This window comes from Pseudophryne corroboree, chromosome 4, assembly GCF_028390025.1.
Source record: "Pseudophryne corroboree isolate aPseCor3 chromosome 4, aPseCor3.hap2, whole genome shotgun sequence".
Lineage (NCBI taxonomy): Eukaryota > Metazoa > Chordata > Amphibia > Anura > Myobatrachidae > Pseudophryne > Pseudophryne corroboree.
Genome location: NC_086447.1, coordinates 186,020,758 through 186,164,936, shown reverse-complemented (window position 1 = coordinate 186,164,936; position 144,179 = coordinate 186,020,758). Strand labels below are relative to the sequence as shown.

The following is a 144,179-nucleotide window of genomic DNA, read 5'->3' as shown; positions in this document are numbered from 1 at the left end:
CGCCTCCTCACAGGCTAGGCCACGCCCCGATTTTGTCTACTTTTAAACGCCAACGGGACCTGGTCATTGGGGATCATCGCATTCTCATTTTCCAGGACTTCTGCGTCGCGGTAGCCCAGAAACGCAAGGAGTTCTCCCCACTTTGTAAATTTCTGGTTGATAACAACAAGCGCTTTGCAATGTTGTACCCGGCAAAATTAAAGATCACTGAAAATGGGCAGACATTTATTTTTGATAATCCGACTGAGGCCCGGGCACATTTGCAGCCGACTCGCCAAGCTGGGAGCTCACCTGCCCGATCACACTTGGGTTCCTCCCCTCCTTAATGGGCCTTTATGGCTTTCTGAAATTGAGTTGATACGCTCTCCTACCTATGTGATAACTGATACTTTTGGTTATACCATTTGTACGTTATTTTTTCAACTGTTATGATGTTTGTTTTTTATGTTTGGTCCTGTTTATGTTTGTGCTTGCCGCCCCCTGTAATGCGATTCAGCGGCTGGCACTGTGAATGTTTGGAAAGGAAAAAGTTTGAAAATTTTCTTTTGAAGCCGATTTTTTCATGGTTGCATCTATTGTGTACGATTTATCTGCCTGTACTGGGCTCGGATCCATGCCTGATATACACCCTTGGGGCTTACCCTGCTCGCTGGGACAGGGGCGACTCCATATCTATTGGATATGACCTCATTTACACGCTTCCATTGACAGGTGTGGGATGACGGCTCATTACCCTGGACCACATTGTTCTCTCCAACAACTACCTTTGTTCCATTAAACTCACTTCATGGAATGTAGGTGGACTCAACACCCCAATAAAACGCAAAAAGGTAACCTCCGCCTTTAAAAAGCTTAAACCTGATATTGTTTATGTCCAAGAGACGCATTGGAAGAGGGGGGAAGACTCTACATTGCGTGATGGGTGGATAGGTAATTGTTTTTCCGTGCCTTACCGTTTCAAATCACGTGGAGTAGCAATACTCTTTGCCCGGCATCTTCCCTATACTATTTTGTATACAGATCTAGACCCAGAGGGTCGAAGTGTTCTTATAGATGTTCAGATATACGATGCTAAGTTCACTCTGCTCAATTTATATGCTCCTAACATTGAACAGCCGGCCTTTTATCAGAGTATCTTGCAACTTCTTCATAGCAGAACCAATCATGAACTCATAATAGGCGGAGACTTCAATACGATCTCTGACCCTTCGGTTGATAAATGCCCGACCCCGGTGAACTGGGCGGCTCCTCAGTGGTGTCAGATATCCCGTTTATTGGCGGATCATTCTTTGGTTGATCCGTGGAGGATGTTTAACCCCACGGATAGGTCATACATGTTTCACTCGGCGGTCCACGGGTCCTTCTCCCGCATCGATTACATATTGTTGTCCACATCTTTGCTTTCGGACACTGCGGACGCCCGGATAGGGGACATTGCTGTCTCTGATCACGCACTGGTGTCAGTTACACTCAGCGCCCGCTCTATGGGCTCCCGTCCTCTCTCCTGGCGATTCCCCTCTTACCTCTTTCACTCGGAGCAGTTCAAAAGATTTCTTAGATTGAAATGGGCGGAGTTCTCGGATGACAATTTGGAACACTGGGACGACCCTGTCTTGTTCTGGGAGACATCTAAAGTAGTAATGAGGGGTCACATTATGTCGTATGTAGCGAACAGAAACAAGGAAAACAAGGCACAACATACTGACTTGTTGCGCACAATGCAGACTCACCTGACAGATTATATTTCAAACCCTAGTACCCTCACTCACAATGCCTACATCGAATCCCGTCGACTGTATGATAGCTTTTTAGTAGCGCAGGCACAGCTGAAGTTGGACTATACTAAACAAAAATATTTTCGCTGGGGAAACAAAATGGGGACTTTATTGGCGAACATGACTAAATGCTTTAAACGGCGTGGCCATATTTCTATGGTACATGACAGTCGCACTGATACCTTACACACTAAAACTGCGGACATTGTCCAGACATTCCAGGACTATTTTCGCCAGCTTTACACAACGACCCCGCATGATCCGGTTTTGTCGACTAAACTGCTAGATGAGGCAAATCTCCCTTGTATAACGCCCTTCCAACGGGAAGAACTCGAGAGAGAGAGATTACTGAAGAGGAAACTGCTAAGGCAATCACCTCAATGCATCTAAACAAAGCGCCGGGACCGGATGGCTATTCAATAGAATATTACAGGGGGCGTGGCTTGTGGCCTGACTGAGAGGAAGTGTCCCTGGAGGGCTCCTGCTGGATCAAGCCCCTATAGCCCCATAAATCAGCCTTTATCCTGCCTATCCCTCCCCTATATCACCCCACAATAGCCCCTATTACCTAGGGCATTCAGGGAAGGAGCTGCGGAGCCGGAGCACAGGCCTGTCCTGTGCTAGCAGGTTGCGGCCTTCCCTGTGAAGTGAAGCCGGGGCCTCAATTTGTTTTCACCCCCGCCCGAGAACGGACGTCTTCCGGCCGCTTGAAGATTACCCCACACCTAACCCCACTGCCCCGCTGAGTGCCCCTCACCTGGAGAAGCCTGCTCGTGAGGCCAGGGAGAGATCAAGTGCCCCTGGAGCCGCAGGGCCGAGGCCGAACAGAGTGGCAGAAATCCGGTGGCGGCGGCCTGTCAAAGTCAGAAAAATATCACGCTACACACTGCCATATTTGCACCTCATGCGAGTGCCTGTTGCACGTTCATGAGCCCTGCCGTGCGTGCGCATACTCGCTGTTGCGTGCTCCCGCGTGCGCACAGTGTGCGCATTTACGGTAAAGTTTATGTGCGTCTGGCGGGCGACTCGTTCGTAACATATTTTAACTATATAATGTATTTTGTAGATTATGGTCCCTTTGATAGAATCTGAAAGTTTAGTTAAGGTAGCATGTTCATAGACAGAGAGATCCCTCTTTGTTTGATACGAAGGGTCAGACAAGGGTTATACAGTGTGTCACAACTGAGGGCCTGAGCTGACGGGAGGCAGCCTCAGTTGTAGGGGCTGAGATGTACCGGAACCTGGGAGGTTGTATCAGACCCCTGGACATGTAAGTAACATGAATAATAACTGCCCGAAGGCGTGACCACGACAACTTAGATAAAAGTCAATGATGTTTATTATGACAACTCCGCATCACAGCAGCAATAAAGGAAAACGTAAAAGTCAGCAAAGAATAAATACAGTTCCTGAGTACTACAGCATGGCAGGAGCCACAAGGCACTGGTAGTGTGAGATAGTTCTTATGATCTTCTAGATGGAAAGTCCTTACCAGGCCCGGCTGTAGCAATGGAGATAACCCAGGATTGTACCAGCTGGTGTTCCAGGAAGAGCTGGGTTGCTGAAGGTAAAACAGCTGCTGTGGATACTGGCTGGAACCAGACTGTTGTTAGCACGGAGTGGATACTGGCTGGAACCAGTTAAATAATAAATGAACTTTGGGAGCGATGAAATGTGAACTGAAATGTAGAACTTGAGAGCGGAGAAATAATAATTCCGGTGGAGAGTGGTAAAGTGTAGAAAGGACACCGGCCCTTTAAGGGAAGCTGTATTCTGCTGGAAGCTGAGGCTGGAAGCAGGTAGTGTTGTAGCTGGAAACAGATGAATCCACAATGGATTGGAGAGTCAGGCTACACCGCAGGTGGAATGCTGGTGCGGGTCTCTATGGTGGAAGTCTTGAGACAGGAGCTGGAACCTGGAAGACAATCATAGAAGAGAGACAAACAGGAACTAGGTTTGACAACCAAAGCACTGACGTCTTCCTTGCTCAGGCACAGCTTACTTATACCTGCAGCAAGGAAGGGGTTGGCTAGGCAATTATGCAAATCAACAATACAAACAGCAGATTGGTGGAAATGATCAGATGACAGAATCCAAGATGGCTGCGCCCATGCAGACACTTGGAGGGAAGTTTGGTTTGTAATCCATGTGGTCTGGGAAACAGTAATGGCGGCGCCGGCCACCGGAGACAGGAGACGCCAGGCTGATAGATGCACATTTAACCACGCGGGCACAGCGGAGGCCGCGGCTGATGAAAACACCACTCTGACACTCTGCATGTGGAAACTCAGGAACAGCGGAATCTGGTCCTGGAACGCTGAGCCCGCCTTAGGAGGCATCTGAAGGGTAAGTAATGGCGTCCAGATACCCGGATCGTGACAGCACCCCCCCCTTTAGGAGTGGCCCCAGGACACTTCTTAGGCTTTAAAGGAAACTTTGCGTGGAAATTTCGGACCAAGGCAGGAGCATGGACGTCAGAGGCATTGGTCCAAGAGCGTTCTTCAGGACCATAGCCCTTCCAGTCAATGAGATACTGAAGTTGACCGTAACGGTGACGTGAGTCCAGGATCTTGGCCACTTCATACTCAACGCCTCGTTGAGTTTGGACTTTCGGAGTTGGTGGAAGTGAGGAATGAAACCGATTCAAGATTAGCGGTTTCAACAGGGAAACATGGAATGTCCTGGGTATTTTTAAGAAGGGAGGTAACTGGAGTCTGTAAGCAACAGGATTGATGACTTGATCAATTTTAAAAGGACCGATGTAGCGAGGTGCAAACTTCATACTGGGAACTCTTAACCTCAAATTCTTCGTGGATAACCATACCCGATCACCCACCTTGAGAGCAGGAACTGCTCGACGCTTCTTATCCGCAAACTTCTTGTACCTGAACGATGCCTTGAGCAGAGCTGATCGTACGCTCTTCCAGATATTGGCAAACTGATGCAAGGTGATATCCACTGCGGGAACAGAAGTTGCTGGAAGCGGTTGGAACTCAGGGACTTTAGGGTGGAATCCAAAGTTGGTGAAGAATGGTGTTGAAGAAGATGAAGAATGATACTGGTTGTTATGACAGAACTCGGCCCAGGGAAGTAATTGAACCCAGTCATCTTGAGAGGAGGACACATAGATGCGGAGGAAGGCCTCCAAGTCCTGATTCACCCTCTCAGTTTGACCATTGGTCTGAGGATGGTAAGCCGTGGAAAACTTTAACTTGACTTGGAGGACTTGACATAAACTTCGCCAGAATTTGGCTGTGAATTGAACTCCTCGATCTGAGATAATTTCTTCTGGAAGACCGTGGAGTCGGAAGATCTGTTGTATGAATACTTGAGCCAACTTGGAAGCTGACGGAAGACCGGTGAGAGGAATGAAGTGTGCCATCTTGGTGAACCGGTCAACTACCACCCAGATGGTATTGAACTTGTTGCACATGGGCAAATCTGTAATAAAATCCATCGACAAATGGGTCCATGGTCGACGGGGAACAGATAGTGGAACCAGTTGCCCCGCAGGCGACTGGCGGGATACTTTATGTTGAGCACACTTTGGGCAAGATGCAATAAACTCCAAAACGTCCTTTTTCAGAGTTGGCCACCAATAGGACCTAGAGATAAACTCCAGGGTTTTTTGGATACCTGTATGTCCGGCAAAACGGGAAGCATGGGCCCAATGCATGAGCTTCTTCCTTAGTGTCGGCTTCACAAAACTTTTCCCTGATGGGGGCGTAGAGTCCATCCCTACCGTGGAGAATGCCAACGGATTTATAATAGGATGCTTGTCTGAAGACTCTGACTCATTTTCTTGCTCCCATGAGCGGGAAAGGGCATCGGCCTTGCGATTCTGAGAGCCCGGACAGAACTGGAGTTTAAAGTCGAACCTGGAAAAGAAAAGTGCCCATCTGGCCTGACGAGGGTTGAGACATTGTGCGCCTTTTAGATATAGAAGGTTCTTGTGGTCTGTAAGGATGGTGATTGAATGAGAAGCTCCCTCCAACAGATATCTCCACTCCTCTAGAGCGAGCTTGATGGCTAGCAACTCCTGGTCGCCAATGGCATAGTTGCGCTCCGCTGGGGAGAACTTCCGTGAGAAGAAACTGCAAGGATGTAAATGACCATCTTTAGCCCTCTGAGATAACACCGCTCCTACTCCAACGGAGGAGGCATCCACCTCTAAGATGAAAGGAGAGTCGACGTCAGGCTGTTTCAGGACAGGTGCAGAGATGAACCTCTGTTTTAAAAGATGAAAAGCTTGCATGGCTTCTTCAGACCACTTGGACGGGTTAGCACCCTTCTTGGTGAAAGCAGTAATAGGCGCCACAATGGTGGAAAAGTCTCGTATAAACTTTCGGTAATAATTGGCGAACCCTAAGAACCTCTGGACCCCTTTGAGGGTTAAGGGTACTGGCCAATTCTGGATTGCTTGTAGTTTCTCAGGATCCATCTCTAGTCCGGAACCGGACACAATGTACCCTAGAAACGGAATGGACTTGACTTCAAAGACGCATTTCTCTAATTTGCAGTAGAGATGATTGACACGGAGACGGGACAGAACCTCCTTTACCCAGAAACGATGTTCCTCTAAATTGTTGGCAAAAATGAGGATATCATCTAGATAGACCACGACATGACGGTATAGAATGTCTCTGAAGATCTCATTGACGAAATGCTGGAAGACAGCTGGAGCATTGCTCAATCCGAAGGGCATGACGAGGTACTCATAATGTCCGTCACGGGTGTTAAATGCGGTCTTCCACTCGTCACCCTCACGGATCCGGATGAGATTGTATGCACCTCTCAGGTCCAGCTTTGTAAAGATGGTAGCTCCGCTAACTCTGTCAAAGAGCTCAGTAATCAGGGGTAAAGGATAGCGGTTCTTGATGGTAATGTCGTTCAAACCTCTGTAGTCGATGCACGGCCGCAGACCACCATCTTTCTTCTTTACAAAAAAGAAGCCTGCGCCGGCTGGAGAAGAAGAAGGTCGAATGAACCCCTTTGCTAGGTTCTCTTTTATGTATTCCTCCATAGAATGCGTCTCGGGGAGAGACAACGGATAAGTTCGGCCTCGAGGTGGAACCTTCCCTGGAACGAGATCAATCGGGCAGTCCCATTCTCTATGAGGGGGAAGGATATCAGCAGAAGCTTTACTGAACACATCCGTGAAATCTTGATATGGAGGAGGTGGAACATCAGACGACCTGGGGGAGGAGGAACAGACAGGCAACACTTTAAACAAACATGTCTTAGTACAGGAGGAACCCCATGCCAGGATTTGCGTAGTCGTCCAATCAATTGTAGGATTGTGAAGACGGAGCCATGGAAGGCCCAGGACCACAGGATGTGTGGCTCTTGGAATCACTAAAAGTGAAATAAGTTCGGAATGAAGAACTCCCACTCTCAGACGAACTGGTAGAGTCCTTAGAGAAATAACTGTATCAAAAATTTTACTGCCATCCACAGCAGTTAAGGAAAAGGACGAAGGAAGTCTCTCGGTGGGTAGGGACCACCGTTTAACATAGGCTTCGGTAATAAAGTTCCCAGCTGCTCCGGAATCCAGGAGGGCAATGACGTTCTGATAACGTTGAGCAACTTGAAGCGAGACTGGGAGGTTACAATCTTGAGGAGATGGAGAGGAGATCATTACTCCTAGCCGGCCCTCTCCTTGGCGAGCTAGGATTTGGAGTTTCCCGGACGTTTGGGACAGGCATTAATGGTGTGAGACGGAGCTGCACAGTACAAACAGAGAAACTCGGAGAGACGTCTTCGGCGCTCAGCAGGAGTTAAACGGGAACGGCCAATTTGCATGGGTTCATCTTTAGTTGGTGACAGTTGGCGAGGAGGAGGAGCAGAAGATTTTGGAGCAGATGATCTTCCACGCTCAGTTGCTCTCTCTCTGAAACGTAAGTCAACTTTCGTACAAAGTGAGATTAACTCATCTAACTTGGAGGGTAAGTCTCTGGTAGCTAACTCATCTTTAATACGCTCGGATAAACCATGCCAGAATGCAGCATACAGGGCCTCGTCGTTCCATGCCAGTTCGGATGCCAGGATCTGGAACTGTATAAGATATTGTCCTACAGTACGTGATCCCTGGCGTAAACGGAGAATCTCAGACGAAGCTGAAGTTACCCGGCCTGGCTCGTCGAAGATGCGCCTGAATGTTGACACGAATGCAGTGTAAGAAGATAGCAGGGTGTCGGACCTCTCCCATAACGGTGATGCCCAATCGAGGGCTGAGCCACTGAGAAGAGAAATAATGTAGGCAATTTTTGTACGGTCACTGGGGAAATTGCCAGGTTGTAGCTCAAACTGAATCTCACACTGGTTGAGAAATCCCCTGCAGAATCTTGGAGATCCGTCAAATTTTGCTGGCGTTGGAAGATGAAGACGTGGAGCAGGAATGGGTAAGGTGGGTGGGGTTATAGCTGGAGTCACTGTGGTTGACGCACCAGATGCGCCTGATCCACGGAGAGTGGTCTGAATCCCATCCAGCCGAGTAGAGAGATCCTGGAGACAGCGGATGATGTGGCCCTGTGCAGCCTCCTGATGTTCTAGTCGGGCTGCCAGTTCTTGCATCGGCCTGGCCGCTTGATCCTGGTCTCCGGCTGGATTCATTAGGTCAGTGCTTACTGTCACAACTGAGGGCCTGAGCTGACGGGAGGCAGCCTCAGTTGTAGGGGCTGAGATGTACCGGAACCTGGGAGGTTGTATCAGACCCCTGGACATGTAAGTAACATGAATAATAACTGCCCGAAGGCGTGACCACGACAACTTAGATAAAAGTCAATGATGTTTATTATGACAACTCCGCATCACAGCAGCAATAAAGGAAAACGTAAAAGTCAGCAAAGAATAAATACAGTTCCTGAGTACTACAGCATGGCAGGAGCCACAAGGCACTGGTAGTGTGAGATAGTTCTTATGATCTTCTAGATGGAAAGTCCTTACCAGGCCCGGCTGTAGCAATGGAGATAACCCAGGATTGTACCAGCTGGTGTTCCAGGAAGAGCTGGGTTGCTGAAGGTAAAACAGCTGCTGTGGATACTGGCTGGAACCAGACTGTTGTTAGCACGGAGTGGATACTGGCTGGAACCAGTTAAATAATAAATGAACTTTGGGAGCGATGAAATGTGAACTGAAATGTAGAACTTGAGAGCGGAGAAATAATAATTCCGGTGGAGAGTGGTAAAGTGTAGAAAGGACACCGGCCCTTTAAGGGAAGCTGTATTCTGCTGGAAGCTGAGGCTGGAAGCAGGTAGTGTTGTAGCTGGAAACAGATGAATCCACAATGGATTGGAGAGTCAGGCTACACCGCAGGTGGAATGCTGGTGCGGGTCTCTATGGTGGAAGTCTTGAGACAGGAGCTGGAACCTGGAAGACAATCATAGAAGAGAGACAAACAGGAACTAGGTTTGACAACCAAAGCACTGACGTCTTCCTTGCTCAGGCACAGCTTACTTATACCTGCAGCAAGGAAGGGGTTGGCTAGGCAATTATGCAAATCAACAATACAAACAGCAGATTGGTGGAAATGATCAGATGACAGAATCCAAGATGGCTGCGCCCATGCAGACACTTGGAGGGAAGTTTGGTTTGTAATCCATGTGGTCTGGGAAACAGTAATGGCGGCGCCGGCCACCGGAGACAGGAGACGCCAGGCTGATAGATGCACATTTAACCACGCGGGCACAGCGGAGGCCGCGGCTGATGAAAACACCACTCTGACACTCTGCATGTGGAAACTCAGGAACAGCGGAATCTGGTCCTGGAACGCTGAGCCCGCCTTAGGAGGCATCTGAAGGGTAAGTAATGGCGTCCAGATACCCGGATCGTGACACAGTGGTGTTTAGTATCCATCGGAAGAGTATTTAATTAGCAATATTCCGGTGTTGGTTTGAAGCAGATTAATCGCTCGTGCGAATAGTTATGGACATAAGAAGTTTATGTACTTTTACTATTATTTGCACTTACTTATCCATGCGGCGGGAAACCTAGTTTCCCACCCACCTGAGCAGTTGGAAATAGTCACAGCCCACCTGTATGAATCAACCTATGACCTTTTGTCATAATGCGAAGACGAATTCCTGTGTCCAATGAACAATGAGATTGTAGGGACCATTGAATTGTATTGTGTGTGGGGCATAAATAGACAAGCCGATCATATCCAACTCTCACTCTTCAACGGTTCTCATTGCTGATAATCGGGAGCTGGATATCCAGAGGCGCATGCGATCGTTCCCCTTGTGCGTAAGTTTTCTCCGCAATCATATTGTCTTTATTGGTATTGTGGGCCATATCTCTCTCTCTCTCTCTCTCTTCTCCTCTTTCTCTCATTTTCCCTTAAAACGTACTTGTATTGTATTGTATTTCCTGTGTAGTTATCTGGTTAGTTAGTCTATGTTATATTGGTAGTGTATGACTTGTATTGTATTATTCTTTTGCAAGTATAACATTCATATAAGGCGTTAGACCCTAAGCCCGGTATTTGTGTATTTCTTATAGTGTTAAGTATTCTCAGAGAGTCGGAGACGCTCGAACAGCTTTAAGTTAATAAGGTTACATTGTGTTGCATCTACACCCCACCATTACACTAAGGTTTTTCCTTATAATACATTGTTCATGGTTTACATGTAAAGGTTTAACATTGTGCGCGTCTGCGCCGCTGGTAATCTCCTCGTGGTCCCGAGCGTCCGCTACGCTATAGCGAACCATAACGTTAGTTGGCAGCCAATAGCGGGCCTGCCTGTGATCTCTTGGCCGTGAGCGAACGTAACGCGTGAGCGTCTCGACTACGGATAAGCGATTGTTACGCAACGTGCGTACCCTTACGGTACTCCAGACGTCAATAGCGTACAGTGTTCTTAGGCCTCTTAAAGGGTTTTAAGTAAGATAAATATTTAGCTTTATCAATTGGCGGCTCGTCCGTCCTTCACATATCTATACTAGGTAATTTCAGCAGACATTATCCATCAGCAAAGGGCGGGAGATCATATTCCTCGTAGTGCTGTCTGGATAAGCGTCTGCTTCGCTTAGTAAAGGGTGCTGAGGGAATCCGGAACAGGAGGTAAGAACAAAACGCTAGTGTCTTTTAAAACTTTATTTTCTGTCTTGCGTACGTACACACGCATATCTGCATTTCTTTTTATTCGTGTATTTTCATATATCACTCTCCTGTTTGCCATTTTATAATTGATAAACGTGCTAAGAGAGATTTGTCGCTATTTCATAGTTAAAGTATAAAAGTAATACATTAAGGGATAAATTGCAAAGCACGCACGCACGCAGCTCTACCTAAAGATACAAGGAGAGATTGGTGTGGTGTTCGGTAGATGATCGAGGATCATCTACATTGATAAACGTGTAAAATTGTGTTACGGTGGATATTTGCTTTGTGTACACGGGTGAGACTCGCGTACGCAACTCAAAGGCCGACGCACGCAGCGTATATTACGCAACGGAGCGTCCGGGTACGCCCACGTAACTCAAATCACACGCTAGTGTTATTGTAACAGGCGAAAAGGTGGCAACGCGATAAATAGCGCAAGTCTATTTTAGTGTCCGAAATTTAAACTAACAGATCCTTCTCCAAATTTACAACACATCTGGTCTAAAGGAAAGAAATTTCTGCGCAGAAATAGAAATAGAAACAAAAGTGTACATGTGGTGAGTGAGTGTTTTGCATATATAAGTTTATACAATTTTTTTTGAGGTTGAACCACAAGAAGTCGAGTTCTCGCAGGGTACATACATGTAAGTGACGTGCATGGTGGCAAGAGAGGCATCCCTTGTTAAACATAAAAATCTGAGCATTAGAGTATAGCAGACCAGGAGGTCTATTGTAGCACAGACCAGGAGGTCCAGAATTGACCAGGAGGTCCAGGTACAGCAGACAAAGAAGTCCGCTATAAATTAAAGAGCACAACCCAGGGGGTTGGTGCAGAACCCATATAGGCCATTAAAGCTCATGCTGAAGGAATTCGCAGCCGTAATTTTCGATTCCACTGGTCGCTCTGCACATAAGATTAGTTGCTTATGTACAGACTGATTGTACCGCACGTAATTGTGTGCATTAGTTAATCTGACCAGTACCATTTGTGTACGAAACGGGTCATAAACACTATTTGTACATTCTGACGTGATTTGTGTAATTTTTTATTTTCTAAAGGGAAGTTCGCTAGTCACTCAGGAATTATCCAACAACCAACAGTTACTGGAAAGGGTTAATGCTCTGCGGATCACACTCACATGTTCCAGTAAACAAAGGTTCATAGGGGCCCTGGGTCGAGTACGCCAGCACTAGGGCAGTGTGTAGGTCGTATTGGTCGGCGTGGGCGAGTGAGTGGGGTACTCGGTAAACCGCCACCGTCAGCCTATCTTGAACATTTTGGTTTTTGTAAGGGTTCGCTGAAGACCCTGATTGAAAGTAAGAGGTGGTGAAAGCAACACCTACAGGTATGGGGGCCAATTGTTCAGGTAGGGGGCGATCAACCTCGGTTCGGGTTGATTCCGTAAACCGACCAATCGGGTCGGCAAGGTACGTAATGTGTGAAAAATACGGTTCACACACAGAGGTTTTATGTGATGAATGGGAGAGAATGACGGTACATGACGGGGAGAAGTTCCCAAGAGTAGGCAGCTTTAGCCCAGAAGTGTTACAAAATTTAAGGAGGAGGATATGTCTCATTAAATCAACAGAGACGAATCAAACATTATGATTATTTGCAGTTATGGCAACAGGAGGGTGAAATACAGAGAGGATTGGCTCAGGCGGCGGGATCTAATCCTATCAGGAAACTGATAGCCACGGCCCCGCCGCCACCATACATATCAGGAGAGAAATTGGTTGCGGAGAATGACGCATTAGGGTGTAACAAACAAACACTTAGCAACTGTGTAAATGTTAATAAGTTAACCAATGCAAGTATTAACCCGTGCAAGTTGTACCCTGTTTTGAACTTTCCCCAGGAGTGTGATCAAGAGGACGAATCGGCAACAATATCGGCGCTCTCTCTAGCAGCCACCATATCAGAAACAACAGTAGGCACGGCCCAACCCTTAAGATTAGTAACAAAGGCCCCTAGCGGAGGGACAGGTGAGGTCGTATCTACGGGTAAGTACGGCACCATACACTATGCTGAAACCATTTCACCACAGGCTGTAGAATCTACACAGAATGATGTTGCTATACTAAATCCTGTTAGGGTAATAGCAGTGCCAAATGGGAAAACTGACACGTCAGGAGTCACTCCTGTTAGGAACATTGCCATGTACAGCCCATTTTCCCGAATGGAATTAAGAACCATAGTGTCTGAATTCCCTGACCCTAGGAAAGACTTAGTTGCTAGCCAGAAATACATCAGAGACCTAGGGAACACTTTAGAGCCCAATAACAAAGACTGGCAGGTATTGCTGAGGGCTTGTTTACCCTCCAATGTCGACTCGGCTCAATTTTTAGCTGACTGTGGATTGGATCAGGATGTACCTCTTACAGATGTGTACAACAAAGACAATGTAAAAAGGATAAGTTTACAGTTAAAGGAGTATTTTCCAGCTGTAGTTAAATGGAACAAGATTTTCTCCATTAAACAAAAAGAGTCAGAAACTGCTGCAGAATATTTTCACAGGGCATTACTAGATATGGCAAAATACACAGGCATAGAGGACATTAAAACAAACATAAACCATCGAGAAGTAGCAGTATCTGTACTAATGGATGGTTTAAAAGAGGCATTAAAGACAAGGGTACAGACCACGCAACCATGTTGGCGAGGTCTGTCTGTGGCTACTTTGAGAGAGGCAGCTGTGGATCACGATCGGAATATCACCAGACACAGGGAATTACAAGGTGATAAGTTAATGGCCGTAAGTATACAGGCCCTGACCACAGGGCAGCCTTTGTATAAATCACCAAACCCTGTGGGTAAGTCGAATGTGGTAACCTGTTATTCCTGTCATAGAGAGGGACACTTTGCACGAGACTGTAAATCGAGAAACATACAAAAGTCTTATCAACCCACTAGACAACGACACGACACACGACATTGGGAGCAGGGTCCGCAGAAACGGAGTTATGAGCCACATGCAGGGGAAACAAAAAGATACCCCCCGAACAGAGACTGGCAAGCCTCTGGTAGTTCCCATTTAACCCCTTCACAAGTAGTTGCTGCCAACGGGATTCAGGGAGGTCACCATACCCAATAGGGGTGTGGCCATACCTGTAATCTGCAGCTAGTAAAATTGATTGCAAGTCTTGGAAGTGAACCCGAAATTGCAATTAATGTAGCTGGTAAAACATTAAACTTTCTTGTAGATACGGGGGCGGCCAAATCAGTGATAAATTCGACAGTGGGCATGAGAACCACTGGTAAGACAATTCCAGCCATGGGAGTAACGGGAGTAGTCCAGCATTACCCTGTTAGCAAACCAGCCGAGATTACAATAGGGCCTTTACATACCAAGCATTCCTTTTTGCTGGCTGCATCGGCACCGACAAATCTCCTGGGAAGAGACTTATTGTGTAAAATGGGGTCCGTCATTTATTGTACTCCTGAAGGTGTATTCTTGGACATACCTGAGAATCACGCTCAGGAAGTGCGAGACATGTTAGACTCCCCATCAAAATTAATGTCACATACCATTATGACAAATAGGACTCCATCCCAAGTAGAAGAAATGACATCCCAGATACCAGAGTCACTGTGGACTAAAGACGGACAAGACACTGGATTGATGGCAAACGTAGCTCCAGTAGTTGTGCAAGTAAAAGATGGTAGGATAGCTCCAAAAATCCCACAATACCCTCTGAAGCCAGAGGTGGAGTTAGGAGTATACCCAGTAATAGAGCGCTTGCTACAACAGGGCATTCTGGTAAGAACATCCAGCACAGCCAATAGTCCCATCTTCCCTGTTAAAAAGAGTGGGGGGAGGGGTTACAGGCTAGTGCAGGATCTAAGGGGGATTAACAAAATAGTTGAGAGTCAGTTCCCCGTAGTGCCAAATCCAGCTGTCATCCTTATGCAAATCCCTCCCACTGCGAAATTTTTCACTGTTATTGACCTCTGCTCCGCTTTCTTTTCGGTACCTCTGCACCCTGACAGCCAATATTTGTTTGCATTTACATACAAAGGAGTCCAATACACATGGACTCGATTACCACAAGGTTTCATAGACAGTCCAAGTATATTTTCCCAGGCTTTGCATGATTGTTTACAGTCTTTTCAACCAGAGAGTGGATCAGTATTGATACAGTATGTGGATGATTTACTACTGTGTTCAGATTCATTGGAAGCGTCCCTGAAAGATACGAAACAGCTCCTGTTTCATCTTTCAGACACAGGACACAAGGTTTCCAAAGACAAGTTGCAATTATGCCAAACTAAAGTAAAATATTTGGGACACTGTCTAACACAAGGACTGAGACACCTGACCGCTGATAGAATTCAAGCAATTAGAGACATGACTCTGCCTCAAACCCAGCAACAGATCAGAACGTTTTTAGGAATGTGTGGGTATTGCCGTAACTGGATCCCAGGATTTTCCATTCTAGCATTACCTTTGCAGGAGATGGTCTCCTCAAACAAGCCTGATCGGATTTCGCACACAGACGAGTCCGAGATGGCATTTGAGAGACTTAAACCGTGCCTAACGCAGGCACCAGCATTAGGTATGCCAGACTATGGGTAACCCTTTGAGCTGTACGGAACAGAAAGTGCTGGTTGCGCAGCAGGCGTCCTAACCCAAAAGCACGGTGATGCCAGCAGGCCGGTAGCATACTACAGCGCTCAGCTAGATACGGTAGCACGATCCCTCCCCACATGCTTGCGAAGCGTTGCTGCGATAGCATTGCTAGTAACGAAAAGCGAAGATGTAGTGCTAGGTCACAACCTCACAATTCATACACCACATGCAGTGTCAGCCTTGCTAAATTCTGCCCAAACCAGACACGTCTCATCAGCGCGGTTTACAAGATGTGAATTGGCACTAATGGCCCCCGTAAACATCACCATAAGGAGATGCAGTGCATTAAATCCTGCAACATATCTCCCAGGTGTGCCTGGACAGGCACAAAGGGTGGAGGATGAGAGTGGTGGGGAAGGAGAATTTAATACAAAGGAGGACACACATGATTGTATGGAATATTTGACCCAAAATTTTACCGCAAGGCCTGACATCAGTGACAACCCTCTGGAAGATGTAGATCTTACATTCTACACGGATGGTAGTTGTCACAGACAGTCGGACTCGGGAGACTTGTGTACTGGATACGCAGTCGTAGATGACCAAGGCACCATAGAAGCAGAACCGCTAGGCCCACCTCACTCAGCCCAGGTTGCTTAACTGGTCGCCCTAACCAGAGCATGTGAATTGGCTAAGGGCAAATCAGCCAATATCTACACCGACTCTAGATACGCATTCGGGGTAGTCCATGATTTCGGAGCCCTATGGCGCCTCAGAAATTTCATGACGGCAGCTGGTACACCGGTAGCGCATGCAGCTCACATAAAAAGGCTTCTAACAGCGATACAGGAACCCGACAGAGTGGCTGTTATCAAGTGTAAAGCACACACATATAGCCAGGACCCAATATCACTTGGTAACAGCCGAGCAGACGAAGCTGCTAAGTTAGCAGCTGGTACCCCCAGACAGACAGACACCACACAACTGATGGTATTTAATACCATCAACACACAGAAGCTGTGTGAAATGCAAAATTTGTGTTCCACACAGGAAAAGGCAGTCTGGAAGGCAAAGGGATATGGCCAGGAGTCCTCAGGACTCTGGACGGATGGACAAAGTAAACCAGTGGCCCCCAGAGCATATCTTCCATGTTTAGCTGAGGCAGCACACGGGCTGACTCATCTGGGCAAGGAGGGAATGTGCAAGTTGGTAAGAGCATATTGGTGCGCCCCAGGATTTTCATCTCATGCAGGTAAGAGAGCAATGTCATGCCTTACCTGCTTGAGAAAGAATATCGGAAAGGCAATACCAACAGAACCATCGCATATCCCACCTACAGGCGGCCCTTTTCAGGTAATACAGATTGACTTTATTCAATTACCCCCTTGTCGAAATTTGAAATATGTACTTGTTTGTATAGATGTATTCTCAAATTGGGTCGAAGCATTTCCTGCGGCCACAAATACCGCTATGTTCACTGCTAAGAAAATTGTGCAGGAATTTGTGTGTAGATATGGTATCCCTAGAATAATTGAAAGTGATAGGGGTTATTGATTTTATAGAATCTTATTTATGAATATTAATATTCAATATAACATATATGGTTATTAATATATGGATATATTTAAATTAATATGCGTTATCATATATATCTGCAAATATATTATGTCAGGCTTACAAATTAATTGGCTGATAAATATATGCAGTCCTTATATATATATGACTTATGAAATTATGAAGTTAAGATTCCTTAAAGAGAGTTCAAGCTTGAATATTACCGCTCTTTTTATATGATTCTTTATTTACAGGCAGATCAAATCGTACAGAATAAGATATACACAGTAGTGATATATATACTAATTATAATTATATTAAGCTATGCTATGTTTCCTTCGTTACATAACATAAAACAACATGACATAAGTTTCACAAACAGTTTCAATTATTATCATATTTACACTTGCAAGTTAAAGATTGCCATCCCAAGAATCATTCCTTCTGCATGTTCTCCATGACTTCTCCTCCTGACTGACTTCCTTCCTTCTCCTTCTTCTTCTCCCTCTCCCTCTTCCTTCTAACTCCTAACTACAAGTCTGGTCCTTTTATCTCATATTTTACCAATTCAAACTATCATATTCTCATATTTTCCAATGGAATAGGTAATTATAGGTTTGTCAGATTCCAAGGTGTAATAAAACAAACATTGAACTGGGCTGTCGTGTCCTGTTCACGGAGGCATGGTGTCATAAAAGTGTGGTGTCCACACTGCCTTAAGCAAGTATAGTATTGTAAAATCTGGAATGTCTTTTCATCCAAAGTTCTGTTGTATTGACAAGTTTTCCTGGGGTCGGTTACACAATGTTTTATCAATGGATGTGATCTCTTTTCATAGTAGTTAATTTATGCTCCCTAGCTTTTAACATTCACTGGACAATAGACAAACCAGTAGATTCTGATCTACTGTAAGCACACCTGTGAATTCCAATGACCAACAGAGCTCTGTCACATACCTATTATCATTTATGGCCTAATACCTTTTCTCTACAATGACTCTTGATCTTACTGTAACCTCTCTGGCCTTATTTATGACTAGAGCAGAATAAACCTGATCCCTACACTATGTTGTACCATCTTGCAGTAAAACACAAATATACAGTATATCTATATAAACACATATACAAACCTAATCTCTTAAATCAGCTAAACATTACCTCATACATTCAAACTTATTTCATATCTATTCCTTACTATATATATCCAGTATACTGTCCACTATGGTAACATCGCCTATTTATAATGAATTATAATTTGATTCAGACAACATCTATTGGCCTAATATTAGACTAAGTGCAGACAATTACCTATAAGGCAACAGTCGCCCCCTTGTGGCCATGAGAAATTATTTTGATTGGCCACACATTAAACTAGCGTAATTGCTTCCAAATACATTTCAAAATATTTCTTCAAAACATAACTTTTGTTGTAACCATAATATAAACCATAAGTGTAATAATAATAACCATTGTGAATTTAAAAATCTCTAAAAACTCTTAGCTTACCTAACCTTATACTACTTTTTAACTACAGCAGACAAGACTGAGGTTTTTATTCAGTATTCATGAGGAAAACTAATTTCTACAGACATTTGGAATACCATAGCCCAATTGTAGACCTTTTTTCTGTATCCGGATCAGTACATTTGGACATTTTTGCTGTTCTTGGCTGTAGCAATTTACTGGGATAAGACTGTCATCTGCGTGGTTTGCTTGCAATTGGAGACGCCTTGCGTCTGCATTATGGAGGCAGTTGAAGTAGAATTCTTCATAGCAGCTGCTCCTTTGCTTGCCATTTCGCTGTTTGACGCAGAGGGCTGTGTATTTTGCGTACTATGATCTTGAGTTTGCAACTCAGTACTTGTGATGACCCTCGGTAATGGTCTTTATACAGTATTTAGCAGTTCTGTTTCCTTTGCGTTTATCCAATACCGCAGTTGTGACCAGTGTCCATATTGCTTTGCACAAAACAGGTTGTGATTTTGAATAGAACAGTCATATATGAAACAGTCTTTTTTTTTTCTCTTTCTTTCTTTCTTTGCTTGTTAATAGTAGGTCTTAATTGTCTTCGGGCAATAGTACCACAAATGGCTGTGAGTAGTACACCTACTCTGTTCTGTATTTCCTCACTGAATAAATTACCATGCAGTCTTAAGTCTCCTTATTCTACCTTGAACCTATTTATACATCTCAATCTTAAATAAACTTATACCAGTTTAACCCATATAAAGGCGTTTTCTATCCTACCTATATTTTGACTAATAATTATTTAAAATGCTTTTGATGTGTATATAGTAACATCCTATCAATACAATAAATGAATACAATTTTGCTTCAAATAGATATTAAATATCATTTAGGAATGGCTTTGACTAAATCTAATTCCATCCAGTATTAGATATTTAATTACTTTTGAAGCTTTTACGAAGGAAGCATAGGTAGTATCTACTGTGTAATATTAAAAAAAACATAAAATATTTACAAGGTATATAATACAATTATATTATATATATATATATATATATATATCAGACAAATGTTTACATATATTTGATTAAGGTATATGAAGGGATGAGACAGTTCTGTATAATCACAGTGATGAGATGTGCTGTACACTGTTTTGGGAGTGTACATGTAGTTTGAAAGACAAGTAATGATTACTTGTGATGAAAAGGTTAATGAAAACATTCCCCTTTCTTGTGAAACTGGAAAACTCCTTGAGGATTTGTCCATATATCAGTCTTTAGGGATGCTATGTAGATTTTGCTGGATAGCAGCGATGAAAGGGTTAATGAAGACCTTTTCCCTTGTAAATTGGAGTCTTTTTGGAGTCTTGCACCATTCTGTATACAGGTTGCCAGGATTACTATGAATCAAACAAAAATACATACAATGAATATCACAGATATTTATACAGTGATTTAACATAGCTTGCTATGCATTCTGTCCTATCTGCTGCATGTTATCAGGTACAGAATTTACAAATGTGTCTTTAAAGATTGAAGAACAAACAAACAATTGTTTCTGGCCTGTGCCAATCTTTCCTGTCACATTGTGTGTCAATGACAGCACAATTGTCGCTGCAGATATGATGCTGGTTTAATTTGGAAACTGTGGCTGTTTGAACATCAAAGCAAACAATGGCTACATTGGATCTAACAAGTAAAGGAATGATACTACCGTATTCACTTGTGACCATACTCCCTTGTGATGCAGCCTGGGCCCAGACTGTCTTCAACCATAGCGTTTGCTGCTTGGCATGGCTCCTTAGTCTGGAAGAATCTTGGAGCTTCTGAAAAAACCTACTTTTGTGGGGAGAGAAACTTGTTAGACTTTGCCAAATATGTATTGCAGGTCCCAGGGCTTTCTGTCTTTCCACACCTGTAATAAAATGGTTATGGCACCAGGGCATAAAAACATTTTCATCCTGGTGATCCTTTTTGTCATTGTTAATTGGTGTGTGGTTTGCAGAATGACACTCTGCATGTGGTCTCTCTGAGAGCATGCAAACATTTGCACCATCACTAGATGTCTCTGAGTGTTGTGTGGGGGTTACAAAAGTTTGGGAACCTTGTTTGTAAACATGCATTCCTGAATTAATTTCATGGATTTCCCCTTTAAACATGTTTCCAGGTGAATACATTTCAAGGTTTGCAACTCTGGTTGCCATGGGAGTTTTCACCATGGGGAACTTCTCCACCCCTGTGTGCACTGTACTGCTGCTATCAGTGTTTAAATCTGCTGACAATTCACCTTTGCCTAAGGGCATAACAAATTCTTCATTTACATTGGGAACTCTGAGAGTGTATTCAGCAGAATACTCATAATCTGAATTACACTGATCTTCCCCTTTAGTAGAAACAGTATAGGGGACATCTCCTATTGCTGCTACCTCCTTTACATTAATGTGCTGTCTGATGATAGACACATCCTGCACATTGCTACTTTCTTCATTTACCACAGAGGCTGTTCTGCTGGTGGTCTGTGTGACCATAGCAGACTCTGTGTGCTGCACATGGACAATGCTGTCCTGAGTCTCACCTACATCTACAATGTTCTCCCTTGTACTTTCTTTTATCTCCTCCTGAGAGGTCATGACAGTTTGCTTACAATCTGCCAGGCTTTTTGCTTCTGCCCCAAACTTTTTCTGTTTATTTTTCTGTTTAAGGGACTTAAATAATGAATGCATTTTTGCATTAATGGTCAGGCACGCCTTACGAAGACGAGAACCTGATTCTTCTTTACATTTCTGTTTGGCTTCTAAAGCCGCAGTTCTGCGCATTTTTCTTAATGCTACAGAAAACTTTTGCATTTTTAACATTGCAATCATTTACAATGCTAAATTTTTATATTCCTTGTTTTTGTACTGACGGTATCCTCTCCTTAAGATTGACCGGTGTCTTAAGGTTAAACTCTAATACCTGGTACATTTATTCATTTATTTGGAAATACTCATTTCCACTGTGCACATTTTCTACTCTAGGCCTTTAAATTCTTTATTCTCATTTGTAACCTATTCCACTGTGATCTTGTACTTTGCCAGCAGGCTTATAGCCATTGGTGCTGCTTCCTAATAGATATTATGTTAGTTAAAATAACGTATATTGCACTAACACATTTATCCTAGGTTATACAGAATACAAAATTGACATTACACAATGGTAATAAATTTTCATAGATACATCCCCACCGTGATTCTGCAGATTTGGTAGCCAGCTTATAGCATTTGCTACTCCTCATAAATATTATAAATCAGATAATCAGATTCAGTAATAACAAGTCCAATTCGTGGTCGCCAATATTGATTTTATAGAATCTTATTTATGAATATTAATATTCAATATAACATATATGGTTATTAATATATGGATATATTTAAATTAATATGCGTTATCATATATATCTGCAAATATATTATGTCAGGCTTACAAATTAATTGGCTGATAAATATATGCAGTCCTTATATATATATGACTTATGAAATTATGAAGTTAAGATTCCTTAAAGAGAGTTCAAGCTTGAATATTACCGCTCTTTTTATATGATTCTTTATTTACAGGCAGATCAAATCGTACAGAATAAGATATACACAGTAGTGATATATATACTAATTATAATTATATTAAGCTATGCTATGTTTCCTTCGTTACATAACATAAAACAACATGACATAAGTTTCACAAACAGTTTCAATTATTATCATATTTATACTTGCAAGTTAAAGATTGCCATCCCAAGAATCATTCCTTCTGCATGTTCTCCATGACTTCTCCTCCTGACTGACTTCCTTCCTTCTCCTTCTTCTTCTCCCTCTCCCTCTTCCTTCTAACTCCTAACTACAAGTCTGGTCCTTTTATCTCATATTTTACCAATTCAAACTATCATATTCTCATATTTTCCAATGGAATAGGTAATTATAGGTTTGTCAGATTCCAAGGTGTAATAAAACAAACATTGAACTGGGCTGTCGTGTCCTGTTCACGGAGGCATGGTGTCATAAAAGTGTGGTGTCCACACTGCCTTAAGCAAGTATAGTATTGTAAAATCTGGAATGTCTTTTCATCCAAAGTTCTGTTGTATTGACAAGTTTTCCTGGGGTCGGTTACACAATGTTTTATCAATGGATGTGATCTCTTTTCATAGTAGTTAATTTATGCTCCCTAGCTTTTAACATTCACTGGACAATAGACAAACCAGTAGATTCTGATCTACTGTAAGCACACCTGTGAATTCCAATGACCAACAGAGCTCTGTCACATACCTATTATCATTTATGGCCTAATACCTTTTCTCTACAATGACTCTTGATCTTACTGTAACCTCTCTGGCCTTATTTATGACTAGAGCAGAATAAACCTGATCCCTACACTATGTTGTACCATCTTGCAGTAAAACACAAATATACAGTATATCTATATAAACACATATACAAACCTAATCTCTTAAATCAGCTAAACATTACCTCATACATTCAAACTTATTTCATATCTATTCCTTACTATATATATCCAGTATACTGTCCACTATGGTAACATCGCCTATTTATAATGAATTATAATTTGATTCAGACAACATCTATTGGCCTAATATTAGACTAAGTGCAGACAATTACCTATAAGGCAACAGGGTACCCATTTTACAGGTGATGTCTTTCAAGGAATGTGTAAGTTGATGGGAATTGATAGTAAGCTGCACACTCCATATCGCCCCCAGGCGAGTGCGAAGGTGGAAAGAGTGAACAGCACTATTAAAAATAAATTAAGCAAAGTTATGGCAGAAACAGGATTGACATGGCCAGAAGCTTTACCCATTGTACTATACAGCATCAGAACCACTCCCAGGTCCCCTCTTAATCTGTCTCCCTTTGAAATCTTGTTTGGTCGACAACCGCATGTTATGATTAACCCTCAGGATGATTTGAAGTGTAACAATGAAGTGACTGTAAAGTACCTGATTAACATGAGTAAACAGCTAAGGAATCAAAATGATAATTTGAAGTTAGTGATTCCTGATTTACCAGATAGTAATTGTCATGACATTGAACCTGGGGATTATGTAATGATACGGAATTTTCTACGCTCAGGTTGCCTTATTGACAGATGGGAAGGACCATACCAAGTCTTATTGACTAGCACTACAGCATTGAAGGTTGCCGAGAGAGAGACTTGGGTTCATTCGTCCCATTGTAAGAAGGTTGCTGATCCAGAGAGGTCCCGTGATAAGGAGCAGACGGTAGAGGAAGTTGTATCACTGGAGTGTCTGTTCCAGGAGGACTGAGGCGGCACCTGAGCATTGAAAATCACAAGATCAAAAGCAGTTGTCGATTCCCTGTTCCCTTTTATTGTTTTTCTCCACTTCCCATCCCCTCTCCCTCAAATTATTTTTTCCCCCTTCTCATTCTTCTTCGTTTCCTCCTATAAGATGGACTTGCCCCAAGAGACTGTGATCCGGATTTTCCTGTTGACCATGATGTTGACCAGAGCAGTCTGTTCCGGCGAGAGTACCATGGAGGTCGAGAAAGGTTCTGGAATGGGTTCTGATGACAAAGATGGAGGCGTAGTTTTCCAAGAACAACTTAACCAACAAGTAAAGGCGAGTATCAGAAAACGATCCGATAGCATTGACAATAGAAGGAATTGTGAAGGATTGTTAGCTGAAGAAAACTGTATCTGTAGGCTCTGTGACAATGTAGTTGAGGATGGGTGCATCAAGAAATGCCAATCCAGTTTTAATATCCACATGGACCGGCACCCCTTGAGTGACTGTCACTCCTTAGTGGGTAGTGTGTTAAATTAAACAGATTGTTGGGTATGCTCTCAAGTATCTCAAGGTCATAGCAAATCAGGACTAGTACCATTTCCTTTAACGGTAGGGGAGGTACTTGAGCTAAAGGGTGGGAGACCGGTGGACAGGAGGTTTAATATCTCCAGTCCTCCTAGTTTGAAGCTCCACCAATATCATGTGGATAGATCCCTAATATGTTTTAACATTTCCAATCCCCGAAAGCCGGGAAATTGGGAAGTGTCATGGAGTAACCAAACCATGACCTTTTCATATAGAGCAGATAGAATGCCGACAGATACAGAGCTTATACGCCACATAGCCAGTAGAGAAAAATCTTTCCGATATAGGTATACCCTAGGAAGTAGGATTACGAGAGTTGGAGAGGTATCACCAGGATACTGTGCACATATCGTACAAACTGATACGTGTACCAGACAGATGGGAGAATTAGGGTTAGGAGATTTCACATGGAAGATGTGTAATATGGTTATGTCCTACTCCGTCCCATATGTTCTCCCCGATGATGCATATTTCATATGCGGGAGGAAGGCGTATAAGTGGCTTGCCCCAAACTCTGAAGGATTGTGTTATATTGGAAAAGTACTGCCTGAAGTAATGACTGTATCACATGCCAAAATGAAAGATATACACCGTGGTGCCCAAGCTCCTTATACTCACACCCACTACGAGCACGTAGTTAAAAGGCAACTGACAGAAAGGACAGAGCATTTGGCCTCTGACATGATCCATGAATCCACCGGGATTCAGGTCCTACTTGCGTTAGATTTCACTCGCACCGCTAGAGGCGTGCTGAACTATAGATACATATCTGCGCTTGCAAATTTGTTAGACAATATCACAGAAATGTATGATGACACGTTTAGGTATACTGGAAGAGAACTTCAAGCTTATAAAACAGAACTGGTTCAGCATAGAATGGTTCTTAATTATCTCACAGCAGTAACAGGTGGATATTGTGTCACACTGGCAACGCAGTATGGCGTGAAATGCTGCACATATATAACGAATAGTACCGAGGATCCGGTCGAGGTCATAGACCAAAAGATTGACGATATTCTCCAATTAAAGTGGGAATTTCGCAGGAGACAATCTCACCCTTGCTGCTGTGGGTAATGAGCTGACTGGTTGGGTGTCATGGTTGAACCCGCGAAATTGGTTCTCTGGTTTAGGAGAATGGGCTCAAGGAGTCATAATGGATGTAGGGAAGTTTCTCCTATGTATCTTAGGTGTTGTCATAACGATTGGCTTGATATTTAGATGCGGTCAGGCTTTAATGAAGTGCAAACGTAGTACCAGGGTAATGAGTCTAAGGAGTGAGGAAATTGTAATTCCAATGGATTTGATTTATGACCCAACTGTAGAAACAATGATGTGATGAAAATGCGATTATACGGTCCGTTTCTTTCACCTGTTTTTCCGTTTTTTTTTCCAAGGTAAAAAGACCCACTTTTGACGAGGAATTTGATGACCCTGTATACAGACAACTGATGGATTAAAGAAGAAGTTTTGACAACCTTATACACAGATATTTGATGAACTATGCCATAGACCCCCAGTTTCCCTAGAAATTTTAAAATTACGCTAGCCCAACACTTTTGTAAGTCTATGGACATTGACAAAGCTTTTTGCCCACACCTTTTTGCAAAAGCCCAAAGAAGACTGCATTCAACAGACACCGAACAAGACTTCAACCGACAAATGTTCATTAACCTGACATAGAATACCACTGCATTTACCATAATTGTGTCTTATCTTCATCTCTACAACCTTCAGGTAATTACACACATAGTCGATAGGGAATACCCGCACAGATATCAGCAATCACATATTCCCCCATTCATGTATCATCAACTAAAATGTGCTCCCCATTTTGTTACAATCACAGCCGAACAGAGCTCGGTAAAGTTTGACAGCCCATCCACAGACCCGTACCACGGGATAAGAAGGAATTCGAATGTATACTTCGCAATACCTCGAAGCTTGATTTAAAACACGTACGGCACGATGATACATGACCCCCCCCCCCCAAACATGGATTCATACACACATGCTTCTGCTATCTCAATAGGTCATACCCTTTTCCTACCTTCTCCTCTCCTCCCCTACCCAATCATAGAAATGTATTTACACTTGACATATATTTTTCTCTTTTTGAAATGTTTTAGGAAGTGGCAGTTATTGTTGACTGCCAAAGGGTGGACTGTCAAAGTCAGAAAAATATCACGCTACACACTGCCATATTTGCACCTCATGCGAGTGCCTGTTGCACGTTCATGAGCCCTGCCGTGCGTGCGCATACTCGCTGTTGCGTGCACCCGCGGGCGCACAGTGTGCGCATTTACGGTAAAGTTTATGTGCGTCTGGCGGGCGACTCGTTCGTAACATATTTTAACTATATAATGTATTTTGTAGATTATGGTCCCTTTGATAGAATCTGAAAGTTTAGTTAAGGTAGCATGTTCATAGACAGAGAGATCCCTCTTTGTTTGATACGAAGGGTCAGACAAGGGTTATACAGTGGTGTTTAGTATCCATCGGAAGAGTATTTAATTAGCAATATTCCGGTGTTGGTTTGAAGCAGATTAATCGCTCGTGCGAATAGTTATGGACATAAGAAGTTTATGTACTTTTACTATTATTTGCACTTACTTATCCATGCGGCGGGAAACCTAGTTTCCCACCCACCTGAGCAGTTGGAAATAGTCACAGCCCACCTGTATGAATCAACCTATGACCTTTTGTCATAATGCGAAGACGAATTCCTGTGTCCAATGAACAATGAGATTGTAGGGACCATTGAATTGTATTGTGTGTGGGGCATAAATAGACAAGCCGATCATATCCAGCTCTCACTCTTCAACGGTTCTCATTGCTGATAATCGGGAGCTGGATATCCAGAGGCGCATGCGATCGTTCCCCTTGTGCGTAAGTTTTCTCCGCAATCATATTGTCTTTATTGGTATTGTGGGCCATATCTGTCTCTCTCTCTCTCTTCTCCTCTTTCTCTCATTTTCCCTTAAAACGTACTTGTATTGTATTGTATTTCCTGTGTAGTTATCTGGTTAGTTAGTCTATGTTATATTGGTAGTGTATGACTTGTATTGTATTATTCTTTTGCAAGTATAACATTCATATAAGGCGTTAGACCCTAAGCCCGGTATTTGTGTATTTCTTATAGTGTTAAGTATTCTCAGAGCGTCGGAGACGCTCGAACAGCTTTAAGTTAATAAGGTTACATTGTGTTGCATCTACACCCCACCATTACACTAAGGTTTTTCTGTATAATACATTGTTCATGGTTTACATGTAAAGGTTTAACATTGTGAGCGTCTGCGCCGCTGGTAATCTCCTCGTGGTCCCGAGCGTCCGCTACGCTATAGCGAACCATAACGTTAGTCGGCAGCCAATAGCGGGCCTGCCTGTGATCTCTTGGCCGTGAGCGAACGTAACGCGTGAGCGTCTCGACTACGGCTAAGCGATTGTTACACAACGTGCGTACCCTTACGGTACTCCAGACGTCAATAGCGTACAGTGTTCTTAGGCCTCTTAAAGGGTTTTAAGTAAGATAAATATTTAGCTTTATCAGGCCATATTGGATGTGGCGTCTGACGGAGTTCAGACGCTACACCGCTGTAAACAACCTGCTGACCGCGGAGACTGGCGGGGGGAACAGGTGGAGGGCGCTGGAGGGACAGGGGGCCCCTATATACCTGTAGATCCCTGGAACCAGCGCTAAGAAAGCCCATGGGAAGACAGGCCACGTTTTGCTGATGGCGGCCATCTTGGAGGTGGCAGGACAGGCCTCTTTTCTGCAGTGTGCTGCCCCTGCTGGAGCTGTGAGGAATTGTGCTCTCTGCTTCAACAGGAAAATAATTCAGAGCCTCAACCCTGCAGCTGCTGCTCTTTATTTCTTGTAACACATCTCATACACTCACGGAAAAGAGTGTAGAAAATCAGGACGCTCTCCGGTGGATCCCTCTCACTGTTTTAATAGATTAATGGGATCTAGGTCCTATAAATGATGTAATTTCACGGATGCCTGACTTCCCCCTCACCCGGACCTATTGTTGAACACGTAACATCCCGGTGGACCATTCCTGTTACCGCTCCTTCAACGGACGTTTTGATCTCACCAGATATTATGAGCAGAGCGAACACCAGAGCCAAAAAATCAGGAGCTTCACAAGATATTTCACATCACTTCTCACGTCGGGAAAAACCGACTGAAGTTTCATCTCCATCCTCACCGATGCCCACCCCCATCATGGATCAGACGGATGCACCCTCAACCAAGGCGGACATTCAATCCCTCCAGAATATGATATTAGACCTTAAGAGTTCCTTCACGACAGCTCTTCAGTCAGCGATCGGGGAATTAAAATCTGATATGGCGGCTCTGGACTCCCGCACAACCGCGCTGGAATCACGGGAAGACCATCAACAAAATTTCCGCAAGCAAGTGGGCGAGGACATGAGCTACCTATCCAGCGAGTTGGAACTCCTTAAGGATAAAGTTGAGGATAGCGAAAATCGCGAGAGGCGGAATAATCTACGCATCCGCAATGTCCCAGAATCGGTCACAGCCTCCGAACTGGAACCATACCTTCAACGTTTGTTTCTTTACTTGGTTCCGTCGCTCTCAGATTCTGCCATTTTGATAGAGAGAGCTCACCGCGCCCTGAGACCTAAACCGAAGGACTCGGAACCTCCCCGCGATGTTATCCTCCGATTTCTGTCCTTCAAGATTAAAAATAGCATTACACTGGCGTGCAGAAATTCAACCTCAATTTTATTCGAGGACTCCCGGATACAGATCTACCAAGACTTGTCACCGGTGACCATTGCTAAGCGACGCGACCTACGCTCTGTTACCTCTACATTGCGCGACAATGGCTACAAATATAGCTGGGGATTTCCTTTTCGCCTCATTGTGGAGATTGATGGCAAAATTCACACCATTCGCTCTCCTGACGAAGGGGACAAGCTGCTCCGAAAGTTGCAGCTGTCTCCAGCCGCTACCTCATAGAAGTGAAGCTCCTTCCGTTTCATTTATATGTTTTTGTAACATTTAACCTACTTGATTTTGTTCTCAACCCTGCTCAATTGCTATGTAATTCCTGTTTTAGGTGCCGTTTCATACACAAATGCCCACCTACTTTCTTCTCAGAATAATCTTGTTAGCGGACCTTTATACCTCACGCATTGCTATGTTTTTATTTCGCTGTCCTGGTCGGTAGCTCGGGGACACCGCCTTATTGATGGTGTACTGGATTGAATCCTTTCCCGATACCGTAGGGCCTGTCTCTAGCCGCCGACCAGCTCAGCGACTTTACCACTTGCTCTATTGTTTTTAATCAGTTGATACTATTTGTTATATAATCACTCTTTCTTTCATGTTCTGTATCTAGGATTGTCCCGCTCCTGAGGTGGGCCATAGTTTGCTACACGACGGTCCATCCGTTTAGTTTATTATTGGTATCGGGTGGGGGGTGTCAGTGCTCTGCCTTGATACTTCCTCCCCCGAATCTTAGGGATTAAAGTTATTTTCAAACATAGTGGGTCAATACCCTCTTTTGATATATTGCATTTGTATCCCGCCAACGAGCTCTTTCTTTTTTATTTAGAGCTCAAACTTGGCAGCCGAGTATCCGGCCTACTGGATACTACGCCTGCTTTTTTCTTTTTTGTTTCTCTTTCTCCTGTTCTCCTCCTCTCTTAGATCCCGGGTACGGTACAACTGTAAATTGACATCCCTGTATCCACAGATAGATAGATTCATTTATCTAATATTGTTCGAATACAGAATTATACACTTCTATTTTTCTCTTTTTATTTTTCCTCTCTGTCTCTCTCGCCCATATTAGCAGAGTCCGGGACCCTAGGGATTTTCAGCGAATTACTCCCTCTTTTGCTTCAATCATGCCGCTAACATGCCTGTCCATTAATGTCAAGGGACTGAACACTCCCCAGAAGCGCTCTCATCTCCACAGATCTCTTAAAACATTGAAAGGTGACGTGATTTTCTTACAAGAGACACACTTGAAATCGGACTCCCATCCCTCCCTGACATCTAAACAATTTCCCATGGCCTGGTACTCTAATCATACAGCTAAAAGACATGGGGTGGCCATCCTAATAAGGGGTTCCGTCCCTTTCCAATTCCTAGACTGTAAACGCGACAATGAAGGTCGTTACGTAATGGTGAGAGGAAAAATTGGACACGAGGAGGTTACCTTGGCTAATCTGTACTCTCCAAACACTGCCCAATCCAAATTCTTTCGCAAGTTTTTTCACGACCTTTACTCATATAGACGAGGTAAGACACTTGTCGGTGGTGATTTCAATATGGCTCTCACGGGCATGGACAGATCCGGCCCCTTACGTAGTAGTCAAACCCCGAACTCCTCCGTATTACGCAGGTGCATGGCCGAGGCTGGTTTGTTCGACGTATGGCGTTTCCTTAATCCGACCACCAGGGACTTTACTTTTTATTCAAATCCGCATGATGTGTACTCTCGCATCGATATGTTCTTGAGTTGCGCACCCCTCTCCCGAACCGCTCGCTCTTCCTCGATAATCCCACTTAACTGGACTGACCACGCAGCTTTAGCTGCGAAGTTTGACATTTTTGATATCCCTGACAGTAGACCGACATGGAGACTTAACGAGACGTTATTGAAGATCCCTAAGTTTCAGGACTTAATTAAAACTGAGCTTCAGGAATATTTTGCGGTTAATGTGGAAGGCGACTGCAATATAGCCACTATATGGGAAGCCCATAAGGCGGTAATCAGGGGATCCATTATCCAATTTGCATCCCGCCGTAAGAGAAATCGAGAGAACCAAATTGCTCTGTTAACGGACAACATTGCAACATTGGATCAGGAGCACAAACGCACAAGCTCTAAAAAAACCCTAGCCGAACTTTCTAAAGCACGTGATGACCTACAATCTCTTTTGGCGGAGAATATTGAGCGTTCGCTTCGATGGGCTAACCAATCGTTTTACGACAAAAGTAACAAAGCACATACTTTATTGGCTAATCACTTACGTGCTAAAAAGGCTAACCAATGCATCCATACTATTAGACAACCCTCAGGTAACATTACCTACGACCCCAAAAACATTAATAGTATCTTTTTTGACTATTATAGGACGCTCTATAACCTTGACCCCCCGTCCGACCCTTTAGCACAAGCCGATCAGACGCAACAATATCTAGACTCATGCGCTCTTCCTCGTCTAGACGAGGAAACTAACTCTACTCTCAATGCTGATATTTCTGCTGAGGAAATTGAAACTGCACTGAAAACCCAGAAACCTTCTAAAGCACCTAGCCCGGATGGTTATCCGATGGTGTACTATTTAACCTTCGCCCCTCAACTCATTCTTCATATGGTCTCACTGTTTAATAAAATATTACAGGGCACGCCTTTTCACACGGACTCTACGACGTCCCGCATTATTGTAATCCCGAAGCCCGGAAAGGATCCCTTGCATTGCTCAAATTACAGACCCATATCTTTAATAAACACCGATCTCAAACTTTTTGCCAAAATACTGGCATCTCGCTTGAACGCTGTGTTGCCATCATTAATAGACCCTGATCAAGTGGGATTTGTTCCTGGCCGCCAGGCCTCGGACAACACCAGACGTACTATTAATTCGATTCATCAAATAAACTTGACGAAAACATCAGCGATTGCTTTGGCGCTAGACGCCGAAAAGGCATTTGATCGCATTTCTTGGCCCTTTTTGTTTTCTACCCTATCTACGTTTGGCCTCCACGGTCATTTCATCACTGCAATAGCGGCCCTCTACTCCAACCCCTCATCTACGGTTCTGACCAATGGATTGAGCTCACCTCGATTTAGTTTGAAAAATGGTACTCGTCAGGGCTGCCCTCTTTCGCCTCTACTTTTTGCTTTATGCATTGAACCTCTTGCGGCCCGTATTAGACTTAACAACGACATTGGGGGGATTACAGTGGGGCAGAGCTCATACAAAATATCTTTGTTTGCGGATGACGTGCTCTTGACTCTTTCTAACCCTTTGATTTCTCTTCCTAATCTACAGAAAGAATTACTCATGTATGGCTCCCTCTCTGGTTACAAAATAAACCACACCAAATCTGAGGCCCTCACATTTAATGTTCCATCCCATACCTATTTGATTTTAACCTCCTCTTTCCCTTTTCTTTGGAGACCCTCGGCTATCAAATACCTTGGCATATTTATCACTAAATCCTACACCACCCTATACCAGGCTAATTATGTTCCTATGATTAAAACTCTCACTCAAGACCTAGATAAATGGGACCGACTATTCATTTCGTGGATTGGACGGATCAACGCCCTGAAAATGAATTTCCTTCCCCGTATTCTTTACCTATTCCAGACCATTCCGATAATGGTGCCCCGAGTGACTTTGGCTTCCTTGCAATCATTGTGCAACAAATTTATTTGGGCTCACCGTAAATCTCGACTAAGACGAACACTGTTGACTAAGAGTGCTACCTTAGGCGGCTTGGGATACCCTAACCTTCAGGCTTATTTTAACGCCTGTCACCTTAACCACATAGTGTCCTGGCATTCCCCCCAAGGGAGCAGAAAATGGGTCGATATTGAGAATTCAATATACCAGGGTATCCCCCTCGACTCTCTTCTATGGCTCCCCAGGTCCTACAGGCCAGCCTCGGCCTATTCAGTTCCCACGATTAAATTCACCCTTGGACTGTGGGACAAACTTCGCAGCGCCCACAGTCTATCTTCATACCCCTCACCTTTAACACCCATTTGGGGTCACCCCGCCTTCCCCCCAGGCTGCGAGCGTAAAACAGCGGCCCCATGGCAATCTCAAGGAGTCACGAGATTTATCCATGTTAAAGGCCACTCAGCACCGACCTCTTTTGGAGATTTTCAAGAGCGCCTTGGTATTTCATCCTCGTATCATTACCATTACATCCAAATTCTTAGCTTTCTCAAATCCCAGCTTAAAAATACCCCTTTGAAACCACCCACCTCCTTTGAACATATGTGTTTACTTTCAATTGGCAAAAAGGGGAATATCTCAACAATATATAATTCTATCTTGACTCCAGATCCTCCTGCCCGTGAACCCCATGAACTAGCCTGGGAATCAGATCTCTCCCATCCGTTGGAAGATGATCAATGGGAGGAAATCAGATTGCGCATCGCTAAAGCTTCTATTAGTGTGTCACTTAGGGAAACATGTTATAAGGTCTACTATACCAGGTGGTATTTAGTTCCCTCCAGACTTCATTCCATTTACCCCACGACATCAAATCTTTGTTGGAGACTCTGTGGAGAGGAGGGCACCTTTTTTCATATATGGTGGACTTGCCCCTCTATACGCCCCTTTTGGAACATGGTTGGAGCACTTATTGCTCAAACTTGTGGACACAATCTGGTTCTTTCCCCTGAAACTGCTTTACTTCATGCCCCCATACCGTCACTTCCCAAAACCCAAGACAAGCTTACCATGCAACTCTGCATGGCGGCTAAATCTCTGATCGCTAAATGTTGGAAAGACCATAAACCACCCTCTAAGGCTTTACTGATGTCCAAGATTAACTATATAGCCAATATGGAATACATTACAAGCCTGAGGAATAACACTGTGGCCCAGTACCACAACATTTGGTCTCCTTGGTACCTCACACGATCTTTATTGATGCCCGGACTCTACTGATGCGGCTAATTCCTTTAACACTTTAGTTATCTCCCCCTCTGTTGTTAATACAGTGGACTGTTCCCAACCTCTTGCTTCCTTATATGTAAGCTTCTCAACGCTCCCCCTCTATTAATATATATTTTCTTGCCTCTTCTCTCCTTTCCTCTTCTTTCTCTATATTGCTTTAACTCTTCACGGGATTATACTCTGTATTGGTATAGTTTCTATACTATAACTGAAAAATAAAATGAGAATGGTCATGTACACGTATGGATATACACAGGGCACATACTGCTGATACTTAATGGCCTATATTATCATAGAACTGTCTCTACTGTTCTGACTTGGTATGTAAACTTTTTGTATTCATGTTCAATATCCCTAACCTGTACAATTTTGTTACTGTAAATGTCCTGGTTACTGATCACTCTCAATAAAAATTCTAACTTTAAAAAAAAAAAGAATATTACAAACTCCTGCATCATGATGGTATCCCGCCTCTGCTTACCTTATACAGACACATTCAGTCAGAATCTCCTCAATATCCTACTTTCAATCAGGCTTTCACCACTCTCATACCGAAACCCAATAAAGACCTTACTTTACCATCCTCTTACCGACCCATTACACTTCTGAACGTCGACTTCAAAATTCTAGCTAAGATAATAGCAGATAGGCTCCAATCTTTTTTGGCCTCTATGCTCACAGACCATCAACTAGGTTTTACCAAGGGCAGGCACTCAGTGAAAGGAATTCGCACTGCCATAGCTGCAGTGATGGCGGCGAATGTCCAGACTGATACTCCGAATATGCTTTTGAGCCTCGATGCAACTAAAGCATTTGATATGGTCTCTTGGCCCTATTTATATGACATTTTAGAGAGGAGGGGTTTTGGATCATCATTCCAAGCCTTAATACAATTTTTCTATACCCGACCCTATACCTCTTTATTAATTACTGGGACTAGGGGGGAAAACATTGCGCTTACTAGAGGGACGAGACAGGGTTGCCGCCTTTCGCCCTTACTTTTCAACTTGGCGCTGGATAACATGTTGCGGGTGCTACAGAATTGGTCCCAATTCAGAGGCATTGGTGTTGGAACGGAGGAGGTAAAGATAGCGGCATTTGCTGATGATGTCCTCTTGTTTATATCGGAACTGAGGAGGGCCCTGGGACCGATGATGGAACGTGTTAGAGAATTCGGTCAGGTATCAGGTTTCGAGGTCAATTTTGAGAAGTCCACGGCCCTTTATTTGAAACCGGGTTACGCGCGTCCAGCATGGTTTAGGGAGACTCCAGTTGGTTGGACAACTAAAGCAATTACTTATTTGGGGGTGCAGATCCCAAAACATTTAAACAACCTGTACTCTTTTAATCTGAAACAGATCATGCGTAGCATGAAGGAGGATACTGTACGTTGGGAGACATCTTCGTATATCATATTTGGGCAGAGTGAACTTGGTGAAAATGATTCTGTTTCCTAGGCTTTTGTACCCATTGCAATCCCTCCCTATTTTGTTATCTAGGAGTGACGCAAAAGAAATTGACAAAATTGTGCGCACATTCATTTGGAACGGTAAGCGGGCACGAATTAGTTTGGTAAAATTGCAACAACGCAGACACAATGGCGGTGTAAATTTACCTAATATATCGGAATATAGTCATGCATCTCACTTACGCTATCTGGGAGACTGGCTCCATGGTGGGAATATGTACTCTAGTTCTGCCTTGGAGACTGCTTTCTTAGGTGGCGGCAGTGTCATCTCCTTCCTACATCTACATGAGGAAGAGATACCCATATCGATACGCGCGAATCCGTTACTGATGTCCACTCGGAGAGTTTGGCACATCTTACGACATAAATGTTCCTTGAACTCACACGTATCCCTTTTCCTCCCCCTGGTCCGCAACATTCGTTTCCAGGACGGGAACGCAGGACACCCTTTCACTCTCTGGGAACGACACGGCATTACTTCTATACGGCAATGGTGAGTTGAGAAAACCACTCACATTTGCACAGGCGGTGGAACATTTTCCAATACTGCACGTTTCCCCTAGCATATTTACAAGCTCAACATTATGTGACTAGTGTTTCTAAAGTACTTTCGCCGAAGGGTAATGACAACCCGTTAGATAAATTATTGATGGAGGGGAACCCCTCCTCCAGAGCTATATCTACTCATTACTCATTCTTACATACACCCTTACAATATGATGACATGACAACTGGTATGGCACAATGGAGAGACCATTTTCCGACCCTTACTTTGACAAAGCTGTTGAGGACCTTTGAGCTATCCGTTAAATTAATACCTGCTGCATCATATACCGAACTCTTTTTGAATATTTGGCACAAAACGTACTTGTCGCCAACCGTAGATACCTAATGGGTCTGATAGACAGCTCCTCATGTCCTAGATGTGGAACAGGCTGAGTTGCTCCATTGCCTATGGGGGTGTCCTATAATCCGGAGATTTTGGGTCCAGATATGGAGATACGTAACTCAACACTTAGTTCATTATTTACCGTTAACCCCTGAGTGGGCAATTTTTGGTGTAATGGCGGAGGGAACTAGGGTGACACACAGGGTTAAGAAACTGTTGATGAGAATATCCGCAGCAGCTAAAAATTGTATTTTAGAAATGTGGATACAACCCTCGGTTCCGCCGATGTCACTTTTTTTGGTGAAGATCTTCCATATTTTTAGAATAGAGTGGCTGGAAGCCTCTCTACAAAAGGAAAGGTTTAACATAAAATTCTTTGAGACATGGGAAAGCTATCTAGAAACCCTGTCCCGCCCATTAAAGGAACAAGTGTGGAGATGTTTCAAAACCACTTTGTGGTACGAAACACGAGTTTACGACCGGGACCCCCCAATTTCATTTACAGATGATTAATCTCTTGCCATGTATAGCCTAGGGTAGACCATGACATTCTATTTTGGGAGGGAGTAGATGTGGTTGTGGGCATGTATCCGGGCCCACTTTGCTTGTTCTCAATGCCTGTAAGGACCTTTTATATGATTCATATATGTATTTTGGGCATCATACTGGGTCGCAATGTCGCATTACCTTTATCATCTGATACAGGCACTTTTGTCATAACCTTTATTGATTGTATGCATTGCTGCACTCTGTTGTAAATTTTTGTTACGCTTCAATTGAAATAAAAAAAATTTGGGAAAAAAAATGGTTTAGATGGAGGTTTGATGTTAGGATCCTTGAAGGTGCAAGTCTCAGCCCTCTCTATTACAATGTCAGGCATCCTTACAGGAGGTCCAAACATTTTTGCAGGGTGTGTTGAGAATACAACCGCCCTTTCATCTTTCCACGGCCCTGTGGGATCTACATTTAGTGTTTGAATTTTTGAAATCGGCAGTTTTTGAGCCTGGAAGGTTACCCTGATCCTAGCTTTGGCGTCAGCAAGAAGGGTCTCAGAGTTAGGAGCACTGTCGTGTAAGAGTCCCTTCCTCATTTTTCATGAGGACAGAGCAGAGCTTCGTACAAAGGCGGAATTACTCCCTATGGTGGTTTCAGGTTTCCACATTAACCAGCCCATTGTGGTCCCCTCCTTCCAGGGAGTTGCGGAGGGGGACTTGTCTTTGGATGTGGTCAGAGTCTTAAGAATCTACGTACAGGCTACAACCTCTATTAGGAAGTCTTACACTTTGTTCTATATAATGGACCCAAGAAGGGTTGACCGGCTTCAAAGCAGACTCTAGCCAGATGGATACAATTTACCATCAAGCAGGCTTATATCTCTAGTGGTAAGAGGGTCCCTTTTCAGGTACGTGCTCATACCACCAGATCAGTGGGGGCTTCATGGGCTGCAGCTAGAGGAGCCTCTACTGCCCAACTTTGCAGAGTTGCAACGTGGTCATCAGCACACACATTCACTCGATTCTACAGGTTTGATACGTTTGCATCTAGGGATACCAGGTTTAGAAGTTTGGTTCTACAGGCTTTGGATAGCACTCCCGCCCATGGGTATCTTTGGGACGTCCCCTAGTGAAATGGTTCTCAACCTTGGTCCTCAAGTACCCCCAACAGTTCATGTTTTCCAGGTCAACTAGCAGTTGAACAGGTGTATTCATTATTCACTGACACATATTAAAGAACCACAGGTGAAGCAAATTATTTCACTTGCACTCCTGTGAGGAGACCTGGGAAACATTAACTGTTGGGGGTACTTGAGGATCGAGGTTGAGAACCACTGCCCTAGTGGAAAAAATAAGATTTTAAACCTACCGGTAAATCTTTTTCTCCTAGTCCGTAGAGCAGAGATTTTCAACACTTTACAACTCGCGGCACACTGAACAAGATTTAAGTATTGCCAAGACACATTCAAATATAATGGTGATGCATGGTGCAGTTGCATGTCCTATGATGTCATGTTGCAGCTTCTCCATAGGTAACGCCTGAGCCACATCTAAGAAAGTCAGAGGAGCCCAACACTGCCCGGGTCCAAAATAAGAACTGGCTCTGCAACCACTAAACCCACCAGTATTGATCGTTCCAGGGGCTCTGTAGCGGCAAAACACTGACGGGCCTGGCTGTGCTTCTATGGCGGCACACCTGGAGACTGCTCAGGGCACACTAGTGTGCCACGGCACAGTGGTTGAAAAACACTGCCGTAGAGGATGCTAGGGACTCCGTAAGGACCATGAGGTATAGACGGGCTCCGCAGGAGACATGGGCACTATAAAGAACTTTAGAATGGGTGTGCACTGGCTCCTCCCTCTATGCCCCTCCTCCAGACCTCAGTTAGAGAACTGTGCCCAGAGGAGACGGACAGTACGAGGAAAGGATTTTGGTAATCCAAGGGCAAGATTCATACCAGCCCACACCATCCACACCGTATAGCATGGAACATATGCAACCAGTTAACAGTATGCAACAAACAGTATCAGGCAAAGACTGATTTCAACTATAACATAACCCTTATGTAAGCAACAACTATATACAAGCCTTGCATAAAATAGTCCGCACTGGGACGGGCGCCCAGCATCCTCTACGGACTAGGAGAAAAAGATTTACCGGTAGGTTTAAAATCTTATTTTCTCTTACGTCCTAGAGGATGCTGGTGACTCCGTAATGACCATGGGGTTTATACCAAAGCTCCAGACTGGGCGGGAGAGTGCGGATGACTCTGCAGCACCGACTGAGCAAACATGAGGTCCTCATCAGCCAGGGTATCAAACTTATAGAACTTTGCAAAAGTGTTTGAACCCGACCAGGTAGCTGCTCGGTAAAGCTGTAAAGCCGATACGCCTCGGGCAGCCGCCCAAGAAGAGCCCACCTTCCTAGTGGAATGGGCCTTGACCGAATTTGGTAACGGCAATCCTGAAGTTGAATGAGCCTGCTGAATCGTGTTACAGATCCAGCGAGCAATAGTCTGCTTCAAAGCAGGAGCGCCAACTTTGTTGGCTGCATACAGGACAAACAGTGCTTCTGTTTTCCTAACCCGAGCCGTCCTGGCTACATAGATTTTTAAGGCCCTGACCACATCCAGGGACTTGGAGTCCTCCAAGTCACCCGTAGCCACCGGCACCACAATAGGTTGGTTCATATGAAACGATGAAACCACCTTGGGCAAAAATTGAGGACGAGTCCTCAACTCCGCTCTATCTACATGGAAAATCAGATAGGGGCTCTTGTGAGACAAGGCCGCCAATTCGGACACCCGCCTCGCAGATGCCAAGGCCAACAACATGACCACCTTCCAAGTGAGAAATTTTAATTTAACCGACTGAAGCGGTTCAAGCCAGTGAGATTTTAGGAACCGTAATACCACATTCAGGTGCCACTGGGGGCACAAAAGGAGGCTGGATGTGCAGCACTCCCTTTACAAAAACCTGGACTTCTGGGAGAGAAGCCAATTCCTTCTGAAAGAAAATAGATAGGGCCGAAATTTGTACCTTAATGGAGCCTAACCTCCGGCCCATATCCACTCCTGTCTGTAGAAAGTGGAGAAAACAGCCCAGATGGAAAACCTCCGTAGGAGCATTCTTGGCTTCACACCAAGAAACATACTTCCTCCAGATACGGTGATAATGTTTCACCGTCACCTCCTCCTAGCCTTTATCAGCGTAGGGATGACTTCTTCCGGAATACCTTTCCCAGCTAGGATTCGGTGTTCAACCGCCATGGCGTCAAACGTAACCGCGGTAAGTCTTGGAACACGCAGGGCCCCTGCTGTAACAGGTCCTCCCTGAGAGGAAGAGGCCACGGATCTTCTGTGAGCATTTCCTGAAGATCTGAGTACCAGGCCCTTCGAGGCCAATCTGGGACAATGAGTATTGTCTGCACTCTTTTTTGTCTTATGATTCTCAATATTTTTGAGATGAGAGGAAGAGGAGGGAATACATAGACCGACTGGAACACCCATGGTGTCACCAGGGCGTCCACCGCTACTGCCTGAGGGTCCCTTGACCATCATGTCTATTTGAGGAATTCCCCAAAGACTTGTTATCTCTGCAAAAACTTCTTGATGAAGTCCCCACTCTCCTGAATGGAGATTGTGTCTGCTGAGGAAGTCTGCTTCCCAGTTGTCCACTTCCGGAATGAAGACTGCTGACAGAGCGCTTACGTGATTTTCCGCCCAGCGAAGAATCCTGGTGGCTTCCGCCATCGCCACTCTGCTCCTTGTCCCGCCTTGGCGGTTTACATGAGCCACGGCTGTGACATTGTCTGATTGAATCAGAACCGGTAGGTCGCGAAGAAGATTCTCCGCTTGTCGTAGGCCGTTGTATATGGCCCTTAATTCCAGTATGTTGATGTGTAGACAAGCCTCCTGGCTTGACCATAGTCCCTGAAAATTTCTTCCTTGCATGACTGCTCCCCGTCCTCGGAGGCTCGCGTCCGTGGTCACCAGAACCCAGTCCTGAATGCCGAACCTGCGAGCACTCTGCAACCACCACAGGAGAGACACCCTGGCCCTGGGGGACAGGCTTATTTTCTGATGTATTTGTAGATGGGACCCGGACCACTTGTCCAGAAGGTCCCACTGAAATGTCCTCGCATGAAACCTGCCGAATGGGATGGCCTCGTAGGCTGCCACCATTTTTCCCAGAACTCGAGTGCATTGATGAACAGACACTCTTTTTGGTTTTAACAGGTCTCTGACCATGTTCTGGGGGTCCTGGGCTTTTTCCATCGGGAGAAAAACCCTCTTCTGTTCCGTGTCCAGAATCATGCCTAGGAATGATAGTCGAGTCGTTGGAATTAATTGTGACTTTGGTAGATTTAGAATCCAACCGTGCTGTTGTAGCACTCTCAGGGAGAGCGACACGCTTTTCAGCAATTGATCTCTTGATCTCGCTTTTATCAGGAGATCGTCCAAGTACGGGATAATTGTGACTCCCTGCCTGTGCAGGAGCGCCATCACCTTGGTGAAAATCCTCGGGGCCGCGGAAAGCCCAAACGGCAACGTCTGAAACTGGTAATGACAGTCCTGTACAGCGAATCTCAGGTACTCCTGATTAGAAGGATATATTGGAACATGAAGGTATGCATCCTTTATGTCTAGCGACACCAGACTGGAGATCACTGCCCAGAGCGATTCCATCTTGAATTTGAACTTTTTCAAGTACTGGTTTAGGGATTTTAGATTTAAAATCGGTCTGACCGAGCCATCCGACTTCGGGACCACGAACAGCGTTGAATAGTACCCTTTTCCCTGTTGGACTAGGGGAACCTTGATAATCACTTGCTGTTGACACAGCTTTTAAATTGCAGCTAACACTACTGCCCTCTCTGGGGGAGAAGCTGGCAAGGCGACTTAAAAAATCGGCGAGGGGACACCTCTTCGAATTCCAGTTTGTAGCCTTGGGATACAATTTCCATCACCCAAGGATCCACGTCTGATAGACCCCAGACCTTGCTGAAGAGGCGAAGACGTGCCCCCACCGGTGCGGACTCCCCCAGTGGAGCCCCAGCGTCATGCGGTGGATTTTGTAGAAGTCGGTGAGGACTTCTGTTCCTGGGAACTAGCCGAAGCAGGCGTTCTTTTCCCTCTACCCTTACCTCTGGCGAAGAAGCATGAGCCCCGACCTCTTCTGGACTTATGCGACCGAAAGGACTGCATCTGATATTGTGGAGTTTTCTTTTGCTGTGGGGGAACAAAAGGCAAAAAGGTAGATTTACCCGTGGTAGCTGTGGAAACCAGGTCCGCAAGACCTTTCTCAAACAAAACTTCACCCTTGTAAGGTAAAACCTCCATATGCTTCTTTGAGTCGGCATCACCCGTCCATTGGCGGGTCCACAGGGCTCGCCTAGCAGAAATCGCCATGGCGTTGGCTCTCGAACCTAGCAGCCCAACGTCTCTTTGAGCGTCTCTCATATATAAGACAGCGTTTTTAATGTGACCTAAGGTCAATAAAATGGTATCCCTATCTAGGGTATCCAAATCCGCTGACAAGATATCTGTCCAAGCTACAACCGCGCTACATACCCATGCCGATGCTATTGCCGGTCTGAGTAAAGCAACCGTATGCGTATAAATTGATTTTAAGGTAGTTTCCTGTCTGCGATCAGCAGGATCCTTGAGGGCTGCCGTGTCTGGAGACGGTAGCGCCACCTTCTTGGACAAGCGCGTTAAAGCCTTGTCCACCCTGGGCGAGGATTCCCACCGTACCCTGTCCTGTGCAGGGAAAGGATACGCCATAAGGATCCTCTTGGAAATCTGCAGTTTTTTGTCTGGAGTTTCCCAAGCTTTTTCAAATAACTCGTTCAGCTCGTGAGATGGGGGAAAGGTTACCTCAGGTTTCTTTTCCTTATACATGCGCACCCTCGTGTCAGGGACAGAGGGGTCATCTGTGATATGCAAAACATCTTTTATTGCCATAATCATATACTGAATACTTTTGGCCACCCGTGGGTGTAACCTTGCATCATCGTAGTCGACACTGGAGTCAGAATCTGTGTCGGTATCAGTGTCTGCTATTTGGGATAGAGAACGTTTTTGAGACCCTGAAGGGCCTTGTGACACAGTCAAAGCCATTGATTGACTCACTGCTTTTTCCCTGGACTCTGCTTTGTCCAACCTCTTATGTAATAAGGTCACATTTGCATTCAAAACATTCCACATGTCCAACCAATCAGGTGTTGGCGTTGCCGACGGAGACACCACAATCATCTGCTCCACCTCCACCTTAGATAAGCCTTCCACTTCAGACATGTCGACACACTCGTACCGACACCCCCACACACACGGATATATTTCTATGGAGACAGTTCCCCAATAAGGCCCTTTGGAGAGACAAAGAGAGAGTATGCCAGCACACACCCAGCGCCAACTGACACTGGAAACAAATTCCCAGATAATATAGTGCGCATATATATATATATATATATATATATATATAATACACTCACTGCGCCTTACAGATGCCGCCGCCCCCCCCTCCCCTTTTCTGCCCTGTGTCACCGTGTTCAGCAGGGGAGAGTCCGGGAAGCCAGCTTCTCTGGAGTGCTCTGTGGAGAAAATGGCACTGGTTAGTGCTGTGGACTCAAGCTCCGCCCCCTCCAGCGGTGGGCTTCGGTCCCGCTCAATTTTATAATACTGGCGGGGGATTTTTATATCTACTGCCTCCGCAGCCCATATATATGTATTTGCCTGTCCTAGAGGTTTATATTGCTGCCCAGGGCGCCCTGCACCCATCAGTGCCTGCCGTGTGTGTTGTGTGTGGGAGCAATGGTGCGCAGCGTTACCTCAGGGAAGATCTGAAGTCTTCTGCCGCCTGTGAAGTCTTCTTTCTTCTTATACTCACTCGGCTTCTGTCTTCCGGCTCTGTGAGGAGGACGGCGGCGCGGCTCCGGGACGAACGGCAAGGGGAGACCTGCGTTCCGACCCCTCTGGAGCTAATGGTGTCCAGTAGCCTAAGAAGCAGAGCCTATCAGTTAAGTAGCTCTGCTTCTCTCTCCTCAGTCCCACGATGCAGGGAGCCTGTTGCCAGCAGTGCTCCCTGAAAATAAAAAACCTAACAAAATTCTTTTTTTTTTAGAGAAACTCAGGAGAGCTCCCTGTAATGCACACAGTCTCCTCTGGGCACAGGAACTAACTGAGGTCTGGAGGAGGGGCATAGAGGGAGGAGCCAGTGCACACCCATTCTAAAGTTCTTTATAGTGCCCATGTCTCCTGCGGAGCCTGTCTATACCCCATGGTCCTTACGGAGTCCCCAGCATCCTCTAGGACGTAAGAGAAAGTGAAAAGAGTTTTTGGTACTTACCGATAAACCCATTTCTCTGAATCCACTCGGGGACAATGGACACCCGCCTCTGTGCTGTCAAGCTTGTGTGTTCTGGTTAAATTTAGTTAAAATGGTTTTCATTATTGTGTTAATGGTTCGTGGTTGCTATTTGACTTGTTGCTATGGTTTGTTCCTCTCCATAGGGCCTTTGTTTTCATGTTCCCTCTTCTCTCCGTAAAATGTTTCAAACTGAGGGACTGGGGGGGCATGAAGGGGGGAGGAGTCAGCTGTGCATACATTTAGATTGTGAAGTATGCAGACCGGAGGTGGCACACCCAGCTGTCTAAAGTGTTCCAGTGTCCCCGAGTGGATTCAGAGAAATTGATTTATCGGTAAGTACCAAAATCCTCTTTTTGAGGTGTTTGGCTTCTGCCTTCCTGGACAGGTACACCAACTTTTCATGTCCAACCACCTCATTGACCAATGATTTCCACGCACCAGTAGTGGGACCAAAGGAAGCCATCCACAGCCTAGCCACACATACCTTTGCCAAGGTACACAAATTAATCACGTACCAATGAGTACATTTGTCTATAATGTCCTCGTCAAAGGCCGCTAAAATGCACACTTGTGGGGTCGGCCCACTGTGGCGGACATGTGTATCTGGCACTGTGGGGACATGTGTGTCTGGCACTGTGGGGACATGTGTGTCTGGCACTGTGGGGACATGTGTGTCTGGCACTGTGGGGACATGTGTGTCTGGCACTGTGGGGGATTTATCTGACACCGGAAGCATACATGTATCTGGCACTGTGGGGGGCATACATGTATCTGGCACTGTGGGGGGCATACATGTATCTGGCACTGTGGGGGGCATACATGTATCTGGCACTGTGGGGGGCATACATGTATCTGGCACTGTGGGGGCATGTGTATCTGGCATTGGGGGCTTATCTGGCACTGTGGAGGCATATATGTAACTGGCACTGTGGAGACATATATGTAACTGGCACTGTGGAGGCACCCATTTTTTATTTGGCACTGAGGACATGTGTGTTCCTGGCACTGCGGGGGCATGTGTGTGTTCCTGGCACTGCGGGGGCATGTGTGTTCCTGGCACTGCGGGGGCATGTGTGTGTGTTCCTGGCACTGCGGGGGCATGTGTGTGTGTTCCTGGTACTGCGGGGGCATGTGTGTGTGTTCCTGGCACTGCGGGGGCATGTGTGTGTGTTCCTGGCACTGCGGGGGCATGTGTGTGTTCCTGGCACTGAGGGGGCACCCATTTTTGGGCGTTTTTATATGTATGTGGCACTGTACTGGAGCATTATATGTATGTGGCACTGTACAACATGACTAATATAGAGCATGCACACTGAATGATAGTGAAAAGATTTTGAATAAATTGGACTGCATGTTCAGTTGATAAGATAAACCATAACGGCCCACAGGAGCACGCACCATTATAGTGAATACACACTTGATTATATGCACGATAATATCTTAACCAAAAAGACAGATAAAAATAAGATTTTAAACCTTCCGGTAAATCTTTTTCTCCTAGTCCGTAGAAGATGCTGGGGACTCCGTAAGGACCATGGGGTATAGACGGGCTCCGCAGGAGACATGGGCACTACAAAGAACTTTAGAATGGGTGTGCACTGGCTCCTCCCTCTATGCCCCTCCTCCAGACCTCAGTTAGAGAAACTGTGCCCAGAGGAGACGGACAGTACGAGGAAAGGATTTTGTTAATCCAAGGGCAAGATTCATACCAGCCCATACCATCCACACCGTATAACCTGGAATATACGAACCAGTCAACAGTATGAAACAAACAGCATCAGTCAAAGACCGATCAAAACTGTAACATAACCCTTATGGAAGCAATAACTATATACAAGTCTTGCAGAATGTTGTCCGCACTGGGACGGGCGCCCAGCATCCTCTACGGACCAGGAGAAAAAGATTTACCGGTAGGTTTAAAATCTTATTTTCTCTTACGTCCTAGAGGATGCTGGGGACTCCGTAAGGACCATGGGGATTATACCAAAGCTCCAAAACGGGCGGGAGAGTGCGGATGACTCTGCAGCACCGATTGAGCAAACATGAGGTCCTCATCAGCCAGGGTATCAAACTTGTAGAACTTTGCAAAGGTGTTTGAACCCGACCAAGTCGCCGCTCGACAAAGCTGTAATGCCGACACGCCTCGGGCAGCCGCCCAAGAAGAGACCACCTTCCTAGTGGAATGGGCCTTTACCGAATTTGGTAACAGCAATCCAGCCGTAGAATGAGCCTGCTGAATCGTGAAACAGATCCAGCGAGCAATAGTCTGCTTAGAAGCAGGAGCGCCAACCTTGTTGGCTACATACAGGACAAACAGAGCCTCTGTTTTCCTAACCCGAGCCATTCTGGCTACATAAATTTTCAATGCCCTGACCACATCAAGGGACTCGGAATCCTCCAAGCCCCGCGTAGCCACAGGCACCACAATAGGTTGGTTCATATGAAAAGAGGAAACCACCTTAGGCAAAAATTGAGGACGAGTCCTCCACTCAGCTCTATCCACATGGAAAATCAGATAGGGGCTTTTGTGAGACAAAGCCGCCAACTCAGACACTCGCCTTGCCGATGCCAAGGCCAACAACATGACCACCTTCCAAGTGAGATACTTTGAGCCTCTTCAATCCGTGGAATTAAACCAGGGAGATTTAAGGAATTGTAACACCACGTTAAAATCCCATGGTGCCACTGGAGGCACAAAAGGAGGCTGGATATGCAGCACTCCCTTCACAAAAATCTGGACTTCTGGGAGAGAAGCCAATGCCTTCTGAAAGAAAATGGATAGGGCCGAAATCTGAACCTTAATGGAGCCTAATTTTAGGTTCATATTCACTGTGGAAGTGGAGAAAACGGCCCAGATGGAAATCTTCCGGAGGAGCATTCTTGGTTTCACACCAAGAGACATACTTCCTCCAGATACGGTGATAATGTTTCGCTGTCACCTCCTTCCTAGCCTTTATCAGAGTAGGGATGACCTCGTCCGGAATGCCCTTCCCAACTAGGATATGGCATTCAACCGCCATGCCGTCAAACGCAGCCGCGGTAAGTCTTGGAACAGACAGGGCCCCTGTTGCAACAGGTCCTCTCTGAGAGGAAGAGGCCACGGATCTTCTGTGAGCATTTCCTGCAGATCCGGATACCAGGCCCTTCGAGGCCAATCTGGAACAATGAGAATTGTCTGTACTATTTTTCATCTTATGATTCTCAATATTTTTGAGATGAGAGGAAGAGGAGGGAACACATAGACCGACTGAAACACCCACGGTGTCACCAGGGCGTCCACTGCTACTGCCTGAGGGTCCCTTGACCTGGCACAATACCTCGGAAGCTTCTTGTTGAGGTGTGACGTCATCATGTCTATTAGATGCAGTCCCCACTGACTTGCAATCTCTGTAAAAACTTCTTGATGAAGACCCCACTCCCCTGGATGTAGATCGTGTCTGCTGAGGAAGTCTGCTTCCCAGTTGTCCACTCCCGGAATGAAGACTGCTGTCAGAGCGCTTACATGATTTTCCACACAGCGAAGAATTCTGGTGGCTTCCGCCATTGCCACTCTGCTCCTTGTCCCGCCTTGGCGGTTTACATGAGCCACAGCTGTGACGTTGTCTGACTGAATCAGAACCTGTAGGTCGCGCAGAAGATTCTCCGCTTGACGCAGGCCGTTGTATATGGCCCTCAATTCCAGTACGTTGATGTGTAGACAAGCCTCCTGGCTTGACCACAGTCCCTGGAAGTTTCTTCCCAGTGTGACTGCTCCCCATCCTCTGAGGTTCGCGTCCGTGGTCACCAGAACCCAGTCTTGAATGCCGAACCTGCGACCCTCTAGAAGGTGAGTACTCTGCAGCCACCACAAGAGAGATACCCTGGCCCTGGGGGACAGGCTGATCTTCTGATGAATATGTAGATGGGACCCGGACCACTTGTCCAGAAGGTCCCACTGAAAAGGCCTCGCATGGAACCTGCCGAAGGGAATGATGGCCTCGTAAGACGCCACCATCTTTCCCAGAACTCGAGTGCATTGATGGACCGACACCCTTTTCGGCTTCAACAGGTCCCTGACCAAGTTCTGGAGTTCCTGGGCCTTTTCCATCGGGAGAAAAACCCTTTTTTGTTCCGTGTCCAGAATCATGCCTAAGAAAGGCAATCGGATCGTTGGAACCAACTGTGACTTTGGTAGATTGAGAATCCAGCCGTGCTGCTGCAACACCCTCAGGGAGAGTGACACATTGTTCAGCAACTGTTCTCTCGATCTCGCTTTTATCAGGAGATCGTCCAAGTACGGGATAATTGTGACTACCTGCTTGCGCAGGAGCACCAATCTTTCCGCCATTACCTTGGTGAAAATCCTCGGGGCCGTGGAAAGCCCAAACGGCAACATCTGAAATTGGTAATGACAATCCTGTAGAGCAAATCTCAGGAACGCCTGATGAGGAGGATATATGGGGACATGAAGGTATGCATCCTTTATGTCCAGAGACACCATATAATCCCCCCCTTCCAGGCTGGCGATGACCGCTCTGAGCGATTCCATCTTGAATTTGAACCTTTTCAAGTATAGGTTTAAGGATTTTAAATTCAGAATGGGTCTGACCGAACCGTCCGGTTTCGGGACCACAGACAGGGTTGAGTAGTACCCCGTCCCCTGTTGAAGCAGGGGAACTTTGACCACCGCTTGTTGAAGACACAGTTTTTGAATTGCACTTAAAACTACCTCCCTCTCTGGGGAAGAAGCTGGTAGGGCCGATTTGAAAAACCGGGGAGGAGGCACATCTTCGAATTCCAGCTTGTAACCCTGAGAAACAATTTCCATTGCCCTGGGATCCACCTGTGATTGAACCGCGACGTGGCTCAAAAGTCGAAGACGTGCCCCCACTGGGGCGGACTCCCTCAGCGGAGCCCTAGCGTCATGCAGTGGATTTAGTAGAAGCTGGGGAGGACTTCTGCTCCTGGGAACTAGCTGTAGCTGGCAGCTTTTTCCCTCTGCCCTTACCTCTGGCAAGAAAGGAAGATCCCCGTACTCTTTTGGATTTATGCGACCGAAAGGACTGCATCTGATAATGTGGCGTTTTCTTTGGCTGTGAGGAAACATAAGGTAAAAATCAGGATTTTGGTACTTACCGATAAATCCCTTTCTCCGATTCCACAGGGGCCACTGGAGCGTAGTTACAATGGGGAAATAGTAGGCAGTAATTGGGAGCTGGCCCTTTAAAATTCTCACACTGTGGCTAGCTCCTCCCCTACTATCTCCCCTCCAAGCCAGTCTACGTAAAACTGTGCCCGAGGAGAGCTGGAATAAACAAACCGTAAGGTAGAGGAGGTTAATGACGCCCTGTAAACCAGGAGAACACAAACCAAACCTGGAACAGAACCTAACAAACAACCGGCTAGCCCAAACTCAACAAGCAGTCATATGGTGATCTGCAAACTGTTAAGCAAAAAACAAGGAGGAACAGCGCTGGGCGGGCGTCCAGTGGCCCCTGTGGAATCGGAGAAAGGGATTTATCGGTAAGTACCAAAATCCTGATTTCTCCTTCATCCACTAGGGGCCACTGTAGCGTAGTTACAATGGGGACGTCCCAGAGCTCCCAAATCGGGTGGGAGAGCGCTGAGAGTCCTGTAAAACCTCTCGGCCAAACTGTGATGCAGAGGCCGCAAAATTGTCAAACTTGTAGAATTTGACAAAACGAATGTCGGTCCGACCAAGTAGCCGCGCGACATAAAGTATTCATGGAGACCCCACGTGCAGCTGCCCCCGAAGGTCCCACCACGCGCGTAAAGTGCGCTGAAATGGTCAGATGTATGCAACAGCCCAACATAAGCTGGGACCCCGGCTACTTAGTACGGGAGCATCGTACAGAACAAAGAAGAAAAACACTTCGTTGAACAGCCTAAGACCTCTGTAAAGAGAGTCAGCGAGCCCTGACAACATTCTAAGAGGACTGAAAAACACTAGTGTCAGATTTATATGAAAAAACGGACATCCCCTTTGGAAGAAACGACCGCCGAGGCCGAAGCTCAGCCGGGGGAGTAGCTAATAGAGTACTCCCTGAAAGAGAGAGCCCGAACTTACGGCCGCCAGGCTAATTTCTTTTGGAAGAAAACCAAAAAAGGCAGACCCCTAAAATTCAGGTCAATGTGGTTTGAAGCGCAGCGGAGCAAAACCTCCCAGAGAAACCAAAGATGACGGCTGAATGGTAACTGAAAGAAGGGGAAAACCCCCTTTTTTCCTTATCATGTCCAATACAGTTTTCCAAAAGTGTCAAAAGCGAGAAGAGGTGACAGACTTCTGAAATCGGGGCCTAGTAAGCCTAACCGAACTAGGGAACTCCTCCGTTCTGAGGTCTCGTTAACAGACACGCGGTTAAATGAAACCAGTGTAAGATTGAACAAAGAAAAGGACCCTGTTGAAGTAGACAGTCCAGTCTAGGTAGGAGCCAAGGCTCCTCTACAGACAACAGGTGTAGCTGTATCTTCAAGTCATGGGTGGCCCAACCAGAGCCACCGAGAGGACTAGCACGCATATTCCCCTCCTGTGTTACCGAAAGTGAGGTAGAAATAGAAAAGGAGGCAGGATAGAATAACCAGAAATTCCCAGGAGCCCTGAGGGCATCCTCGGCTACTGCCACCAGAGCTCACGTCCGTGAGTAGTAAAGAGTTAAAGAGTCAGTCAGAACGCCCTGAGGTAGATTCGAAATCTCCGCCCACAGCAGACCAGCTGACAAAACTCCGGGGAATGTTCCCTCGCCCAGGAGTCCGACCTGGTGGCCTGACCTGGGAAGAAGATTGTTGTCTCCCGCTCAGAGGGGAATGTAGGCGACCACTCATTGCGTCGCAACTTGTGTTGAGAAAACGTCTACGAGGAGCATAAATTGGATCTGAGTCGAACCAGAAGCTCCTGGATCCTCCGGATCTTCAGAAGACACCTAATGTACAGAGTGGGATAGTAGCAGTAGATTGCCCCATTAGGGAACCAACGTCACCTCCCTGAAAAAGAGTTATTCTGTGATCTTCCTGAACCCTGTGGGAGCGGAAGAGAGACCGAAAGGAAAGGACTTACAGTGAAAATGAGAATCCTGTAATGCGACTGAGTAAAGCCCGATGAGGAAACCCAAGGGAAATCAGTAAACAGGCATCCCTGAAGACAAGGGACGCGTAAAACTCCCTTTCTTGTTTAAACTAGCAATCACAGACTGAAAGGATTCTAAGGCCAGAATAGGCCTGGCCGAGCCAACTGGCTTCGGAACGTGAAAAAACCACTAGCCGGAGAACTGTCTCGATTCAAATGATATGTAAAAAACAGGGATCAACACCCTTTGCGGTTAGAAGCATATGGAGCGCCGCCTGCAGTCTGACTCTCTTGTCATCGTAAATCGGCCGACCCCTGCCGAGGGACTCCCGAGACGGTTGTACTCCAAAATCTAGTCTGTAACCGCCCAAGCCTTCTTCCACCGACGTGCGCCCACCCTGGGACCCTCCAGGTGGTAGGAAAGTCTGACCTGTAGAGTGTGTATAGGATGATGTAAAATCAGACTGGACCGAGGTTGTTGAACCTTCAGTTTTTTTTTTTTGTTTTTAGATCCCCTGGCGACGGAGATATCGCCCGTGTGGAGTCGAAAGCTAGAAAGGGCACGGTAAAACTCTAAAGGAAAGACCGGTAAAGGTCTGTCTTGGAGCTGGGGCAGAAGTAGGAGAAAGCAAAGTGGACTTACCTCCAATGGTTCAAGAAATCCTGCAGAAAGTTCCTTCCCCTGAACCATCTGCCCCGTAGGATTTCATGTTCACCTGTCACTGTCGCAGCCCCAGAAATCGTCGGGTTAAGACAGCCCAAGCGAAAATGCAGGTTCCGAGTCTGTAGACGTGGAGACCTCCAAAGAACATAAAGCAGAATCGTGATTCTGACCGTACCAAAGTATCAATTGATCCTGATGCGAAACATCCTGTAACCTAGAGGACAATTGTTCCACAACCTACCTGCTCCGGACAAGGTAGAACCCCGCTGCCGTATATGTCTTCGATGGATCCCTGAGCAAGGTTGCCTCAGGAAAATGGCAGCTTGTTGGACCGGCGATACATCGAGGGATATACCCTGGAGAGGTACTGATACCATTTCCTGCCGTCTGCGGGGAAAGGATAGGAAAAATAAGATTTTACTTACCGATAAATCTATTTCTCGTAGTCCGTAGTGGATGCTGGGGACTCCGTCAGGACCATGGGGATTAGCGGCTCCGCAGGAGACAGGGCACAAAACTAAAGCTTTAGGATCAGGTGGTGTGTACTGGCTCCTCCCCCTATGACCCTCCTCCAAGCCTCAGTTAGGATACTGTGCCCGGACGAGCGTACACAATAAGGAAGGATATTGAATCCCGGGTAAGACTCATACCAGCCACACCAATCACACCATATAACTTGTGATCTAAACCCAGTTAACAGTATGACAAACGTAGGAGCCTCTGAACAGACGGCTCACAACAAATAACAACCCGATTTTTTTGTAACAATAACTATGTACAAGTATTGCAGACAATCCGCACTTGGGATGGGCGCCCAGCATCCACTACGGACTACGAGAAATAGATTTATCGGTAAGTAAAATCTTATTTTCTCTGACGTCCTAAGTGGATGCTGGGGACTCCGTCAGGACCATGGGGATTATACCAAAGCTCCCAAACGGGCGGGAGAGTGCGGATGACTCTGCAGCACCGAATGAGAGAACTCCAGGTCCTCTTTAGCCAGGGTATCAAATTTGTAGAATTTTACAAACGTGTTCTCCCCCGACCACGTAGCTGCTCGGCAGAGTTGTAATGCCGAGACCCCTCGGGCAGCCGCCCAGGATGAGCCCACCTTCCTTGTGGAATGGGCCTTGACAGATTTAGGCTGTGGCAGGCCTGCCACAGAATGTGCAAGTTGAATTGTGCTACAAATCCAACGAGCAATCGTCTGCTTAGAAGCAGGAGCACCCAGCTTGTTGGGTGCATACAGTATAAACAGCGAGTCAGATTTTCTGACTCCAGCCGTCCTTGAAATGTATATTTTCAATGCCCTGACAACGTCCAGCAACTTGGAATCTTCCAAATCGCTAGTAGCCGCAGGCACCACAATAGGCTGGTTCAGGTGAAACGCTGACACCACCTTAGGCAGAAACTGAGGACGCGTCCGCAGTTCTGCCCTGTCCGAATGGAAAATCAGATATGGGCTCTTATACGATAAAGCCGCCAATTCTGATACTCTCCTGGCTGAAGCCAGGGCCAGTAGCATGGTTACTTTCCATGTAAGATATTTCAAATCCACCGATTTGAGTGGCTCAAACCAATGGGATTTGAGAAAATCCAAAACTACATTCAGGTCCCACGGAGCCACTGGGGGCACAACCGGGGGCTGTATATGTAGTACTCCTTTTACAAAAGTCTGGACTTCAGGAACTGAAGCCAATTCTTTCTGGAAGAAAATCGACAGGGCCGAAATTTGAACCTTAATGGACCCCAATTTGAGGCCCATAGACAATCCTGTTTGCAGGAAATGTAGGAATCGACCCAGTTGAAATTCCTCCGTGGGGGCCTTCCTGGCCTCACACCACGCAACATATTTTCTCCAAATGCGGTGATAATGTTGTGCAGTCACCTCCTTCCTGGCTTTAACCAGTGTAGGAATGACCTCTTCTGGAATGCCTTTTTCCTTTAGAATTCGGCGTTCAACCGCCATGCCGTCAAACGCAGCCGCGGTAAGTCTTGGAATAGACACGGTCCCTGCTGAATCAGGTCCCGTCTTAGAGGTAGAGGCCACGGATTTTCCGCGAGCATCTCCTGAAGTTCCGGGTACCAAGTTCTTCTTGGCCAATCCGGAGCCACGAGTATCGTTCTTACTCCCCTTTGCCGTATAATTCTCAGTACTTTGGGTATGAGAGGCAGAGGAGGAAACACATACACTGACTGGTACACCCACGGTGTTACCAGAGCGTCCACAGCTATTGCCTGAGGGTCTCTTGACCTGGCGCAATACCTGTCCAGTTTTTTGTTGAGGCGAGACGCCATCATATCCACCTTTGGTTTTTCCCAACAGTTTACAATCATGTGGAAGACTTCTGGATGAAGTCCCCACTCTCCCGGGTGTAGATCGTGTCTGCTGAGGAAGTCTGCTTCCCAGTTGTCTACTCCCGGAATGAACACTGCTGACAGTGCTATCACATGATCTTCCGCCCAGCGAAGAATCCTTGCAGCTTCTGCCATTGCTCTCCTGCTTCTTGTGCCGCCCTGTCTGTTTACGTGGGCGACTGCCGTGATGTTGTCCGACTGGATCAACACCGGCTGACCCTGAAGCAGGGGTTTTGCCAGGCTTAGAGCATTGTAAATTGCTCTTAGCTCCAGTATATTTATATGAAGAGACATTTCCAGGCTTGACCATACTCCCTGGAAGTTTCTTCCCTGTGTGACCGCTCCCCAGCCTCTCAGACTGGCATCCGTGGTCACCAGGACCCAGTCCTGTATGCCGAATCTGCGGCCCTCTAACAGATGAGCACTCTGCAACCACCACAGAAGAGACACCCTTGTCCGTGGCGATAAGGTTATCCGCTGATGCATCTGCAGATGCGATCCGGACCATTTGTCCAGCAGATCCCACTGAAAAGTTCGTGCGTGGAATCTGCCGAATGGAATTGCTTCGTAAGAAGCCACCATCTTTCCCAGGACTCTTGTGCATTGATGCACAGACACTTTTCCTGGTTTTAGGAGGTTCCTGACAAGTTCGGATAACTCCTTGGCTTTCTCCTCCGGAAGAAACACCTTTTTCTGAACCGTGTCCAGAATCATTCCCAGGAACAGCAGACGTGTTGTCGGGGTCAACTGAGATTTTGGAAAATTCAGAATCCACCCGTGTTGTTGCAGCACTACTTGGGTTAGTGCTACTCCGTCCTCCAGCTGTTCTCTGGACCTTGCCCTTATCAGGAGATCGTCCAAGTAAGGGATAATTAATACGCCTCTTCTTCACAGAAGAATCATCATTTCGGCCATTACCTTGGTAAAGACCCGAGGTGCCGTGGACAATCCAAACGGCAGCGTCTGAAACTGATAATGACAGTTTTGCACTACGAACCTGAGGTACCCTTGATGTGAAGGGCAAATTGGGACATGCAGGTAAGCATCCTTTATGTCCAGGGACACCATAAAGTCCCCTTCTTCCAGATTCGCTATCACTGCTCTGAGTGATTCCATCTTGAACTTGAATTTTTGTATGTACAGGTTCAAAGATTTCAGATTTAGAATAGGTCTTACCGAGCCGTCCGGCTTCGGTACCACAAATAGCGTGGAGTAATACCCCTTTCCCTGTTGTAGGAGGGGTACCTTGACTATCACCTGCTGAGAAAACAGCTTGTGAATGGCTTCCAATACCGTCGCCCTGTCTGAGGGAGACGTTGGCAAAGCAGACTTTAGGAACCGGCGAGGGGGAGACTTCTCGAATTCCAACCTGTAACCCTGAGATACTACCTGCAGGATCCAAGGGTCCACCTGTGAGCAAGCCCACTGTGCGCTGAAATTCCTGAGTCGACCCCCCACCGCTCCTGAGTCCGCTTGTACAGCCCCAGCGTCATGCTGAGGGCTTTGCAGAACCCTGAGAGGGCTTCTGTTCCTGGGCAGGGGCTGCTTGCTGCCCTCTCTTACCCCTTCCTCTGCCCCGGGGCAGATATGACTGTCCTTTTGCCCTCTTGTTCTTATAGGACCTAAAGGACTGCGGCTGAAAAGACGGTGTCTTTTTCTGTTGGGAGGGGGTCTGAGGTAAAAAGGTGGATTTTCCGGCAGTTGCCGTGGCCACCAGATCCGATAGACCTACGCCAAATAATTCTTCCCCTTTATACGGCAATACTTCCATATGTCGTTTGGAATCCGCATCACCTGACCACTGTCGCGTCCATAAACTTCTTCTGGCAGATATGGACATCGCACTTACTCTCGATGCCAGAGTGCAAATATCCCTCTGAGCATCTCGCATATAAAGAAAAGCATCCTTTAATTGCTCTATAGTCAATAAAATACTGTCCCTATCCAGGGTATCAATATTTTCAGTCAGGGAATCCGACCAGACCACCCCAGCACTGCACATCCAGGCTGAGGCGATGGCTGGTCGCAGTATAACACCAGTATGTGTGTATATACTCTTTAGGGTAGTTTCCAGCCTCCTATCAGCTGGATCCTTGAGGGCGGCCGTATCAGGAGACGGTAACGCCACTTGTTTTGATAAGCGTGTGAGCGCCTTATCCACCCTAGGGGGTGTTTTCCAGCGCGCCCTAACCTCTGGCGGGAAAGGGTATAATGCCAATAACTTTTTTGAAATTAGCACTTTTCTATCTGGGTTAACCCACGCTTCATCACATACATCATTCAATTCCTCTGATTCAGGAAAAACTACAGGTAGTTTTTTCACCCCCCACATAATACCCCTTTTTGTGGTACTTGCAGTATCAGAGATATGCAAAGCCTCCTTCATTGCCGTGATCATATAACGTGTGGCTCTACTTGAAAATACGTTTGTTTCTTCACCGTCGACACTAGATTCAGTGTCCGTGTCTGGGTCTGTGTCGACCGACTGAGGTAGAGGGCGTTTTACAGCCCCTGACGGTGTCTGAGACGCCTGGGCAAGTACCAACTGGTTTTCCGGCCGTCTCATGTCGTCAACTGATTTTTGTAATGTGCTGACATTATCACGTAATTCCATAAACAAAGCCATCCATTCCGGTGTCGACTCCCTGGGGGGTGACATCACCATTACCGGCAATTGCTCTGCCTCCACACCAACATCGTCCTCATACATGTCGACACACACGTACCGACACACAGCAGACACACAGGGAATGCTCTTATCGAAGACAGGACCCCACTAGCCCTTTGGGGAGACAGAGGGAGAGTTTGCCAGCACACACCCAAGCGCTATAATATATATGGGAACAACCTTATATAAGTGTTGTATCCTTATAGCAGCTTAAATATATAAAATATCGCCATAAAAAGTGCCCCCCCTCTCTGTTTTACCCTGTTTCTGTAGTGCAGTGCAGGGGAGAGTCCTGAGAGCCTTCCTCACAGCGGAGCTGAGCAGGAAAATGGCGCTGTGTGCTGAGGAGAATAAGCCCCGCCCCCTATTCCGGCGGGCTTTTCTCCCGTAGTTTGTAATATCTGGCAGGGGTTAAATACATCCATATAGCCTCAAGGGCTATATGTGATGTATTTTTTAGCCATAAAAGGTATTTACATTGCTGCCCAGGGCACCCCCAGCAGCGCCCTGCACCCTCCGTGACCGTTGGTGAGAAGTGTGTGACAAACAATGGCGCACAGCTGCAGTGCTGTGCGCTACCTTCAAGAAGACTGAAGAGCCTTCTGCCGCCGGTTTCTGGACCTTCAATCTTCAGCATCTGCAAGGGGGGTCGGCGGCGCGGCTCCGGGACGAACCCCAGGGTGAGACCTGTGTTCCGACTCCCTCTGGAGCTAATGGTGTCCAGTAGCCTAAGAAGCCAATCCATCCTGCACGCAGGTGAGTTGAACTTCTCTCCCCTAAGTCCCTCGATGCAGTGAGCCTGTTGCCAGCAGGACTCACTGAAAATAATAAAACCTAAAAACTTTTTCTAAGCAGCTCCTTAAGAGAGCCACCTAGATTGCACCCTGCTCGGACGGGCACAAAAACCTGAGGCTTGGAGGAGGGTCATAGGGGGAGGAGCCAGTACACACCACCTGATCCTAAAGCTTTAGTTTTGTGCCCTGTCTCCTGCGGAGCCGCTAATCCCCATGGTCCTGACGGAGTCCCCAGCATCCACTTAGGACGTCAGAGAAACAAACATTGTTTGATACCTGAAATTGTGTATTCGGGTGTCTGCCGGCCGTCTACCGGAGCATGGCCAGCTCATCCGAAACTGGACCAGTCGCTGTCATTTCGTCATTGGCGTCGAACCCTGATGGACTTGACGTGTCCGCCTCCTTTACCTGCAGTCTCAGACGAACTGCTGTATAATGCACCTGGATATTCTGAGACACTGGTTCAGACTCCACAGAAAACAGACATCATCAGTATTGTAACATGGAAGGTTAGCAAGGTTCCTTTAGAAACCTGGAGAGGTGAAATGACGTACAAGGTCTCTGGTTACCACTGACATTACCTGCATAATCTGAGCTGTTCAAACAGGGGTGTCCTGCAGGTGCGTGGAGGGCTCTGCAGATGGCTCCACCGCATACTTCACACCTAAGAGGGAATTCTTTGACTATCCCAGGTGAGACAAACGAAAGGAGAAAAGGTGGGTTAAACAAACACAGCCCTATGTAAGGTCTGCGCTATAATGTGTGACCGACACGATTCAAATAAACTTTCTGGAGCAGCGGAGACCTGAACCAGTAGCGCTGCGCTGTGGGACAGGAGTCTTAGCCCTAGGCTATAGGAGCTCTCCTTAAAGTTTTGTTTGGATTCAAACCCCTGTTCAGATACCCGCTACTAGCGTACTGAGCCACAGCGCTATTTGTCTGATGCCTTACACACATTCCCCAATTACAAATAGCATTAGTAACTAGTGACACCAAGGAATAATAAAGGGAGGACAACACCCCGCCCTGTATGTAGTGTACCGCTAATTAAGGTGCACCAGATGGCAAGGTGGGGTATCTTGTTATTAGAAAACATTGCGGAAGTGTCTGTTTTATCCCCTATATATGGTATTGTATGGATATATCTATATACATAACCAAACACACACTTATGTTTGTATATATATATATATATATATATATATATATATATATATATATACACACAAACATATCTATATATAGCTCACACCACAGTGAACCCAACCGGGTAGATAATTACTGTGCACCTAATAGGGTAGAAAAATACTGTGTATTTGTAGGGTAAAGAAATACTGCACAGTAGATTTTTAATTATTAATGAGCTGAGTCCCAGCTCCTGTAATAGAGCAGGTTTCCTGATCTAAATGACTGAAATGCCGGGCAGAGGACTCCCCTGCAGGGAGGAATGTAGCCAAAGCAAGATGTAACAATATTTCTGCAGCACACTGCACAGAAAAGCTACAAACCCCAGAGACAGGTGTGTTGCCTAGAGACAATGAGAGCTGAGAGCTGCCGCCGGGGGGAATAAGCTTCACCCCCCTTCCCCCCTCATACCTTATACATGTTAAGCAAGTTAAGAATCCTCCCTGCGCAGCCAGGAGAGGAAAGAAGCTTTCAGCGGGCCGGGGAGCGGGGGACTGTGGTGTTTTTAGTGATCATCGGTGAGCGATGGTATCAGAATGACACACACCCCGGTTGTCGGTCAGGGTGGTGCAGGGGAACTGTATAATCACATACTCAGCCTCCCCCATTCATCATGTCTGTTTCCCCATAAGGAGGAACAGGTAGGGATCAACTTCACTGATGATCTCGTCATGCAGCGGCCGGGGAGCGGAGAAAGCCCGCCGAACAGAGCTGAGGTTAGCTCCGCCCTCCTAGTTCTTGGTGGCCGCTGCTGCCTCAGTGCATCCCCCGGCCGCCTGTATGCTGCGGCCGGGGAGCGGTGTGTGGCCAGGGAGTGGAGAGCCTGTGATAGGGTATATTAACCTATTCAGGTCTGATTATGAACTCTCTTCAGTCATCAGTCAGAATGCTGTTCCCCTTTAGCAACCGGTTGGAGGTCAATGAATGATAAGATGACACAAATTTATGCGTAACCGAAGCAAATCATAAGTGACCCGCTCGGGGGCCGTCATGGCTTTATTATTTATAGCTTGAACACAAAGGGTTTATGCTTGCCAATACATTTTAGCCAATCAGAATACACCATGTATGTCTTGAATACATCGATTGTCATACAATGTTAGAAGTGGCAACTAGGACAGCCTTGAAAATGGTTATTATTTCGTTTATCAGTCTTTCGGACATAAACTCAAAAGATTTCTTTCTTTATTCTTCTCAATTAGCCTTGGATATATCTGGTGTTGCTTTGTCCGTCCTGGATACATTTCCAATACATTTAATGTTGCATTTGTCTTGTACAAGTCATGCCTTAAAACAAGATTATTCAGCAAATATAGTATTCTGACCAGCTCTGCACATTTTTCTTAAGGACATATCAACTCATTTTGTGAACACAGTAAATATCTTAATAAATGCGAAAAACGTGAATCAATATATATATATACTATACTGCGGAAGCTCCTACACTATCATTTCCCCTCTTTTTGATTCCACTTTTTCTCCCTATTCTACCTATACTATCTAGGCCTGATCACGACCTTTCACCTTAATTTAAGGTAGACATGGTTAGCAGCACTTGATATGGACCATCATATCTTGGTTCAAAGGTCTTTCTCACATGTCTCTTTAAATAGACCCAATCTCCTGGATTTAGCTTATGCGTAGCTGATCCTTCTGGGTCTGGAATGGAAGAAAACACTCGGCAATGGAGGTTAGTCAATGTTTTACAGACCTCCTGTACATAACCTGTAAAAATCACCATGATTATGTTGTAATTGTTGTGGATAATAACAACCTGTTCTTAGAGCTGACCCAAACAATATTTCATATGGAGTCAGTTTACTAGGTTTCATGGGTGTGGTCCTAATATTAAACAAGACTATAGGTAGGCATTCTGGACAAGTTCTTTTGGTTTCTGTCATCATTTTCTGTAGTTTTAGTTTAAGGTCAAAGTTCAAACGTTCCACCCTCCCACTCGCCTGGGGGCGGTAAGGCACGTGGAAGGCCTGCTGTACCCCCAAATCTTTAATTATATGCTGCATGACTTCTCCTGTGAAATGTGTACCTCTATCTGATTCTATAACCTCAGGTATCCCAAATCCACATACTACTTCTGCTATCAGTTTCTTTGCAGTGGTTTTTGCTGTGGCTTTGCTTACTGGCCAGGCTTCGGCCCAGTGACTAAACATGTCCGTTGCTATGGACTGCTTCGTCGCCACTGTATATCAGTTTCTTTGTAGTCTTTCAAATGGGTAAGAGGCTTTGGGTATAGTTCCTAGAGGTGTCTTGGTTCTTTGTCGTGGATTGCCGATTCCACAGATCCAGCATCCTGCTACAAAGTTTGTTGCAGCTTTATTGAAGCCTGGAGCTATCCAATGCTCTTGTACTCTATTCACCATGGCTTCCTTTGACTGGTGTACTTGTCCATGAGCTACTTGTAACATGGGTGGAAATAGAGCTGCTGGTAGACAGTACTTCAATTCTCTTTATTTCCAAAGTCCATGTTCATCTTCTTCTGCCCCCAAATCATCTCCATTTCTCCTTTTCTCCTTGTGATGTTTGTTGTTGAATTTTGATCAACTCCTCTCACTGGGCATTTGCTTCACATCTTGAGCTACTAAGACTTGCTCAAGTTCTTTTGATTGTAAGGCAATTCTCTTGGCTTCTGCATCTGCAAATGCATTTCCTTTAGCTTCCATGGTTTGGCTCTTAGTATGTGCTTGTACCTTGATTATTCCAATTCTTTTAGGTAGTTCCAATGCTCTGAAGAGTTCCATAATCAAACTGGCATGTTTGATGGGTTTTCCGTTTGCACTTTTGAAGTCCCTACTTTTCCATATAACAGCGTAATCCTGGGACTAGATGTTAGCTGTCATGTTTTCAGCATGTATGCAGGCTTTGGTCATTGCTATGAGTTCTGCTTCTTGTGCTGACATACTTGGTAGCAATGCTCCAGAGTCTATGACTTCATTTTCAGTTGTTACTGCATATCCTGTCTTTGGGGATCCATTATCATAATATCTTGATCCATCGACGAACAGGTTCATGTCTGGATTGTCCAATGGTGTATCTTAGACATTAGGAAGAGGTAAAGTCTCTAATTCCATGAGGCTAGGCAATCACTTCATATTTGGTAAGTCTGGCTGCAGAAAGATGCTTGCTATTTTCTTGACTTAATATTTCTGTTACAGCGTGCGGTACTTGTATACACAGTGGATGATCAAACACAATGATGTCTGTCACCTTTTCCTTCATTATTGCTGCTGCTGCCACTGCTCGGACACAGGATGGTGCTCCTCTGATAATCGGATCCAGCTGGGCTGAATAGTATGCCACTGGTCTTTGTTTTGGTCCGTATTTCTGGGTGAGCACCCCTAAAGAATGCCCTCTGTTTTCATGGCAGAATAGGTTAAAAGGCTTTTTGTAATCAGGCAATCCCAATGCTGGGGCTGTGATTATGGCTTGCTTTAGTTGTCTTACTGCTTCTTCAATGGTGTCCCTGTTTTCTGCTGACGCCTCCTTTTTTATTAATTCATATAGGGGTTGCATCAGTAATGAGGCCGAGGGAATCCATTCTCTGCAATAACCAATAAGGCCCAGAAAAGCTCTGATTTCATTTAATGTTCTTGGGGTTTTTGCTTGAGTTATTGCCTTTGTTCTTTCATCAGTAAGATGCCTTGTTCCTTGAGATATGCAGTGTCCTAAGAAGACAACTTTTTTCTGTACTAGCTGAAGCTTGTCTTTTGACACTCTGCAATCTTCTTCTGCCAAAAAGATGAGTAGTGATACGGTTTCCTTTTTTGCACTTCTCTTCTGTCTGTGCAGCAATAAGCAGATCATCGACATATTGAACTAACTGGGTGTCTGTAAAGTGTGGTCTCCATTTCTGTAGGATTAATGCCATTGCCTCTGAGAAATCTGATGGACTGGTGGCTCCCCCTTGGGGTAATCGTCCCTCCTTTTGAATCTTGAGATTCAACACCTTTATTGATTAATGTTGGAAAAGGGTTGCTGCGTTGAGGGTAATACATCTTCTGATGGTTACTTGTCGCATTTTGGCAGTGCTACTTCATACATGGTCAGCCTTGCCACTGACAGGTGTTTGGTTCTTGCTTGTTGAAGCTTCTCTGTACCTGCATGTGGACCCTGGATGATAAGTTCATGATTCAGCACTATGCCTGTGCTCTTGTCCTCTTCTAGGACTTCTGATTCATCACTGTGTCTGTGCTCTTATACTCTTCTAGGGCTGTTGCTGCTATCACTGCTCTGATGCCGGTAGGTGCTCTTTGATTACCGCTGTCAAGCTTGCTTAAGTTGTAGGCCACTGGTCTTCACCTCAGTCCATGATTTTGCATAAGGACTTCTATGTATGGCCTCCTTCTTTAATAGTCAGGTAGTTCTAGGGATTGAGATGAGGCAACTGCTGTTTCCCACTGTTCAATAGCCTAATTCATCTGTTGCTGTATGTAGGATGCGGACCCTCCTCCCTTTCAGTGTTGTCATACAATGCTTGCATGTAGACTGGTGCTAGAGGTATCCGTGTTCTGTAGTGTCCTACTAGGCCCAGGAATGATCATCTGACTTGCTTGACACTAGTTGGCATCTTAGCTTGCAGTCTGAATCTTTTCCTTTTCACTTTTGTTAGATGTCTGGTACCTTGAGTGTCCTAGGAAGATTAACTCTTGCTTGACTAGCTGCAATTTCTCCTTCTGAGGCTCTGCAGTCTTGGTCTTTCAGAAACTTCACTAAGGACACTGCCCCTTCTTGGTGCTTCTTTTAGTAGTGGTGGCAATCAGCAGTTCATTCACATCCTGTATTTAGCTGTGTGTTTTGTGGATATATCACTTGGTGATATAGCCCCTCCACAGGGCTATTCCGGTCCAGTAGTATTGCTTCCTTTCTTCTACAACTGGTACTGCTGGAATGAGTCAATACTGAACTTCTGTTTTAACTTGCTTCTAAATGGCTTTTTGTTCTTTCCTTTGATAAGTTGCTGGAAAGTTAAACTTCTGCTGATGTGTACTGTATTCTCCTTGGATAAGCTTTAGTACATTGTGCTTCAGCAAAGTCACTGGACATGTACTCCAAGGTCAAGAATTGGGCTGGTATTGGTGACTGCATTTCTCTCATCTCCTGTCCCTTTAAGAATTTCTGATATCACCAGTTCTTGTGGTATCTCCCTCTGCTGTCTTCTGCGTGTGCTGGCTCCAGTATTCATTAGGCACAGACGTATTTCTCCAGTGGGCAAGGTGACTGTAATCATACCTTCTGCTGTTTCCTCTGGAGACATTATGTTCACTGGGGAGTACCTAAAGAAGCTTGTACTTCATATTGGCAGAAGAAGCATCATTCATTTGTCTTCTGGAACTTTTTCTGTCTTGTTCCTTATTATTTGCTTTAAACCCCGGAGCTTCTGTTGCTTTAAATCATGGCATTATCTCTGTAATCTTGCCAGGTAGTACTGACCACTTGTCAGATGTCTTTCTTTGTCCTTCTTAAAGCAGACTTCCTTTAGTCTCCAAACTTTCATGCAACCTTCATATTGTTTCTCAACTTTTCATTTTTTTTCCAATCACCTCTCTTTATGATTCATTCATTATTCTTCATACTTTGTTCTTTCTTTACTTGCATATTCTTTCTCACTGCTGCTGGCATGTCATTTTCTTAGTCCAAGTCCACCCAGGCTGGTGTTTAACATAATGATGTTTATGCTGGGAGTTGTTGTTCCTCTTTGTCTTACTTTTCCTGTGAGAGATAGTCTTGTATAGCAGCTTGTATTTCAGGTTACATCTTTGCTTTCTTGCAAGGGTAGGGCTTAACCTCCCAATCCAGTCGGTGCAATGGCTTGATCTGTAAGTAAACGTAGAGGAATCTGGTTGTGCATAAAAACAGCTCTTGAAACCCTTGGGTCTCCTGTGGGTAAAGTCACTTTTATCGAACTGCCAGTGGTGACTGAGTACACTGTTGCCGACACAGGAGTTGCACACTTTCATATTCTATCATCTTGTGTGTCGTATAGTGACTTTATCATAGTAAGTTCTGATGGACTCAGTCTTTTCCTGTTTCAAATCTGGGGCTGCTGGTGCCCTGAGTGTCTGTGCATGACACCATCTCTTAAGTCTTGTCATGTACATCTTTCCACTTTCAAACGTTGTTCTATTTTTCTCTGTCGGAACGTCCGTTATGGCTGGGCAATCATCTACTGCATCTGCTTTTAACATGGTGCTTACTATTTGGGCAGTTGCTGGTCCTAGTATAGCTTCACACAACTGGTGGTAGTCGACCCATGCCGGTGTCCATATGGTTTGAATTCTTTCCATATAGGCATAAACTGCTATTGGGTTTTATCTAGGATCTGGGGACTCTGCAACTATATTTGCGAGGTCATTGCCATACCATGGTTTGTGGTGTTGGCTCTGTACGATGTATGGTTCGTTCGTCCTGGCTGCATTATCTGGGTTGCGTATTCCCTGTACTTGTGCTGGATACAGAGAAACAGGCAATGATGACCGTCTTTCAGTATTTCTAGTCGCATAGATATCTTGGCATGGTGGTTCATGGTGTGAAATCCAGTTTCCACAATTTGGGCAATGTTCATATCCTTCTGGAACGCAAAACTGACATACCGGACACAATCTTTCTGGAAAATATGTCAGTTTATTCTGTACATTATGCACCTGGGCATGAAAAGCTGTAGAGGCTGTGTCTTGACCCCTTGCTTCTCCTCTTCACCTGATTTGCACCCTTTCGCCTATAGTTCCTGATTGTGGACAATTGTTTACTGGACTCAGCTTGATTGCAGGTGTCTACCACTCGTTTAAACATGAGGGAAGCATTAGGTAGCTAGTTTCTTTGGTTGGTCTTGTTGGGGTTTCTTGTGATAAAGTATCAGGACACTGGGGCATACTCTGTACACATAGCTCAGGTAAATCATTCGGATTTTCAACCACAGATCCTTCTAAGATAGGGCTGATTATTCGTCACTCTTTTCCTTGCTCGTATCTTTTTAATTTCACTGTTAGTGAGCTTGTAGGTAATTGCATTCTGTTCATACTAGGGGTACCTTGGTGTGCATGCATGTCTGGGTATAGGGGTGGGGTATAGTGTGCAGGTGCTGTTGCTGCAATTACAGGCAGTGAGTTTAATGCTGATTGTGGTGCTATTGGGTACTCTGGTATATAGGGAAAATCATGTTCCTCATCTCTCCTTCTTTCTGCCTCTAATTCCTTTGCTACAGTGATCCAGATGGATGCTTGATCTCTACTATTATGTTTAATTATCCAACTCTTGTTACAGGAGGCAAATTTTTCCCATTTCTCTAGGTCAAGTGTCCCCTCTGACGGAAAACCTGCTCTTTTGAAAATTTTACTTATTCCTTTCAGAGCTTTTTTTTGCCCTCCTTGTCACTAACAATATCCACGAGTTTGTCGGGCCCTGACATCTTTACAGACCGCGCTCCCATGCCTAGGTGAACGTGCACGGAACCCCTCCTGATGTGGTATTTTAGTAACTCCTTATGAGGGACTTAAAATCTCCTTTTAAAGCTTTTTCTTCCCTCCTTGTTATTAACAATATCCACGGGTTTGAACCCATCCTGATGTGGTATTTTAGTAACTCCTTATGAGGGAATTAAAATCTACTGTTAAAGAATCTCTAAAAGAGCTTCTTCAATCCGTCTGTGGACAAATGACTGGGGTTGTAGTGTTGCCCCTTCCTCCCTGTGTTGGTGGAGAATTTGTTAGTACTGCTCCCCAAGTGAGACCTGCATAATAGATTATTTCTTCTGGATCACTGAGATGCGTCCCTAATATTATTGTTAAGTTACTCCAAGGGTCTATCCCCCTGCCTATATGGACTCCTGCTTGTATCAGTATCCCTGTTGTAGTTTAATGCTTGTTTCTCTTCAGAAAGTAACAGCTAACACCGGGAATGCTTGGATGTGAGAAATACCTATCAGTGTGTGTAGGAGAATCTAGTTTCATTATTCAGCAGACAACCCGACTCCCCCCCACCTTTTCAAAAGCATATTGACAGAGTACATATAACAGTGCAAGGATACAAAAACAAAGATGACAGTAAATCCTATATCTGTTATCTGCGTGCACGGCAGCTGTTTGAGACTGCACGGCACATGGGTCTTAGACCTGGAATTATGTGGTTCCTAGGCCAATAGGTTATGATGTTAAATCAATCATTCTTAATGTAATGTTCCAACAATTCTCTTTTTAAAATGACACCCTTTTGTACAATAAAATTCATCATCATTTTCCACATAACCAAATGAGACTTCAGTGCTTGTAATTGCCAGCAATCTTGGTGCTACAGACCCTTTGCATTTTCTTAACACAACAACACAGGTACAAGATTTGCATACACCTCTTTGGTTATTTATCAATTCAAACTGGTTATCAGCATTAGAACATATCTTGGCCATGCGCCACCTTTATAAAACGGCTCTATTTTCTTAATAAACATGCATTAGTACTTGCACAATTTAAAAGTTTTCTGCATACTTGATTAATTCCCCCTGTGCACTTGTGACAAATTATCTGAAATTATTTACCCACAATTCAACAATATAACACAATTCAACAATATAACACAATTCAACAATATAACATACATGTATGGTACCTTAAAAAAAAAATTTCTTCTGACTGACGCTGGGCTCTTTAAGATATCCTCTGACCTTCCCGACTGGACTCTCCCCTTGATTTACACAGGAAGCGCTGAGTTCAAGTGAGCAGGTAGAAATCTACACAATAAATCTCACTTACCGGTTTTTTTTGTTATCAGCGGTTCCTGAAAGATCAGAGGATTTATTGCCAGTGGAGGAGATGCTGGAATACCCCGGACGATGCTCCCAAATGATAGGGTATATTAACCTATTCAGGTCTGATTATGAACTCTCTTCAGTCATCAGTCAGAATGCTGTTCCCCTTTAGCAACCGGTTGGAGGTCAATGAATGATAAGATGACACAAATTTATGCGTAACTGAAGCAAATCATAAGTGACCCGCTCGGGGGCCGCCATGGCTTTATTATTTATAGCTTGAACACAAAGGGTTTATGCTTGCCAATACATTTTAGCCAATCAGAATACATCATGTATGTCTTGAATACATCGATTGTCATACAATGTTAGAAGTGGCAACTAGGACAGCCTTGAAAATGGTTATTATTTCGTTTATCAGTCTTTCGGACATAAACTCAAAAGATTTCTTTCTTTATTCTTCTCAATTAGCCTTGGATATATCTGGTGTTGCTTTGTCCGTCCTGGATACATTTCCAATACACTTAATGTTGCATTTGTCTTGTACAAGTCATGCCTTAAAACAAGATTATTCAGCAAATATAGTATTCTGACCAGCTCTGCACATTTTTTTTAAGGACATATCAACTCATTTTGTGAACACAGTAAATATCTTAATAAATGCGAAAAACGTGAATCAATATATATATATATATATATATATATATATATATATATATATATATATATATATATATATATATATATATATACTATACTGCGGAAGCTCCTACACTATCAGCCTGAGCCCGCCGAAAAGAGCGGGAGTTAGCCCCGCCCCCTCGTTCTTGATGGCCGCTGCTGTGCTTTCTCCCTGCATCCCCCGGCCGCCTGTATGCTGCGGCCGGGGAGCGGTTTCACTTATCAAATTAAAAACCACATTATCCCCCGGCTGCCTGTAAGTGTGTATGCTGCAGCCGGGGAGTGTAAATGTATCACCCGGCTGCCTGTATGCTGCAGCCGGGGAGTGAAGAGCGTTGAGCCCGCTTACAGAGCGGGCTGAAGCTCCGCCCCCCACATAATGGCGCCAATTTCAAATCAGTGCGCCTTTTATGCACTCCAGCCTGGCTATGACTGGAGAGTATAGGAGAGCCTTGTATTAAAACACTGAAAAATTTAAAAACATACATCAGTCTGGGGAGATTGTACTCACCGCTTCTTTCTGTCAGGCGTTTCGACCCAGCGGCCCCAACACGCGCCGCACGCAGCGATGTCCGGCCGGAATCTTCTGTGGTGGAGCGGCCCAGACACGCGCCGCACGCAGCGGTGTCCGACCACGTATACTCACCGCTGCCGGAATCTTCTGCTGGATGGAGTGGCCCCGACACGCGCCGCACGCAGCGGTGTCCGGCCAACTCAGGAGAGCTCAGTGTCTCCCTCAGCCGGGGCCCATCCCGAGCCGCACGCAGCTGCGATGGGACCCCGCCGGCAGCTCCCGCGGTGCAGAATGGCAGTGGCAGAGCTGCCAGTCTGTGCGTGTGTGAAAGAAAAATAAAATAATAAAGAAAAAGGTAAAAATTCTTCAGCTAAACCCAAGTGAACCAGCTCACCTCGGGCACTAACTAAGACTGGCTTGGAGAGGAGATAGTAGGGGAGGAGCTAGCCACAGTGTGAGAATTTTAAAGTGCCAGCTCCCAATTACTGCCTACTATTTCCCCATTGTAACTACGCTCCAGTGGCCCCTAGTGGATGAAGGAGAAAAGTGGATTTACCTGCAGTAGCTGTGGAAACCAGGTCCGTGAGACCTTCCCCAAATAAGTCCTCACCCTTGTAAGGCAAAACCTCCATATGCCTCTGAGTCGGCATCTCCCGTCCATTGGCGGGTCCACAGGGCTCGCCTAGCAGAAATCGCCATGGCATTGGCTCTGGAACCCAGTAGGCCAACGTCTCTCTGAGCATCTCTCATATATAGGACAGCATCCTTTATATGACCCAAGGTCAATAAAATGGTATCCTTATCCAGGGTATCAATTTCAGCAGACAAGGTATCTGTCCACGCTGCTACAGCGCTACAAACCCAAGCCGACGCTATCGTCGGTCTGAGCAAGGTGTGTATAAACTGACTTCAAGGTAGTCTCCTGCCTGCTATCAGCAGGATCCTTGAGGGCTGCGGTATCTTGCGACGACAGCGCCACCTTTTTGGATAAGCGCGTTAACGCCTTGTCCACCCTGGGGGAGGATTCCCACCGTATCCTGTCCTTAGCCGGGAAAGGATACGCCATAAGAATCCTTTTGGGAATCTGCAGTTTCTTGTCTGGAGTTTCCCAAGCCCTTTCAAACAACTCATTTAACTCATGGGAAGGGGGGAAGTAACCTCAGGTTTCTTTTCTTTAAACATGTGGACCCTCGTGTCAGGTACAGAGGGGTCATCTGTGATATGCAACACATCTTTTATTGCAATAATCATATAATGAATACTTTTTGCCAACTTTGGCTGCAACCTCGCATCATCGTAGCCGACACTGGAGTCAGAATACGTGTCGGTATCAGTGTCTGCTACTTGGGATAGTGGGCGCTTCTGAGACCCAGAAGGGCCCTGTGACATAGTAAAAGGCAAGGATTGACTCCCTGGACTCCGCTTTGTCCAAACTTTTATGTAATAAATTCACATCTGCATTTAAAACATTCCACATATCCAACCAATCAGGTGTCGGCGTTGCCGACGGAGACACCACACTCATTTGCTCCACCTCCTCCCTAGAAGAGCCTTCCGCTTCAGACATGCAGACACACACGTACCGACACCCCCACACACTTAGGGAAATCTCTAATCTGGAGACAGTCACCCCCAAATAAGGCCCTTTGGAGAGACAGAGAGAGAGTATGTCAGCACACACCCAGCGCCGAATGACCCTGGAAACACAATTCTCAGATATACAGCGCTTTTTTATATATGTTAAATATACACTGACTGCGCCAAATATATGTGCCCCCCCCCTCTCTTTTAAAGCCCTCTGTCACCGTGTTCAGCAGGGGAGAGTCCGGGGAGCCAGCTTCTCAGCAGCATGCTGTGGAGAAAATGGCGCTGGTTAGTGCTGTGGAATCAAGCTCCGCGCCCTCAGCGGCGGGCTTTGGTCCCGCTCAAAAATACAAAACTGGCGGGGGATCGTATATATTAATGCCTCAGCCTTATATACCGTTAATAATGCCAGCCAAGAGGTTTATTGCTGCCCAGGACACCCCCCCTGCGCTCTGCACCCATCCGTGCCTGCATTGTGTGTGTGTGTGTGTGTGTGTGTGTGTGTGTGTGTGTGTGTGTGTGGGGGGGGGGGAGCAGTGGCACGCAGCGTTACCTTAGTAAAGATAAGAAGTCTTCTGCCGCCTTTGAAGTCTTTTTTCTTCTTATACTCGCCCGGCTTCTATCTTCCGGCTCTGCAAGGAGGACGGCGGCGCTGCTCTGGGACGAACAGCTAGGGTGAGACCTGCGTTCCGATCCCTCTGTAGTTAATGGTGTCCAGTAGCCTAAAAAGCAGAGCCTATCACTTAAGTAGGTCTGCTTCTCTCTCCTCAGTCCCACGACGCAGGGAGCCTGTTGCCAGCAGGGCTCCCTGAAAATAAAAAAACCTAACAAAATTCTTTTTACAGAGAAACTCAGGAGAGCTCCCCCGTAATGCACCCAGTCTCCTCTGGGCACAGGATCTAACTGAGGTCTGGAGGAGGGGCATAGAGGGAGAAGCCAGTGCACACCCATTCTAAAGTTCTTTGTAGTGCCCATGTCTCCTGCGGAGCCCTTCTATACCCCATGGTCCTTACGGAGTCCCCAGCATCCTCTAGGACGTAAGAGAAATGAGGTGCGCCCACTACAGCAGCCCAGTAGTCCCGCTGGTGTAAAAAAGGGTCACCCCACACTTAAATTACATAAAGAACAATGGATTCACCAGAGAATCCACCGGCGCTCATTTTCATGAAGATCTCTGTTATAGTGCTTCCTCAAAAATAAAAACATATATACAACCAATCATAGTGTAGTATAGAAAATAAAATATCACATGTATCAATTTATGAATATAAGCCTATCAGCCTCGTAACAAAACTGGTGGTCTACGTGACAAGTAGACATAAATCACTTTATATTGAGGGTACCCTCCCGAATGATGGTCATCAGATCCTTCCCACCAAACACTTCTTCCCAAGGATTCTCACACATACTGTATAAGAGAAGATTATTTTCTCCAATAGCGTAATACTGTTTAATCCAATAAAAGACAAACACAATCTTGAAAAAGACACCATTCCGGTGTTGAAACATGTTGGCCAGGAGGAATTGTCACCAGCGGGACTTCTCTCATTGGAAGACCACATGTTCCAGGGATGATTGGTTTTGTGCTGTATGATATTAAGCTGTTTACGTCTACTTTCTGGGTAGACCTAATCAAAGGGTGAGAGACCAACCTCTGTTCATGTTTTAGATTGTGTTTGTCTTTTATTGGAATAAACAATATTACGCTATTGGAGAAAATCTTCTCTTATATGTGTGAGAATCCTTGAGAAGAAGTGTTTTGTGGGAAGGATCTGTTGACCATCATTCATTCGGGAATATACCCGCTCAATATAAAGTGATTTATGTCTACTTGTCACGTAGACCACCAGTTTTGATGCGAGGCCGATAGGCTTATATTCATAAATTGATACATGTGATATTTTATTTTCTATACTACACTATGATCGGTTGTATATATGTTTATTTTTGAGGAAACACTATAACAGAGATCTTCATGAAAATTAGCACCGGTGGACTCTCTGGTGAATCCATTGTTCCTTACGATAATATCTTAATCGTCTAGTGCAGGGGTGGCCAACCGATCAGAGGCAAAGAGCAAGAAAAGATCTGTAGTCAAGGGTAAGAGCCACTATCATGCGCAAAAATGGGGGCATGGCCTAGTTATCAAAAAGCCACACCCCATTTTTCGGTATGACGTTTGTAGGAGTATAACCTTGTATCATAACCCTGTTATCGTTCATTCTGCAGCTGGGGACATTTCAAGGGAAAAAATCATCTTTATTGTTTCAAAATAGTCTAGTGTGTACCCACGTTAACTGAGAACATGCTGCAATATCAGCCAATAAGCTGCATACAGCAACACATGGCTGCAAACCAGTGCAATTCCATATAATAAACTGAATGACTATTGGTCATGATGGAAAATGCTCACTAGAAGATAGCTACTCTCAGCCTCCATGTAACTATCTTCCAGCCAAAGAAGCAGTCCCAAACATGATTAAGGGGCTTCTCCTAAGACTACTTGCCCAAACTGGAGAGTGCTCGTGAGTGTGGGGTGCCCTAAAGTATTACTGATTGCTACAACTTACATCCAACTGTGGCAGGTGGTCGCTACTGAGAGGACTGTCTGCAGATTGACCTCTTGTTCAACTGGCACATGTGCAACCTAAAGCTACACCCACTGCAGCTTTGCCCATGCCCTAGCCTTTAGCTGTACAAGAGTCACTTCGTAGACACTGGATCCATAATCAGATAAACAGTATCTGCATCCTCTATATTATAATAAAATGCTAATGGATATTCTGTGAATATTTATTTAGTGAGGTAAAAGGCATATGTGCCAACAGACCTTATTTTGGCAAACAAAAGTGTTCCACAGGGACAGGGCTACACGTAATAGAGACAGAGTATGGAAAACAGGTCAATGTGTCCCAAGCAGGACAGGTATGTGGAAAATTATGCATACAATAGAGGTTAACAATAACCTTTATTTAGTTAATGAACAATTGTCAAGTGTTAAAATTCAGACATAACAGAAAAAAGAGGAGAGCAGCTGACAAGGAAATGTACAAGAGAGGCCCTGCTCCCCACTAACATAGCCGGAACCTGGATATCTGATCTCTGGGACGATGGAACGCCAGCTGCAGTATGGATAACAGATGACGGAAACTGGTTTGGTCACTTAAATACAGTTCTGACTATTCTATGTTAGTCAGAGAGTTCATCATCCAGGTTTATGTCTGTTGTGTCAATATCATCTAATTCCATGTTGTCCAAATCCTCCTCTAGGTCCAGGAAAGTCTAGGAATAAAAAAAGAGAGAATGTAGACACAGAGAAGATTAGACTAACGCCTGATGACATGAGCGATCATCCAAATAGCTGCAAAAATCAGAAGTAAAACTTAAAATACCACTAAATAATAAAATGTAATAGATTTATATTAAACAATGGAGTTACAATATATTGCAAAATGGACGTACAAAATATTAACATGAAAAGTCTCTGCAGCTAAAGCTGGGTATATACTGGAGTGATGGGAATTCGTTCAGACATAGAAACAAATGCCCATCAGCCCAGATTGTGTGTACCCACTGGCGCGACTTTAATAAATGACGGAACGTCCTTCATTAGCATACTGCAGCGTGCTAGGTTGTCGCACAGTCCCCCATACACACTGTGCGATGTATAAAACACCATATCATAGTGACACTGCTCCAGTGTGTACTCAGCTTTAGTAAAGGAGTATTACCACCCCCCACTCCAAGTCCACTACAGGCAGCTGAAGCTCCTCCCACATTTTTAGGTTAGTTTTGACAGGAGCTTATACAGGCTTTAAGTTCTGCAGCCACTATGACGAACCGATTTCATAAGGTGCAAACATTCAATTCATTTCATGTATATTATTTAGTTGAGTAATACAGTGTTTGCCATATATTCATGTCTAATAGTGGCTTTAAATGCATTTAAAAAAAATGTCAACACATAGCATAATGGCAGAGGAAAACTAGAGGACTGTCTAGAAAAACTAGACGTTTCATGCCATGAGACAATGAGACCACTGGAGCTACACTGACAGCGGCTAACAGCTCCTAGGACAAGGGGTCTATTCTAACCAGAAAACTACCCAAGTGGAATTTAAATGCTCTACCCCAGTTTTCATGCGTTTCCACTCAGGGTCCAAAAAAAGAATTGTAGGTTCCAGTTAGTGTTATGCTTGTACACAGTAAGCAATTCCATCTGTAAGCTACACTGGGGAAGGGATGATGTGAATTATTAAAACAAACATGGTCTGTAACGTGCTGCATTATGTTGGTGCTACAGAAATAAATGATGATAATAATAGGGAACACAGGGAAGAGGTAGATAGGTGCAGGATATTATTTAGTACTGGCATCTTTTTTGTCATTGTCACTTCAGGTGACATATTACTGAGCACTATACCTGCTGACATTGTATTGAGCATCACTACACCTTGTGCTTACTTGTCCCCATGCACTACACATATTACTGCAATGTTTTGAACATTGATACTACCACTTATAGCTTATTAATTGGCATTTGATATATTATCGACCATTACTGCTGCTAGAGGTTTAGTAATGGACACTACAGTCTGTACTGGCAGACCAATGGGTGACTTCATTTTAGACATTACTGTTAGGTAGCGGAACAAAAAGTGAATACTACATCCCACATCATCACTTATGTTGTTTATGTATTAACTGGGCATAACTACTACTGATTCTAGTACTTTTTTGGGCATTCCCATTATTACTGTACTTTAGGTTACTGCTGGCATACTGAGCCCTGCTAACGCTGTTCCACTCTAAACCATAGAAGATTCCAAATATACTAAGTGAAATGGATTGATTTTCATATTTACTTATTTTAAGCAAAATGAAAAGCAACGTGTGCACCTGTTAGGGTGAATCATGGACTCCTATAGAACCTAGGAGGCTGGCCACCAGTTGCACAGAAGCCAAATCCAGTGTTAAGAGCAACAATTAGAGAACAGTAAATGCTATCTACCCATCACTCACCTTATCTTCTGTGCTTCTGGTAGATGGTATCACTGGGGCTGAGACAGAAGCGGGGGCTGATGGTGCGGGCACTGCTGGGGGTGGCGTTAATTCTCTCTCTTGTTCCTCTTCCTACAACAAATATATAGGAATCATGTGCATGCATAATTATACAGTACCACCCAGTTTACCCACTACGACTTTGCACTTTACCTTTTAAGTGTATTAATTCATAACAATATATGAAAAAGTTAAACCCCTAGGATTTATCTGTTGAAAATGTGTAAATTATCTATCATTTTGTTTGCAGTTACACATTTGAGGGCAATTAGAAACCTTTACAGATATTAGGGAATACATTATAAACATTTGAAGGGTGCAACTGTTGAGAAACTTTACAGATGTTTAGATTGCTCTATAATCAGTAGATCACAGAACACAAGTGAACAGACCTTACGGACTAGCAGCAACATTAGTACTGTTACTATGGAGGGGGATGTCCAATCAGTTTCTTACTTTCACTTATGTAGTGCATGCTATAAAATGAACAATAGAATCGGATTGGTTGCTACAGTCAAATTCTCCAGCTGTCCTCTTTAGAAGGTTTTATGCACCTCCTCTTATATCCTGGTAGCAATAGGTGACAGGATTGAATTATTTATGGTTTAGAATTTGCGTCTTTTTTTTTTTTTTTTTTTTAATACAGCGGTTTTTTATTTAACAATACTCCAATATAATTTCAAGATGGTATTAGGTACAAGTAAGAAATCCAATTTTTAATCTTCCTCTTCATCATTTCCACCACCAGCACCACCCTGTCCCTTCTTGCCATTCTCTCTTGACATGGCCAGAGCGCCCACAACCATAGGGTGAGCGCAAAGAGAAGTCGATGTGCTTCTGGAAATCCAGGCACACAATAAAAGGAAGGGATGTTAACCACTTGCTAGTGGACACGGATGTGCCTCTGACGGATCAGCACCCGAGCATGATGGATGGATTTTGCCAATCCCAACTTGAAGACCTGGGTCTGAAGACGCCTCCCCAACAAATCTTCAATTCTCGTGCCCAGAATTAAATTCAGCTTCATCTTGCCTTCATCCAACACCCCAATACACATAAGTCGCCTCAGCAGGGCATTACCTTCAAACCAACGCTTGGGATCCTTCTCATCCAGAGTAAGTAGTTCTCTGGCAGCCTTACGACTCTTGGCATGGGTGAACTTAACCCTCCATACCTCATGCTTGTTACACAGACCCTATTCACCAGTGAGTTTTAACTCCTGGTCCAACCGAGACTTCTTAAACGGACGTCGCAGAGTGACATAGGTCTTCCGACACACCCAACTTCTGGCGAAGGGCATTTTGGGCTATATCCCGGGCCACTGCTGCGAGGAAAAGGGACTAGCATCTCTCTTTTTAGGATGCAGATCTTTAAAAAAAAGTTTGTCCCTGATCCTTTAATGTGCTTTTCATACATCTGTCAAAGTAAACACTTGCTTGGACTTTTCATTAGGGTAGTAACCCTCAACAACTAACAATATTTCAGAGCCAGATGGTTAATCGCAGACTATCACTTTTACCAAAGGAAAAAGGTCAGCAGATTAAACAAGCTATCATGTGCGTGTTCCCATAACAGGTTAAAATAATGGATTTTAATCTCACAGGCCACATCAGAGAACTCACCACTGCCGCTGGTTCACTAGATGCCACAAATAATTTTGCTTCATCCAGGACGTTTCGCTCTTCATTTGGCTAGGGTGACATGGATTACGTTATTACTAAAGAGACAACTACAGCAGTATTAAATAAGAAATTACTCACCGGTAATTCTATTTCTCGTAGTCCGTAGTGGATGCTGGGGACTCCGTAAGGACCATGGGGAATAGACGGGCTCCGCAGGAGACTGGGCACTCTAAAGAAAGATTAGGTACTATCTGGTGTGCACTGGCTCTTCCCTCTATGCCCCTCCTCCAGACCTCAGTTAGGGAAACTGTGCCCGGAAGAGCTGACATTACAAGGAAAGGATTTTGGAATCCAGGGTAAGACTCATACCAGCCACACCAATCACACCGTACAACTCGTGATAACCTTACCCAGTTAACAGTATGAACAACAACTGAGCATCACTCAACGGATGGCTCATAACAATAACCCTTTATTAAGCAATAACTATATACACGTATTGCAGAAAGTCCGCACTTGGGACGGGCGCCCAGCATCCACTACGGACTACGAGAAATAGAATTACCGGTGAGTAAATTCTTATTTTCTCTAACGTCCTAGTGGATGCTGGGGACTCCGTAAGGACCATGGGGATTATACCAAAGCTCCCAAACGGGCGGGAGAGTGCGGATGACTCTGCAGCACCGAATGAGCGAACACAAGGTCCTCCTCAGCCAGGGTATCAAACTTGTAGAACTTTGCAAAAGTGTTTGAACCCGACCAAGTAGCCGCTCGGCAAAGCTGTAAAGCCGAGACCCCTCGGGCAGCCGCCCAAGAAGAACCCACCTTCCTTGTGGAATGGGCTTTCACTGATTTTGGATGCGGCAATCCAGCCGCAGAATGAGCCAGCTGAATCGTGCTACAGATCCAGCGAGCAATAGTTTGCTTTGAAGCAGGAGCACCCAGCTTATTGGGTGCATACAGAATAAACAGCGAGTCAGTCTTCCTGACTCCAGCCGTTCTGGAAACATATTTTCAAAGCCCGGACTACGTCCAGCAACTTGGAGTCCTCCAAGTCCCGAGTAGCCGCAGGGACCAGAATAGGTTGGTTCAAATGAAACGATGATACCACCTTTGGGAGAAACTGGGGACGAGTCCGCAATTCTGCCCTGTCCATATGGAAGATCAAATAAGGGCTTTTACATGACAAAGCCGCCAATTCTGATACACGCCTCGCCGATGCTAAGGCCAACAGCATGACCACTTTCCACGTGAGATACTTTAGTTCCACGGTCTTAAGTGGTTCAAACCAGTGGGATTTCAGGAAATCCAACACAACGTTAAGATCCCAAGGTGCCACTGGTGGCACAAAAGGGGGCTGAATATGCAGCACTCCCTTTACAAACGTCTGAACCTCAGGCAGTGAAGCCAGTTCTTTTTGAAAGAAAATGGATAGGGCCGAAATCTGGACCTTTATGGACCCTAATTTCAGGCCCATAGTCACACCTGACTGTAGGAAGTGCAGAAATCGACCCAGCTGGAATTCCTCTGTAGGGGCCATCCTGGCCTCACACCAAGCAACATATCTTCGCCATATACGGTGATAATGCTTAGCTGTTACATCCTTCCTAGCTTTTATCAGCGTAGGAATCACTTCATCCGGGATGCCCTTTTCCGTTAGGATCCGGCGTTCAACCGCCATGCCGTCAAACGCAGCCGCGGTAAGTCTTGGAACAGACAGGGCCCCTGTTGCAACAGGTCCTGTCTGAGAGGCAGAGGTCATGGGTCCTCTGTGATCATCTCTTGTAGTTCTGGGTACCAAGTCCTTCTTGGCCAATCCGGAACGATGAGTATTGTTCTCACTCCTCTTTTTCTTACTATTCTCAGTACCTTGGGAATGAGAGGAAGAGGAGGGAACACATATACCGACTGGAACACCCAGGGTGTCACTAGCGCGTCCACAGCTATCGCCTGAGGGTCCCTTGACCTGGCGCAATATCTTTTTAGCTTTTTGTTGAGGTGGGACGCCATCATGTCCACCTGTGGCAGTTCCCATCGATTTGCAATCTGTGTGAAGACTTCTTGATGATATCCCCACTCTCCCGGGTGGAGGTCGTGTCTGCTGAGGAAGTCTGCTTCCCAGTTGTCCACTCCCGGAATGAACACTGCTGACAGTGCTTGTACGTGAATCTCCGCCCAACAAAGAATCTTTGTGGCTTCTGCCATCGCCACCCTGCTTCTTGTGCTGCCCTGGCGGTTTACATGGGCGACCGCCGTGATGTTGTCTGACTGAATCAGCACTGGTTGGTCTCGAAGCAGGGGCTCCGCTTGACTCAGGGCGTTGTATATTAGTTCCAGTATATATATGTGCAGACAAGTCTCCTGACTTGACCACAGCCCTTGGAAGTTTCTTCCCTGAGTGACTGCCCCCCATCCGCGGAGGCTTACATCCGTGGTCACCAGGACCCAGTCCTGTATGCCGAACCTGCGGCCCTCGAGAAGATGAGCACTCTGCAGCCACCACAGAAGAGACACCCTGGCCCTCAGGGACAGGGTGATCAGCCGATGCATCTGAAGATGCGATCCGGACCACTTCTCCAACAGATCCCACTGAAAGATCCTCGCATGGAACCTGCCGAAGGGAATGGCTTCGTATGAGGCCACCATCTTTCCCAGAACTCGCGTGCAGAGAATCCAGCCGTGCTGTTGCAACACTTCCTGAGAGTGTGCTACGCTGATCAACAACTGCTCCCTGGACCTCGCCCTTATGAGGAGATCGTCCCAGTACGGGATAACCGTAACTCCTTGCTTCCGAAGGAGTACCATCATTTCGGCCATTACCTTGGTAAATACTCCCGGTGCCGTGGACAGACCAAACGGCAACGTCTGGAATTGGTAATGACAGTCCTGTACCACAAACCTGAGGTACTCCTGGTGAGGTGGATAAATGGGGACATGCAAGTAAGCATCCTTGATGTCCAGAGATACCATAAAATCCCCCTCTTCCAGGCTTGCAATGACCGCTCTGAGCGATTCCATTTTGAACTTGAATTTTTTCATATAAATGTTCAAGGATTTTAAATTCAGAATGGGTCTTACCGAACCGTCCGGTTTCGGTACCACAAACAGTGTGGAATAGTAACCCCTTCCCTGTTGAAGGAGGGGGACCATTATTATCACTTGCTGGAGGTACAGCTTGTGAATTGCCGCCAGGACTACCTCCCTTTCCGTGGGGGAAGCTGGCAAGGCTGATTTTAGGTAACGGTGAGGGGGAGTCACTTCGAACTCCAGCTTGTATCCCTGAGATACAATTTGTATAGTCCAAGGATCCACCTGTGAGCGAACCCACTGGTTGCTGAATTTTCGGAGACACGCCCCCACCGCTCCTGGCTCCGCCTGTGGAGCCCCAGCGTCATGCGGTGGACTTAGTGGAAGCCGGGGAGGACTTTTGTTCCTGGGAACTAGCTGCATGGTGCAGCTTCTTTCCCCTACCCCTGCCTCCGGCAAGAAAGGATGCACCTCTGACCTTCTTGCTTCTCTGAGAACGAAAGGACTGCATTTGATAATACGGTGCTTTTATAGGCTGTGAGGAAACCTGAGGCAAGAAAGTCGACTTTCCAGCTGTCGCTGTGGACACAAGGTCCGAGAGGCCGTCCCCAAACAATTCCTCACCCTTATAAGGCAAAACCTCCATGTGTTTTTTTAGAATCGGCATCCCCTGTCCATTGCAGAGTCCATAAGACCCTCCTGGTAGAAATGGACATTGCATTAATTCTAGAGCCCAGCAGGCAAATGTCCCTCTGGGCATCCCGCATATATAAGACGGCGTCTTTTATATGGCCCAGGGTTAGCAAGACAGTATCTCTGTCGAGGGAATCTATGTCCTCTGACAGAGTATCTGTCCATGCTGCTACAGCGCTACACATCCAGGCTGAAGCAATAGCTGGTCTCAGTAGAGTACCAGAGTGTGTATACACTGACTTCAAGATAGCTTCCTGCTTCCTATCCGCAGGATCCTTTAGGGCGGCCGTATCCTGAGACGGCAGGGCCACCTTCCTAGATAAGCGTGTCAGTGCCTTGTCTTACCCTAGGGGAGGATTCCCAACGTAACCTGTCCGTTGGCGGGAAAAGGTACGCCAGCAGAAATTTTTTGGAAATCACCACTTTCTTATCAGGGGAACTCCACGCTTCTTCACATAACTCATTTAATTTATGTGACGGGGGAAAAGTCACTGCCTGCTTTTTCTCCCCAAACATATACACCCTCTTGTCAGGGACAGGGTTAACCTCTGAAATGTGCAATACATCTTTCATTGCAATAATCATGTAGCGGATGGCCTTGGTCATCTTAGGCTGTAATTGTGCCTCATCATCGTCGACACTGGAGTCGGACTCCGTGTCAGCATCTGTGTCAACCATCTGAGATAGTGGGCGTTTATGAGACCCTGACGGCCTCTGAGTCGCCTGGGCAGGCCCGGGTTGAGACCCCGGCTGTCCCAAGGCTGCAGCGTCATCAAACCTTTTATGCAAGGAGCTTACATTATCATTTAAGACCTTCCACATATCCATCCAATCAGGTGTCGGCCCCGACGGCGGCGACACCACATTTAACCGCACTTGCTCCGCCTCCACGCAACCCTCCTCATCAAACATGTCGACACAGCTGTACCGACACACAGCACACACACAGGGAATGCTCTGACTGAGGACAGGACCCCACAAAGGCCTTTGGGGAGACAGAGAGAGAGTATGCCAGCACACACTACAGCGCTATATAACTCAGGGATATTCACTATAATAAGTGATTACCCAATAGCTGTCGATTTTATGTCTTTTGCGCCTAAATTTGTGCCCCCCCTCTCTTTTTTACCCTTCTTGTACCTGGATACTGCAGGGGAGAGCCTGGGGAGCGTCCTTCCAGCGGAGCTGTTTAGAGAAAATGGCGCTGGTGTGCTGAGGAAGAAGGCCCCGCCCCCTCAGCGGCAGGCTTCTGTCCCGCTTCTCTGTGAAGAAAATGGCGGGGTTTTTTACATATATACAGTGACTGATTGTATATATGTATGTTATGCCAAAAAGGTACTTCAATTGCTGCCCAGGGCGCCCCCCCCCCCCCCCCAGCGCCCTGCACCCTACAGTGACCGGAGTGTGAAAGTGTGCTGGGAGCAATGGCGCACAGCTGCGGTGCTGTGCGCTACCTTAAATGAAGACAGGAGTCTTCAGCCGCCGTTTTCAAGCTTCTGTTCTTCTGGCTCTGCGAGGGGGACGGCGGCGCGGCTCCGGGAACGGACGATCGAGGACAGATGCCTGTGTTCGAACCCTCTGGAGCTAATGGTGTCCAGTAGCCTAAGAAGCGCAACCTAGCTGTAGACAGGTAGGTTTGCTTCTCTCCCCTCAGTCCCTCGTAGCAGTGAGTCTGTTGCCAGCAGAAGCTCACTGAAAATAAAAAACCTAACAAATACTTTCTTTTACTAGCAGGCTCAGGAAAGCCCACTAGGAGCACCCAGCTCTGGCCGCAAAGATTCTAACTGGGGTCTGGAGGAGGGGCATAGAGGGAGGAGCCAGTGCACACCAGATAGTACCTAATCTTTCTTTAGAGTGCCCAGTCTCCTGCGGAGCCCATCTATTCCCCATGGTCCTTACGGAGTCCCCAGCATCCACTAGGACGTTAGAGAAATTATTTTACTATAGAGACATGCAAGGTCACCATAATCCGTGCACAGCATATAAATAGCAATAGGGAAAAGTGACACATTTCAGCACTGTGAAAAGAAACATTACAATTGTTAGTCAATCTTCTATTTCACAGATTATATTTGTATTTTTTAAAGTAACCGTGACCTATACAACGCATATGTACACGAGACTAACAGGAACGTCAGCTGTGTAACCAGCTTCATACAAATGACACGTTATACTCACAGTCACATGGCGATATTCACTTGCCGGCCGGAGTGCACTGCTGGTCTGCTTTAAAAATTGCTCTCCCAAAAAGGCTTCCTTTAGGCCAGGGAAGAGATTCTCATACTCTGTTGGATCAGCCAAGGAATCTGCAGCTTTTTGATTGATTTTAGACAGGCTCTCCTTCCATAGCTTTACCACCCTAATAACAGACAATGGAGTCATGCATCTAAGTGATGGCAATATCAGCCCTGCCACAAAGCACTGTATACAGAGCAATGATCCTTTCTCACGGATTACACCAAATCCTTACAAGCATCTAATTAGCCCATGTGTGTCTTCTCACTAATGCGCACACAATTCACATTTGTTTACGGAGAACTTATTGATGCATATTTTTTATATTCTCCTGTATTTGTGCATAACAATCTGAGGACACACACACACACGCGAGTGGTCACAGTATCTTACTACTTTATGACCATTTCACTTTCCAGAATAAAAAAAAAAACGACACCAACACATCTTTCACTATGGAGTTAATATTACTATTATTATTACAGGTTGAGTATCCCTTATCCAAAATGCTTGGGACCAGAGGTATTTTGGATATGGGATTTTTCCGTATTTTGGAATAATTGCATACCATAATGAGATATCATGGTGATGGGACCTAAATCTAAGCACAGAATACATTTATGTTTCATATACACCTTATACACACAGCCTGAAGGTAATTTTAGCCAATATTTTTTATAACTTTGTGCATTAAACAAAGTGTGTGTACATTCACACAATTCATTTATGTTTCATATACACCTTATACACACAGCCTGAAGGTCATTTAATACAATATGTTTAATAACTTTGTGTATTAAACAAAGTTTGTGTACATTGAGCCATCAAAAAACAAAGGTTTCACTATATCAGTCTCACTCAAAAAAGTCCGTATTTCGGAATATTCCGTATTTCGGAATATTTGGATATGGGATACTCAACCTGTATTAACAAGTTTCTTATATAGCGCAGCATATTCCATTGCGCTTTACAATTAGATTGGCTTGACACACAGGTCTCGTAGAATAATTCTACAAAAAATAAGTCGTATCATAATTACCGGGACACCTGGCTCGGCAGGTAGGTTCGTGCCAAGAATGCAGCTTCAGGTAGCCGACCAGTAGAAATCAGAATTTCCAGGCATTGGTCGAGACTGAGAATAAAACAAAATGACTGAGAATATACACTGACACAAAGCGGGCAAAGTGAGGTGGTGTCAACGTTCCGTCCATTGCAAACTTATGGCCACCAACATTGGAAGTTTTGTGCCCCACAGAGCTGAACGGAAAAATCTGCAAAGTTACTGTATTGTAATTCTGGGGACACATGCCACTATACATAGCCACCGCTCATCCCTGGGAACTGAATACGGGGCACAGCTTGTGAAATATAAGGATATTTTGTACTAGCATTTGCTATTTATGGAGAACAAGGAGCGTAAAACAAAAAATAAGAATTTACTTACCGATAATTCTATTTCTCGTAGTCCGTAGTGGATGCTGGGGACTCCGTCAGGACCATGGGGGATAGCGGCTCCGCAGGAGACAGGGCACAAAAGTAAAAGCTTTAGGATCAGGTGGTGTGCACTGGCTCCTCCCCCTATGACCCTCCTCCAAGCCTCAGTTAGGATACTGTGCCCGGACGAGCGTACACAATAAGGAAGGATTTTGAATCCCGGGTAAGGACTCATACCAGCCACACCAATCACACTGTACAACCTGTGATCTGAACCCAGTTAACAGCATGATAACAGCGGAGCCTCTGAAAAGATGGCTCACAACAATAATAACCCGATTTTTGTAACAATAACTATGTACAAGTATTGCAGACAATCCGCACTTGGGATGGGCGCCCAGCATCCACTACGGACTACGAGAAATAGAATTATCGGTAAGTAAATTCTTATTTTCTCTGACGTCCTAAGTGGATGCTGGGGACTCCGTCAGGACCATGGGGATTATACCAAAGCTCCCAAACGGGCGGGAGAGTGCGGATGACTCTGCAGCACCGAATAAGAGAACTCCAGGTCCTCCTCAGCCAGGGTATCAAATTTGTAGAATTTTTCAACGTGTTTGCCCCTGACCAAGTAGCAGCTTGGCAAAGTTGTAAAGCCGAGACCCCTCGGGCAGCCGCCCAAGATGAGCCCACCTTCCTTGTGGAATGGGCATTTACATATTTTGGCTGTGGCAGGCCTGCCACAGAATGTGCAAGCTGAATTGTACTACACATCCAACTAGCAATCGTCTGCTTAGAAACAAGAGCACCCAGTTTGTTGGGTGCATACAGGATAACAGCAAGTCAGTTTTCCTGACTCCAGCCGTCCTGGAAACCTATATTTTCAGGGCCCTGACAACATCTAGCAACTTGGAGTCCTCCAAGTCCCTAGTAGCCGCAGGTACCACAATAAGCTGGTTCAGGTGAAACGCTGACACCACCTTAGGGAGAAACTGGGGACGAGTCCGCAGCTCTGCCCTGTCCGAATGGACAATCAGATATGGGCTTTTGTGAGACAAAGCCGCCAATTCTGACACTCGCCTGGCCAAGGCCAGGGCCAACAGCATGGTCACTTTCCATGTGAGATATTTCAAATCCACAGATTTGAGCGGTTTAAACCAATGTGATTTGAGGAATCCCAGAACTACGTTGAGATCCCACAGTGCCACTGGAGGCACAAAAGGGGGTTGTATATGCAGTACTCCCTTGACAAACTTCTGGACTTCAGGAACTGAAGCCAATTCTTTTTGGAAGAAAATCGACAGGGCCGAAATTTGAACCTTAATGGACCCCAATTTGAGGCCCATAGACACTCCTGTTTGTAGGAAATGCAGGAATCGACCGAGTTGAAATTCCTCCGTGGGGGCCTTCCTGGCCTCACACCATGCAACATATCTTCGCCACATGTGGTGATAATGTTGTGCGGTCACCTCCTTCCTGGCTTTGACCAGGGTAGGAATGACCTCTTCCGGAATGCCTTTTTCCCTTAGGATCCGGCGTTCCACCGCCATGCCGTCAAACGCAGCCGCGGTAAGTCTTGGAAACAGACATGGTACTTGCTGAAGCAAGTCCCTTCTTAGCGGCAGAGGCCATGAGTCCTCTGTGAGCATTTCTTGAAGTTCCGGGTACCAAGTCCTTCTTGGCCAATCCGGAGCCACGAGTATAGTTCTTACTCCTCTACGTCTTATAATTCTCAGTACCTTGGGTATGAGAAGCAGAGGAGGGAACACATACACCGACTGGTACACCCACGGTGTTACCAGAACGTCCACAGCTATTGCCTGAGGGTCTCTTGACCTGGCGCAATACCTGTCCAGTTTTTTGTTCAGGCGGGACGCCATCATGTCCACCTTTGGTCTTTCCCAACGGTTCACAATCATGTGGAAGACTTCCCGATGAAGTCCCCACTTTCCCGGGTGGAGGTCGTGCCTGCTGAGGAAGTTTGCTTCCCAGTTGTCCACTCCCGGAATGAACACTGCTGACAGTGCTATCACATGATTTTCCGCCCAGCGAAGAATCCTTGCAGTTTCTGCCATTGCCCTCCTGCTTCTTGTGCCGCCCTGTCTGTTTACGTGGGCGACTGCCGTGATGTTGTCCCACTGGATCAATACCGGATGACCTTGAAGCAGAGGTCTTGCTAAGCTTAGAGCATTGTAAATTGTCCTTAGCTCCAGTATATTTATGTGGAGAGAAGTCTCCAGACTTGATCACACTCCCTGGAAATTTTTTCCCTGTGTGACTGCTCCCCAGCCTCTCAGGCTGGCATCCGTGGTTACCAGGACCCAGTCCTGAATGCCGAATCTGCGGCCCTTTAGTAGATGAGCACTCTGCAGCCACCGCAGAAGAAACACCCTTGTCTTTGGAGACAGGGTTATCCGCTGATGCATCTGAAGATGCGATCCGGACCATTTTTCCAGCAGATCCCACTGAAAAGTTCTTGCGTGAAATCTGCCGAATGGATTCGCTTCGTAAGAAGCCACCATTTGTCCCAGGACCCTTGTGCAATGATGCACTGACACTTTTCCTGGTTTTAGGAGGTTCCTGACTAGCTCGGATAACTCCCTGGCTTTCTTCTCCGGGAGAAACACCCTTTTCTGGACTGTGTCCAGAATCATCCCTAGGAACAGTAGACGTGTCGTCGGAAACAGCTGCGATTTTGGAATATTTAGAATCCACCCGTGCTGTCGTAGAACTACTTGAGATAGTGCTACTCCGACCTCCAACTGTTCTCTGGACCTTGCCCTTATCAGGCGATCGTCCATTTTCTTTGAAGAAGAATCATCATTTCGGCCATTACCTTGGTAAAGACCCGGGGTGCCGTGGACAATCCAAACGGCAGCGTCTGAAACTGATAGTGACAGTTCTGTACCACGAACCTGAGGTACCCTTGGTGAGAAGGGCAAATTGGGACATGGAGGTAAGCATCCCTGATGTCCAGGGACACCATATAGTCCCCTTCTTCCTGGTTCGCTATCACTGCTCTGAGTGACTCCATCTTGATTTGAACCTTTGTATGTAAGTGTTCAAATATTTCAGATTTAGAATAGGTCTCACCGAGCCATCTGGCTTCAGTACCACAATATAGTGTGGAATAATACCCCTTTCCTTGTTGTAGGAGGGGTACTTTGATTATCACCTGCTGGGAATACAGCTTGTGAATTGTTTCTTCTGGCAGATATGGACATCGCACTTACTCTTGATGCCAGAGTGCAAATATCCCTCTGTGCATCTCGCATATATAGAAATGCATCCTTTAAATGCTCTATAGTCAATAAAATACTGTCCCTGTCAAGGGTATCAATATTTTCAGTCAGGGAATCCGACCAAGCCACCCCAGCGCTGCCCATCCAGGCTGAGGTGATCGCTGGTCGCAGTATAACACCAGTATGTGTGTATATACTGTTTAGGATATTTTCCAGCCTCCTATCAGTTGGCTCTTTGAGGGCGGCCGTATCTGGAGACGGTAACGCCACTTGTTTTGATAAGCGTGTGAGCGCCTTATCCACCCTAAGGGATGTTTCCCAACGCGCCATAACTTCTGGCGGGAAAGGGTATACCGCCAATAATTTTCTATCGGGGGAAACCCACGCATCATCACACACTTCATTTAATTTATCTGATTCAGGAAAAACTACAGGTAGTTTTTTCACTCCCCACATAATACCCTTTTTTGTGGTACTTGTAGTATCAGAAATATGTAACACCTCCTTCATTGCCCTTAACATGTAACGTGTGGCCCTAAAGGAAAATACGTTTGTTTCTTCACCGTCGACACTGGAGTCAGTGTCCGTGTCTGTGTCGACCGACTGAGGTAAATGGGCGTTTTAAAGCCCCTGACGGTGTTTGAGACGCCTGGACAGGTACTAATTTGTTTGCCGGCCGTCTCATGTCGTCAACCGACCTTGCAGCGTGTTGACATTATCACGTAATTCCCTAAATACGCCATCCATTCCGGTGTCGACTCCCTAGAGAGTGACATCACCATTACAGGCAATTGCTCCGCCTCCTCACCAACATCGTCCTCATACATGTCGACACACACGTACAGACACCCAGCACACACACAGGGAATGCTCTGATAGAGGACAGGACCCCACTAGCCCTTTGGGGAGACAGAGGGAGAGTTTGCCAGCACACACCAAAACGCTATAATTATACAGGGACAACCTTTATATAAGTGTTTTCCCCTTATAGCATCTTAATATATAATCATATCGCCAAATAAGTGCCCCCCCTCTCTGTTTTAACCCTGTTTCTGTAGTGCAGTGCAGGGGAGAGCCTGGGAGCCTTCCCACCAGCAGTTCTGTGAGGGAAAATGGCGCTGTGTGCTGAGGAGAATAGGCCCCGCCCCCTTTTCGGCGGGCTTCTTCTCCCGTTTTTCTGACAACCTGGCAGGGGTTAAATACATCCATATAGCCCCAGAGGCTATATGTGATGTATTTTTAGCCAGTATAGGTATTTTCATTGCTGCCCAGGGCGCCCCCCCCAGCGCCCTGCACCCTCAGTGACCGTTGGTGTGAAGTGTGCTGAGAGCAATGGCGCACAGCTGCAGTGCTGTGCGCTACCTCATGAAGACTGAGAAGTCTTCAGCCGCCGATTTCTGGACCTCTTCTCTCTTCAGCATCTGCAAGGGGGTCGGCGGCGCGGCTCCGGTGACCCATCCAGGCTGTACCTGTGATCGTCCCTCTGGAGCTAGTGTCCAGTAGCCTAAGAAGCCAATCCATCCTGCACGCAGGTGAGTTCACTTCTTCTCCCCTAAGTCCCTCGTTGCAGTGAGCCTGTTGCCAGCAGGACTCACTGAAAATAAAAAACCTAATAAAACTTTTACTCTAAGCAGCTCTTTAGGAGAGCCACCTAGATTGCACCCTTCTCGGCCGGGCACAAAAACCTAACTGAGGCTTGGAGGAGGGTCATAGGGGGAGGAGCCAGTGCACACCACCTGATCCTAAAGCTTTTACTTTTGTGCCCTGTCTCCTGCGGAGCCGCTATCCCCCATGGTCCTGACGGAGTCCCCAGCATCCACTTAGGACGTCAGAGAAAAAACAATACGCTGTACAGTTGTTTACCATAAGAAGTCCTGGTATGCCATGCTTGCACTTACTTCCCAAGCAAAAAGTAGCTCAGAAAAGCCACATTGTTCTTCCCATCTCTCTCAGCCCCTTCGGCCAGCTTGTTCACCATGGTGGAGTTTCCCGAAGACGTAGCTAAGAGCAGGAGACCTCCATAGTCTTGGGCATTGTGCAGACATTCTTGAGCAAGCCCAAACTGGCATTTGCTGATGGCCAACTCAGCCAGCTGCTTCCATTTCTGTTCCGACTACAGGGTTGAGTAAAAGAAAAACCATCTCTTATTTATTTTGAAGAACACAGGAACTGAGCAGTTAAGCCGCCACTCCCTACCCTTTTAAGAGCTAAGAAATTATTTAAAAAAACTCCTCTTATTGCCACCAGCATTTGGATTTTGTTCAAGTATTGTAATACATCCTCCTCCTATCTTGCACAATCAATGCATATGTACTTTAACATTTACTTGAGTGGCTGAAAAAAGATCAGAGATATTTCACAGCTGCCATTAAGAAATGACCACAAAGCAGCAGATTAAAAGGACTATAGCAGGGAAGGGATGGGTGACTAGTATTGATGTGAAGAAGGGAATGTGGACGTCAATCAGCGAAGGGTAAAAATATTGTCACAGACTGCATAGTCAGACATGCTGTATGAAAGCAGTGACACTGTACCTCTGCCTCTACTGCCAGCTGATGCGCAATCTTCAGCTCCCCCTGCTGGAGAGCCAGCTCAAAGCGATGCTCAGGATCTGTAGACACAGCCAGTGCCTGTTGTTTGAAGCCCTGCAGAGAGAAGAGGAGTAAAAGACAAAACAACAGTTATAAGAACAAGTTGGAGCCTTATATCATACTTCTTTCTTAGAGAACAGTCTGCCCATCATGGCATAAATAAACAACACTCTCACCTGTTTCTCCAGAAAGTGGGCTACACGGGTTCGCTGTTCTTTGGGTATGGTGGGAAGCACTTTGTCCGCCATGCTGAAATCTCTTCTCATAACAGCTGTCTGATACTCCAGAACAGACACCAGCAAAGAATAACTGACTATATTCAGCTCTTTGTCTCCCAGATACAGGCGATTATCTTTAGGAATATAGCCCAACAAATACATGGTCCTGATGAAAGAGTGAGAACAGAGCTCACACAGTGACACCACCTGCATGGCTAAAGTGAATGGAGAAAAAACATAGCCTGTGTACAGACCTAACGGTCAGAAAACCTGAAGCGTGCAAACGAAAACGTGCATTCATCGCCTGCAAGGTCTGCTAGATTGTACAGGCTCAAGAGCATGAACTTTCAATGATCTCATCCTTACTTTAGGCCAAACTGCTACATGACTGGGCCCCATAAAATTGGGCCACGTTAAGTCCTGGGTTGTATGGCTGTATCATTGAATGATGAAATCCGAGGTTCAATCCAGGCACACAAATATTGCACTAGCGTGAGCCAACAACTGTTCTAGGCAGGATTAACAAAAATCAGATCAGATTTGATATCAGCGGTCCACATATGAACCCATACTGGGCCAGTTTAGACTACAGCTGAGAAATTAACCAATTAAACAATTAGGTCTGTGGTCATCTTTAGCCAACTTGGGACTATAAAGAGACTGCCATTATGGGGCCGATTTAATTAACTGCGAGTTGGGGGAAAATTGCTGAAAGTGGGTTAAAAACCTGCGGCCACAACTTTTTGATACTAAATAATAAAATGTTGTTACGTTAATGCAGTGAAGTCCTTATTTAAATATAAAAATGACAGGACGCAGTGCAGTAACCCTTGGGCGGGTGTAGTACTTTATGCCGGCACTTGGGATCCCGGCGCCGAAATCCCGACCGTCGGCATGCAGGCAGTGGGGTGAGCGCAAAAGAGCCGCTTGCGGGCTCGCTGCAATCGCCACACTGCAGGAACCCCCATAAGAGACCGCTGTCAAGTCAATAGGTCACAGATCCTTCCCCTCCCCTGTAGCAGTTTATACAACCCCTACCCCCCACTAAAAAAAAAAAAAAAAAAACACAGCAGATGCTCAATTCAATATGCGTAGGTCTGCTCAATCTATACCATCTCTCTAAACCGAGGGGTGATCATAGATGCTGAAACATCACTCACCTGTCCAAGTGTGCAATGGTAACAATCTCTCCCCCTACATAATAGTTCAGTCTGTTTACTGTGCTGGTGTAGATGAAACAATCTCCAACCCACAGACCAGTCTTCACTATCTCCTGAATTTCACCAAGCACCTGGGAGGCAAGAAAGGGAATCACAGTGACAAACTTGCTACAACTTAATAGTTACCTCTCACTTGGTTTACCATAATTTACATTCGGTAATTTGTAAATATAGAATAGTCTGTACACGTTTAGAAAACACTTTTCTATACAAAGGGAAATATATGCTCTGTAAGATAAACTACTCGGATGCCCAGTAAGGGTGTCTGGGCACAGCTTCCTGCCGTCATTGGTGGGAGATCAGGAGGTCTATATTTAATGGCCTTGGACTGATAAAAAGCAAAAAGGATAATAACTGTTCACATAAAATAATAGGATTTTAATTACTTACCGGTAAATCCTTTTCTCGTAGTCCTTAGGGGATACTGGGGAAAGTCCTTAGAACGATGGGTTATAGATGGGTCCAAAGGAGCCGGTGCACTTTAAACCAAACTTTAGTTAGTGTGTGCTGGCTCCTCCCCCTATGCAACCTCCCACAAGCCAGTTAAGAAAAAACTGTGCCCGAAGGAGACGGAACATACTTTGAGAGGAGGAATAAACAAAGGAAACAGGTAAGAACCTAACCAAACATATCCCAAAATTGGAATGTGCAGGGGCGTGGCTTGGACGCTGGCCTGCAAAGACACTCTGGGCTGGAGCTCTTGTAACAAAGTGCTCTTAAATACCCCCAAACCCGCTCACTATATCTTTAAATAGCCCCTACAGTGAGCCTGTGGGCTGCTGACAGCGGTGGGCTATCTGGAGAGGAGCCCCGTGCAGCTGACGGACCATTTCCGCCGTTACGAGCCCGCGGCCTACTCGACTTCCAGAAGCCGGGGCCTTGAGTTTGGAGGCATCCCAGCGACGAGCTCCGGGACCCGTTCGCGGCCGCGGCGGGACCCGGCGGACCTCCTGCGGGCGCCCCACATACCCTCTGGCCAGTGGAGACCCTCCCCAGACCCTCAGGTACCTGCAGAGGGCTGAAAACTTCCCCCCTGAGCCGGGAAAAGGGATTGAAAGGAGAGTCTTTCAGCTGGGGACTATGGCGGCGGCCATCTTGGAAAGCACCTAACAGCTAATACAGCCAGCAGCAGCAAACCTCAGGAACACTGCATAGCAGTTCTGAAAAAGCCTACAAGCTTACAAACTCTGCCTGTTGTGCATCTGCAAGAGGCCTCACCCTATTGAAGACATACAATACACTCCTGGCTGCCGCTAAAGAGGTACGTTTTATCATATAACCGTGCCCTTTCATACTAATCTGAGACTGCTCTGTCCGGCGCTTTCCTACCATCACTAACGGGTTTGGGGTGACCCTCGTCTCTACACTCCTACAGCCCGTCGCAATGTGACCCCCGATGGGAGCCTCTTCCACCCAGAGTCTTACCGTTTAACATGAGACTACGTTGAAAAACCAGCACCCTGCCTACTTTATAATGTACTAGCCTAGAGGGATCCGTCTACTGCACTGCTCTTAGGTCATTTATTTTTTCTTCATTTCTACTCCTATTACGTTATGGCACCTAAAAAAGCAAAAGCCACACTGCCTCCTCAGGTGTCTCTCCCGATCCGGAAACAACATCAGGCGTCCCCGCCACCTCGAGGAGTGCTGGCCTCTTCCACGAAAAGCCCCTATTCATCTGACCTGACTGGCTCGCTTTCAGTGTCGGGAGTGGACCCGAATTCTGATGCCCCCCTCACTGTGAAGACCCTTTGTCAGGTCTTGACGGCCTTCAAATCGGACTTAACTCACGACCTCACAGCTGCTATACGTGAAGTCAAAGTTGAGCTGACAGCCATCGGGGATAGAACCGACACTCTAGAGCGCAAATTGAAAGAGCTAGTCACGTCGCATAACGATCTTATCACAGCTCATGACCAGCAACAAAACGAGTTGGACACATTTAAAAATAAAATGACAGATATGGAAGATCGTTCCAGACGGAACAATATAAAAATACGTGGAATACCCGATTCGGTCGATAACTCGGATCTGATGGAATATGCCATGACACTGTTCCGTAAACTGCTACCTGGAGTACCCGATGCGGAACTACTAATTGACCGAATTCATCGCCTTCCTAAACCTCGGTTTCTCTCTAACACTTTACCTAGAGATACGCTACTCCGGGTACACTTTTTCACCGTTAAAGAACGTATTCTTCAAGCCACTCGAGCTGCAGAGAACTCTGATACCCTAGGAGGATTGCAATTGTTCCCGGACTTTTCTGCACTCACCCTTTCTAAGAGACGCAGTCTAGCCCCGATCACTTCCGCCCTCCGGGCCCAAGATATCCGATATAGGTGGGGCTTTCCAGTGAAGCTGATCGTCTTTCATGACCGTTCTACGTTTATTATATCTGAGCTGGAAGCCGGAGTGAAACTGCTCGAGGACTGGGACATCTCTGTGAAATTACCATCCTCTCATGAGAGACGTCCCCCACCTCGCTCGGAATGGTCCACTGAGTGAGCGCACTACGTAATTAGTGAACGATCTAACATGCCTTTATATACTTAGTTAGAGATGTTGATTTTATTATATTTCTGTTATTGCTGCAATTATGGTTATAGAATCCCTCTGGGCGAGTTATATTTTCTCCTTGCTGGTTATCATAGTGCATACTCCCCTACTTAGAAGTGGTTGTTCAGTTTACGCCCCAGCTTACCTGTTTATATGTTTAATGGCCTATCTTTATAGTATACGTCGATAACAGCAGACGGAGGAATCTCCGCTAGTAAGTAAGATAGGCCATACCATTTTGGACTTTGTCCTTTGTCTTTTTAATGTATGTTTATTTCCCATGTGCCACTTTCATCTAGAAGGAGATGTATATTTATTCTCCCTACACATTAGCTATTTGTTTTTTTTCCCACTGACTCTGGGTGTACTGTAGAGTCCGCCTGCCCCCCGTTTATCTACTGCATTCATTTTTCCCCTGCAGTAGCTATGCAGACCCGATGTACTGGGTCGGTTTGCTTTTCCTTTCCCTTTGACTCCCTGTTTTTGAGTCTATCGCCCCTTCTCCGTGTTTTTTCTATCCCCCCCTCCCCTCCCCCATCAGGATGGGATGCCGTCACTTGCATAGTATTTTCACTGAATAATTATGGTTGGTATTCTTTCATTGAATGTGAAGGGTTTAAACTCCCCTAACAAACGGAGACTAGCTTTATCCTCCTTCCATAAGTATAAAGCTGATATAGTCGCCCTACAAGAAACTCACTTTTCCTCCCACAATCCCCCTGTACTGAAAGACCACAGGTTCCCTATAGGATATTTCGCTAACGGCCCCTTTAAAAGAAATGGAGTAGCTCTGTTGTTTAGAGATAATGTTCATTTTACTCTCCACTCCCAAATTGCAGATAAGGCAGGCCGATACTTGATCCTCACGGGTGTTCTGGACAGTAAGTACGTCACTATAGTTTCGCTTTATGCACCTAACTCGAACCAGGTGGCCTTTATTCGGAAGCTATGCTTGCTTATTCAAAAGGTCAGGGTCGGCTCCCTACTCCTCCTAGGAGACTTTAACTTAGTATTAGACCCCAAACTAGATAAATCGTCCCAGCCCTCTTCAACTACATCTAAAACCCGCTCTGGCCCCTCATTAGCGCTACGCAATGTCTTAGCGGAGTTCGACTTATATGACATTTGGCGCATTCGCAACCCCACAGGTAGAGACTACACGTTCTTTTCACCGGTTCACAATTCATATTCCCGAATTGACCTGGTGCTATGCGATAAATGGACCCTACAGGATTCTGGTACGGTCGACATCCTTCCTATCACCTGGTCCGACCACGCTCCGATATATTGGAAGTGGCACATTAGGTCTGCTCCCATCCCCCCCAGATCATGGCGATTATCTCCCCATCTACTACATGACCCGTTGGCCAAGAAAATTATCTCCGATTGCATGTCCCTGTATACAGACACAAATTCCCCGTCAGACACTTCTTTACCAAATTACTGGTGTGCGTTAAAAGCGGTTGTCCGTGGTTCCGCTATCCAGGCTGGAGCTACGCTTAAAAAGCAAGCTAAACAACTTCAACTAGACCTGGAACAGAGACTTAAAATAGCCGAAGATAAGAATAAAAAGCAACCCACCCGGCTTTTGCGTAAGGAATTGTCTGACATTCGCAGCCAATTACAAAAACTTTTGGTTTTTAGGACCCAAGCAGCCCTGAACAGATTACGACAGAAATTCTACTTAGTAGGTAATAGACCCGGTAAAATGCTTGCTCGCAGACTTCGGGCCCAACGAGCTCGCAACAGAATTAAATTTATTCTCTCCCCCGCAGGCTCTAAGCTTGCCAACCCTCTAGATATCGCTAATCAATTCGCAGACTACTACACTAAATTGTATAATTTACACTCTGACCCTCTCACATTCCAGCCTACTCCTGACTCTATACAAGCATTCCTTTCTTCGGTCAACCTCCCCACCTCGACTCCTGATCAGTTAGATGCCTTAAACGCCCCTTGGACTGCATTAGAGGTCGAAGCCACGATTAAATCCCTCCCAAAGGATAAGGCCCCTGGCCCCGATGGGTTTATTAACGACTTCTATACTTCCTTTACAGACCATCTCTCCCCCATCTTGACTACTCTGTTTAATGATATAACCAGTACTGGTGTCTTTCCTAAGGAAATGCTGGAGGCCCGGGTGGTAGCTATACCCAAACCTGGGAAAGACCCTGCTCACTGTCATAACTACAGACCAATTGCATTACTTAATAGCGATGTTAAGCTCTATGCTAAAATGATAGCATCCCGACTTAGTGTTTATTTGCCGCTGTTGATTCATCCTGACCAGGTCGGATTCGTATCCGGAAGACAGGCCTCTGACAACACCCGCAGGGTCTTCAATTTAATTGATAGTGCCTCTGACACCGAGGGATTTTTGTTACTTTCGTTGGATGCTGAGAAGGCGTTCGACAGGTTAAATTGGCTGTACATGCGTACTGTTTTAGTTAAATTTGGCTTCTCAGCCCAGATTCTGGTGTCAATCTTAGCATTGTACACTCTACCGTCAGCAAGGGTATTAAGCAATGGATTCTTGTCGGACGCCTTCCCAATCACTAATGGAACCCGCCAAGGTTGCCCCCTCTCACCTTTGATATATGCTCTTGGCATTGAACCCCTGGCGGCTAAAATCAGAGCGGATGCTGCATTCCCCGGCCTGACCCATGGGGGACTTTCCCATAAGTTGTGTCTCTTTGCCGACGACGTTCTTCTCTTTGTATCTCGACCCTCCTCTTCTCTCCCGCATCTACATTCGATATTACACGGCTTCAGTGAGGCCTCATACTACAAACTGAACACAACTAAAACTGACGCTTTACCTGTCCACTTACCCGATACACTCACGGCTGCTCTCCGATCTCAATATCCATACAACTGGAAACTTAACTCACTTACATACCTAGGGATACATATTCCCCCTACCTCCTCTACTGTTTTCGATTTAAATCTTCCTCCCCTGATACTCACTCTCCAGACCCTGACATCCTCGTGGCTCTTGTATGAAATATCCTGGCTGGGTCGGTTGGCTGCCTTTAAAATGTCCCTATTACCCAAACTTATGTATCTATTTCGCACTATACCTTATACTTTCCCCAAACCATATCTCGATAAATGTAGAATTGTCTTGACAAAATATCTGTGGAAATCGCACCCCCCAAAATTGGCACATGCTAGAATGATACTACCTCGACACAGGGGAGGTCTCGCATTACCCGACCTAAATATGTATCAGGAAGCGTGTGTGCTTGCCCAACTGAAATCTTGGAACTCCTCCAACCCCATATCCTTGTGGGCCCACATTGAGGATGACGGTAGTACAAAATACCCATTAGCAGATTTGCTGTGGACTCCTAAAGCCCTACGTCCCAATGACTTGCCCATTCTCCCCTCTACAGCTTCCTCTTTACGAATATGGGATAGTTTGATGAGTAAGCTCCCTGGCAATACTACCCCCTACACTGCCCTTTCACTTAAAGCAGTGAGTAAATTGATTCCCAATTTACATGTCTCTACGTGGAATGCATGTAATATTCATACCCTTGGAGACTTATTAGATGGAACTGCCTTCATTTCATTTGCCCAATTGCAGGATAAATTCTCCCTCCCGAGTACTGAACTATTCCACTACTTCCAAATCAGACACTGGTTTAAGAGTCTACCCACTGTACAAACTCCCCCCAGCTCTCTAGCTCAGTCGATCCTATCCCGCGTGATATTGCCTACATCAACTAAAGATATAACTTATTGGTATAATACACTCATCTCATTGGTCCCATACCAAAAATCTAATGCTCAGAAGCGATGGGAGAGGGACTTAAGTATTTCCATAGCAGAGACACAATGGGAGCAATTATATCGATTAACATTCCGCATGTCACGCTGCTTAAACCATTCAGAAATGCATGTTAAATTATTGAATAGGTTATACCTGACCCCGGACAGACTGCACACATTTTGGCCCTCCTGCTCACCACTATGTTGGAGAAATTGCGGAGAAATAGGACATTTGTATCACATTTTCTGGTCGTGTCCTCTTCTTCATACTTTCTGGGCAGAAGTATTTACGCTGATAAAGTGCTATGTCTATCTTTTTTTTAAATAGAGTAATTTTTATTCACCACAAAGTTAGAGATACAGACATTTCAGAATACGTTACTGGTCATAGTGTATAATCACAGTATTCAGTCATTCATATTAACTTTATGGTATTATACATGCATGAATGATATTCCCCATATTACCATTTCCGTGCGGTCTTCCCGCGATATACATATTGTTTGTAGTCTGTAGCCAAGTCATGATTCACATACTTAACATTTTTTAAGTTTTCTCCCCCCACCTTAAGTGTAATTACCCCGTCTAGTGAGCCGTATATAGCCCACAACCCCACTACCCCCGAACTAACCCTCTAAACAAACTCAAGCCTAGTCAAGCTGATGTGTGCATGGTGTGGTGCGACAGCTAAATATTTAAGCAACTGTGTTAGGAGAGGTAAAGGGTTCGGCCCAACGCCCCGGGGCCCAAACAGCGCTTCCACAGCAATGGGCAGTGCCCGCTACATTTGAAGGGCAAGGGAGGAGTATGTGGAAGTGATCCAAGGAGACCAAATCTTCTCGTATCTGGTAAGGGCATTATATTTCATATATACATATCGTTCTTTTAATAGGGTATCATTGATCAAACTTTTAAGAGCAGGTATTGTGGGAGGGCTGGGGGCCATCCATGTCCGCGCGATACACACTTTTGCAAGTGCGCATACGCTGCGGGCATACGTATTTTCCCATCTAGACCCAGAATCCGAGTCACCCACCCCCAGAATGCAAAATCTCGGAGTCAGCATTCCCCTCTGTGTTCCCGTGTGTTCCAGAATCGACCTGACCCCAGCCCAGAACACCTGTAGCAACGGGCATTCCCATATGAGGTGCCAGAATGTGCCTCCGGCAGCCCCGCACTTGGGGCAAACATCAACATTATCAGACCTGAATCTGGCCAGCCTGCTCGGTGTCATGTATGATCTATGCAGAATGAAAAGCTGTATCTGCTGAAACCGTAGCGATTTGGTGACCTGGCTCGGATTGCCCAGAGCGCCCTCCCAGTCTTCCCCGTCTATGGGACCCAAGTCACACTCCCAGTTCGCCCGAAGATTCGAGAGCGGGTCTGCATGTATTGTTTGAAGGAGGTATGAGTAGGTGAAGGAAATCACCTTGACTCGACCCAGTGATTGTAGAAATGTTTTGATGGGAAATGGGAGGAGCGCCGGGGGGAAGTCTCCAAATTGCGCCTGCAAGGCGTGCCTGAGCTGTAAATATCTGTAGAAGTAAGAGTTCGGGAGTCCAAACTCCTCCTTTAATTGGTGAAATGATTTCAATGAACCGTCACTATATAATTGGGACAGTGAGTCTATCGAGTACGGAGCCCATACCTCCCCGCCCTCTAGGGACCTCAGTTCATTAAGCATTGTGGAGTGCCATAGGGGAGTATCAGGGTCCATGCCTTCATACCCGAGTAGGCCCTTCAATGCTAGCCATATTCTCATCGCCTGAAAGACAATAGGAGGTAGAAATCTGGAAGGGTTTTCCCCCACCAGGACCTGTGCCGGGGAAAGGTCTGGGTAATAGCATTGAAGGAACGCCCGGCCCAGCCCAGCCCCCCCCCCCCCCCCCCTCCCGAAGCCACATACTGATATGTGATAGCTGAGCAGCATAATAATATAGTTGGAAGTGGGGCAAGGCCAGACCGCCGTCCCCTTTTTGTCTGGTGAGGGTGGTTAATTTAATTCTAGCTCTTTTATTGGCCCATACAAAGGAGGACAGGACGCTATTTAATTTCCTGAAGAAGGCTGGAAAAATGAATACAGGGGACTGTAGTAGCACATACAATAGTTTAGGCAGGACTACCATTTTAATAAGGCCGACCCTGCCCGTCATTGTCAGTGGTAGCTTACCCCAGGCTCTAGATTTGCGCACTACTGTTTGTACTAGGGGGTCGAGGTTTAAGGGCACAAAGTCTGATGGGTCGTTTGTAATTAGAATTCCGAGGTACTTAAACTGAACTGTCCAGCACAGTGGCAGGGATATTTTCGGAACCTGAGGGAGGGGGCCTATAATGGGCATAATAAATGATTTAGTCCAATTTATGCGGAGACCCGAGTACCCACCGAATGTCTCGATGACCCGCAGCACAGTGGGCATCTCTACTGCGTAGTCTTGAAGGAATAACAACAAGTCATCCGCATAAAGGGCTATCTTGTCAGTACAGGGGCCGGTACCTATTCCCCCAATGTCCGGGTGCGATCTGATCAGGCAAGCGAGGGGCTCTATGGCTATGGCAAACAGGGCAGGAGAGAGGGGGCATCCTTGTCTGGTGCCCCGTGTCAAAGGGAAGGAGGAGGAAATGTAGCCGTTCACCAAGACCCTGGCGCGTGGATTCTGGTATAGTAGTTTGATCCATTGAATAAAGTTTGGGCCGAAGCCCATGTTCCTCATGACTCCCCACAGGTAAGGCCATTCAACGCTGTCGAATGCCTTGGCTGCATCCAATGAGACTACAGCCGCGTCCGAGGGGAAGTCGCGGGGGGCCTGCAAAATGGTGTATAGCCTGCGCAAGTTAATGGATGTGGATTTCCCAGGCATGAAGCCGGTTTGATCCGGATGAATTATAGATTCAATTACTAGGTTGAGTCGGACCGCAAGAATTTTCGCCAGGATCTTGGCGTCAGTGGGGATGAGGGAGATCGGCCTGTAGGAGTCCAACAACTTGGGGTCCTTACCAGGCTTTGGAAGCATTATAAGGATCGCCTCGGACATTGAGGGAGGAAGGCTGTTAGTGGCAGTCATTTTAACATACGTGTCAAGCAGCTGGGGACCAAAGAACTCTATGTACTGTTTATATAGTTCCGTGGGAATACCGTCACTACCCGGGGATTTACCTCTAGGAGACACCTCCACCGCCGACACCACCTCTTCCAGGGTCAGAGGTGCGTCCAATGCGTCCCTGGCCTCATGGGAGAGTTTAGAAAGGGGAATGTTTGTCAGGTACAAGTCTAGTTCCTCCGTGGAGCATGTCAATCTACTGTCGTATACTTCTCTGAAGTAGCCGAGGAACATCTGAGCGATGTCGGGGGTGGCATCCACCGTGAAGCCGCCTGGGTCAAGCATTTGCGCTATCGTGGTCCCAGGTCGATCGTAGTGCACTAAGTGGGCCATCAGGCTACCTGGTCTGTCCGCCTGCATATATATGTTAGTAGCCCTAAACAAAAGGGAACGTGCATTTATATCTGAAAGGTGGGCCAGCCAGGCCTCCTGAGCCGCAAGCCAGCGGGCCTTCAGCTCAGGAGTACCCTCTGTCAGGTAACGCATCTCCAGATCTCCACACTCAGTCTCAAGCTGTCTTTCCGTCGCCCTTCTAGCCACCTTGCAGGCTGCAATTTTGCCGATCATTGTACCTCGCAAATACGCCTTGAACGCGTCCCAGACAACCGGGGCCGATCCCACATTGTCTGCAAAAAATCCCTCCCATGTGGACACCAACTCCGGGCATTCGCCCAGCTGGGCCAACCAGGAAGGGTGTAGCCGCCAATATGACTGTCCCCTCTGACATTCCCCATCTATTGAGAGCACCAGGGGCGAGTGATCTGACACCCCCCGTGCCTCGTAGCGGACATCCGTCACGCCAGGCAAAAGCCCAGGCGAGACCAGGGCCAGGTCGATTCTAGAAAAAGAGCCATGTGTACCCGAATAACAGGAGTATTGCCTAAGACTAGGATTCCGAATTCTCCAGACGTCTACCCACTGCATACCGTCTAGAAAGTCTGCGAATTTAGATCCCGATGAGGCTGAACCGCCCCCCGTCCCTTGATCCCGGGGAGCCCTCCATCTGTCTAAGGAGGCATCCAACACAGCGTTGAAGTCCCCCAAGCAGATGACAGGGGTACGTGGGGAGGAGGCAACAAATAAGGCGGCCTTTTGCAGGACATCATATGAAAACGGGGGGGGAACATACACAGACAACAGGAAAAAATTACGTGAGAACAATTTACATTCTATGAACACGTATCTACCATGTGGATCTGTATTTACCCTAATCATCTCAAACTGCACAGTCCTCTTAATCATTACCGACACCCCCCGGGAATAGGAGGAGTGCGAGGAATGATATGCCCAGCCCACCCAAGGCCTACGGAGCGACAACAGCCTATTTCCCTCCAAATGGGTTTCGGTTAAACAGATAATATCCGGGCAATATTTCTTGATCATCTTAAACACTAAGGATCGCTTTACTTTGTTGTTAATGCCTCGGACATTCCACGACAAGATTTTTAAGGGAGGCATGTCCGCCAAGTCATCAGCTGGGGCGCAACACTCCTATCTACCACCCAACCCCCCGGCTCCTTACTCGCGCAGTCGCGCCGTCCACCGGCCCCGGACCCCAAGCCAAACCCCTGGAAACAGTGCAACCCCACCACACCCTCCGAATGACTAATATGTAGGCTTCTTAAATTCAAAACATAAAACAGAAAAACTACTGGGGGGCCAACAGCAGCCCCCCTGCATCCCCCCTCCCCGTATACCTCCCCGAACTGTGGCATACCTAAATCCCTAACCGAACTCTAGCCCTGGAGAACCCAAAGCCTACGGCAACACTGTACCAGGCGTACAGATCAAACAACCCCAATATTTAAACCCTTATGCGTTTATACGTTTATAACACTTCTCAGCAAAGTCCAGAACCGCTAAACGAGAGGAAGCTCCCTGGACTTATACTTGCGAGTTGTAGGCCCATAAAGGAAGGCGACCCGATGTCAGTCTGGAGCCAGCTGGCGTGCCCCCGGAGCGTATCTGTCCAACCAGGAAGCCGCTTCCCTGGGCGAGCTGAAGAATTTAGTCTCCCCGTCCGCCACCACTCGCAACCTGGAGGGAAACAGCATTGAATAGGATATATTCAGGTCCCGAAGGCGTCGCTTTATGGGGAGAAACTGTGCTCGGTCTTTTTGGACGTCCGCTGCAAAGTCCGGAAATGCCGACACCCGGATTCCATTCCGTATCAGGGGACCCTTCACACGTCCCAGGCGCAGGACGGAGTCCCGGTCCTTGTAGTGCAGGAATTTTGCTATAAAAGTTCGTGGTGGGGCACCTGGTGGTAAAGGCCGGAAGGGCACGCGGTGGGCCCGCTCCACTGCAAACTGAGATGTAAAGGATTCAGCACCGTATGCCTCTTTTAACCAGGATTCCAGGAAATCCTCGGGGTGTGCCCCTTCTTTTTCGGGGAGGCCTACGAACCTCACGTTGTTTCTGCGGAGTCTGCCCTCCATGTCCAGGAGTTTGGCTTGTATCGTTGTGACTTGCCGTGTAACCGCAGACACCGATTGTTGCAGAGGGCCGCTGAGGTCTTCCAGGTTGGAGACCCTTGTCTCAGTTTCGCCCACCCTCTCCCGTACTCGTTGGACGTCCTGACGTAGCAGTGATAAATCGCACTGCACCTTCTCCATCTTGTCCGATAGGCGTTGCTCACTGGCCGCTATGGCCTCCAGGACCTGCTGGATGGAGGGTGCAGACGGCTGCGTATTCGCCCCCGAGTCGGCCCCAGCCGGTGGATCCATTCTGGTAGGGGGGGAAGGCTTAGGAGAGGACTGCGTCGACTGAGATGTAGGCTGTCGGGCAAACTTCTCCAATTTAGCTGCGGCCGCACTCTGGCCGCCCCTCACCATCTTGTGGGGGTCCAGCAGTAATGAGAGTCCCGTTATTCAGTGTCAAAAGTATAACAGTGGATGGTAAATGCAGTAACAGCAGCACGCCAGTCACTGGGATAGCCAGATGTTGTAATGAAGGGAGAAGGGAGAAGGGGGACCTGGGGGGTCCAATGGTATAAATAAATATGTCCAGTGTGTGGTATTCCAGCAGTATAAGCAGTTGGAGGCAGGGCAGCTGGGACAGTATCAATCCTCCAGCCCAGTGCAGTCTTCACCCACACTGCACCTTGCTGTGTTCAGTGCCTCAGGGAGCTGCAGGTAAAATGGCCGCCCAGCACAAGGATTTCCCCCTCCTTCCCTCTCTGCACCAGCCTTCAGGGTATCAGGATGTGGCCCTGAGGGTGCAGGAGTGGGGTGCCGCTCCTTTCCTGTGCCGCTGGACGCCGCGTCCGCCTCGGGCGCTCGATCGTGTGCGCGCGCGCACGCGCCCGGCGGAGCTTCAAAATCGAGGCCGGGGACTGAGCTGCGGCCTAGGCCCGGAGTCCGGGCGGCCGCCGACGCGAGCCGGGAGCGCTCGCACACACACTCCACCGCCTCCCCAGCACCGCCAGGCAGGAGATTAGTCCAGAGGAGAGCAGGATCGGGGCCCCAGGATTGTTACAGGATTAATTATCCAGGGAGCTCCTCGATCCTGCTGCCTAGTCCTCTGCCGCCGTGGCCACGCCTGCTATGTCTATCTTTAAGCCCATCCCCAACTTTAGCTCTCCTACATATGTATCCCCTAGAGGTCTCAGCCTCCCAAAGGTACTTATTGGGACACATTTGTATAGCAGCAAGGGCAACCTTGGCCCAAGCCTGGAAACAAGCGGTAGTCCCTCCTACTCTAAAAGTGTTTCATAAAGTTCATTTCCACTATATCATGGAAACCGAATGTGTGCCTTATTCTTCCTCTGCTTCCTCTCCCATTATGCGATGGTTCCATTGGCATGAATACGTCACGGAGGGGGAAGGTTCCGCTCTCATATCACACCCAGGGAAGACATCCCCTTTACAATTTAGTCTGAATGAGGAGCCTTCTACTTCTTGATGCTCCATCTCTGATACTATCCCTTTGGTTTGTTCTGGCGGTTATGTGTATAATGTTATCAATTGCTTTCTCCCTAAAGGCAAAACCCTATCGAACTAGCCCTTCACATTTTCATCTGTTAATATGGCTAGGATACCTGAATACCTGCTTGGCGATATGTTAACTGTCTCAAATGTATGTATGTTGCATTTCATTGACATGTACATCCCTCCCCACCCTGTTTCTTTTCTTCTGTACCCCCCCCCCCCCCCCTTTTTTTCTTTTTGCATTTACTATAAAATTCAATAAAATTTATTGATGTTAAAAAAAAATTGGAATGTGCAAACATTACCAACACGCACCATACAGAACAGTGAACTGAACATAATATGAGGACAGCAAGCTGACTCAAACAAGTTTCATACAGAAACCAACAGTAATGCAGAAAAAAAAAAAAACCTTCACGAAGCACAGAGGCGGTCGCCCGGCGAGAAAAGGATTTACCGGTAGGTAATTAACACCCTATTTTCTTTTACATCCTTAGGGGATACTGGGGAAGGTCCTTAGAATGACGGGGACGCCTCAAGGCTCCCAGAACGGGTGGGATTGTGCTGAGACCCCTGCAGGACCGAACGTCCAAATTGAGTATCCTCTGGTGCTAGGGTGTCAAACCTGTAGAGCTTTGCAAAAGTGTTCGATCCCGACCAAGTAGCGGCACGGCATAACTGATGCCGAGACTTCCCGAGCAGCCGCCCAAGAGGAGCCCACTGATCTTCTAGAATGGGCCGTAAAAAACTCAGGCCTAGGTAATTAAGCCGGGGCGTAAGCCTACTGAACAGTTAGCTTAATCCAACGAGCAATAGACCGCTTTGAAGCAGGACATCCAATATTGTTCACATCATACAAGACAAACAGTGTGTGTGTGTGTGTGTGTGTGTGTGTGTGTGTGTGTGTGTGTGAGTGAGTGAGTGAGTGAGTGAGTGAGTGAGTGAGTGAGTGAGAGAGAGAGAGAGAGAGAGAGAGAGCCCGTCTTCTGGAATAGAGCAGTCCTCTTGACTTAAATCTTCAAAGCTCAGACAACATCCAACAACTTTGGAGTAGGTGAATCCTTTGACAGAACTGGAACCACGATAGGGTCATTAATATGGATGGCGGAGACCACCTTGGGCAGAAACGTCCGACGCGTGCGTAGCTCCGCTGTGTCTTTGTGAAACACCAGATAGGGACTTTTGCATGACAAGGCCCCCAATTCTGAAACTCTCCTGGCCGACGCTAAGGCCAGCAGCACCGCTGTCTTCCACGTCAAGAACTTTTCCTCAACAGTCTGCAATGGCTCAAACCAGGAAGATTGCAGGAAGTCCAGGACCACATTCAGATCCCACGGAGCCGTAGGCGGAACAAACGGTGGCTGGATGTGCAACACACCCCGCAGAAAGGTCTGAACCTCTGGAAGGACCGCAAGTTCTTTCTGAAAGAAGATCGACAAAGCCGAAATCTGAACCTTCAGAGAGCCCAACCGCAGGCCCATATCACTCCCGCCTGCAGGAACCTCAAAAAACGACTAAGTTTAAATTCAGCAGGAGACCAATTTCGTCCTTCACACCACAAAACGTATCTCTTCCATATCCGATGATAATGACGAGACGTAACTGCCTTTCCTGGCCTGAATCATAGTAGGAATAACCACATAAGGAATTCCTTTCCGCTAAGATTTCCCTTTCAACTTCCATGCCGTTAAATGTAGTCGCCGTAAGTCTGGATAGACGAAGGGGCCATGTTGAAGATGATCTTCTCGGAGCGGCCAAGGGTCATCCTCCAACATGAACAGGAGATCTGCGTACCAGGCTCTGCAACTCCAATATTTCCCTTTTAGCCGTAGCTAATACAGCAGAGATGTCAGCCATAACGTCCTTAAAAGTGAGAAGCCAAGCTGGAGCAGTCTCTTGCGATTTGCTGCTGCTTTGTGAGGATTCATTGCATAAATTACATACAAGAATCCCACAAACACTGGTGTAAATTCCTGAGTACAGGAAATGCATTTTAATATTTTACCTGCCATCATAAAATACCACACTCATACAAGGTATTCAATTAGGAAAAACAAACAGCCTTATCCCTTCCAACTGTTAGGAGAAGGCCCACTGGGGGAAGAAACCAGCACACTGCCCTATTATTAATAGTAATATAAAGAACACAGGGCAATAATATATACACAAAATGGAGCCCTTAAAAAGAACCCGTTTTCTGAAAGCACTCCCCACTTAATGTCCCCTCTATACCGGAATCGTAGCCTGAAGGACTCCTGGAGGCTCTGGAGCTGCGTGCTGCACCGCACCGCTGTCAGGGCTGTAAAAGGGCGCCCTGTGCTGCTGGTCCCACTCTGTAGAGAAGCTCTGCCCCCGTATTGGCGTTCCTGCTCCTCTGCTGCACTGATCCAGAATTATGTGGAAAATGGCCCCTCTGCCCTCCAAGGACATCTGGTGGCCTTATATCAGTGCCTCCACCCCACAGAGCAACAGCACCATGTTTGCAAAGCCGTGCGCCGGGGGATGCCAAATGCCGCCAAAACCGCCGGGTACCCCGGCACGCTCACCAATCTTCATCCCTCTGATGACTTAGGCTGCTCAGGGTGGCGGCATGGCTCCGGGACCGTGCGCAGGTTACGTTATGCACTGCGGTACAGCACCCTCAGAACGAATCCTGTAGCCGGGGTAATGGACATTAACCGTGGCAGAGGTGGTCTCAAACCGCCTGCCCTGAGCTCCCATGGTGCAGCACAGGCAGGGTGCCACACTGTCTGGCCGTAAAAAAAATAAAATAAAACAATAAACCTGAAAGAAAAACTCACCGGCTCTGAGGACACTTTTTTCTAAACTGGCTTGTGGGAGGGGGCATAGGGGGGAGGAGCCAGCACACACTAACTAAAGTTTGGTTTAAAGTGCACCAGCTTCTTTGGACCCATCTATACCCCATCGTTCTAAGGACCTTCCCCAGTATCCCCTAAGGATGTACGAAAAAAATTGGTTTCCAATAGCGATACATACGCAGAATGCCAAGTTCAAGTGTTAATATCTGCTGGGATCTCTCAGAAATGCCAGGTAATTTATATGACCTAAACCTTTTCTATCAAAAGGAATACAACACTGCATCATACTGTATTTATATAAGCCCCTTACAGCCATATGCTTAGTCAAATGTGGCAAGTCACACAACATTAAGTGCTGCATACCTCAAAAGCAACCTCTATGCCGTCCTCAGAGACTCCTTCATGTGTTTCTTGGGCAGTAGCTACTTTCTCAGACATGTATTTGAGTATGAAGAAAGATTCCTCTGTAGCGATGCAGACCAGTTCTCCCGAGTCAGACCAGAAGATCTGTCATACAATAATAACGGTCACACCAAAGAACACTACACATTCACTCTCTATACAAGACTGGTCATATATTACACTGCTGCTGTACTCTGCCTCCATTTACATAAACTGCAATATTGCAGCTGACATTTTGCCAACTCACGTGTTTAGGCTGAATTTCTATCCTCCGGATTAGTTCCGTGTTCTCCCAGTCATAGAAGGCCAAACCGTTAACAGACCGGACACCAAGCAGAAAACCCCCATAGATACCTTAGGTGACAAAAATATGCACAAAATCATCAAACTGTAAGGAGCCGCCATAAACGTAAGATGGCAACACTAAAGCATCATTCCAGCACTGCAGGACTATCATGTAAAACTACGGCCATATAGATTTGTATAACATACCGGCTCAACTATTCCCTACAGTGTGCGATCATCAAAAACATCCTGTACACCATGGTGAGCCACTGTATGTTAGTCAGATTGGGTTCCACTTAACTGGGACCCTAGCAGAGCTACATTAAATGAAAGTCCAGCAATCCACAGAAGAGAGTATTGCAGCTTTCAGCCCAGGAGATGTTTCAATTTAGAAATGTGCTCGGTGGCGTTTCAATGGCAAGTGTCACCACTCCTAAGAGACGGTAGACTTCCTACACTGCAGACACAAATGGTGAATTCTCCAATGCTGGCTAGGAATGTTGGTTAGTCCCACAATGTGGGATCCAAAACAAAAACGAGTGCTGTCTTGAAAAAAGCCAAAGTGCCTGATTCAGAGGTGCAGGTAGTGACGATCTCAGACAAGTGGCCGGTGTTTTCAGTCTACACAGGTGTCTGAGTCACACTGTCCATGTGTCCCAATGGTTACTACACGAAGAAATAGATTAAAATTGCACGCAGACCCATATAATTTTGGTGGGCGTCTCTGGGTGGTAACAGGTGGAGCCTAGCCAGATAAGGTAGTGTCACAACAAGCGAATGCGTCTAAAGACGCCGTTGAACTGACACCGGTGGCCATGTTCAGACAGGGAATCTGCGCCTCCATAGGGCTGGATGCAATGTTTAGTGGTGCCACGGAATAGTGCATGCAGCTGTTGGCATCTCAGTAGGAAGACCATCAGCTGTGGCAATAGAATAAAATAAGAATTTACTTACCGGTAATTCTATTTCTCGTAGTCCGCAGTGGATGCTGGGGACTCCGTAAGGACCATGGGGAATAGCGGGCTCCGCAGGAGACTGGGCACTCTAAAGAAAGATTTAGTACTATCTGGTGTGCACTGGCTCCTCCCTCTATGCCCCTCCTCCAGACCTCAGTTAAGGAAACTGTGCCCGGAAGAGCTGACATTACAAGGAAAGGATTTTGGAATCCCGGGTAAGACTCATACCAGCCACACCAATCACACCGTATAACTTGTGATAAACTTACCCAGTTAACAGTATGAATAACCAACAGAGCATCAACCAATGGATGCCAACATAACATAACCCTTTATTAAGCAATAACTATATACACGTATTGCAGAAAGTCCGCACTTGGGACGGGCGCCCAGCATCCACTACGAACTACGAGAAATAGAATTACCGGTAAGTAAATTCTTATTTTCTCTAACGTCCTAGTGGATGCTGGGGACTCCGTAAGGACCATGGGGATTATACCAAAGCTCCCAAACGGGCGGGAGAGTGCGGATGACTCTGCAGCACCGAATGGGCAAACACCAAGTCCTCCTCAGCCAGGGTATCAAACTTGTAGAACTTTGCAAATGTGTTTGAACCCGACCAAGTAGCAGCTCGGCAAAGCTGTAATGCCGAGACCCCTCGGGCAGCCGCCCAAGAAGAGCCCACCTTCCTTGTAGAATGGGCTTTCACTGATTTTGGTAGCGGCAATCCAGCCGCAGAATGAGCCTGCTGAATCGTGTTACAGATCCAGCGAGCAATAGTTTGCTTTGAAGCAGGAGCACCCAGCTTGTTGGATGCATACAGGATAAACAGCGAGTCAGTCTTCCTGACTCCAGCCATCCTGGCAACATAGATCTTCAAAGCCCTGACTACAACAAGCAACTTGGAATCCTCCAAATCACGAGTAGCCGCAGGCACCACAATGGGTTGGTTCAGATGAAAAGATGACACCACCTTTGGCAGAAACTGCGGACGAGTTCGCAATTCTGCCCTGTCCATATGGAAAACCAGATAGGGGCTTTTACATGACAAAGCCGCCAATTCTGACACACGCCTAGCTGAGGCTAGGGCCAACAGCATGACCACTTTCCACGTGAGATACTTTAGCTCCACCGTCTTAAGTGGCTCAAACCAGTGGGATTTCAGGAAAGCCAAGATCACGTTAAGATCCCAAGGTGCCACTGGTGGCACAAAAGGAGGCTGAATATGCAGCACTCCCTTAACAAACATCTGAACCTCAGGCAGTGAAGCCAGTTCTTTTTGAAAGAAAATGGATAGGGCCGAAATCTGGACCTTTATGGACCCTAATTTTAGGCCCATAGTCACACCTGACTGTAGGAAGAGCAGGAATCGACCCAGCTGGAATTCCTCTGTAGGGGCCTTCCTGGCCTCACACCAAGCAACATATTTTCGCCATATATACGGTGATAATGTTTTGCTGTCACGTCCTTCCTAGCCTTTATCAGCGTAGGAATAACTGCTTCCGGAATGCCCTTTTCTGCTAGGATCCGGTGTTCAACCGCCATGCCGTCAAACGCAGCCGCGGTAAGTCTTGGAACAGACAGGGCCCTTGTTGTAACAGGTCCTGTCTGAGAGGCAGAGGCCATGGGTCCTCTGTGAGCATTTCTTGCAATTCCGGGTACCAAGTCCTTCTTGGCCAATCCGGAACAATGAGTATTGTTCTCACTCCTCTTTGTCTTACAATTCTCAGCACCTTTGGTATGAGAGGAAGAGGAGGAAACACGTAGACTGACTGGAACACCGTGGGTGTTACTAGTGCGTCCACAGCTATCGCCTGAGGGTCCCTTGACCTGGCGCAATATCTTTTTAGCTTTTTGTTGAGACGGGACGCCATCATGTCCACCTGTGGCAGTTCCCATCGATTTGCAATCTGCGTGAAGACTTCTTGATGAAGTCCCCACTCTCCCGGGTGGAGGTCGTGTCTGCTGAGGAAGTCTGCTTCCCAGTTGTCCACTCCCGGAATGAACACTGCTGACAGTGCTAGTACGTGATTCTCCGCCCACCGAAGAAACCTGGTGGCTTCTGCCATTGCCACCCTGCTTCTTGTGCCGCCCTGGCGGTTTACATGGGCCACTGCCGTGATGTTGTCTGACTGAATCAGCACTGGTTGGTTTCGAAGCAGAGGCTCCGCTTGACTCAGGGCGTTGTATATGGCCCTTAGTTCCAGGATATTGATGTGCAGACAAGTCTCCTGACTTGACCACAACCTTCGGAAGTTTCTTCCTTGAGTGACTGCCCCCCACCCATTGGAGGCTTGCATCCGTGGTCACCAGGACCCAGTCCTGTATGCCGAATCTGCGGCCCTCGAGGAGGTGAGCACCTTGTAGCCACCACAGAAGAGACATCCTGGCCCTGGGGGACACGGTGATCATCCGATGCATCTGAAGATGCGATCCGGACCACTTGTCCAGCAGATCCCACTGAAAGATCTTCGCATGGAACCTGCCGAAGGGAATGGCTTCGTATGACGCCACCATCTTACCCAGGACTCGCGTGCAGCGATGTACAGACACCTGTTTTGGCTTTAGGAGGTCTCTGACTAGAGTCACGAGCTCCTGAGCCTTCTCCACCGGGAGAAACACCTTCTTCTGGTCTGTGTCCAGAATCATGCCCAGGAAGGGCAGACGCGTCGCAGGAATCAGCTGCGACTTTGGAATGTTCAGAATCCAGCCGTGCTAACGCAACACTTCCTGAGAGTGTGCTACGCTGATCAGCAACTGCTCCCTGGACCTCGCCTTTATGAGGAGATCGTCCAAGTATGGGATAATTGTAACCCCTTGCTTCCGAAGGAGCACCATCATTTCCGCCATCACTTGGGTAAAAACTCTCGGTGCCGTGGACAGGCCAAACGGCAACGTCTGGAATTGGTAATGACAGTCCCGTACCACAAACCTGAGGTACTCCTGATGAGGCGGATAAATGGGGACGTGCAAGTAAGCATCCTTGATATCCAGAGACACCATAAAATACCCTTCCTCCAGGCTTGCAATAACCGCTCTGAGCGATTCCATTTTGAACTTGAATTTCTTCAGATAAATGTTCAGGGATTTTAAATTTAATATGGGTCTGACCGAACCGTCCGGTTTCGGTACCACAAACATAGTGGAATTGTAGCCCCTTCCCCTTTGAAGGGGGGGACCTCTACCACCACCTGCTGGAGAAAAAGTTTGTGAATTGCCTCCAACACTATCTCCCTTTCCATGGGGGAAGTTGGTAAGGCCGATTTTAGGTAACGGTGAGGGGGCATCACCTCGAATTCCAGCCTGTATCCCTGAGACACAATTTGTATAGCCCAAGGATCCACCTGTGAGCGAACCCACTGGTGGCTGAAAAGTCGGAGACGCGCCCCCACGGCTCCTGGCTCCGCCTGTGGAGCCCCAGCGTCATGCGGTGGATTTAGTGGAAGCCGGGGAAGACTTTTGTTCCTGGGAACTAACTGCATGGTGCAGCTCTTTTCCTCTACCCCTGCCTCTGGCAAGGAAGGACGCACCTCTGACCTTCTTGCTCCTCTGAGAACGAAAGGACTGCATTTGGTAATACGGTGCTTTCTTAGGTTGTGGAGGGACATAAGGCAAGAAATTTGACTTCCCAGCCGTAGCTGTGGAAACTAGGTCCGAGAGACCGTCCCCAAACAATTCCTCACCCTTATAAGGTAAAACCTCCATGTGTATTTTAGAGTCGGTATTCCCTGTCCATTGCCAAGTCCATAAGACCCTTCTGGCAGAAATGGACATTGCGTTAACTCTAGAGCCCAGCAGGCAAATGTCCCTCTGGGCATCCCGCATATATAGGACCGCGTCCTTGATATGTGCCAGGGTCAGTAGAACAGTGTCCCTATCCAGGGTATCTAACTCCTCAGACAGAGAATCCGTCCATGCAGCTACCGCACTACACATCCAGGCCGAAGCAATTGCTGGCCTCAGCAGTGTGCCAGAATGTGTATAAACCGACTTCAGGATAGCTTCCTGCTTTCTATCCGCAGGATCCTTTAGGGTTGCCGTATCCGGAGACGACAGGGCCACCTTCTTGGACAAGCGTGTCAACGCCTTGTCTACCCTAGGGGAGGATTCCCAGCGTAACCTGTCCGTTGGCGGGAAAGGATACGCCATAAGTAATCTCTTGGAAACTATCACCTTCCTGTCAGGGGAATCCCACGCTTTTTCACATAATTCATTTAATTCATGTGAAGGGGGAAAAGTCACTTCATGCTTTTTCTCCCCAAACATATAAATCCTCTTGTCAGGGACAGGATTTTCCTCAGAAAGTGTAATACATCCTTCATTGCTACAATCATGTAGCGGATGGCTTTAGTCATTTTAGGCTGCAACTTTGCCTCATCGTCATCGACACTGGAGTCAGATTCCGTGTCGACATCTGTGTCAACTATCTGGGATAGTGTGCGCTTTTGAGACCCTGACGGCCTCTGCGCTGTAGGATCAGGCATGGGTTGAGACCCCGACTGTCCCAAGGTTACAGTTTTATCCAATCTGTTATGCATGGAGTTTCCATTATCATTTAACACCTTCCACATATCCATCCAATCAGGTGTCGGCACCGTCGGCGGCGACACCACACTCCGCTGCACTTGTTCTGCCTCCACGTATCCTTCCTCATCAAACATGTCGACACAGGTTTCGTACCGACACACCGCACACACACAGGGAATGCTCTGACTGAGGACAGGACCCCAGGAAAGGCTTTTGGGGAGACAGAGAGAGAGTATGCCAGCACACACCCCAGCGCTATATAACCCAGGGATTACACTGTACCTTAGTGTTTACCCTGTAGCTGCTGTTAATATATATATACTGCGCCTAACTTTATGTGCCCCCCCCTCTCTTTTTTACCCTTTAATGCACCTGTATACTGCAGGGGAGAGCCTGCGGAGCGTCCTTCCAGCGGAGCTGTGAAGAGAAAATGGCGCTGGTGTGCTGAGGAAGAAGGCCCCGCCCCCTCAGCGGCGGGCTTCTGTCCCACTTTAATGTGTAAAAAATGGCGGGGGCTCAGGCATATATACAGTCCCAGACTGTATATATGCCTCTTTTTGCCAAAAAGGTACTTAATTGCTGCCCAGGGCGCCCCCCCCTGCGCCCTGCACCCTACAGTGACCGGAGTGTGCGGTGTGCTGTGGGAGCAATGGCGCACAGCTGCAGTGCTGTGCGCTACCTTAAGTGAAGACAGGAGTCTTCAGCCGCCGATTTCGATGTCTTCTTGCTTCTGCTGCTTCTGTTCTTCTGGCTCTGCGAGGGGGACGGCGGCACGGCTCCGGGAACGAACGATCAAGGTTAGGTACCTGTGTTCGATCCCTCTGGAGCCAATGGTGTCCAGTAGCCTAAGAAGCGCTACCTAGCTGCCGTGAGTAGGTTTGCTTCTCTCCCCTCAGTCCCTCGTAGCAGAGAGTCTGTTGCCAGCAGAAGCTCTCTGAAAATAAAAAACCTAACAAAATACTTTCTTTTCTAGCAAGCTCAGGAGAGCCCACTAGGAGCACCCAGCTCGGCCGGGCACAGATTCTAACTGAGGTCTGGAGGAGGGGCATAGAGGGAGGAGCCAGTGCACACCAGATAGTACTAAATCTTTCTTTAGAGTGCCCAGTCTCCTGCGGAGCCCGCTATTCCCCATGGTCCTTACGGAGTCCCCAGCATCCACTAGGACGTTAGAGAAAGATGCAGTAGCACCTGCGGCAAAGGACGCAGTTACGGCTGCAACTACATCAACCCCTGAGTAAGGCCCCGTGTGCTACAGCCTTCCCTGCGCTATGGCTGCTGTGACATCAGGGATTTTGGGTAACACACAATTATGGCTGACCTTGGAGTGAAGACAGTTCTACCAGTAGCCGTTACCTTTATACTTTTTCAATTTAGTATTGCATAGTCCTTTGTCAGTCCTATAGACCCAGGTAGAGGAAATCTATCTGTACACTGTGATCCACAAGAAACACATACTGCCACATTGCCCTTGGACACTTCAAGCGAGTGCCCCAAAGGCATAGTTCACATTCCCTTAAAGTAAGGTTAATAACAGACACATCGCCAAGCTGATTTCCAGGAACAGACCTTCTGCACCGAAGTCTGGTTTGAAACTCTTCTTCTCCTTGAAATTTTTGAAAATCTTCACTACACTGTTGCTTTCACGGATTGCGTATCTATAAGTGACAAATGACAAATGTTTTAATACGACCACATGAAGCAGCATCTCACTGGGATTCTTATTATTGTGAGCACAACAACAGAGGAAGAAATTGGCAGTGATGCTGAGGCGATAAGTGGAGTAGCACCCACTGCACGGATGATTGCCAAAACAATAATCATTGGACATAAAAAATACCACCCAGACAGTGAGAGGAGCATTATAGTTCTGCCCCCTACCTAGAGCCCAAATGCCTGCTCTACACATGCGTTTTTTGCTTATCCACACAGCATCAGCTAAACCCTAAGAGCTAAAGGTGCTGTATGATGTTTTAGATGGGGGTGGGCGAGGGGGGTGGGACCAGGAGGATCAATGAGAAGCCGCAACCAGCCATTCCTGCTACACAGTGGTCCACCTGCTCACACCCCATTCTGCAGTGATTGCAAAATAGGGAACCATAACACTCCTCAGTTCTTTTTCATGCTATGGGCTGCTCTTAGAGTTAAGAGCAAATCCAGTTAAAGGGTCTATGGACAACCTATAATGTAATAATGTTTCATTCTGATAAAATAAAAAAATAAGATTTTACTCACCGGTAAATCTATTTCTCGTAGTCCGTAGTGGATGCTGGGGACTCCGTAAGGACCATGGGGAATAGACGGGCTCCGCAGGAGACTGGGCACTCTAAGAAAGATTTAGTACTACTGGTGTGCACTGGCTCCTCCCTCTATGCCCCTCCTCCAGACCTCAGTTAAGGAAACTGTGCCCGGAAGAGCTGACATTACAAGGAAAGGATTTTGGAATCCAGGGCAAGACTCATACCAGCCACACCAATCACACCGTTTAACTTGTGATAAACTTACCCAGTCAACAGTATGAACAATAGAGCATCAAACAATGGATGCCAACATAACATAACCCTTTATTAAGCAATAACTATATACACGTATTGCAGAAAGTCCGCACTTGGGACGGGCGCCCAGCATCCACTACGGACTACGAGAAATAGATTTACCGGTGAGTAAAATCTTATTTTCTCTAACGTCCTAGTGGATGCTGGGGACTCCGTAAGGACCATGGGGATTATACCAAAGCTCCCAAACGGGCGGGAGAGTGCGGATGACTCTGCAGCACCGAATGGGCAAACACAAGGTCCTCCTCAGCCAGGATATCAAACTTGTAGAACTTAGCAAATGTTTTTGAACCCGACCAAGTAGCTGCTCGGCAAAGCTGTAATGCCGAGACCCCTCGGGCAGCCGCCCAAGAAGAGCCCACTTTCCTTGTGGAATGGGCTTTCACTGATTTCGGATGCGGCAATCCAGCCGCAGAATGAGCCTGCTGAATCGTGCTACAGTTCCAGCGAGCAATGGTTTGCTTTGAAGCAGGAGCACCCAGCTTGTTGGATGCATACAGGATAAACAGCGAGTCAGTCTTCCTGACTCCAGCCGTCCTGGCTACATAGATCTTCAAAGCCCTGACTACATCAAGTAACTTGGAATCCTCCAAGTCACGAATAGCCGCAGGCACCACAATAGGTTGGTTCAAATGAAAAGAGGACACCACCTTCGGCAGAAATTGCGGACGAGTCCGTAATTCTGCCCTGTCCATATGGAAAACCAGATAGGGGCTTTTACATGACAAAGCCGCCAATTCTGACACACGCCTAGCCGAAGCCAAGGCCAATAGCATGACCACCTTCCACGTGATACTTTAGCTCCACGGTCTTAAGTGGCTCAAACCAGTGGGATTTCAGGAAACCCAACACCACGTTGAGATTCCAAGGTGCCACTGGTGGCACAAAATGGGGCTGAATATGCAGCACTCCCTTAACAAACGTCTGAACCTCAGGAAGAGAAGCCTTTTCCTTTTGAAAGAAAAAAGGATAGGGCCGAAATCTGGACCTTTATGGACCCCAGACTGTAGGAAGTGCAGGAACCGGCCCAGCTGGAATTCCTCTGTAGGGCCTTCCTGGCCTCACACCAGGCAACATATTTTCGCCATATACGGTGATAGTGTTTTGCTGTCACGTCCTTCCTAGCCTTTATCAGCGCAGGAATAACTTCATCCGGAATGCCTTTTTCCGCTAGGATCCTGCGTTCAACCGCCATGCCGTCAAACGCAGCCGCGGTAAGTCTTGGAACAGACAGGGCCCCTGTTGCAACAGGTCCTGTCTGAGAGGTAGAGGCCATGGGTCCTCTGTGAGCATTTCTTGCAGTTCCGGGTACCAAGTCCTTCTTGGCCAATCCGGAACAATGAGTATTGTTCTCACTCCTCTTTTTCTTACGATTCTCAGCACCTCGGGTATGAGAGGAAGAGGAGGAAACACATAGACCGACTGAACACCCACGGTGTTACTAGTGCGTCCACAGCCATCGCCTGAGGGTTTCTTGACCTGGCGCAATACCTTTGTAGCTTTTTGTTGAGACGGGACGCCATCATGTCCACCTGTGGCAGTTCCCATCGATTTGTAATCTGAGTGAAGACTTCGTGATGAAGTCCCCACTCTCCCGGGTGGAGGTCGTGCCTGCTGAGGAAGTCTGCTTCCCAGTTGTCCACTCCCGGAATGAACACTGCTGACAGTGCTTGCATGTGATTCTCCGCCCAACGAAGAATCCTGGTGGCTTCCGCCATCGCCACTCTGCTTCTTGTGCCGCCCTGGCGGTTTACATGAGCCACTGCGGTGATGTTGTCTGACTGAATCAGCACCGGTTGGTTGCGAAGCAGAGGCTCCGCTTGACTCAGGGCGTTGTATATGGCCCTTAGTTCCAGGATATTTATGTGCAGACAAACCTCCTGACTTGACCACAACCCTTGGAAGTTTCTTCCCTGAGTGACTGCCCCCCATTCTCGGAGGCTCGCATCCGTGGTCACCAGGACCCAGTCCTGTATGCCGAACCTGCGGCCCTCGAGAAGGTGAGCACTCTGCAGCCACCACAGAAGAGACACCCTGGCCCTCGGGGACAGGGTGATCAGCCGATGCATCTGAAGATGCGATCCGGACCACTTGTCCAACAGATCCCACTGAAACATCCTCGCATGGAACCTGCCAAAGGGAATGGCTTCGTACGATGCCACCATCTTTCCCAGGACTCGCGTGCAGTGATGCACCGACACCTGTTTCGGTTTTAAGAGGTCTCTGACTAGAGTCACGAGCTCCTGAGCCTTCTCCGCCGGGAGAAACACCTTCTTCTGGTCTGTGTCCAGAATCATGCCCAGAAAGGGCAGACGCGTCGTAGGAATCAGCTGCGACTTTGGGATATTCAGAATCCAGCCATGCTGCTGCAACACTTCCTGAGAGTGTGCTACGCTGATCAGCAACTGCTCTCTGGACCTCGCCTTTATGAGGAGATCGTCCAAGTATGGGATAACTGTGACTCCTTGCTTTCTCAGGATCACCATCATTTCCGCCATTACCTTGGTAAATATTCTCGGTGCCGTGGAGAGCCCAAACGGCAACGTCTGGAATTGGTAATGACAGTCCTGTACCACAAATCTGAGGTACTCCTGATGAGGTGGATAAATGGGGACATGCAAGTAAGCATCATTGATGTCCAGAGACACCATAAAATCCCCCTCTTCCAGGCTTGCAATGACCGCTCTGAGCGATTCCATTTTGATCTTGAATCTTTTCAGATAAATGTTCAGGGACTTTAAATTCAATATGGGTCTGACCGAACCGTCCGGTTTCGGCACCACAAACATTGTGGAATAGTATCCCCTTCCCTGTTGAAGGAGGGGAACCTTTACCACCACCTGCTGGAGATATAACTTGTGAATTGCCGCTAACACTACTTCCCGTTCCATGGGGGAAGCTGGCAGGGCCGATTTGAGGTAACGGTGAGGGGGCATCACTTCGAATTCCAGCTTGTATCCCTGAGACACAATCTGTATAGCCCAGGTATCCACCCGTGAGCGAACCCACTGGTGGCTGAAATTTCGGAGACGCGCCCCCACCGCTCCTGGCTCCACCTGTGGAGCCCCAGCGTCATGTGGTGGATTTAGTGGAAGCCGGGGAGGACTTCTGTTCCTGGGAACTAGCTGTATGGTGCAGCTTCTTTCCTCTATCCCTGCCTCTGGCAAGAAAGGACGCACCTCTGACCTTCTTGCTTCTTTGTGATCGAAAGGACTGCATTTGGTAATACGGTGCTTTCTTAGGCTGTGAGGGAATATATGGCAAAAAATTTGACTTCCCAGCCGTAGCTGTGGAAACTAGGTCAGAGAGGCCGTCCCCAAACAATTCCTCACCCTTGTAAGGTAAAACCTCCATGTGCTTTTTGGAGTCGGCATCACCTGTCCATTGCAGAGTCCACAGGACCCTTCTGGCAGAAATTGACATTGCATTTATTCTAGAGCCCAGTAGGCAAATGTCCCTCTGGGCATCCCTCATATATAGGACAGCGTCTTTTATATGCCCCAGGGTCAGTAAAATGGTATCCTTGTCTAAGGTATCCAGTTCCTCAGACAGATTATCTGTCCATGCTGCTACAGCACTACACATCCAGGCCGACGCAATTGCCGGCCTCAGTAGAGTACCTGAATGTGTATAAACAGACTTCAGGATACTTTCCTGCTTCCTATCGGCAGGATCCTTTAGGGCGGCCGTATCCTGTGACGGCAGGGCCACCTTCTTAGATAAGCGTGTCAGAGCTTTATCTACCCTAGGGGAGGATTCCCAGCGCATCCTGTCCGTTGGCGGGAAAGGGTATGCCATAAGTAACCTTTTGGAAATCAGCACTTTCCTATAGGGGGAATCCCAAGCTTTTTCACATAACTCATTTAACTCATGTGAAGGGGGAAAAGTCACCTCTTGCTTTTTCTCCCCATACATATAAACCCTCTTGTCAGGGACAGGGTTTACCTCTGATATGTGCAATACATCCTTCATTGCTATAATCATGTAGCGGATGGCTTTAGCCATTTTAGGCTGCAATTTTGCATCATCGTCATCGACACTGGAGTCAGAATCCGTGTCGATATCTGTGTCAACAATTTTGGATAGTGGGCGCTTCTGAGACCCTGACGGCCTCTGCGTTGTAGGATCAGGCATGGGCTGAGACCCAGACTGTCCCAAGGCATCAGCTTTATCCAACCTTTTATGCAAGGAGTTTACATTATCATTTAATACCTTCCACATTTCCATCTAATCAGGTGTCGGCGCCGTCGGCGGAGACACGTCATTCATCTGCACTTGCTCTGCCTCCACATAGCCCTCCTCGTCAAACATGTCGACACACGCGTACCGACACACCACACACACAGGGGATGCTCTATATGAGGACAGGACCCCCACAAGGCCTTTTGGAGAGACAGAGAGAATGCCAGCACACACCCCAGCGCTATATGACCCAGGAATCACACAGTAACTTAGTGTTTACCCAGTAGCTGCTGTATATATGATTAATGCACTAAATTTATGTGCCCCCCCCCCCCCCTCTCTTTTTACCCTCTTTCTACCGTGAGTCTGCAGGGGAGAGCCTGGGGAGCTTCCTCTCAGCGGAGCTGTGGAGAGAAAATGGCGCTGGTGAGTGCTGAGGAAGAAGGCCCCGCCCCCTCAGCTGCGGGCTTCTGTCCCGCGATTTTTTGTAAAATTAATGGCGGGGGCTCATGCATATTACAGTGCCCAGCTGTATATATGCTGCTTTTGCCAGGAGGTAATCAATTGCTGCCCAGGGCGCCCCCCCCTGCGCCCTGCACCCTACAGTGACCGGAGTGTGTGGGTTAGTGTGGGCGCAATGGCGCACAGCTGCAGTGCTGTGCGCTACCTCATATGAAGACAGGAGTCTTCTGCCGCCGATTTTGACGTCTTCTTGCTTCAACCCGCCGGCTTCTGTCTTCTGGCTCTGCGAGGGGGACGGCGGCGCGGCTTCGGGAACGGACGACCAAGGTTAGGTTCCTGTGTTCGATCCCTCTGGAGCTAATGGTGTCCAGTAGCCTAAGAAGCGCAACCTAGCCGCAGTTAGTAGGTTTGCTTCTCTCCCCTCAGTCCCACGTAGCAGAGAGTCTGTTGCCAGCAGAAGCTCTCTGAAAATAAAAAACCTAACTAAAATACTTTCTTATTAGCAAGCTCAGGAGAGCTCACTAAAAGCACCCAGCTCCTTCCGGGCACAGATTCTAACTGAGGTCTGGAGGAGGGGCAAAGAGGGAGGAGCCAGTGCACACCAGTAGTACTAAATCTTTATTAGAGTGCCCAGTCTCCTGCGGAGTCCGTCTATTCCCCATGGTCCTTACGGAGTCCCCAGCATCCACTAGGACGTTAGAGAAATAACAGCATCCAAAAGCATATAAAAGTGTAAAGAAAGTTAAAAGAAATCACAAGTTTATTTATTTACAGGTATCTGATAACATAACTTACTCAGAGGAATCGTGGGCCCACACAAACTCCTGTGCAGATCCAAAGCTCTTGTTCCTCAGCGCCATGGCTGTGTAGATGATGTATTCTCCATCTCCACACACCACTACAAACCTAAAACAAGAGTGTGACAGGCAGCTCAGATTTGTGCCACGCAACAACAGAATTTAAGAAATCTCTCTCTGCACAAAGCAAGTACTATCACACTGGTCATATATAGTATATCTTAAGGACATTTCCTCACCTCCCATTTGGGTTGTGTTGGATGGTCTGGGGATAGATTTCACAGCTGCCCATGTCCTTCACAGCTAGAGGGAGCCTCTCTCCGTCTTTAATCTCAGTTTCTCCCATGGCTTTAAGGTTGGCCTGCTGCACCTCGGAGTGCTTGGCCCAGATGATCTTTCCATTTGCATCCATGGACATTGCTGGCTCCTCACGACCCAACTAAAGATAAAGAGTTGGCTTACAGTCATACCTCACTTAACAGTTTATAGAGACTGGGGGAGTTTAAAATAAGATCTAAAAATACCTATAGTTTCACTACTGACCCCAAATTGAAATCATTTGCCAAAGAGTGTGAACCAGTAAGTAATGTGTCCACACACTAATTACCATACCTATTGTATGAGTGTGTAACGATTTAAGAACAGACAAAACACAACAAAACCCAGGACTAGCTACGCACCTGTTCTCTCTCACTACACCTGCAATTGGAAAATGTTACTGTGATCCATGGAAATAAAAGAACTTTGTAAAACAATTACAGGGTTACTGGAAGAGAATGAGGATCACTAATGCTTATGGACTCCATTAGATTGGTAACTACAGTTACTTTTGTATTTGTGATAACCAAAACTTTTGTTTCTCACCTTAACAATGATGCTGCCCTCATCATACCCTAGTGCCACATTGTTGGAGCCTCGGAGGCCAGACACGCACCAGACCCGTTCCATACCATAATTCAGAGTACTCTCCAGACGGTATGTACTAGAATGCCAGATTCTCACGGTGCCTAAGAGAAAGAAAAAAATATTAATTATGGGAAATCCCCTTCAAATAGACTGTTTCTTACAAGAAGTATGCTACAGTTGGGACAAGCACTTTCAGGGCATAGAGATCACAACTTCAAAGAGTACGTGTGGTGTATATTATATATATATATATATATATATATATATATATATATATATATATATATATATATATATATATATATATATATATATATATATATATACACATACATACATACATACATACATACACATACACAGGTTGAGTATCCCATATCCAAATATTCCGAAATACGGAATATTCCGAAATACAGACTTTTTTGAGTGAGATAGTGAAACCTTTGTTTTTTGATGGCTCAATGTACACAAACTTTGTTTAATACACAAAGTTGTTAAAAATATAGTATTAAATGACCTTTAGGCTGTGTGTATAAGGTGTATATAAAACATAAATGAATTGTGTGAATGTACACACACTTTGTTTAATGCACAAAGTTATAAAAAATATTGTCTAACATTACGTTCAGGATGTGTGTATAAGGTGTATATGTAACATAAATGCATTCTGTGCTTAGACTTGGGTCCTATCGCCATGATATCTCATTATGGTATGAAATTATTCCAAAATATGGAAAAATCCCATATCCAAAATACCTCTGGTCCCAAGCATTTTGGATAAGGGATACTCAATATGTATGTATGTATGTATGTATGTATGTATGTATGTATGTATGTATACATACATACACATACATACATACATACATACATACACTAGTACGAGGAGGTATACACTGGGTCCAAAGGAGCCAGTGCACTTTAAACTTCAACTGGCTGGGTGTGCTGGCTCCTCCCCCCTATTTTCCCTCCCACAGGCTGTTATAGATAAAAATGTGCCCATAGGAGAAATGACCTATGAGAGAAGGAACATTATAACAGAAAAGGTGGCGAGATTTACACACCAGCACACCACTAACATACAACAACCAGCAACGGCTGGTAACAACAACAGCTGAACAGGTAACCATATAACAAGAACCTGCAGAAAAGTCCACACACTGAGGCAGCGCCCAATATCCCTTATGGACTACGAGAAAAGGATTTATGGGTAGGTATTAAAATCCTATTTTCTCTAGCATCCATAAGGGATATTGATGGAATCTAGTACGATAGGGACGTCCCAAAACTTCCAGAACGGGTAGAGACTGCTGCAGCACCGCCTGCCCAAACTGGGTATCCTCTTGGGCCAGGGTATCAAATTTGTAGAACTTCACAAAGGTGTTCGTCCCCGACCAGGTAGCCGTTAGGCATAGTTGCAAGCCGGAGACTCCACGGGCAGCCGCCCAGGAAGAGCCCACTGATCTTGTAGCGTGGGCCTTTAGAGACTTCGGAACAGGTAAAGCTGCCGACACATAGGCCTGTTGGATAGGAAGCCTAATCCAACGAGCAATGGACTGCTTGGAAACAGGACAACCCTTTTTCTGTGCATCAGACCCAAACTGTGCGCTTGACATAGATCTTCAAGGCACGCACAGCATCCAATGCCTCCGGAGGAGCAGAAGTGTCAGAACTGGACGGAACAATAGGTTGATTCAGATGAAAACGCGGAGACAACCTTCGGCTGGAACTGATGTCTAGTCCTGAGCTCCGCTCTGTCCTCGTAAAAGACAAAGTAGGGACTTTTTTAGTAAGGCCCCCAATCCGGAATCCCGAAACTCCGGCCCTCCAAGAGATTGGAGGACTGTAGCCACCACAGGAGGGAAATCCTGGCCTGAGGTGACAGATGAATCATCCGATGCATCTGGAGATGCGATCCGGACCACTTGCTCAGGAGATCCAATTGAAGTGTTCTGGCATGGAACCTCCCATACTGGATCGCCTCGTATGAGGCAACCATTTTCCCTAGCAATCTTATGCAGAGATGGATGGACACTCGAGGAGGCCGAAGCACCATGTGGACCATCTCCTGAAGTGTTTTCGCCTTGTCCTCTCATAGAAAACACCTTCTGAGCCACAGTATCCAGTAACATCGCCAGGAAAAGAAGCCTCTGAGTTGGCTCCAGGCGGGACTTCTGCAAGTTGAAGATACACCCATGGTCTGATAGAAGATGTATGGTGCGGTCAATATGGAGCAACAAAAGCTCCCTGGATCGTGCTTTTATTAGAAGATTGTGCAGATAAGGGACCACATTGGCCCCCTGGACCCGGAGTTGGAACATCATCTCTGCCATCACCTTCGTGAATACCCTCAGGGCTGTGGACAGTCTGAAGGATAGCACCTGGAATTGGAAGTGACTGTCCAGCAGGGCAAACCTTAGGTACGCCTGATGAGGCGACCAAATTGGAATATGGAGATAGGCATCCTTGATATCCAAAGAGACCATAAAATTCCCGTTCTTCCAGGCCCACGATCACTGCTCGCAGGGATTCCATTTTGAACTTGAACACCTTCAAGTAAGGATTCAAGGATTTGAGATTCAAAATGGGTCTGACCGAACTGTCCGGTTTCGGCACCACAAACAGGTTTAAGTAAAACCCTGTGCCGCGTTGTGATAGTGGTACTGGAACAATAACGTGGGACTAAACCAACTTTTGGATTGCCTGTTGCAACGTAACTTGCATATCCTCCAAAGCTGGCAAGCTTGATTTGAAAAATCATTGAGGGGGGAGTACTGTCTAACTCCAGCCTGTAAGCCCTGAGAAACACGATCTCTTACCAAGGCATCCTGGCAGGAAGTCTCCAAGACGCGGCTGAAGTGACCTCTAGCCGCATTGGAGGCACCTCTGGCCTTAGATCGAAATCTGTGAGACCGAAAGGACTGGAGAGAAGGCCCCGGATCGGATTGTCTCCCCGGTGGGGCGCCAGAGGGGAGAAACGTGGATTTCCCAGCGGTAAGATTGGAAATCCAGGTATCCAATTCGACCGCAAAATGCCATTCCCCAGAAAAGAGGAGGGATGCCACACTACGTTTGGATTCTGCGTCCGCAATCCACTGATGCAACCACAAGGTCCTGCCATGGCAAAAGTCCGAACAGTAGTGTTCCCCATGTCCTTGAGCGAATCACAGAGGACACAGGCAGTGTCCTGAATATGCTTCAGGAGGATTACCATAGTAACTAAGGGCATATCAACCGAGAGGCACCCCTGAATCTGAGGGGCCCAAGAATGAATAGCATGGGTCATCCAGCAAACCGCAATGACTGGTCTTTGTGATATACCGACTACTGTGTATATAGATTTTAGGGTAGTCTCTATCTTCCTATCCCCAGGATCCTTCATGGAAAAGGAGCCCGGGGCGGGCAGCACCGCCTTTTTAGACAGGCAAGAGGCTGAGATATCCACCCCAGGGGGTTCCTCCCAAAATTTTCTACTTTCAGGTGCAAATGGGAAAGTGCGCAAAACTTTTTGGACACTTGGAATTTTTTTGTCTAGATTTTTCCACGGCCTGTTTGAATAAGTCATCTAACTCTGTAGTATCAGGGAAAGTGACATTAGGCTTGTTTTGTACAAAGAAAAATGACTGCTGTGACGCAGCGTCCTCTAGAGAGAGCTTTAACACATCCCTTATAGCCAAAATGAGAGGTTCAATCCCCTGAGCAGCATCGGGATCCCCACTAACGGGGTCCAGGTCATCCCCATTATCCTGTATATCATCTGAATCAGATAGAATAGCAGGTAAACCACGCATCTGAGGACCTGCATGAGAGGGGGTGGAAGGGCTGTGCATCTGCCCTAGCAGCTAAATCTGCAACAGCTTGCAGTAGTAGCCGAGTTTTCTGCACATTAGCAGTGAGCTGGGATGACATATCTGACATCATAGTTTTAAGAGACCCTAACCAGTGGGGCTCTGGACCCTCTCCCTCAGCCCCTTCACCGATTTGTGAAGATTGACTGCATTGTCACAGGAAACAGTCATTATATAAGGGAGAGAATCTGGGGTGACATACACTGCACAGCTTGTGTTTACCTATATTCAGTAAGCACAACAACATACACACAGGCAGTTATAATGCAAGCCTGCCCTACTGTATGTGAGAGAGAGCACGCGCGAGAGAGAGAGAACACCAGCACACCCTGAGCTGCACAGCCCCAGTGAGGCTGTCAGCGCACTGTAACACTGTAAACGCTAACAATTTCTATCCTAAATAGGATTTTTATAGTGTACACAAGCGGCTCTCCCCCTTTGCTACACCCTGTACCAGATTTCCGGCGTGTCTGAGGATCAGGAAGTGCTGTGTGTGCTGTCTGTGGTGCATTAAGCAGAGGAAGGCACCAAAACGCCTCAGGTCCCGCTCTGAGGTAGCTCCGCCCCCTCCTATGGCGCCAGAGTTACATACATAGATTATACTGGCAAAAGTATCCTTTTAAGCTTAAAACATCACACAAGTACTAGTCAAGCCCTTTTATGCCAGTTCTACACAGGGGAACATAGCGGGATTCCCCCGGAAGGGTCCCATACGCCGCGCCCGTGGTCAGCCGCACTTTAGACCGGGGACCCCCCTAGTGGGGCACCGTTTTGTACTCACCACCGATGTCACCTTCAGGCAGCGTTCGGGGTGTGCGGCATGCTGCGACTGTGACAGCCAAGGCGCAGTGCCCCGCTGAACAACCCCTCAGGACAATGGTCCTGCAGCAGGGAAACGGCCCTGCACCTCGTAAGGCCGGTGTCCATCCCCTTACCTAACTCCCACGGTGCGGTATACTGTTGCCCAGAAAGCATACCGAAAATAATTAAAGATTAAAAGATATTGAAGAAATCTCTCTGGAGCTCCAAAGTGTGCATCCTCTCCTGAGGGCAGTTTTTTCTAAACTGCCTGTGGGAGGGGGCAGAGAGGGGAGGAGCCAGCACACCCAGTTGAAGAAATTTAAAGTGCACTGGCTCCTTTGGACCCCGTCTATACCCCATTGTACTAGTTTCCCCAATATTCCTTATGGATGCTAGAGAAAACTTGTTTTACAAAACATGACTGACCACTGATCTTTATTTATTTATGCGTGCGATACTAATGATTTCCTCCTAAAAAACACACGTACCGTCTTCTGAGCCGGTGATGATAATGGGGAGCTCAGGGTGGAAGCTGACACAGGAAACATTCTGAGCGTGGCCTTCCAGAGTCTGAACACAGGTTTTGTTCTATAGGGGTTTAAAAAAAAAAAAAAAAATCCATAAGGTTAGATGTAGTGTCAGTGTTTTTAAATAACAGTCTCCCCCTAGATTCAATTGTATTCCCTATTTGTCCACAGAAGTGACAGAAATCATGGGGTAGATCTAGGATGTGGTCTGCTATCAGCTATAGGTGCACTTGATAAAAGGCACATAGGTTTTACATGTTTTATGGTTTAGTACATGTCTTGTCCAGTCACTATTTATGTCAACAGTACAGTGGTTATAGAAAGACTGCAGAAGTGATTTGCATCAGCTTCTATGAATTTGCCATGCAGTTTCTGCACTCTATGGAGCTGCACATGGCAGAAACAGGGACTGCACTTCAGGTAAAGAGGGTTTTCTCTGAACAAAAACTAAGAGCAGATGGTGTAGGAACTTGCTGAAATAAGGAACCCATGATGCTGGGCTGTAAGCTTACATGTTCTGATCAATATATAAACACATTTCTCATGCTCCCACATTGCTAGATACACAGATTTGTAGTGGCGGTGACAAGTGCTGCAAACACCTGTAACATAGGGGACTTCATAATGTGTTACAGGGGCCCCCCCCCCCCCCCCTTCCTATTCCAATGTCATTAAATGCATGAGATAGTGATGCACTGTAACAGTGCTTTAGTTTCTGTTTATTTCACATAAATCAATGTGAAATAAAACGTTTCAGATTTGGCATCATCTCATTAACTTCATCTCTCTAAAGTAACAAACTAATCAACTAGTATAAGATTTCTATAGAAATTAATGTAAGCTCACCGACCTGGTAGTCCCAAATCTTCACAAGTCTGTCATCAGCTCCAGAGATGAGGTAGGGTTTGTCACCTCCGCTGTAATAATCAATGCAATTAACCCCTTTCTCATGCCCCTCCAGTGTGAAGTTGGGGGAGGAGGAACCGAGCTGCCAAACCTACATGCAACAAGAATGTGGTGAGTGATTTCAGTAGGACAATATGTAATCCACACAAAAGATACCCCAAGCCCACAGAATAAAGTATAGAGCAGCGACAGGCATAAAGCTTGCTTACCTTTATGGTACGGTCAAGTGATGCACTTGCAAACTGGTTGTTGTCCTTTGGATTGATGACAATCTGCATGACATAATGCGTGTGGCCCTCAAACACCTGGGAACAGGACCATTTCTTATCCCAGTCCCAAAGCTTAATCAGCATGTCATCTACCAGAAATAAGAGGCAATGTATTGTAATAAGCTTCTCCCAACCATCCATTTTACACACATTTTGTAACAAGATCATGGACTGATTAAAAAATATGAAGAGAATACATAAGTGGTGTGATTATCTTCAAAAACAAATGGGAAAGCCGCATCTTACTCCCAACACCACCAGTCATCTCAGATCACAATATCTTGCACTACGGTGTACATTTTAGAACACGCCTAATCCCTGCCCCCTGTAAACTGAGAGTGAATATGAGCATAGTATTTGCTTTAATAATCTTTTTCTGCATCAGTCATCCGCTAGAGCACAGGTTCTCAAACTCGGTCCTCAGGACCCCACACAGTGCATGTTTTGCAGGTCTCCTCACAGAATCACAAGTGAAATAATTAGCTCCACATGTGGACCTTTTAAAATGTTTCGGTGAGTAATTAATACACCTGTGCACCTGCTGGGTTACCTGCAAAAAATGCACTGTGTGGGGTCCTGAGGACCAAGTTTGAGAACCTGTGCGCTAGAGATTACACTGCTCAGCAAAGAAACATCTCTAAAACATGGAGTAACCCCAGAACCCGCCATACAGTAGGCCAGGCATTCCCAACCTCAGTTCTCAAGGCATACTAACAGTGCAGGTTTTAGTGATAGCCAGACTTGAGCACAGGTGACTTAATTAGTACCTCAGGAATCTTGATATAGCCATCTGTGCTGAAGCCTGGATATCACTAAACTTGCACTGTAGTGTGCCTTGAGGACAGAGGTTGAGAATGCCTGCAGTAGACCCTCAGACAGATTTACATCACAGAACACAGCTATGCTGCAGCATTTCTTTTATTACTGTTAATAATTATTCCTAATTTAGAAATAAAATCACACATTTGATTTATCAAATCTACTACTCAGGTATTACAAGAAATAACGGAAACATAAGAAGTTCCTTGAACATCAATACCCTGTCCTACAGATAATGTGTGTGGCTTGCGAATATCAGTTCTACCAAATACTGTCACCTTCTCCAGGGAAGTGTCTGACATAGGCCCTAACCAGGCTGTGTAATGACATGAATGATAACACTGAACAACAGGGTGGAGACTGCGGGTGGTTGTCCAGAATCATGATACTGCAAGTCACAATATGAAGGATGGGGGGAGTGGCGGGAATAAAGCAATTATGTATTTATACCTGAATGCAACTCCTGACTGATTTCTAATGTCCTTGTTTATCTCACAGCACTAGTCAGTACATATTATTATTATAACATGCTTAGCAAGGTCTTTGAAGTCTTACCACTGCTGGTCAGGATGTAAGGTTGAGTAGGATGCACAGCAATGCAGCGGATATAATCAGAGTGAGCCTCGAACATGTGAACCCTCTCCAAGGTGTTGTAGTTAAACACTCTAATCTGCATATCATCCTTAGAGAAGAAAACAGAACAGCTTCATACACAACGCGTACCTTACAGAACTACACCACATGTATTTATTACATTAACTTGTCACCATTTTTTTTTACCTGAACACAGTGACCAATAACTTACTTTGCTTATTCACTTTATCGATTCAAAGCACGCATTTAATTGGCACCACTTTATAAGGTTACACTATGAGCAATCTCCCCCCTGCTTATTGCTAGGAATTGTGGAGTCATGATATGGAATGGATGATAGGGGCAGCAGCTGCTAATCTTTCATTTGGACAATTTTTAATTAGTGCTGAAGTGCAGGATAACTACAGAACAATATACAGGTTTACACTTACTGCTCCTGAGACGACCCAGTTTTTCCTTGCTACAAACTTTGCAGCTCTGACAGGCAGATCACATACTTCAAAAGTTTTCACCAGTGTCTGAATAAGAAAAAAAAAAAGAAAGAATTGAGACATCTAATGTGCAATACCATAGTGCAGAGGTTCCCAAACTGTGTGCCGTGGCTCCCTGTGGTGCCTCGGGACACTTGCAGGGGTGCCTTGGGTTGGTGGTCCAGGACCAATTCAAATTATTCATGGTCAATATAATAGGCAAAACCAGTGCTGGTGGCTGCCAGTCATAAAATACGTGGCCAAACAGAAGCAAATCTTGTCCCTCACCACACAACTGACCCTAAGGATGACATATAAACGCAATCTACTTAACTTAATATTTCTTTCTAAATTTCTCAATAAGAAATGTTTGGACTAGGGGTGCCGTGAAAAAAATTCTGATACTCTAGGTCACCGTGATTCAAAAACGTTTGGAAACCACTGCAATAGTGTATTCATGCGGAATAACATTATATGGCATTACCTGGGTGTCGTGATTCCATACACATACGCTGCCATTGTAAAGACTCGCCAGCATCCATGGTTCCGTGGGGTGTAAATCAACACTTTTCACTCTGTCAGACCGAGCGGTCAGCTTCCTCTTTATGTCAAGTCGCAGAGGCTGAAATGATCAAAGAATACACAAATACTAAGGGGGGTATTCAATTGTTTGAAAAGTCGGTTGGGTGTCTGTTTTTTCCTGTCTAATGGACAGGAAAAAACAGACACCAAACCGACTTTTCACACATTTGAATTCCCCACTAAATGTCTCTCAGGCTTTAGACGTTACATTATATACTCTGCTGATTATGTGAACGAGTCCTGGTACCAATAGCACTGGGTTCACAGGCTTCACACTGTCAAGCTATAAACTTAGTAAAACTGTTACAGCTTGATCCATACATTAAATAATTTCTTAAACTAAAAAACAAAAAAAAACTGCATGATGTCTGCTTAAAGGTGGGTACACACTAGACAATATGCTCCATGAGCGATATCGTCAGTGTTTCCCCTTGAACTCCCGAACAAACGACATTGTGCATACACACTGAGCGATATCAGTAAGCGACGTCATCCTGCCACAACCACGAACATGCAGTTTCTGACAATATCGTAAGACTGACCTGCATATACAGATGACAGAAGACCTCATCAACGCCCCCTGGGAGCACGCATTGTAACGATATCGTGCGTACACACTGGACGATTATCATAATGATGTGTCGTTAGTGTCCACATCATTCAAAAAAATCATAGAGTGTGTATAGGGCTTTAAATACATAATTGTCATTCAACATGGGTGGTGAGATCAGGCTGTGAGGACTGAGCACCAGGATCAAATCCAGATCCACTGCTGCCTGTTTGGTCATCGTACGATCCTTATCACACACTCCATGTGGTCATCTTCCAATAACGCTACCTGATATACCTTCTAATGACCCAATTGCTGTAGCAGCACGTGTGTGCACCTCTAATTCCATATATTAGTGTTTCTCAAACTCTATGTACTAAGCCTTGGGAGAGAGAAATTGTGAAAATAGATAAAGTACCAACTAATCAGCTCCTAACTACCATGTTACAAGCTGGGTTTGGAAAATGACAGTTACAAGCTGGTTGGTTGGAAGTTTTTCTTTGTCCACTTTCTCTCTCTCTCCAAGGCTCAGTAAATAGGCCTCTCAGTCCTTAGGAGTCCTAACACTTCATGCTTCCCACACTACCTGTGGCTCTACAATATGTCTTTTAGTAATGAATGTACCAGATCTTTTAAAATGTGCCAGTAAAGGCGGCCATGCAGAATGCAATTATCGGCCAAACGGGTCGATAATTTTACAGTATATAGCCGCAACCAACCATCAGTTAACAGTGGAGCATGAAAAATCATTCAAGATGCCCGACAGATTCAATAATTGGTGCTCAGATAATACACATCAGAAAGAGCAATTATTTGACCATGTATGGCAATGTCAGATAATTGGTGTCAGTCTGTCGGATGATGACTTTCAATGGACAGTGTATGGCCAGAACATGTAACTACTACACCTGTGTAAAGCTATGAGGTATTGAGAAACACTGATCCATATACTAGTCAGGTATAGCATGTTCTGAGATTGGCATGTACAGTGGGAGTGACATGCATGCACCACTCTCCCAACAACTCTCTCACTGTCACGATGGACCCAGGACTGGGTCATAGATGCGAGCCCTGCTGCGCAGGCATAGGTATGTATTACAGAAGTCCGGGATTAAGGCTGGGGTGACAGCATATGCCGATCGCATGTTACTCATCTATATAAAAATTTGCAATGGTCTGTCCCGTTTCCACCATGCGCAATGGTAGCCAGGGAGCGTGCCCCACCAACGACTCCCACTGCTGTGATAGATGGATGGGACAAGCTTACGGCCAGGGGACGGAAAGCAACCTGCAGCTTTGGCCACGCTGCCTAGCGACCTGGCAAAGGTTGGTCAAACCACTAGTTCCTTACATTTATTAATAGGCGGTATCTGGTGCAGGGTAAGACGTCACTTTCCTGTGACAGGCAGTATAGGCAGCAAGGTTAGGGGGATGGTAGATGCTAGAATCAAGTGGGCTAAGGGAAACCTTAGGGGGATGGCTGCACTGGCCACACTGTAAGATGCACCCTCGAATTCAGTGAAAGCAGACCTTGTACACCTGGATGGATGTCATCACTACACCTGTAGGTTACGTAAATATATATACCAAACGTGGTTACCCGGTCACTGTTACGGCACTGCTAGTTCCAGAATGCCCTGCCTATGTCTATTGCAGGTCTGCACTGAATACAATGAGGGAGGTGGAGACCTGGCTGTCACACATATGAACCCCCTGCAGACCCTGCCTTAAGATGACACGATCCCGCAGGACGCCTCTGCGGCTCCTCGGTGCCACTCACCATCTCTCCGGTTCCCCCTGTACGGTGGTGCTGCCTCTCACTGACGTGGAGCTTCCGGGAGTCCGGGCAGCAGGTCTCGCGAGTGAGGCCTTTCCGCTTCCGCTGTCTGATCAGCCTACGTGACGTGGGGGCGCCATCTTGTGTCTGGCAAAGGGAATGAACACGGCGTGACGTGGCGTTATTGTCGCTAGAGCGACGCCATGCTGGGACTTGCAAATAGGTGCCCTTACCTGAGTAATTAGAGAGCTATTTCCGGATCTCTCGGGGTGATTTATGAGGTGGTGCTGCGATATGGCAGGGCATTATCAGTGTTATAGAAATTGATTTGCTTAAAGTGATGCTCATTGAATTGTTATTAATATGGACGTTTTGGTGGATATTGACTTTTCAATAACGCATGGAACACATTTTTCTCTGACGTCCTAGTGGATGCTGGGAACTCTGTAAGGACCATGGGGAATAGCGGCTCCGCAGGAGACTGGGCACAAAAGTAAAGCTTTAGGACTACCTGGTGTGCACTGGCTCCTCCCCCTATGACTCTCCTCCAAGCCTCAGTTAGATTTTTGTGCCCGGCCGAGAAGGGTGCACACTAGGGGCTCTCCTGAGCTTCTTAGTGAAAGTTTAGTTTTAGGTTTTTTATTTTCAGTGAGACCTGCTGGCAACAGGCTCACTGCATCGAGGGACTAAGGGGAGAAGAAGCGAACCTGCCTGCTTGCAGCCAGCTTGGGCTTCTTAGGCTACTGGACACCATTAGCTCCAGAGGGACCGAACACAGGCCCAGCCTCGGAGCTCGGTCCCAGAGCCGCGCCGCCGGCCCCCTTACAGAGCCAGAAGCAAGAAGAGGTCCGGAAAAATCGGCGACAGAAGACATCAGTCTTCAACAAGGTAGCGCACAGCACTGCAGCTGTGCGCCATTGTTACTCAGGCACACTTCGGTCACTGAGGGTGCAGGGCGCTAGGGGGGGGCGCCCTGAGCAGCAATGTAAAACACCTTGGCTGGCATAAATACACCACATATAACCCCCAGGGCTATATGGATGTATTTTAACCCCTGCCAGAACTCACCAAAAAGCGGGAGAAAAGGCCGCCGAGAAGGGGGCGGAGCCTATCTCCTCAGCACACGGGCGCCATTTTCCATCACAGCTCCGCTGGAAGGACGTCTCCCTGACTCTCCCCTGCAGTCCTGCACTACAGAAAAGGGTAAAAAAGAGAGGGGGGCACTAATTTGGCGCAGTTTTAATACTAACAGCAGCTATAAAGGGAACAGCACATTTTATAGTGGTATTCCTGTCTATATATAGCGCTCTGGTGTGTGCTGGCATACTCTCCCTCTGTCTCCCCAAAGGGCTAGTGGGGTCCTGTCCTCTATCAGAGCATTCCCTGTGTGTGTGCGGTGTGTCGGTACGATTGTGTCGACATGTTTGAGGAGGAAAATGAGATGGAGGCGGAGCAATTGCCTATTATAGAGTTGTCACCCCCTAGGGAGTCGACACCTGAGTGGATGAGCTTATGGAAGGAATTGCGTGACAGTGTCAGCTCTTTACGACAGACAGTTGACGACATGAGACAGCCGGCTACTCAGCTTGTGCCTGTCCAGGGGTCTCAAACGCCATCAGGGGCTTTAAAACGCCCGTTACCTCAAATGACAGACACGGATACTGACTCCAGTGTCGATGATGAGGAGACAAACGTGACTTCCACTAGGGCCACACGTTACATGATTGAAGCAATGAAAAATGTATTGCATATCTCTAATAATACAAGTACCACTAAAAAGGGTATTATGTTTGGTGAGAAAAAACTGCCTGTAGTTTTTCCTGTATCCGAGGAATTAAATGAAGTGTGTGATGAGGCGTGGGTTTCCCCCGATAAAAAACTGATAATTCCTAAAAGGTTATTGGCATCGTACCCTTTCCCGCCAGAGGATAGGGCACGTTGGGAAACACCCCCTAGGGTGGATAAAGCGCTCACACGCTTGTCTAAACAGGTAGCACTACCCTCTCCTGATACGGCCGCCCTAAAGGAACCTGCCGATAGAAAGCTGGAGAATATCCTAAAATGTATATACACTCACACGGGTGTTATACTGCGACCAGCAATCGCCTCAGCCTGGATGTGCAGTGCGGGCCTGGCGTGGTCGGATTCCCTGACTGAAAATATTGATACCCTAGATAGGGACAGTATATTACTGACTATAGAGCATTTGAAGGATGCATTTCTATATATGCGTGATGCACAGAGGGATATTTGCCGACTGGCATCAAGAGTTAGCGCGCTGTCCATTTCTGCAAGAAGAGGTTTATGGACGCGGCAGTGGTCAGGTGATGCGGATTCTAAAAGGCACATGGAAGTATTGCCTTATAAGGGGGAGGAGTTATTTGGGGTAGGTCTATCAGACCTGGTAGCCACGGCAACTGCTGGAAAATCCACATTTTTAACCCAGGTAGCTTCTCAACCTAAGAAGACGCCGTATTATCAGGCGCAGTCCTTTCGGCCCCATAAGGGCAAGCGGGCAAAAGGCGCCTCATTTCTGCCCCGTGGCAGAGGGAGAGGAAAAAGGCTGCAACAAACAGCCAGTTCCCAGGAACAAAAGCCCTCTCCCGCCTCCGCAAAGTCCTCAGCATGACGCTGGGGCTTTACAAGCGGACTCAGGCACGGTGGGGGCCCGTCTCAAGAAGTTCAGTGCGCAGTGGGCCCACTCGCAAGTGGACCCCTGGATCCTTCAGGTGGTATCTCAGGGGTACAAATTGGAATTCGAGACGTCTCCCCCTCGCCGTTTTCTAAAGTCTGCTTTACCGACGTCTCCCTCGGACAGGGAGGCAGTATTGGAAGCCATTCACAAGCTATATTCCCAGCAGGTGATAATCAAGGTACCCCTCCTACAACAGGGAAAGGGGTACTATTCCACACTATTTGTGGTACCGAAGCCGGATGGCTCGGTGAGACCAATTTTAAACCTAAAATCCTTGAACACTTACATACAAAGGTTCAAATTCAAGATGGAGTCACTCAGGGCAGTGATTGCAAACCTGGAAGAAGGGGACTATATGGTGTCTCTGGACATCAAAGATGCTTACCTACATGTCCCAATTTACCCTTCTCACCAAGGGTACCTCAGGTTTGTGGTACAGAACTGTCACTATCAGTTTCAGACGCTGCCGTTTGGATTGTCCACGGCACCCCGGGTCTTTACCAAGGTAATGGCCGAAATGATGATACTCCTTCGAAGGAAGGGAGTTTTAGTTATCCCTTACTTGGACGATCTCCTGATAAGGGCAAGATCCAGGGAACAGTTGGAAGTCGGAGTAGCACTATCTCAGATAGTGCTGCGCCAGCACGGTTGGATTCTCAATATTCCAAAATCGCAGCTGATCCCGACGACACGACTTCTATTCCTAGGGATGATCCTGGACACAGTCCAGAAAAAGGTGTTTCTCCCGGAGGAGAAAGCCAGGGAGTTATCCGAACTAGTCAGAAATCTCCTAAAACCAGGCCAAGTCTCAGTGCATCAATGCACAAGGGTCCTGGGAAAGATGGTGGCTTCTTACGAAGCAATCCCATTCGGCAGATTCCACGCAAGAACCTTCCAGTGGGATCTGCTAGACAAATGGTCCGGGTCGCATCTTCAGATGCATCAGCGGATAATCTTGTCACCAAGGACAAGGGTGTCTCTCCTGTGGTGGTTGCAGAGTGCTCATCTTCTAGAGGGCCGCAGATTCGGCATTCAGGACTGGGTCCTGGTGACCACGGATGCCAGCCTGGGAGGCTGGGGAGCAGTCACACAGGGAAGAAATTTCCAGGGCTTGTGGTCAAGCCTGGAGACATCACTTCACATAAATATCCTGGAGCTAAGGGCCATCTACAATGCTCTAAGCCTAGCAAGACCTCTGCTTCAAGGTCAGCCGGTGCTGATCCAGTCAGACAACATCACGGCAGTCGCCCACGTAAATAGACAGGGCGGCACAAGAAGCAGGAGGGCAATGGCAGAAGTTGCAAGGATTCTTCGCTGGGCGGAAAATCATGTGATAGCACTGTCAGCAGTGTTCATTCCGGGAGTGGACAACTGGGAAGCAGACTTCCTCAGCAGACACGACCTCCACCCGGGAGAGTGGGGACTTCACCCAGAAGTCTTCCACATGATTGTGAACCGTTGGGAAAAACCAAAGGTGGACATGATGGCGTCCCGCCTCAACAAAAAACTAGACAGGTATTGCGCCAGGTCAAGGGACCCTCAGGCAATAGCTGTGGACGCTCTGGTAACACCGTGGGTGTACCAGTCAGTGTATGTGTTCCCTCCTCTGCCTCTCATACCCAAGGTACTGAGAATCATAAGAAGGAGAGGAGTAAGGACTATACTCGTGGCTCCGGATTGGCCAAGAAGGACTTGGTACCCGGAACTTCAAGAGATGCTCACAGAGGACCCGTGGCCTCTACCTCTAAGAAAGGACCTGCTCCAGCAGGGACCCTGTCTGTTCCAAGACTTACCGCGGCTGCGTTTGACGGCATGGCGGTTGAACGCCGGATCCTGAAGGAAAAAGGCATTCCGGATGAAGTCATCCCTACCCTGATCAAAGCCAGGAAGGATGTAACCGTACAGCATTATCACCGTATTTGGCGTAAATATGTTGCGTGGTGCGAGGCCAGGAAGGCCCCTACAGAGGAATTTCAACTGGGTCGTTTCCTGCATTTCCTGCAAACAGGACTGTCTATGGGCCTAAAATTAGGGTCCATTAAGGTTCAAATTTCGGCCCTGTCGATTTTCTTCCAGAAAGAACTGGCTTCAGTTCCTGAAGTTCAGACGTTTGTCAAGGGGGTACTGCATATACAGCCTCCTTTTGTGCCTCCAGTGGCACCTTGGGATCTCAATGTAGTTTTGGGGTTCCTAAAATCACATTGGTTTGAACCACTCACCACTGTGGACTTAAAATATCTCACATGGAAAGTGGTAATGCTGTTGGCCCTGGCTTCAGCCAGGCGTGTCTCAGAATTGGCGGCTTTATCCTATAAAAGCCCTTACCTAATTTTTCATACGGACAGGGCAGAATTGAGGACTCGTCCTCAATTTCTCCCTAAGGTGGTTTCAGCGTTTCACTTGAACCAGCCTATTGTGGTACCTGCGGCTACTAGGGACTTGGAGGACTCCAAGTTGCTGGACGTAGTCAGGGCCCTGAAAATATATGTTTCCAGGACGGCTGGAGTCAGAAAATCTGACTCGCTGTTTATCATGTATGCACCCAACAAGCTGGGTGCTCCTGCTTCTAAGCAGACTATTGCTCGTTGGATTTGTAGTACAATTCAGCTTGCACATTCTGTGGCAGGCCTGCCACAGCCAAAATCTGTAAAAGCCCATTCCACAAGGAAGGTGGGCTCATCTTGGGCGGCTGCCCGAGGGGTCTCGGCTTTACAACTTTGCCGAGCAGCTACTTGGTCAGGGGCAAACACGTTTGCTAAATTCTACAAATTTGATACCCTGGCTGAGGAGGACCTGGAGTTCTCTCATTCGGTGCTGCAGAGTCATCCGCACTCTCCCGCCCGTTTGGGAGCTTTGGTATAATCCCCATGGTCCTTACGGAGTTCCCAGCATCCACTAGGACGTCAGAGAAAATAAGAATTTACTTACCGATAATTCTATTTCTCGTAGTCCGTAGTGGATGCTGGGCGCCCATCCCAAGTGCGGATTGTCTGCAATACTTGTACATAGTTATTGTTACAAAAATCGGGTTATTATTGTTGTGAGCCATCTTTTCAGAGGCTCCTCTGTTATCATGCTGTTAACTGGGTTCAGATCACAGGTTGTACGGTGTGATTGGTGTGGCTGGTATGAGTCTTACCCGGGATTCAAAATCCTACCTTATTGTGTACGCTCGTCCGGGCACAGTATCCTAACTGAGGCTTGGAGGAGGGTCATAGGGGGAGGAGCCAGTGCACACCAGGTAGTCCTAAAGCTTTACTTTTGTGCCCAGTCTCCTGCGGAGCCGCTATTCCCCATGGTCCTTACGGAGTTCCCAGCATCCACTACGGACTACGAGAAATAGAATTATCGGTAAGTAAATTCTTATTATTTATTAACAGGTTCTAATGCTGGGTATACACTATACCACAGGTTCTCAAACTCGGTCCTCAGGACCCCACACAGTGCATGTTTTGCAGGTCTCCTCACAGAATCACAAGTGAAATAATTATTTCCACCTGTGGACCTTTTAAAATGTGTCAGTGAGTAATTAATACACCTGTGCACCAGCTGGGTTACCTGCAAAACATGCACTGTGTGGGGTCCTGAGGACCGAGTTTGAGAACCACTGCACTATACAGTTATCTGGCAGATAATCTGCCAGATCTGGCTGGTTGGAAAGAAAATATGGTAATGGATGAGTAAATGACAATTGACCACTTGCTTCCAAACACTGGGAAATGGACAAAAACCTGTTGTTCAGACAAATTGGTTAAATCACAGATTTAACCAAATTGTATGAATGCCAGTTTTCGTCCCACCCCCGTTTTTGTTTGGCCTAAGGCCCAGCCACCACATGCCAGGGGTGGTCATCGAGTGGTGCAAACCATCGATGGTTCACCACAGAATGTTTATGTGCTATTGATGGTTATCGTTATTATGGTTAACAGATGTCCATCCCTTTGCAACCTCCTGTATCTGCTTGTAGGAGAATTTATCAGCTAACTCCTGCATACACACCTATACAATTTTCAGGGCAATCAGCCAATATCTTAGCTGTGTACCTAGGTTTAGGGCCTGCTGTTTGTCGTGTCATGCCATTGTTGTCTTCTAGGGGCCTTCCTATTTATCATTACTGCCAATGGCGGCTCCAAAAATAATTATTCCACTAAGGCAGCAAGGTGTTAATTTTTAGAGATCTTTGGGGCAGATGTATTAACTTGGAGACGGAATAAGGAAGTGATAAACCCAGTGATATGTGCAAGGTGATAAAGGCACCAGCCAATCAGCTCCAGTATGTAAATTAACAGTTAGGATCTGATTGGCTGGTGCCTTTATCACCTTGCACATATCACTGGTTTATCACTTCCTTATGTTGTCTCCAGGTTAATACATCTGCCCCTCTATTAGGGATGACCATGGTATAGTGGATGTGCTGCCGCCGTCATAACCTGCCTTCTTCAGTGGTGTGTATGGGATGATGGGGAAAAAGGCGATCAGTGCTTAGTAGCAGCAGCCTCCCTGGACCCCCCACAGGCCCCCTGCCCCCTCCCCTGATCTGCCTCTGAGTGTAACCATTTGTTGGTTTAACCATTGATAGTAATTTAGTGTGCATGCAGCAGCAGGCTCTGAAAGTTTGCACACGTACATATGAGGTCTGCTAGGACACCCCTTCTTGTGTCCACAGCACAAGGGCCATCACCAACTATTAGAGGAGTCATCAGAAACAAGCGTCACGTCCTGGCATCAAATAGAGCACAGGTTCTCAAACTCGGTCCTCAGGACCCCACACGGTGCATGTTTTGCAGGTATCCTCACAAAATCACAAGTGACATAATTAACTCCACCTGTGGACCTTTTAAAATGTGTCAGTGATTAATTAATACACCTTTGCACTTGCTGGGTTACCTGCAAAACATGCACTGTGTGGGGTACTGAGGACCGAGTTTGAGAACCACTGAAATAGAGAAAACATTTCCATCGAATCAGGAACAGCGATGGTTGCCAAATATCAGTTTCCAATGATCGGCCCTACTACATAGAAACATAGAATTTGACGGTAGATAAGAACCACTTGGCCCATCTAGTCTGCCCCTTTTTATCCTTTAGGTAATCTCAACCCTTTTTGAACCTTCGTTCTTTGTAATGATATCCATATGCCTATCCCAAGCTTGTTTAAATTGCTCTACAGTCTTAGGGGTATATGCAATTAGCGGCGAATCGCAGCAAATTATCGGCCGTTTTTCAATTCGACACAATTCGACAGTCTAATTTCGGCAAGTGGGTGCCGAAATTGACCATATGCAATAAAAAACGGATTCGACAGTCCCGCTGCCGAAAAACGGCCGATTTGACGGATTTGTTACGTTTTTTTTAAAAACGTGTAAAAACTGGAAAAAACTCGGAAAAAAATGGCGTGGGGTCCCCCCTCCAAAGCATAACCAGCCTCGGGCTCTTCGAGCTGGTCCTGGTTCTAAAAATCCGGGGGGAAAATGGACAGGGGATCCCCCGTATTTTTAAAACCAGCACCGGGCTCTGCGCCTGGTGCTGGTGCAAAAAATACGGGGGACAAAAAGAGTAGGGGTCCCCCGTATTTTTTACACCAGCATCGGGCTCCACTAGCTGGACAGATAATGCCACAGCCGGGGGTCACTTTTATACAGCGCCCTGCGGCCGTGGCATTAAATATCCAATTAGTCACCCCTGGCCGGGGTACCCTGGGGGAGTGGGGACCCCTTCAATCAAGGGGTCCCCCCCCCAGCCACCCAAGGGCCAGGGGTGAAGCCCGAGGCTGTGTCCCCCCCCATCCAAGGGCTGCGGATGGGAGGCTGATAGCCTTGAGAAAATGTAAAGAATATTGTTTTTTCCTGTAGTACTACAAGTCCCAGCAAGCCTTCCCCGCAAGCTGGTACTTGGAGAACCACAAGTACCAGCATGCGGGAGAAAAACGGGCCCGCTGGTACCTGTAGTACTACTGGAAAAAAAATACCCAAATAAAAACAGGAGACACACACCTTGAGAGTAAAACTTTATTACACACCTGCCGACACACACATACTTACCTATGTTGACCCGCCGACTGCCACGTCTCCTGATCCGACGATCCGGGGTACCTGTGAATCAAATTATACTCGCCTCAATCCAGTGTCCAGATATAAATCCACGTACTTGGCAAAAAAAACAAACCGCATTTACCCGAACCAGCGGAATGAAAGGGGTCCCATGTTTACACATCAGACCCCTTTCCCCGAATGCCGGGACCCCACGTGACTGCTGTCACCGAGGTCCCTTCAGCCAATCAGGAAGCGCTACTTCTTTGCACTCACCTGATTGGCTGTATGCGCGTGTGACCTCAGACAGCGCATCGCAAAGCCTCTCCATTACTTTCAATGGTGGGAACTTTGCGGGTAGCGGTGGGGTTACCCACGGTCAGCCGCTGACCGCGGGTGACCTCACCGCTGACGCAAAGTTCCCACCATTGAGTATAACGGAGAGGCTTTGCGAGGCGCTGTCTGACAGCTCAGACGTCCAGCCAATCAGCAGAGTGCCAGGACGTTGCACTCGCTGATTGGCTGAAGGGACCTCGGTGACAGCAGTCACGTGGTGTCCCGGCATTCGGGGAAAGGGGTCTGATGTGTAAACATGGGACCCATTTCAGTCCGCTGGTTCGGGTAAATGCGGTTTGTTTTTTTGCCAAGTACGTGGATTTATATCTGGACACTGGATTGAGGTGAGTATAATTTGATTCACAGGTACCCCGGATCGTCGGATCAGGAGACGTGGCAGTCGGCGGGTCAACATAGGTAAGTATGTGTGTGTCGGCAGGTGTGCAATAAAGTTTTACTCTCAAGGTGTGTCTCCTGTTTTTATTTGGGTATTTTTTTTCCAGTAGAACTACAGGTACCAGCGGGCCCGTTTTTCTCCCGCATGCTGGTACTTGTGGTTCTCCAAGTACCAGCTTGCGGGGGAGGCTTGCTGGGACTTATAGTACTACAGGAAAAAACAATATTCTTTACATTTTCTCAAGGCTATCAGCCTCCCATCCGCAGCCCTTGGATGGGGGGGGACAGCCTCGGGCTTCACCCCTGGCCCTTGGGTGGCTGGGGGGGGACCCCTTGATTGAATGGGTCCCCACTCCCCCAGGGTACCCCGGCCAGGGGTGACTAGTTGGATATTTAATGCCACGGCCGCAGGGCGCTGTATAAAAGTGACCCCCGGCTGTGGCATTATCTGTCCAGCTAGTGGAGCCCGATGCTGGT

The 144,179-nt window shown here is 46.7% G+C and overlaps 1 protein-coding gene, 1 non-coding gene and 1 pseudogene across 2 annotated transcripts; all 3 read right to left on the bottom strand.

The window, feature by feature from the left end:
* Positions 1-59,511: 59,511 nt before the first annotated feature.
* On the bottom strand, positions 59,512-59,645 carry LOC134913612 (U8 small nucleolar RNA). Its single transcript, XR_010177316.1, has one exon. It is a non-coding gene; the product is annotated as a U8 small nucleolar RNA (small nucleolar RNA).
* Positions 59,646-73,463: 13,818 nt separating this feature from the next.
* On the bottom strand, positions 73,464-134,385 carry COPB2 (COPI coat complex subunit beta 2). The gene is made up of 22 exons (XM_063915638.1): positions 134,250-134,385; positions 131,822-131,959; positions 131,299-131,385; positions 130,829-130,955; positions 129,395-129,543; positions 129,130-129,276; positions 128,241-128,340; positions 123,062-123,204; positions 122,437-122,636; positions 122,196-122,306; positions 115,771-115,859; positions 108,684-108,790; positions 108,398-108,541; positions 91,796-91,926; positions 90,594-90,801; positions 90,361-90,471; positions 89,725-89,939; positions 84,190-84,282; positions 83,094-83,274; positions 77,196-77,264; positions 75,535-75,645; positions 73,464-73,794 (listed from the first exon to the last, which is right to left on the bottom strand). The coding sequence occupies exons 1-22, from the start codon at positions 134,250-134,252 to the stop codon at positions 73,702-73,704; spliced, it is 2,757 nt and encodes a 918-aa protein (XP_063771708.1). The 5' UTR covers positions 134,253-134,385; the 3' UTR covers positions 73,464-73,701.
* LOC134909147 (small ribosomal subunit protein uS4-like) lies at positions 76,275-77,121 on the bottom strand (annotated as a pseudogene).
* Positions 134,386-144,179: the final 9,794 nt, after the last annotated feature.

Excerpts from the sequence above, each read along its gene's own strand:
- COPB2 (XM_063915638.1), bottom strand. Across the intron at positions 130,956-131,298 it reads ACTGGGTCGTCTCAGGAGCA|GATGATATGCAGATTAGAGT; the intron begins GTAAGTGTAAAC and ends TTCTTCTCTAAG. Across the intron at positions 129,544-130,828 it reads TTACATCCTGACCAGCAGTG|ATGACATGCTGATTAAGCTT; the intron begins GTAAGACTTCAA and ends TATTTCTGGTAG.